Raw genomic sequence first — 144,179 nt, forward strand, 5'->3', positions numbered from 1 at the left:
GGTGTTTAAGGAGATTAGGGCTAGTTTAGAGGATTCTTCTTAGACCTCATAGAGTCTTTATAGCCCTTCTACCTATCCAGCTTTTCTGGAAACTAGCTAAGAGAAAGGGTGGCTGTGTGTCTGTGATACAGTTAACTTTATATCACCTTATTGACACTTTATCACTCCGGTCTCCATACTCTCTGCCTATACCCATCTATTTAGAGGGAATTTCCTTGCCCCTGCCAATATTATATACAGTATTTATCAGCGTATAACACGCACTTTTTCTCCCTGAAAATAGGGGGGAAATGATGGGTGCGTGTTATACGCCAATATCCCATATTTACTTACCTGTCTTGAAGCGTGGGCCGGTGTTCAGCGTGCACCGCGGTACTGGAACTTCAATTTCAGGTTCTGGTTTCCGGCGGGACTGAAAGGAAGTGTGCACACTTCCTTTCAGTCCCGCCGGAAACCGGGACCTGAAATTGAAGTTCCTGTACCGTGGTGCGCGCTGTGAAGCCGGCCCACGCTTCAAGACAGGTAAGTAATTATGGGACAAGGGAAAGTGCACTATGGGACAAGGGGAGGGGGGCACTATGGGAGGGGGTGGAGAATACTATGGGAGGGAGGGGGAGAATGCTATTGAAGGGGGGGGAGAATACTATGGGGGGAGAATACTATGGGAGGGAGGGAACACTATGGGATGAGGGGGGGAACACTATGGGTTGAGGGGGGGAACACTATGGGATGAGGGGGGGAACACTATGGGATGAGGGGGGGAACACTATGGGATGAGGGGGGGAACACTATGGGATGAGGGGGGAACACTATGGGATGAGGGGGGAACACTATGGGATGAGGGGGGGAACACTATGGGATGAGGGGGGACACTATGGGATGAGGGGGGGACACTATGGGATGAGGGGGGGAACACTATGGGATGAGGGGGGGACACTATGGGATGAGGGGGGGAACAATATGGGATGGGGGAACACTATGGGATGAGGGGGGGAACACTATGGGATGAGGGGGGGGAACACTATGGGATGAGGGGGGAACACTATGGGATGAGGGGGGAACACTATGGGATGAGGGGGGGAACACTATGTGATGAGGGGGGAACACTATGGGAGGGGGGTGAGAATGCTATGGGAGGGGGGTGAGAATACTATGGGAGGGGGGTGAGAATACTATGGAAAGGGGGGGAGAATACTATGGAAATGGGGGGACACTATGGGATGGGGGAACACTATGGGATGAGGGGGAGACACTATGGGAGGGGGGGAGAATACTATGGAAAGGGGGGGAGAATACTATGGAAAGGGGGGGCACTATGGGATGAGGGGGGGAAATTTCCTGATATTTCCATCTTAAAATGAGGTGCGTGTTATACGCCGGTGCGTGTTATACGCCGATAAATACGGTAATAGGTAATAGTATTACCATTATTACACAATTAGGTCTCTGAGGACAGGTGTCAATCCATATCTGCCAAGTGACCCTATGTAGGGGGAACATTCTCTATTCTGCTCTGTGTCAGTGTGTATCAGGGGCTCTGAGGACAGGTGTCAATCCATATCTGCCAAGTGACCCTATGTAGGGGGAACAGTCTCTATTCTGCTCTGTGTCAGTGTCTATCATGGTCTCTGAGGACAGGTGTCAATCCATACCTGCCAAGTGACCCTATGTAGGGGGAACAGTCTCTATTCTGCTCCGTGTCAGTGTGTATCACGATCTCTGAGGACAGGTGTCAATCCATATCTGCCAAGTGACCCTATGTAGGGGGAACAGTCCCTATTATGCTCTGTGTCAGTGTGTATCAGGGATCCTTAGGACAGGTGTCAATCCATATCTGCCAAGTGACCCTATGTAGGGGGAACAGTCTCTATTCTGCTCTGTGTCAGTGTGTATCATGGTCTCTGAGGACAGGTGTTAATCCATATCTGCCAAGTGACCCTATGTAGGGGGAACAGTCTCTATTCTGCTCTGTGTCAGTGTGTATCAGGGGCTCTGAGGACAGGTGTCAATCCATATCTGCCAAGTGACCCTATGTAGCGGGAACAGTCTCTATTCTGCTCTGTGTCAGTGTGTATCATGGTCTCTGAGGACAGGTGTCAATCCATATCTGCCAAGTGACCCTATGTAGGGGGAACAGTCTCTATTCTGCTCTGTGTCAGTGTGTATCAGGGGCTCTGAGGACAGGTGTCAATCCATATCTTCCAAGTGACCCTATGTAGGGGGAACAGTCTCTATTCTGCTCTGTGTCAGTGTGTATCATGTTCTCTGAGGACAGGTGTCAATCCATATCTTCCAAGTGACCCTATGTAGGGGGAACAGTCTCTATTCTGCTGTGTCAGTGTGTATCAGGGGCTCTGAGGACAGGTGTCAATCCATATCTGCCAAGTGACCCTATGTAGGGGGAACAGTCTCTATTCTGCTCTGTGTCAGTGTGTATCATGTTCTCTGAGGACAGGTGTCAATCCATATCTGCCAAGTGACCCTATGTAGGGGGAACAGTCTCTATTCTGCTCTGTGTCAGTGTGTATTAGGGGCTCTGAGGACAGGTGTCAATCCATATCTGCCAAGTGACCCTATGTAGGGGGAACAGTCTCTATTCTGCTCTGTGTCAGTGTGCATCATGGTCTCTGAGGACAGGTGTCAATCCATACCTGCCAAGTGACCCTATGTAGGGTGAACAGTCCCTATTCTGCTCTGTGTCAGTGTGTATCAGGGTCTCTGAGGACAGGTGTCAATCCATAATGTCAAGGTGTCAATATGTCATATGTCAGGTGTCAATCCATATCCCGTTAGCCGTCCGCGAACCGAAAATTTCGTATTCGCGACATCACTACTGCAAAGGACATGACAAGGATCCGGATTTCTAATGGGGTTCAGAAATCTGGTGTGTGTGTGTACCAGTGTCTGGACAGAAAGAGTGCACATTCCTCTCAGGCTGACAAAAATATGATAAAAGTAGTTACCTGATCCACTTTTCTAGCATTAAAATGCCTATAAAGACTAAGGAAGAGGAAATCTGCAGAACAAATTCAACATTGTTATTTCAGGCATTATGTATTTAAATAATCTTCTCCCTCTGCTGGTTACAAGGTTCTCAATGATCATTCTACTAGACCTGGCTTCTACAGAGGTGGGATTTGCTGCAATCAGGTACAGAGAAACATGCTAGGCAGGCAGACTGAAATGTTAACGTGTAACTGTCATTGTACACACAAGTTAGGTTAATTTTAAAGAACATTAAATTCCACCTATACGTTATTATTCTAGCAATGATGGCAAATATATACATTTTAATTTAAAGTTATGTAAAGTTTTGACTCCTTTCCTACCTTTCAATGAATCTGAGACATTAGACCTGCAGGCAGAACAGAGCATTTAAATTAGAGTCTTGAGTGATAGGTTGAGCAGAACAGCCCTCCCACAAGGTTGTCTGCTCCCTGTCACAGCAGGTGTTTCTATCCTGGGGGAGTATGGGATGCACTGATGCATGTGTTGACAGTGAAGCCAGCTCCAGTGAAGTTGGCTTCATCAGTAAGTATTGTCCTACTTGTTGATGTGTACCCAGGGAGGTTCAATTACATCAGATAAGGTGCAGCAATGGAGGAAGAATGTTACAGCACTTTAGCGCCCACAGATGCTACAGGATGGCGGCCCTTGAGAGAGGATCTGCAAGCAAGATTTTAACAGCTCCCAAAGTAATTATGTATATCACTTGTAGCAGTCCATCCCTTCCCTTCCCAGCATGACTTCCTAGCACTTCCTTCCCAGCACATTATCCCTCCAATATAGTCTCTCATCTCTTCCAGCACACAATCCATTTGTCATAAATCCATGACAGATCTCTAGGGCACTCAACTTACCACTTTTGTCCTACTTAAAAGTGTTCTGTTAGCACCTGTCTTTAAGCTAGTTGTCAGTAAAAAAAAAAAAAAAAAAAAAAAGAATAAGAAAGCATATTCACCTAAAACCATTGCTGTGTATGGTAACATGTAGCTTAATGTGGCTAAAATAAATAAATAAAATATTGAAACAAAATTTAATATAAATTATATATGCGTTTGTAATTTCATTCTAACTGTATTTTGTTATTAATATATATATATCGGTAACAAAATACACTTAGAATGACATTCTATATATATCTATCTATATATATAAATACAAAAAAACGCAAATATATATATATAGATAAATACATATAATTACATAAAAGATTACATTAGTATACGCGTAGAATTTAAATACCTATAAATGCATATATATTAAAATTCTACGTGTATATTTAAATAATCTTTTAACGTAATTATGTGATTTGATTAATTAAAATTTGATTGACATGCCTGACAACACAGGGAGAAAGTGCAGAGAATTTAATTCGCAAGCACTATATTTGACCCTGTAACTCTCCAAGACACCATAAAACCTGTACATAGGGGGTACTGTTTTACTCGGGAGACTTCGCTGAACTCAAATATTAGTGTTTCAAACTGGTAAATTGTATTACATCGATGATATTTTAAGTAAAAGTTACGTTTTTTGCATTTTTTACAAGCGAACGGCACTTTTATGGTCTATATTATTGTTGTAATATGTTTTACTGTTTTAAAACACTAATATTTGTGTTTAGTGAAGTCTCCTGAGAATAACAGTACCCACCATGTACAGGTTTTATGGTGTTTTGGAAAGATAGAGAGTCACATATAAGGCTTGCATTTCATTTTTTTCACATTGAAATTTGACAGATTGGTTAGGTTGCCTTTGAGAGCGTATGGTAGCCCAGGAATGAGAATTACCCCCATGATGGCATACCATTTGCAAAAGTAGACAACCCGAGGTATTGCAAGTGGGGTATGTCCAGTCTTTCTTAGTAGCCACTTAGTCACAAACACTGGCCAAATATTTGTTTTTTGCTTTTTTCACACAAAAACAAATATGGACGCTAACTTTGGCCAGTGTTTGTGACTAAGTGGCTACTAAAAAAGACTAAACATACCCCACTTTCAATACCTTGGCTTGTCTACTTTTTCAAATGCTATGCCATTATGGGGGTAATGCTCATTCCTGGCTACCACACCGTCTCAAAGGTAACATTACTAATCTGGAAAATTTCAATTTGAAAATGGAATGTTCTATATTTGACCCTGTAACTTTCCAAAACACCATAAAACCTGTTAATGGGGGGTACTGTTGTACTCGTGAGACATTGCTGATTACAAATCTGTGCATTTTTTTGCAGTAAAACCTAACAGTGTTATGACATTCACAGTTAAAATGTCAGACGGAAATGCACATTTTAAAAAAAATCTAATTTTCTCACATTTTTTTTAATTTTATTCATAATAAATTATGTTCCATATATGAATAGTTAATGATAGATTAAAGCCCTGTTTCTCCTGAACAAAATGATATATAATAAGTGTGGGTGCATATAATTTGAAAGAGGGGAACTACGGGTGAACAGACATATAGCGCAAATTCCAGTTTTTGTTTACGTTTTGTTTTGATCAGAACGTGCACTATTGACTCCGTCCTGAAGGGGTTAAGGGTTAATAAGCATAAAGGGATGTATATAAAAAAATACCCCTTTCTGTTTCATTAGGAAGCAAGGCGAATGGTTAGAGTTAGGACCCACCTAAGAGGTCTGCCTTGACTTGGCAGGTGGGCATACCCTCTCATGGCCATTGGAGGTAACTAAAAACCTCAATTTGTTTAAAAATACATAGGGATGTGGAACGAGTGCAGGTAACTTTTTTTTTTCTTAGATTCCTTGTCATTAATGGGCTGTAGATAATCAATGGTGGTTGTTGTATGTGGTTTGAAGGGAATCTGTGCCATCAGTAGTATATACTTCATTTTGCAATACAGATTTTATTTATATTGTTTATAAATCTGTGTGATGTTTGCAATTGTTTGATATCCATGAGAGCAGAGTATTTTATTTTTATTTTTTTTTCAACAAAATATCAAAAGGCTGAACAATGAAGGACATTTTTTTGCATATGTCGTTGCTCATATTTGCCAGGGGTGGCAAAGTTCGTGGCACTGTTCATATCCTGCCCATGTGATCTGGCATCCTGTTCAACTGCTTTCCCCTTGACTTCTTTTACTGAACCAGTGAACATACTACAGCCCCTGTTATTAAAACTATTCATTCAATCAAATAGTGACAGAACTCTATACATAGTTTGAAATAGCTATTAGTCCTCTTTTATTTTCCATTTTATTTTTGAATGGATGATTCTCCATTATTTTTTTTCCCAAAAAATTGCACAAAGATTAAATAGATATTGCTATTGAATGATTGAAGATATCTTCCTTATTAAAACTTAGTTCAATATGATATAAATACTGTTTTATAAAACATGTAATATTGGTTTAACTAAAATAAATTATAATTGTCTGATATAATTATAGTAACAGCCAGCATGCAGAAACAATGTCAAAACAAATATGCCTGCTCCTACTCGTATAGTCAATGTTATCCTTCTTTATTGTATGGAAATATCAAGTCTCTTCTTAATGCTGTGAATAGGTTGGTGAAGGAATCCAGCCAGACTTTCTGCTGGTCTGTATTTCTACATTTGGTGATTTTTATTGCTGTGTAGGCCATGGTCAGCAGAGTCCTCTCAAAGTCCACTGTCTTCATGGGTCCTTGAAGATGAATCAGTTTAGCTCCCAGCCTACGGATATCCGTAATAGTCTTGGGGATTACATCATTGCAAACAACGTCAAATGTGGTAGCTTTTCTTAGGGTGGCGAGTTCAGGGTCAAGGAGGCTCAACCGATTCTCATTATCAATGTTCACTCCAGTTAACAAAAACTAAAAAGAAAAAAAAAACTGGATTAGAAAAGGTTGCTTCTGGCAGTTAACTGTCTTTACTGGAAGTCAATATGGCTATCTGAACATTTTAGGAGTGGTATTCCAGAACAGCATTAGTGTTTCCCAAACTCTCTGAAATGATACAGTAAATTTTCCATTTACCTCATACAGCAGCTCCACCTCTGAAACTGATGTCTGCAGAACGGGGTTTAGTAATTCAGCGGACGAGCGTCGGATTCTCTGAGCCTCTGGAAAAAACACCACTGCGGAAACAAGTGGACATGAAATTGAGCTAATGTGCTGAAATTAAGTTTAAAAAAACTTCCTATTTAATTAGGAGCAATTCTAAAAGATGCATTGTGCTTAGCAGTGGGGATATTAATAGCAACTAATGACATATATGCCGTCATAACACTTTACTTTACGGATCTAGTTTCAAAACTAAATGATTCACTCGATTACTTACTGAATGGCTGTATAGAGCTGCCAAGGCTAAATACGTGGAACATTCTATTTTGGAATAGGGCATACATTGACAGAATTGGGATGATGGTATAGTGTACAAATTTGGCCTTAAGGAGTTTTTCCAACTCTGCCCTGTGTGCAGTATGCAGGGAGACTTACTGATTATACGTTAACACTTTAAACATTAAACATCTAGTTTACCTATTATTAGGGCCACTTTTGAATAATAAAATATAATAAATAATAATATATATACATATATTATTTTAGACTAAATGTATATATTCTATATATTTCTTATATACCTTTATCATTAAATATTGACTTTTATAGTATGAGCACCATTTATATCAGCCTTCTAAACCCACAGATGCTGTGTTTTGCCCCCATTCCTAGTTCAAGTCCACCGGTTTCCTTTGCATTTATGGCAAAGCATGCATATCTTCACTTCCTGTTATACAAATCCAGGCCACACAAATTTTCCCTTTTCTACATTCAGATGCTATCATTTTCGTCACTCCACCCACACATTTTTGCAAAAAAAAGTTCAAGAGCTTTCCAGTTTTGCAAAACCTAGAAAGAAATTCCTTCTTGATCCCAGAATTACAGTCAGATCTCTCCTTGGGTCAAAGAAGCAATTACCCCACAAATTAAAAATGTTATCCTTGAATATTATGTTTTTGCAAGTATTTATCCAGGTGCTGTTTACATATCTGTATAGACTCTGATAAAACCACTTCTTCAGGCAGAGAATTACACATCCTTATTGTTCTGACTGTGAAAACTGCTTTCACATGCCTTAGACTAAATCTCCTTTCTTCTAGTCTAAATGAATGACATGTCTGCATCATGGAGGAGGTTTGTCCTGCTTGGAGAAATTTTCCCAAGCAGGGCAAACCAATGAAGAGCAGAGAAGAAGCACGGGTGGACTGGAGATGGGTGTTACTTAAAGGAGATCATGGCATGGGAGCAGAGGGCTATGTAAGTGGTGACAGTTTCCCTTTAAAGTCAGTCATGTTCATCTGAACCAAACTACTAATGCTATGCTCAGCTGTCTCCTACTCAGTTCATTAAACAATGGCATTCACCAAAACAAGCAACTGGGCACACAGTAAAATGTGAGTCTTTGATGCAGTAAAAATAGTCTCAATTTGAAAAGGCCTTGGGGACATTGGAGGCCAGATTTGGGTGTATACCGAGTAAATGAGTCCTGTATTGGATTTGTCTCTTTTTGTTTGTTAGTGACTTTAGAAAATAACACATGGAATTTATTCAGACCACTTAAATGACATCACCTTAGTGTCCCTTTTTGCGTGACTTTAGTGTCCCTTTCATCTATGTAACGCAAACTGGTTATAATCCGTAGAGTTTAAACTTAATCTCAATCTACACTAATAGCCAGACCTGAAAGTTAATTACCACTGGAAGCCTAGGGAGTCCACGGCACACTACCCAGGGGTAAATTTCTAATTGCTAGGGCGGAATTTTCACAAACTAATTTCCCCCTTAGGGAGTTTGCTACACCATGTAGATTTCTATAGCAAAACAATACACCATCATTGGAGAAGATATTAGTAGAATGAGATAAAGGGTTATTTTAAATATAAATATTGTATATGCCATGGCATCAGGTTTCAAATAAAAAAAGTCTTATCACAGCATGTTTTAAATATTTTTTTAATCCTGTTAAACATTGCAGCAAAATGTTTAGCCAGAAATTTGAGAAATAGAAAAAAAAAAAAAAAGCATATGTAAAGACCAAAATAAGCATGTTCCAAAAAGTTTGCCTTAAACTGCTGGCATGCGTCACGGAATGTGTGTCTCATTGAAAATCAGTTTTCCTGTATCAGCTTAGTATAGACATTCAGCATGTGTGTGTATGTTTTGGCATTCTGTGATATATGTGTGACTCTTGTCTGCTTTTGTATATAAAGCTGTATTTGCAGAATTCTCAAGAACGTGCAGGGCGTTTCTCTGTAGATGTACAGAAGGCCAATGAACTTTTGGAGAGGAGCAGCCCTGGACAGAAGTTGTATTTTATTGGCATGGACACCTTGCTAAGAAATATTTGCCAGAGCAATAAGACAGCAAAGAATGGACGTTCCATAAAATATGTACTGCTTTTTAGTGTGATGAACATGCCAGTCTGTATTAACTACTTCAGCCATAGCTACTGTTAAAGAGGCACTGTCACTGTCTGGGGACTTTGCAAAATTTTCAGACATTGAATCTGGGGGTCCGGTGGTCAGGGGGCAGGGTAAGGTGAGTTCTACTTACCTGTACCTGTTCCTCGCAGGTGCTGCAATCTTCTTCCGGTGGGTCCAGTTCAGCTCTTGGTGCTTCAGCCAACATCACTGCTCTTCCCTCACGCACGTCATTCAGGTCTATGGAGAATCCTGTGCGATCTTTCATACACAGAGCCAATTCCCCTGGGGGGATTGACACTTCTAGACAGTGGTAGCTCTGCCTAATGTCTAAGAAACTCATGTGTAGGAAATATATATATATATATATATATATATATATATATATATATATACGTATATATATATATATATATATATATATATAGTCCCTACTTTGTCTTATTTTGTTACTTAGAAATACATGAAAAATGGAAAAAAGAAAGTAGGAAAGAGGAAGAGAAGAGGAAGCAAGTGGGCTATGGTAAGTATGGCATGACAGTGCAACTTTAAGGATAATTATTTGATAATCCCAGTTATTGCAGATTTTGGCTGAAAAGGTTGCAAAGTACTCAAACTCTGAGGTTGCAAAGTACTCAAACTCTTATGACTGGCTGTAGAACTGCAGCTGTTATATAATATATTCCAGTGGTTCCCAAACTTTTTAGGTTCATGGTGACCTTAATATTTAAATATTTTCCCAAGGCGCCCCACATCAAAACAGTTTTCTAGGTTGTATATATGTACAGTGCAGTGGGCCCCTGTTCGGCAGAAATGCTTTCTGTTCAAGCGCAGATCCAGAAGCTAATCTTGGGAGGGGCACTGGTAGATACACACATACACACTCAAATACACACACTGACACATACACACCCTGACACACAGATACACACAATGGCACATAAACACACTCGGAAACACACACTGCTACAAACACACACTTTGACACACAGATACACATACACACAGATACAGACACTGTCACATATACACATACTGATACATACACACAACTTGACACACACACACACACAACACAGATACACACTGACATATACTCACACACACTGATGTCATAATTTTTATATTTGAAGCCACCCTCCAGTTAGCATACCTTTTGTCTGTAAGAGGGTGGCTGTTGGGGTTTTTGACAGGTGGTGCCCAGTAGGCAGTAGTAAGCCAAATGCGAAGTACCAAATAGGACTGAGACAATTTTATAATCAGGGAAAGCTGAATTCAGGAGCAGGTAGTTTAAGGTAGGTTAAGAAACGGTATAACAGGCAGGCAGGGATTAGATGATAACAGGATTCACAGGAGTGTACACACCAAACAGCACAGTATAACTAAGCACTGAGATAAGAATGAAATTATATAGGGCAGAGTATCCAACTCTCACATACTATTGGCTAAAAGTGATTAGTTCATTTAAATGATTCTAGGTGTTCTGCCCCTTTAAAAGGCACATGTGCACCGTGGGTCTTGTGGAGTTCACATGTAGGGAGAGTCATGGCACCGCATCCATGTCCACAGGGAAGTTCACTGCTTGTTCCCGCGACTGAGGACGCCGGAGTCCTCGGCGTGTGCTGAGGGGGAACTGCGACAGCGGACCTCCAGGTAAGTGTAATCGTGACAGTGGCCTGTAGCAGCTCATTTCTTTCCACCCTGTTGCCTGTGCCTCCTTCTTCCCGTGCAGAGCTATCTATACTCATAGGCGTGCGCAGCCTGTTGCATTAGGGTGTGCACCCTAAAGCACAACCACGCCGCATGCGTATATATGTAATACATATATATATATATATATATATATATATACACACACATATACACTGCTGTGTGTGTGGGCTGCTAGTGTGCTGTGTGAGTGTGGGGTGAGGGTGCTGTTAGTGTGATGTGTGTGTGAGGGTGCTGGTAGTGTGCTATGTGGGTGAAGGTGTTTGTGTGGGTGCTGTTTGTGTGTGAGGGTGCAAGTAGTGTGCTGTGTGAGGGTGTTTGTGTGTTTGTTAGGGTCCTGTTACTGTGCTGTGTGAGGGTGCTGTGTGTGTGAGGGTGCTGTTTGTGTGATGTGTGCGTTTGTGTGATGGTGCCATTTGTGTGTAATGTTTGTCGGTGTCGTGTATTTGTGAGGGTGCTGTTTGTGTGTGTGTGTGTTTGTGAGGGTGCTGTTAGTGTGCTGTGTGTGAGGGTGTTGTGTGTTTGTAAAGGTGCTGTGTGTGTTTGTGAGGGTGCGGTTAGTGTACTGTGTGTGTGAGCGTGCTGTATGTGTCTAGGTGCTGTGTGTGTGTGTGTGGGCTGTATGTTGGTAGGGATTGTGGAGGTGGGGGCTGATTAGTAAATATCCCCCCTCCCTACTTTATGTAGGGAGGGGGGATCCTTGCTGCCATGTGCCATCCCTTGTGGTCCAGTGGAGAGTGAACTCTAGCCTGCGGAGCTAGAGTTAACTCTCGCGAAATCTGAGTGTTGCCGTGGCAATGCTCAGATCTCGTGAGAGGAACCTGGCAGAGCTGCTGTCTAGAGCTCCCCGGGTCCTCTCCTACCTGCCTCCGTGTTGCTGTGGGTTGGTGAGGTAGATCTTTGATCTCCCCGCCAGCCCATGGAGGCTAAGAGCAGAGCCGGCACTCAGATAGCGCCGACTCTGCGTGAGGCGTCAGGGGAGATCCGGACATCTCCAGAGAAGTCCTGGGGAATAAAGTGTGGGAACTCTTTTCCCACCCCCCAAAAAAATAATATACACGTGTGTGTGTGTATATATATACTGACACACATACACAGACACACACATATATATATATATATATACACGTGCACACACATACTCAGACACACACATACATTCACAGACACACACACAATTACAGACACACACACCCATACACTCACAGACACACACACATACACTCACAGACACACATACACTCACAGACACACACTTACACACACACATTCACAGACACACTCACAGACACACAAACACACACACATACATTCACAAACACACTTACAGACACACATTCACAGACACACACACTCAGACAGACACACACACACTCAGACAGACACACACACACATACAAATATTTTTTTTTATTAAAAAATGTCCACCCAGCCTCCCTACCTGGAGTGCTGGCGTGGACTTGTCCCTGGGGTCCAGTGGGTCGGGTGCCTGTGTCCATCTCAGACGCAGTGAGGGAGCTGTGTGCTCTCTGCTTCCTCTCGCCGCGCGGGCTGTCTGCTGTAGCTAGGAGCCGGAATATGATGTCATATTCCGGCTCCCAGCTACAGCAAACAGCACGCAGCGTCTGAGATGGACACCACCATGACAGGGGGGAACATGGGGGCCGGAAGGGGGCACTGAGTGCCCGCAGGAACAGCGTTCCTGCTCAAATAAAAGTGCAGGAACGCTGTTCCTGCAGGACTCAATACATAGGCGTGCCACGGGGATTAGGGTGTGCCCAGGCGCACGCCTATGTCTATACTTGGGAGGAAACAGCCAGCTGTAAGGTATTGCTGATACTACCTGGGCTCAATGACACACACATGCTCCCTACAGAAAAGCTCACTGACACACACACATGCTCACTACAGACCAGCTCACTGACACACACACACAAGGCCGCTAACTAGCAGGCACACACACACACACACACACACACACACACAAGCTCATACACACACACGCAATCAGGCACACACACACAATCGCTGTCATCGCTGAAGCTTACCTGGCACGTAAAGAATGCCCAAGCAACTTATACCCTTAATGTAAGCAAATTAGAGATAACACACGAGAAAGATTTTGGAATTGTCATACACAACAAACCATGCAACAATGTGCAATGTCAATCAGCAGTGGCTAAGGTCAGTAAGGTTTTGTCATGAATGAAAAAGGGCAATAATTCTCTGGATGAGAATATAATTTTGCCTCTTTATAAATTACTGGTAAGACCACATCCTGAATATGCTGTGCAAATTTGGCCACCTGTTCTAAAGAAGGATATTATGGCACTAGAAAAAGTGCAGAGACGGGCTACAAAATGAATACAAGGAATTGAATATTTTAGCTATGAAGAAAGGTTAACAAACTTAAACCTTTTTAGTTTATGATAGCATTATACAAATATATCCGGGGCCAATACAAATCACTGTGTGGAAATCTATTCACAAACAGGATTTTACATAGGACACGAGGTCATGCGTTTAGACTGGAAGAAAGAAGATTTATTCGAAGACAAAGGAAAGGGTTTTTTGTTTTTTTTACCATAAGAACAATAAGCATGTAGAATTCTGTGCCTGAAGAAGTGGTTTTATCAGAGTCTGAGCAGATGTTTAAACACCAACTAATTGCATACTTGCAAAAACATAATATTCAATTATATAATTTTTCAACTGTAGTGTAATAGCTTCTTGATTCAAGGATAAATCTGACTACCATTCTGGGGTCAATAAGGAATTATTTTCCTAGTTTGTCGCTTCAAACTGTTTTTTTTTGCCTTCTTTTGGATCAACAGCAAAAACAATTGTGAAGAAGGTTAAATGTGATGGACACGCGTCTCTTTTCAGCCTGTGTAACTATGTAACTATGTATTATTGTTTATCCACACTACTGGTTATTGTATCTGATATGTCTCTTTTGTTTTATACCTGCATAAACTCTTGCACTTGTGAGTTGGGCATAAATAAAGAATTAAAAACATTAAGTTTCATTGAATGCAAAAAATTTAAAAAAGTGAAAATGTAATAACAGTTGTCCTTTAAGTGCAAAAAGGCACATTATAAGTAATGAAACAAGTGCCCACTACAGGATATGTGCCAGTAGGCAGGTGCCTACTTCACATAATTGAAAACTAGGCTCTGTCTTCAATATTCCAAAGACTTTAAGAGAACTGAAGGACTTGATCCTGGTGAGTGCACATTTCACCCGATTTGAACTTTAGAATAAAGTTTCTCAATGCATACTTATTATTGTCATTATTGTTCCAAGTCTTCTTAATGTACCTCATTGGAAATAAACTGGGTAATGCTGAACCCTGGGACATTGATGACCCCTGCTGACTTGAGAATACTTTTCTATGACTCTAAGACTATTCAGTGCTAAGCATGTTATTATTATGCTGTCTACTCAGCTAGGTCTCGATTTTCGATTCTGCTGAGCTCCTTTTCCCACTGAAATTCCATAATCCCAAGTGGGACTTTTGACCCAATTGTACACTAGTTACCACAAAAAGAGTAATTATAAAAAAAAAAAAAATTCAGATTAAAAACAAACACTCTTTTAAGACACTTTCACTATAGCATTCATAGACATATTTAAACAGCTTGACCGAAAAAGGCTCTAGAATTACACTTTGAATATAAGTTTTGTGTTCTGAGGTGGAGGTATTAAAAATAAAAAATTAGGTGAATCAGTCGTTCCCATGGCAGATTTCCATACAATGTTTGCAAAGTACTGATTGGTGCCAGTTTGCTAAAAATAATTCTGCTTTATTTTTTCATGAAGCTGGCAAATGTTTTGGAGACTTGAGCATGGCTAGCCTACACATGCAAAGTTTTGTGTCAAGCGGTCAGTATGCTACTGGGTGGAGTGGAAATTGACTGGAAATATTGGGTCACAACTATAAAAGCGGTCAGGGATAACCTACCTTAAAATATGACAGCATAATTAAAGTAATGGACATCCAGCTGGAACAGAACTATGACACTCAAACATTTAACAGCGAAATACTAGCAAATATTCATGGGAGTTCATAATTTTATTGCTAACATTTGGGGGGACAGTATATTGAGAGCCCTGACATATGAAGTTAGTAAAGATTTTAAAAAATTGCGTAACCCTTTGCTATCAAAACAGTTTGATGTATCAGGCTCCTATTCTGTCTGACATCGAGATCATTAAACATGGCTAAAAAAGACAAGGCAGTTTCAGACGATAATAAGGGCCTGTCCCACATTCCAAAATCTGATGGTTCATTTCAGGTTAAGGAACTAAGTACTGGCAAACTCTCAACATTGCTCTTCTATCCAAATTTGTCATCGTTTTTACAAGCCTTATATTAAAGGAAGCTATGACAGTTCCAGGCTGGGCAATCTCATTAGTACAGGCACTTGGGATGTGCAGAGACAACCATACCGCTCCCCAAGGCAAATGAGCACACAGGAATGAATATATTTACATCTTTAACCCCTTAAGAACAGAGGGCGTACTATGCCGTCCTTGAAAGGGTGACCCTAAACGCCGGAGGGCGGCATAGTTCGCCTCGCAGTCCTGCCGCGCTGTACTCACCTGGGCCGGCGATCCGTGGCAATCCTGGTCAGGGGAGACTGCCCGAAAGCCCAGCAGTCCCCCTGCACCAGCTCTGGCTCTCCAGGGCCATGTGATCACTATGATCACATGGCCGCAATAGGAGTCTATGGAGCTGCCTGCAGGGGGGAGTGTCTGAGCTGTCAGGCAGTCTCCTAAAATGTAAAAAAAATAAAATAAAATAAAAAAATCAATAAAATATATATATATATTATACATATATTATATATGTATAATATATTATAAAATAATTAAAGCATTTTATAATGTATTATACATATATAATGCATATATATGATTTCATTATAAGTGTAGTTTGTGATCTATATATATCACAAAATACATTTATAATGAAATCATATACATGTATTATATATGTATAATATATTAGAAAAAAATAATATATATATATATATATATAAACTAAACATACCCCATTGTGAACAACCTGGGTTGTCTATATTTGAAAATGGTATGCCATGATGGTGTTAATTCCCATTCCTGGGCTATCATATGGTCTCAAAAGGCAACATAGACCTAATCCAGATATTGACCCTGTAACTTTCCAAAACCCCATAAAACCTGTACATGGGGGTATTGTTATTCTCGGGAGTCTTTGCTGAACATAAATATGAGTGTTTTAAAACAGTAAAATGTATCACGACGATTATATGACCAGTAAAAGTGCAGTTTATGTGTAAAACAATGCAAAAAACTAATATTAACGTGAACTTTGGCTAGCGTTTGTGACTAAGTGGCTTCTACAAAAGACTGGACATACCCCATTTTGAAAACTTTGGGTTGTCTACTTTTTCAAATGGTATGTCATGGTGCGGTTAATTTTCATTTCTGGGCGGCCATACCGTCTCAAAGGCAACATAGCCAATCTGGCAAATAGCAATTTGCAAAAACAGAAATTGGCAAATCTCCGACCCTGTAACTTTCTAAATCACCATACAACCTGTACTTAAGGGGTACTGTTGTACTCATGAGACATTACTGTACACAAATATGAGTGTTGTAGAGCAGTAAAATGTATTATACTGATAATATCTGTGACAGGGCAGTTTGTTTGTGAAAAATGCAAAAAAACTAATATAAAGGCTAATTTTGGCCAGAGTTTGTGACTAAGTGGCTACTATAAAATACTTGACATACCCCATTTTGAATACCATGGGTTGTCTACTTTTACAAATGGTATGCCATAATGGGGTTGATTTTCATTCCTGGGCTACCATACAGTCTCAAAGGCAAACCAAGCTGGCAAATTTCAAAGTGCAAACATGGAAAATACATTTGCCCCATGTAAGTTATCTGTTGTACTCGTGAGACATTTCTGAATACAAATACGTGTATTTTATTTCAGTAAAAGCCAACAGTATAAAATGTCATGCAGACCTTAAAAAAATAACATTTCTTAATTTCTCATACTTTTTTAGAATTTATTCCTATTCAGTTATGTTTCATATATAACTATTTGATATGAAATGAAAGCCCTGTTTCTTCTGAACAAACTGATACATAATAAGTGTGGGTGCACTTAATATAAAAAAAAGACATAGGCGTGCGCAGCAAATTGCATCAGGGTGTGCACCCTAAAGCACAAACATACGCCGCATGTATATGTATTTTTATATATACATACACAGATATATATATAAATATATATATATATATGCATACACATATATACAAATATACATGGGTTGCAGTGTGTGTGATTGTGAGGGGTGCAGCGTGTAAGGGGTGCAGTGTGTGTGATTGCAAGGGATACAGTGTGTGGGGGGTACAGTGTGTGTGTGATTGTGAGGGGTGCAGTGTGTATGATTGTGAGGGGTGGGTTGTAGTGTGAGACCACCCCTCCTCCCTCCTTGTTTCTTACCTTCATCCAGGGAGGAGGGGTGGTCAGCATATTCCCTTGTGGTCCGGTGGCACTGCAGGGGCTCTGCAGCTCCGCCGGGTTAAGGCTCTCTCATGGAATTGAGCGTTGCCATGTGGGGCCTGAAAGTGTTTGGGAATGGTGATAGTGTATGTGTATGGGGTGACCGTGTGTGGTGGGGATGACAGAGTGTGTGAAGAGGGGCTGTGACAGGGTGTGTGTGCATGGGGGTGACAGGGTGTGTGGAGGGGGGATGACAGGGTGTGGGTGACAGGGTGGGGGGTGGCTGTGACTGGGGGTAGAGTGGCTGTGACTGGTGATGCGGGGGTGAAGGAGAAGTGACAGGGGTGGGGGAAGGAGCAGTGACAGGGGGTAGAGTGGGTGGAGGGGCAGGGATAGGTGGTAGAGGGGCAGTAACAGGGGTTAGGGGGTGAAGGGGCAGTGACAGGGAGTAGAGGAGCAATAACAGGGGGTAGTTGGGCAGTGACAGGGGGAAGGGGGTGGAGTGGCAGTGATATGGGGTAAGGGGGGTGGAGGGGCAATGAAAGTGTTTGGGAATGGTGATAGTGTATGTGTATGGGGTGACCATGTGTGTGCGTGGGGATGACAGAGTGTGTGAAGAGGGGCTGTGACAGGGTGTGTGTGCATGGGGGTGACAGGGTGTGTGGAGGGGGGATGACAGGGTGTGGGTGACAGGGTGGGGGGTGGCTGTGACTGGGGGTAGAGTGGCTGTGACTGGTGATGCGGGGGTGAAGGAGCAGTGACAGGGGTGGGGGAAGGAGCAGTGACAGGGGGTAGAGTGGGTGGAGGGGCAGGGACAGGTGGTAGAGGGGCAGTGACAGGGGTTAGGGGGTGAAGGGGCAGTGACAGGGAGTAGAGGAGTAATAACAGGGGGTAGTTGGGCAGTGACAGGGGGAAGGGGGTGGAGTGGCAGTGATATGGGGTAAGGGGGGTGGAGGGGCAATGAAAGTGTTTGGGAATGGTGATAGTGTATGTGTATGGGGTGACCATGTGTGTGCGTGGGGATGACAGAGTGTGTGAAGAGGGGCTGTGACAGGGTGTATGTGCATGGGGGTGACAGAATGTGTGTGCATGGGGTTGACAGGGTGTGTGGAGGGGGATGTGACAGGGTGTGTCCGTGGGGATGACAGGGTGTGGGTGGGGGTGACAGGGTGTGGGTGACAGGGTGGGGGGTGGCTGTGACTGGGGGTAGAGTGGCTGTGACTGGTGATGCACGGGTGGAGGGGCAGTGACAGGGGGAAGGGGGTGCAGTGGCAGTGACATGGGGTAAGGGGGTGGAGGGGAAATGACAGGGGTAGAGGGGCAGTGACAGGGGGTAGTGGCGGTGGAGGGGCAGTGACAGGGAGTAGAGAAGCAGTGACAAGGGGTAGATGGGCAGTGACAGGAAGTAGATGGGCAGTGACATGGGTGGAGGGGCAGTGACAGGGGGTAGAGGAGCAGTGACAGGGGGTAGAGGGGTGGAGGAGCAGTGACAGGGTTGGGGGTGGGGGTGGAGGGGCAGTGACAGAGGTGGAGGGAGGAGCAGTGACTGAGGAGAGGAGCAGTTACAGGGGATAGAGGGGGTGGAGGGGCAGTGACAGGTGGTAGAGGGGCAGTGACAGGGAGTAGAGGGGGTGGAGAGGCAGTGACAGGGGGTAGAGGGGTAGTGACAGGGGATAGAGGGGGTAGAGGGGCAGTGACAGGGGTTAAGTGGCATGGAGTGACAGGGGTTAGGGGGCATGGAGGAGCAGTGACACAGGTTAGGGGGCATGGAGGGGCAGTGACAGGGGTTAGGGGGCATGGAGGGGCAGTGACAGGGGTAGAGGGGTAGTGACAGGGGATAGCGGGGTAGAAGGGCCGTGACAGGGGTAAGGGGGGTTGAGGGGCAGTGGCAGAGGTTAGGGAGGGCAGAGGGGCAGTGGCGGGGGGTAGAGGAGCAGTGACAGGGGGTAGGGTGGGGGTGGAGGGGCAGTAAGTGACAGGGGATAGAAAGGGGATGGAGGAACAGTGAGTGACAGGGGGTAGGGTGGGGGTGGAGGGGCAGTGAGTGACAGGGGATAGAAAGGGGATGGAGGGGCAGTGAGTGACAAGGGGTAGGGTGGGGGTGGAGGGGCAGTGAGTGACAGGGGCTAGAAAGGGGGTGGAGGGGCATTGAGTGACAGGGGGTAGAAGGGGGTGGAGGGCCAGTGAGTGACAGGGGCTAGAAGGGGGGTGCAGGGGCAATGACTGATGGGGTTGAAGGGGGGTGGAGGGGCAGTGAGTGACAGGGGGTAGAAGGGGGTGCAGGGGCAGTGAGTGACAGGGGCTAGAAGGGGGGTGCAAGGGCAGTGAGTGACAGGGGGTAGAAGGGGGGTGCAGGGGCAGTGAGTGACAGGGGATAGAAGGGGGTGGAGGGGCAGTGAGTGACAGGGGGTAGAAGGGCAGTGAGTGACAGGGGGTAGAAGGGCAGTGAGTGACAGGGGGTAGAAGGTGGGTGGAGGGGCAGTGAGTGACAGGGGGAAGAAGGGGGGTGGAGGGGCAGTGAGTGACAGGGGGAAGAAGGGGGTGGAGGGGTAGTGAGTGACAGGGGGAAGAAGGGAGGTGGAGGGGCAGTGAGTGACACGGGGTAGAGGGGGTTTATAAATACCTGCCCTGGTGGTCCAGTGGGAACCCTCTCTCTTCAGTCTGCAGCTCCGCCGGGAGTGAGCTGCAGACCACATGTTGAGTCTTGCGATCTCCAGTCAGAGCATTACTGCGGCAACGCTCTTACAGGCTGGAGATCGCGAGACACATTAGTCTGCAGCTCACTCCCGGCAGAGCTGCAGACTGAGGCTGGATCTCCGTCAGGGCAGACTGACAGGAGGACCTGACAAGTCAGTCTGCCCAGAGGCAGTGCAGCACAGAGGTGTGATTAGGGTGTGCCCAGGCACACCCGGCACACCCCGTGCGCACACCTATGATGAAAGAGGTGAATTATGGTTGAACAACATGCAACACAGCAATTTTCCAGGTTTTGTTTACATTTTGTTTTGATCACAACTTGTACAATTGGCTCCGTCCTTAAGGGTTAATACCCAGCCACATTTTTTATATTAGAATAATACTTCATAATAGTTTGTGGTATTTTGAAATAGAGTATATGTCCGTACTGAAAAAAAAGCTTTAGAAATCTAATATTTTTTTTTCTACTTGTTACAGAACCTACTACAGACGATTTCCTAATTGCCTTTTCCTATGGTTTTTCCCTTTGTCACAACCCAATACCTTGTTTCAAGCATATGATTTTGTGCCCAAAACTCCCGAATTGATTACCTGTGGATCATTCGTTTAATTGCTATATTCATCCCTCTCACTGATCGGCAGATTCAGCATGAATGGAAACGCACAAATCCTTTGTTCGTATACCGGGGTGGCCGCCATTTCGGGACATTTCCACGTGGCCGCGGCCATTTTAACTCCCGAACAGCGGTGTTTTGCCGTCGAGTGTCTGGAACTAAAATCGGACACTCGAGTAGGCGAACACCGCTGAGACCTCCATAACCCCGAGGATTCGTGCCAAAACTACTGAACAATCGGCCGTTCGGTAGAAAGACTATGCAACAAACAGGGATTATAACGAATATACAGATAACCGTGGATGGCAAGCTTTTCGTATAAATTTTACGCACGAAAAAGGACCGACCGCAAGGCCAAAACTCATGGAACTATTTTCGGCTAGTTTGCCTGTGTAAACCATAAAAAGTAGGTGCGCAAAATAAATATATCACTAATATATCACGAAAGTAGTAGTTTTCTTACTCTGTCTCCCACGCTCCCAGCCAGCGAAGTTACTTCCGACTTCCGGTTTCCGGTATCACGCAACGCGTTTCGCCCCGCCTCTTGGGGCTTTCTCAAGCGTAAAATGTGGGTGGCTCCCAATGTCCTTTAAATAGTATCTACCCAATTAGCCCAATTGGCATCTTTGCAAGCCTCATTACTTGAGCCTGTTATATCATACATATAGAGTGCAAATGTATTTCAAAAAACCCACTACCAATGTATCTTTTAGTTTGCTTACAATTAGTTGTAGATACATACATATGCTAAAATAATATCTAAAAAATGTGGGAAGAAAATATATTAATACTTTAAAATTTATTTTTTTTATACTCCAAACATATATATACAAAAATAGAAACAACGATAATACTTGAAACAAAATCAGAATGGCTTAGCATAATGTCTAAGTACATTTTAAATGAATACCTCTTATAGAAAAAATGGAATTTATACATAAGCATAGGTAGAATAAAGACAGCCTGAAATATATTAAGCTATCACAAATTTTCCAAAGCCTAAGAAAGGGGGGATATCTACTGAACACATACCCATCTAAACACATTATTATCTCTCTATTCAGAACTAAATAAATGCTAAATATTAGCCATACTGATCTTATGACCGGAATAACTGTCAGAGAGGGTTAAACACTAGAGGAAGTTAGAGGGTAAAACACTAGAGAAAGTTAGAGGCAATTATACTGATCATCTGTCTCAAATATACTGATCATATGTCCAAAATAACTGTCAGAGAAGGTTAAACACTAGAGGAGGTTAGAAGGTTAAACACTAGAGGAAGTTAGAGGAAATTATACTGATCATATGTCCCAAATAACTGTCAGAGAAGGTTAAACACTAGAGGAAATTAGAGGGTGAAACACTAGAGGAGGTTAGAGGAAATTAAAAAGGTCAAAATCGATATTCAGTCCCATAGGGGATAATGTGTCCATATAGTAGGCCCATTTCATCTCCTCCTGCCCGATTTTCTTAATGAAATCACCCCCTCTCCAATCTTTGTACACTCTTTTAATCCCTATAAACGAAAGGCTTACAGGGTCTTGGTTGTGCATCTCCTTAAAGTGATTGGAGACACTGTGGCTTGTGACCCCCTTCCGAATATTGTATACATGTTCACGTATTCTCACATAGAGAGGCCGTGTGGTTCTCCCAATATACTGGAGACCACAGGGACATTCTAAAAGATATATTACATTAGCACTTCGGCATGTAATATGCTCCCTTATATCATATTCCTTTTTATTTTTAGTTGACTGAAATTTGTATACTACTTTATCAGTCCGGCGTGTGTCTCTGCACCCCAGACATGTTCTACATTTGTAAAAACCTTTTAGGTCTCCAAATGCATTATTGGTTATTGGTGGAATTTTTTCTTTTAAAGGGACACTGTAGGCACCCAGACCACTTCTGCTCATTGGAGTGGTCTGGGTGCCAACTCCCACTACCCTTAACCCTGCAAGTGTAATTATTGCAGTTTTTCATAAACTGCAATATTTACATTGCAGGGTTAACTCCACCTCTAGTGGCTGTCTATTAGACAGCCACTAGAGGTCACTTCCTGGGTTCTAGCACAGGTTTCCTGTGCTAGAGCGTCGCTGGACGTCCTCACGCTGTGTGAGGACCTCCAGCGTCGCTCAAAACCCCATAGGAAAGCATTGAAATGATTTTTCAATGCTTTCCTATGGGGAGACGTAATGCGCATGCGCGGAATTTCCGCGCATGCGCATTAGGTCTCCTCGGCCGGTGAGCGAGATCAGTCTCGCCCACCGGCCGACGTAATCACTAGGAGGAGCGTCGCGGAGGCGGAGACAGCGGCGAGGGACATCGCCGCTGTCCCAGGTAAGTCACTGAAGGGGTTTTCACCCCTTCAGTAACCGGGGATTGGTGGGTGGGAGGGAGAGGGACCCTCCAGTGCCAGAAAAACGGATCGTTTTTCTGGCACTGGAGTTTCCCTTTAAGAAACTTCTCACCAATGAAGTCTTGAAACTCGGTGCGCCCCTAAAGGTGATATTTGGTTTGTCAGGTAATGTATCTCCAAGATCTTTATCCATTTTTAGGATATGCCAGGATTTGTTAATCACTCGTTTTATTGCTTTATGTTCTGAATTAAAATTAAACACCATTAGATCTTTTGGGGGGTCCTTTCTACTATTTACAGGTTTTTCCAGAACATCCCTCTGTGTTAGCTTTTCCACCTCATGCCATGTCTTGTTTAGAATATCATCAGGATATTCCTTCTCCTTAAACTTATTCAATAACTCTTTAGCTTGTGTCTGAAAGATGTTGTCCTCTGTGCAATTCCGCCTCAGTCTCAACAGTTGCCCTTTCGGGATACCATTGAGCCAGGGTGAATAATGGCCACTGTTGTATGCCACATAACCATTGGCATCCACCTTCTTGAAGAAGGTTTTTGTCTTCAATGTATCTCCCGCTACGTAGATATTCAGGTCTAAAAAATCAATGGCTGAGGGACTGATATTGTGGGTAAGTTCAATTCCCCAGTCATTATGGTTAAGGAACCTCAAGTAGTCTAGAAAAGTGTCTTCAGTGCCATTCCATATAAGGAACATATCGTCTATGTAACGGCGATAGGCAAGCACGTGTGCACCCCAGCCATGGTCACCATAGATGAAACTTTCCTCCCAATGGGCCATGAATAGGTTGGCATAGCTAGGTGCATACGTGCTGCCCATCGCCGTTCCACGCAACTGCAGAAAAAATGAAGAGTCAAACCAAAAATAATTGTTCTGGAGGGACCACCGAATGCACTCCAAAAGAAACTTCACCTGTGAGGGGGGTAAATTATGATTTTTCAACAAAAAGTGTTCTGCCGCTGCGCATCCCCTATCATGTGGGATGCAGGTGTACAGTGAAGACACATCACACGTAATCAGAAGGTATTCTCCCTTCCATACAAAATCCTTCACCATATCGAGTACGTCCATAGTGTCCTTCAAATATGATTTAGTGAGAGGAACAATAGATTGTAAGAATGAATCTATGTACTTGGAGATGTTATAGGAGATGGACATAATGCCCGACACTATGGGCCTACCCGGGGTTTTTCCAGATTTTTATGGATTTTCGGGAGTATATAAAAGACTGGGGTTCTTGGGGATTTGATATTTAAAAATTCGTATTCCTTTTTGGAGAGAATCCCTTCCAATTTACCCTTGTCTAGAATTTTCACAAGAGACTTTCTTATATCCCCTAATGGGTCTTTCTTCAGTCTCTCATATACTACCCGGTCCTCTAGTTGCCTATTGCACTCTGCCACGTATTTAGTTGTATCCATCACCACCAAGCTTCCGCCTTTATCTGCGGGTTTGATGATGATGTGTTCATTTTCTCTAAGACCTTTCAATGCCTGTCTCTCATCATGTGTGAGGTTCGGCTCTTGTTGTCTCTTTTGCAACTTCTTTAGATCATGTGAGACCACCCTCTCAAAGGTTTCTATTGCACCCTGTTTTAAATAACTCGGGTAGAAGGTGGACCTATTTTGTAAATTGGAGTGTTTGAACAGGTCTTCCCTCTCAGTATTATTATATTCTTTATTGGAGTTGAGAAAGAATTTTTTGATAGATAGTTTTCTACCATATTTCAGCACATCAATGTGTGCTGTAAATGGGTCAAACTTTCTAGATGGAGCAAACTTCAGTCCCTTATTAAGCACTTTGGTCTCATTATCGCTCAACGTGTGGGTGGAGATATTGGTAATGCCAACCGGAGCTATCGGTTGTGTCTCTTTTCTTTTTTGTTGTTTCCCTCCTCTGCATCCTCTAGGCTTGCCGTCCTGGTTCTTTTTGTTGGAAACTCTCTCCTCATCGGTGTTCTGTCTAAAAAATCAGATGCTTCCTCTCTATCTAAGACTGAATATCGATTTTGATAAGTATTCCTGTTGGAAGACGCATAGTTTTGAAAGGTATTTCTACTGGGGGGTATATATTCCCTCCTTTCTTTTTGAGGTCTAACATTATCTCTATTGGTCTGATAATTACGTTCAATATAGCTATTTTTCCTTCCCTGTTTGACAACTTGTACCCAATCCTCTTTCTTTTCTTTTTCATTGGGCTTAGACTCCCTTTCCCTCTATGGGGTTATCTTTGGTTGGGTAGACTTTTCTGTAACAAATTTTACTCGGTCCTGGCGTCTATAATAATTCCTCTGTGGGGTTATGTCAGAGCTAGTCCTCTCTCTTAGGAAATTTCTGACCCTCCCTTCTTCATAATCCTTCTTATCTCTCTTATATTTCCTATATTTGGTGTCTTTGATTTCCCTTTCTATTTTGTCCAGACTCATTTTAGTTCTGTCTGACAACTCATTAAAATCCTCTGTTCCCACACAAGGTTGCAATTGCTCCTGTATGGAATCAACACAGTTTGCCTGTGTGGTCGGTCAAAACTTCAAAGCTCCATATCTCCCGAACCCAGCAACCGTTTCGGATGATTTTTTCAGGGATTGCTCCGCTACATCAGGGACGCATGTTAAGGGGCCCATCGGGTGGCCCATGCTGTCAGGGCCACCCAATGGACATGGATTGTCAAGGGGCCCGGTCAGCGCTGGGTGCTTTAACAGCGCGACCGGGCCCTCTGTGATTACATAGTTACATAGTTACATAGCTGAAAAGAGACTTGCGTCCATCAAGTTCAGCCTTCCTCACATTTGTTTTTTGCTGTTGATCCAAAAGAAGGCAAAAAAACGCAGTTTGAGTCAATGCTGGGAGGAAGTGACTCCCCGGTCACGCATCCCAGCTATTAGAGCCCGCGCTGGAGGAAGCAGGAAGGAGGAGGGAGTAAGAGTGGGAACTCTGACGCCCATCAGGCTGAGCCCCCACTGGACCCCAGGGAAAGTCACAAAAGGTAGGAAACATTTTGTGTATGTGTGTGTGTGTGTGTCTCTGTATGTGTGTATGTATGTGTGTATATATGTGTGTGTTTGTGTCTCTGTGTGTGTTTGTCTATGTGTGTATCTGTATGTGTGTGTCTGTGTCTCTGCATGTGTGTGTGTGTATGTGTGTCTGTATGTTTGTGTGTGTGTGTCTCTGTATGTGTGTATGTGTGTATCTGTGTCTCTGTATGTATGTGCCTCTGTATGTCTGTTTGTGTGTGTGTGTGTCTGTGTCTCTATATGTGTGTGTGTGTGCCTCTGTATGTGTGTTTGTGTGTGTGTGTGTGTGTGTGTCCGTGTCTATGTATGTGTATGTCTGTATATCTGTATGTGTGTGTGTGTCTGTTTTGTGTGTTTCTCTGTATGTGTGTATGTGTGTGTGTGTGTCTGTATTGTGTGTTTCTCTGTATGTGTGTGTGTCTGGGTCTCTGTATGTATGTGTCTGCATGTGTGTATGTGTGTCTGTCGGGGGGTGTGTATTTGTGTCTGTATGTATGTGTCGGGGGGGGGGGCACAGTCAGGGGGGAGCGGGTCAGGGTAGAAGGGGAGGGGAAGGAAGGGGAGGGGGGCCCACGGATCAGTTTCGCACCAGGGCCCCATGGATTGTGTGTACGCCACTATGCCAGGTACTGAAAATAGAAGCTTCAGAAAGCAATATATTTTTCCTATTTTCTATCATTTGTACAGTGCGTGGTAAATTAAACTAATGTGAAAATTACCCAATTTTTGTCTAACTAAACTTTCCAAACAAGTGAATAAAGTCAATTTTCAATACTCTAAATACTCACTATAAATAAACAACATAATTTGCATTTTAATACTCTTAGTGCTCTCAATGCTCTAGCATTCAATAGCAAAAACCTTCTGCATTACAACAAAAAATTTAATTTACAAATAGACTCTTCTATACACAATAAATACAAAAATTAGATATGCCACCTTGCCCACAAACCAAACAAGCGTGATGTTCCTAAGGCCTGTTCTAAACTTGGGAGATCTGGGAGCAGGTTCCTGATTTCTGTGATGAAATTGGGAAATGACAAGTGATCATATAGAGAAAGGGATTGTATGATTAGTTCTCTACCTCTCCAGTTGCACACGTTAAATTGTGAGTAATGTAAAACAAACATGGGCTTAGAGGTTGCCAAGCTCCATAGCCCACATATGAAACGGTGAAGTTCTTGTTTGCAAGTTCTGGGTGTTTTACAGCCTCTTCATATATTTATGCAATCCCAGAAATCTCTAGCTGTCTAATCACATACCTCCCATCAGTTCCAGATATGGCAGGTCAGATTTGATTTGGGATACAATGTAGTATAGAAAATGCACACCAATAATACATCTTCAACTACCACCTGTACGCTGATGACACCCAGATATATCTCTCCTCCCCTGACCTCTCCCCTGCCGTTCTGCAATGTGTTACTACTTGCCTTTCTAACATCTCTGACTTAATGTCCTTTTAATTTCTGAAACTTAATCTCTCTACAACTGAGCTCCTCCTCCTAATACTGATCCTCCTCTTTCGCTCTCCCTTCAATTTAGTGGTAAGCCCATCCTTGCAAGTGTGCTGTCTTGACGTCATACTTGATTCTGGCATCACCTTTGAGTCTCACATCCAGTATGTTGCCAAATCCTGTAGATTCCATCTTAAAAACTTAGCTCGCATCCGCCTCTTTCTCACTCAAGATATTACCAAGGAGCTTGTCCATGCTCTAGGAATTTCCTGCATGGATTATTGTAACCCTCTCGTAATTGGTCTTCCCAAAAGCCGTATTGACCCGCAACAGTCTGTAATGAATTCTGCCGCCAGACTGATTTTCCTCTCTAGTTGGTCCTTTCACACCTCGCCCATCTGTGAGTCCTTACAGAAGTCAATTCAAAGTGCTAACCCATACCTATAAAGCCCCCACTTAAAGGGACACTCCAGGCACCCAGACCACTTTTTGTTCTAAAAGTGCAAGTTTCTGCTCCTAGGACCTCAGTTTACTGGTGGTAAATAACTCTTTCATGTTTTTTTTCCCTTCCGTTTAAAGTTTTATGGGTTTTACAAAAGTACAGAGCATCTGCAATAGTTTTAACAATATGCATATGGATAATAAAATAACAGGTGAAGTAACTAAACCATATAGCAAAGGGCAAAATGTCAATACTGTAACAAATGTAGAGGAATTAAAGGGATACTGTAGTGCCAGAAATACAAAGTTGTATTTCGGGCACTACCGATTCCTCTGCCTTCCCCTTCCCTCCCACCCATCCTACCCAGTAAAAAAGGGTTAAAAACCTTTTATTTACTAACACTCATATTTATTATGATCCACCAACATCTCTAAAATTCACCAGCTCTGACTGCTACCCACTGCTCTACAGTTATATGAATAAATTGCAAAAGATTTCTACCTTTGTCATAGATGCCTACATTTATGGAGCCTCCCCAGGTATACATTTGAATACAAATCTCGCTAGAAATATTGCCTACAGCATAGAACATGTATTCCACAAATAGTAAGTAACTAAGAATTTTTGGGAAACAGAATAAACTAGTTCAGAAGAATACATCAAAAACAAGATATAGCATATGATATTTTGGCTGATTATTTCAATTTGAGTTTGGCATGCTTATATAACTATGACTACTGCCAACAAACACTTCCTTTCTGGTGTTTTTAATTAGTGAGTTGCACCTCAGGGTTTATGATGTCACAGTGATCTTTATAAATTCAGGGCCTTCTACAAACAATCTTAGAGATACTTGCTCAATAGTGTCTATCATAACAGAGTGAATTATATGCAGTTCTGGATCTTAGATGTCACTAGTGCTCTGGATGTCAACGTTATCCTTCGGTGAACTTAGACAAGGTAAACCATGTGGATAGAAATCAGATTGATGCACACTGAGTCCTATGCATAATTGCTAAGGACAGTGATACCAAACCCCAATAGCAACCCAACCCCAATAATACTTAAAATGGCCATAAAATGGCCCTGTATAATTACCAAGAGCTCATGACTCCTTACTCCTTCGGGTCAGACGCATCTTCCCAATGCCTACAATTATAGTAGCTTGTCCTTTATCTTGCACTGTCAAGGCACCTTCCGCAGTTGTGACATCAACAAAAGATAAACACAAGCAGACAACCAGCAAAATAAACAAAAAGTACCAAATTAGGAGCAACTGCTGTGCGGATCAAATAAGGTATGCCCCACCCCATTACCTTAAATTAAAGCCTACATTGTAACACTTTACTTCATAGCTGTCAAATCATTATAACGCATGTACTCAACTAGGGACCTAATAGAAACCCACCAACCTTGCTTTAACCATCACCAGTCTAGTAGTCTTGAACCCCTTCCCCAATTGGTCCAGGGGATATACTTAACTGACTGTGATAAATTCTGTCATATTAGTAGTTCTCACCAGAGCCAATTGTCTGGCGTTGCTGTATCTCTCATTCATAGAGGACTTGTTGGCATTTCAGTTCGGATGGGATCATCATTCTCATTTACAAATTGATTTGATTCTCTTTGCAATTGCACAAGTGGGCAAAAATATTTTTGAGACCTGAGTGGGATCTAATCAAAGGGCAAGCTACTTAGTGTTTCTAAGCTTTTGCCAGTTCTCCTTGTCTCTGTGTTTGCCTCACCAGAGACTAACTTAGACCTACTGCAAAACTGTATTTTGCCATCCTGTTTTTCATCCGATCTGTCTGAACGCTTATTTAATGCCTTCTTCACTGCTCATTTAGTGTCTCCTTCGCTGGTTCCATCTCCACCTCAAAGCTCTGTTCTTGGATCTCTTTCATTCTACATTTACACTCTCTTTCTCTGTAACCTAATTAACTCCTTAGTCATTACTCAGATATCACATATGTCACAAACTACCTCTCTTTCATCTCTAATTGGATGTATTTCTGTTTTCTAAAACTAAATCATTCTAAAATGGAGCTTCTCATATACCCGACCGGGCCTTTAATAGTGATCTTACTGCAGCACTAGGACATACATGTCCAGCTCTGTCCACAGTTGATGGGAGTTCTACTATTAAGCAGCATCTACAATTTTAAGCTGTTGTTCTTTATTCACCCTTCTTGATTTATCAGTATTTCAAAAGAGGAGCTGGAGAAAGCGATTTGCTCTTTCTCTGTCTCCCCAGCCCCTCTTTAACATATAAGTAATAAGAGAGAAACTGAAATAATGTCAGGAGCTGAAAATGTTATGTTGTGCTTTATATTTTCATACTGTGTGGAGTGATGTCACTCAATGTGCAGTATGATATGCAATAATTAACACAGACAGACAAATATATAAAAAATATCATGCCCATTGTATTGTATAGAAATGGAAGACAATAAAATGTATGGGTATTATTAGGGAACCGTCTGCAAAATTACTTCCAGATGTTTCCTCAGAGTGCAGGACATTCAAATGCTTTTGAAATTTGAAAAGGATTATTATATTTTAGCTCATTTAAAGCAGTCTGCTGCAAGTTACATTATTGCAACTAATTAGTTGTCAGTTTTGACAGGTAATTAGTATGATTTGTCCAAATTAACACCTGGGTTGTGTCATGGTACAACTAAAGCAATCCTGGATCAAAATGCTAAATTAGGTGTAATCTCCATGGACATGAATAGAATATATATTTATTTTATTTTTTTACTAATTCCTTTAAATCAATGAAAATATGTACCAACTATCTTCAATGTAAAAAAGTTGTAAAAAATTTGTGTATCTGAAAAAGTTGCCATAATCACGATTGTTAAGTGCTATGTTTGTCAAGTGTGTCACAATGGGTGATCACATAATACCAGTGGCACAAAAAAGTGATCAAAAATATGATGGATTTTGATAACTTGCAGAAATTATCATGTAAGTGAAACAATTATTAGAAATTAGTAGCATCTGATCAGTGAATGTACACCGTTAATTATAAACATAATGATATTAACCACTTCATCTCATTAACCCCTTAAGGACACATGACATGTATGACATGTCATGGTTCCCTTTTATTCCAGAAGTTTGGTCCTTAAGGGGTTAAAAAAGTTACAGTTCCTGATGTCACCAAGCACCTGTCCCTCTGATCAGTGCTGAACAGTGTTGGAATGGTTTAATGCTAAATGAAGGTCCCCTTCAGCTGGAAGCCCACGATCCCTCTGTTGGTCGGCTAATAAGGAAACATCAGCCCAAGCAACAATGGGCAACAGTAATTGACTGAAAATGTTATCTGACCACTCATAGTCTATCACAGCTACTAATTGATGGTATGACTATGAAAGATTGTAATATCTTCCTTAGCCATACCTCCATGGGCAGCTGGTAACCTTTATTGTGTTTAAACTATTCCAAAATGGTTTAACAATGAATGGAAAGACCAGTGCCAATGGACTTCAGACATTATAATCAATTCAATGAGATTAAATGGTTATACTGAATAGAGTGTCCCCCTTAAAGGTAAAAGTGCTAGATATAGTTCTTAAATGGATATTTTTTTTTGAAAAATGGTCACCACAGTCTAGTCAAGACCATTAGAATAATTTAATAAATATGAAAAGATTAGACCAAAACTGGAAGACAGTTTTCACACCACTTTGATAAATCTCCCGAATAGTATTGAATTATTTACTTTGGCAGTCATTGTGTTAAAATTATTAATTATTACAATATTCTTCTCATTCAGTTAGTTTTGTTTGCAATGATCTTTTAAATTTCCATTTGTTAATACATGTTCTGCCTATTCAATAATAAGCTTTATGTCATTTGTTGAATGCTGAAATTGGCCAACACATGAGTCCAAGACACCTTATGAAAGGTCTAAGGTCACTGCAGTAAATATTTCTATAAATCTTTCTCTTTGAATCAGAGCCTTTGATCACAACTTCATAAACCTAATGGGAATACGATCCACATGGACACCTGTATCAGTTTAATCCCTTGCACATTTGTTACTGATGTTGCGTAAAAAAAAAAAAAGTACTGAAAAGACATCTTGAAATAAAGGGGACCTTTCGTTTTAACACATGGATGTTATTAAACCTACGACTCTTGCATTTTGCAGACAAACCCTTCAAAATATATTAATTTCACAATTTCCAAGCTATTGTTGTGTTCTTTTTAAACACAATTCATATATATGTCTGTTCATAAACAAAATGAAAATACAAAACAGAGTAATAAAAATATAACTCTAAAAAATATTATTTAACAATTTGCACCAAAGGATTTCAGAATCCTGCTTGATGTGTCTTCATGGATCAACATTCTTCAATAAAAATGTAATGAAAGCAACCCTGTACATCTGTATCCTCTTTTATTATGTCTTCACTGAATCCAACAACACAACTTGGAAGTGAATGACATGTTACAACTGCACTTTACCACAAGTTAATATACAATATGATTGATAGACTGCTTGGTTAAAAGATAATGTTACTTTATTAACATTTAAATACATAAAGGGAATCAACAAAGTAAAGGAGGAGACAATATTTAAAGGAACACTATAGTCACCTAAATTACTTTAGCTAAATAAAGCAGTTTTAGTGTATAGATCATTCCCCTGCAATTTCACTGCTCAATTCACTGTCATTTAGGAGTTAAATCACTTTGTTTCTGTTTATGCAGCCCTAGCCACACCTGGCTATGATTGACAGAGCCTGCATGAAACAAAAACTGGTTTCACTTTCAAACAGATGTAATTTACCTTAAATAATTGTATCTCAATCTCTAAATTGAACTTTAATCACATACAGGAGGCTCTTGCAGGGTCTAGCAAGCTATTATCATAGCAGGGGATAAGAATATCTTAATTAAACAGAACTTGCAATAAAGAAAGCCTAAATAGGGCTCTCTTTACAGGAAGTGTTTATGGAAGGCTGTGCAAGTCACATGCAGGGAGGTGTGACTAGGGTTCATAAACAAAGAGATTTAACTCCTAAATGGCAGAGGATTGAGCAGTGAGGCTACAGGGGCATGTTCTATACACCAAAACTGCTTCATTAAGCTAAAGTTGTTCAGGTTACTATAGTGTCCCTTTAAAAGAAGAGAAACCACCACAACAAGAGGACAGTCTTAAATTAGAAGGGCAAAGGTTTAAAAATTATATCGGGAAGTATTACTTTACTTAGAGGGTAGTGGATGCATGGAATAGCCTTCCATCTGAAGTGGTAGAGGTTAACACAGTAAAGGATGTTAAGCATGCTTGGGATAGGCATAAGGCTATCCTAGCTATAAGATAAGGCTAGGGACTAATGAAAGTATTTAAAACAAATTGGGCAGACTAGATGGGCAGAATGGTTCTTATCTGCCATCACATTCTATGTTTCTATGTTAGTATTAGATCTTCATTTAAACCTTATCACCATCAGCTTGGGCTCAGTTTTGTTTTCTAATCCAAAGCAAACTTTGTTTAAAATAACTGATGTCAGGGGAAGGGCAGAACAAGCGCATGTGCAGAACAGATGCAAGGTACTTGAGCCCTCTGCTTAGTTTATTACATGCAGCATTTAGGAATGCTTTATTCATTTTTATTAAATTATTGTATGTTTTTGATGTTCTCAACATGTACCAAAAAGCATCAGTGTTAATAATAACCTCCTCCAATACTCTGTGTAACAAAGTAGTAGGAGTCATTAGCTACAGTTTGCTCCTGCTGATATCATTCCTGTGTAGCAATTCTACATAACATTTGCTTATCATGCCAATATGATGTAGGTGTTTAAGAGGTGCTTATTTATCAGAGAGTAAGGGGAATTATGGGAGTAAAACAAGGTGACTATTGGGTGATAAACAGGTACTGTGACTTTAGTGTCACTATAATTTTGGTGCTTTAAGAAGACGTTGGGAGGAGAAATATGAAGGAAGAGAGAACGATGATGTGAAGAGAAAGTATGGGAAATTAAAATTGCATGGAATTCAGAAAAGACATGGGAAATGAGGACTGTGCATGAAGATGCACAGTGAAAAGAGTACTGAATATGAAAATATACAGTGCAAGTGGTACATGTACAATTACTAACAAATTATATATCTATACACACGGAAGCTCTTCTTTCCTGGCCTAATGTTATACATTGGAGAGACGTCTGCATTGTGGGAACTAATCCAAGAGTTCTTAGGTAGAGATGTCCCGAATAGTTCGCTGGCGAATAGTTCCTGGCGAACATAGCTTGTTCGCGTTCGCCACAGTGGGCGAACATATGCGATGTTCGGTCCGCCCCTATTCGTCATCATTGAGTAAACTTTGACCCTGTACCTCACAGTCAGCAGACACATTCCAGCCAATCAGCAGCAGACCCTCCCTCCCAGACCCTCACACCTCCTGGACAGCATCCATTTTAGATTCATTCGGAAGCTGCATTCTTAGTGAGAGGAGGGACAGTGTAGCTGTGTCAGGATCGGGACAGGGATCCAACACGCAGAGTACAAAGTGTAGTAGGTACGTATACCGGACCTTAGAATGGCCGGACTTAACGTAAGGGGTAAGTAGAGAATGGTCAGAGGCAAGCCGAGGTCGAGGGAACGAGAAGACAGGTAAGCGAGAGACAAGCCGGGTCAAAGGATAACAGAGATAAGCAGAGTGATACAAACAAGCCGGGTCAGAACCAAAGAGACAATAGACATACAAGAGCACTGAGTGACTAGACTAGCTAGAACCACGACAGGGCAATGAGCAAATGCGGCAAGCTCTATTAAATACCCCGGTTCTAGGAGGTAATCACACCCCCGACGAGTCCTGGTTCGTGTTCAGGGTTTGAGTGACAGGTCGAGCCGGCTTGGCGTCATGACGTCGGCTACTGAGCGTCACGTCATAAAAGGGCGTGGATCCCTCGCGGCCGGCGTGTAACCGACCGGAGGGACCGCGAGGAACGGAGGAAACAACCCTTCTGAACGGGAAAACGTCTAAGTCTCTCCTCTTATCAGAGGTAGAGACTACAGGTACCCTGACAGTACCCCCCCCCCCCCCCCCTCAGAAACGCCCACCGGGCGAAAGCATCCGGGACGAGATGGAAAGCGGGAGTGAAAAGCCCTGCGGAGGCGAGGAGCATGAACATCCTCCTGAGGTACCCAAGTCCTCTCCTCAGGACCATATCCCTTCCAGTCGACAAGATACTGTAACCTCCCTCGAGAAATTCGAGAATCGATGATGGAGTTGATCTCGTACTCCTCCTGGCCCTCAACCTGAACAGGACGGGGAGAGGAAACAGTGGAGGAAAATCTGTTGCAAATTAACGGTTTCAGCAAGGAAACATGAAAAGAGTTAGGGATGCGTAAGGCAGATGGAAGTACCAGACGATACGCAACCGGGTTAATACGAGCCAGGACCCTGTAAGGACCAATGTAACGAGGCGCGAACTTCATAGAAGGAACCTTTAAACGAATGTTTTTTGTACTCAACCATACCCTATCACCAGGAACAAAAACAGGAGCCGCCCTTCTGCGTTTATCAGCGTGTTTCTTGAACAGCATGGAATTATGTAGGAGAATTTGTCGAGTCTGATCCCACAACTTCCTCAGATTGGCAACATGAACATCAACCGACGGTACCCCTTGGGAAGGAGAGACCGAGGGAAGAATGGAAGGATGAAAGCCATAATTCATGAAAAAGGGGCTAGAACGAGTGGAATCACAAACAAGAATATTGTGTGCGAACTCTGCCCAAGGAATCAAACCGACCCAATCGTCCTGATGTTCGGAGACAAAACAACGCAAATATTGTTACATTTTTTGATTGGTACGTTCAGCAGCTCCGTTAGACTGAGGGTGATAAGCAGAAGAAAAATTCAATTTGATACCCAATTGAGAACAGAAAGATCTCCAGAAACGTGAAACAAATTGGGAACCTCTATCAGAAATAATTTCGGAAGGTATCCCATGTAAACGAAAAATTTCTTTAGCGAATATTTCCGCCAATTCAGGAGAAGTCGGAAGTTTAGGTAAAGGCACAAAATGAGCCATCTTAGTAAACCTATCGACTACAGTGAGAATAACAGTCTGTTTTTTAGAAATAGGCAAATCAACAATAAAGTCCATGGCCAAACAGGACCATGGTCTTTCTGGAATGCCCAAGGGCTGTAATAGACCACATGGAAGAGTATGAGGTTGCTTAGTCTTAGTACAGATCTCACACACTGCAATGAAATCCTTAATATCCTTTCGTAAAGAAGGCCACCAGAAATCTTTAGAGATTAAGGAATATGTCTTGCGAATACCAGGATGCCCCGCCACCTTACTCTCGTGGAAACACTGTAAGAGCTCCCTTTGGAGTTCAGGGGGAACGAAGTGTCTTGCCACAGGAGTCTGCCTAGGTGCCAGATGTTGCAACTTCATGATACGGTCAAGCAGAGGAGAATGAATTTTAAGACTTGTGTTGGCGATAATATTGCACTTGGGGACTATAGAGGACAACACTGGCTCAGACACAGTAGAAGGTTCATATTGGCGAGACAAAGCATCGGCTTTAGAATTCTTAGAACCAGGTCTGTAAGTGAGTACGTAATTGAAATGGGTGAGAAATAAAGACCAACGAGCTTGCCTGAAGGACAATCGCTTGGCCTCCCCAATATAGGACAAGTTCTTGTGGTCCGTCAAAATAGTAACAGGATGTAAGGTCCCTTCCAATAAATGTCTCCATTCCTTTAAAGCCATGATAACTGCTAGTAGTTCCCTGTCACCAATGTCATATCTGCTCTCCGGGCCAGATAGCTTTTTGGAAAAAAAAACACATGGATGTAATGGTTTATCCACACCTAACCTTTGGGACAGGATAGCGCCTACACCTGTCTCTGAGGCGTCTACTTCGAGTAGGAAAGGCAGAGTAGTATCAGGGTGAACTAAAATTGGTGCGGAAGCAAAAAGTTCTTTGAGGGTTTTGAAAGCAAGAAGTGCTTCAGTAGACCAATTCTTAGTGTCAGCCCCCTGTCTGGTCATATTGGTGATAGGAGCAATAATTGACGAGTAACCCTTAATGAAGCGCCTATAATAATTGGAGAATCCAATAAACCTCTGAATGGCCTTGAGACCCTTAGGTAAGGGCCAGTCTAAAATGGACTGGAGTTTATCCGGATCCATCTTAAACCCTTCCCCAGAAATCACATAACCAAGAAAGTTAGTCTGGGACTGATCAAAACTACATTTCTCCAGTTTGCAGTACAAGCCATGTTGAAGAAGTTTGCGCAAAACCCTTCTGACTTGTCTGTGGTGAGTCTCAATGTCCCTAGAATGTATAAGAATATCATCCAGGTATACAATAACGCAGTCCTGTTGAAACTCCCTAAGAACTTCATTGATCAAGTCCTGAAATACTGCCGGCGCATTGCAGAGACCAAAAGGCATTACGGTATACTCGTAGTGCCCATATCGAGTGTTGAACGCCGTCATCCACTCGTGACCCTGCTGAATCCTCACCAAGTTATATGCCCCTCTGAGATCTAACTTGGTGAAAATCTTGGAACCCTTTAAACGATCAAAGAGCTCGGTAATCAAAGGAATCGTGTAGGCATTTCTAACGGTTATCTTGTTCAAACCTCGGTAGTCAATGCAAGGTCTCAGTGTACCATCCTTCTTTTTGTCAAATACCGCCTTTAAGTCCAGATACAGTGGAGGTATTTGTACTTCTGTAGGGTCGGTAGACTGAGTGGATGCATTAACTATGCAAAGCGGTGAGACTTTCTGTAAACACTTCTCCTGACAATTCTGACCCCATGAGATTATCTCCCCTAATTCCCAATCAATAATAGGGTTATGTCTCTTTAACCAAAAATACCCCAGGACTATGGGAACAGAAGGAGATGAAATGAGTAACAGAGATATGTCTTCCTCGTGTAAAATACCAACAGTTAAGTTAACGGGTATGGTTTCACGAAAAATCACAGGCTCAACTAAAGGTCTACCATCTATGGCCTCAACGGCCAAGGGGGTCTCCCTTAACTGAGATGGAATAGTGTGTTTAGTGACAAAAACTTGGTCGATAAAGCGCTCAGCAGCTCCGGAATCTATCAATGCCACAGTCTCTACTACTCCCCTCTCCCAAGTTAAGGAAACGGGTAGCACAAGCCTATGATCTTTATAATTATGAGTAGAGGACAAAATAGAAACACCCAAGGCCTGTCCTTAGGTGCGAGCGTTTCCCGATCGATTAGGACAATTTAGGCGTAAGTGACCTCTGACTCCACAGTACATACACAGCCCCTCCCTTCTCCTGTACTGTCTCTCCTCTTCTGAGAGATGAGTATTGCCTATCTGCATAGGTTCTGGAAAAGGTAAGGTTTTGATCTCAGGAGTTAGAAATGAGGGAGCTAGTTTGAAGGAAGGTCTACAGGTTCTATCTCGAGTGTTCTGTCTCTCTCTTAAGCGTTCATCAATGCGAGAGATAAAAGTAATTAAATCCTCCAAATTCTCAGGAAGCTCTCTAGTAGCAACCTCATCAAGTATTACATCTGATAATCCGTTTAAAAATACGTCTATATAAGCCTGTTCATTCCACTTAAGTTCTGCCGCCAAGGACCTGAACTCTAGTGCATACTCCACAAGAGTTTGGTTATCTTGTCTAAGGCGCAACAGTAATCTGGCTGCATTGACCTTTCTACCAGGAGGGTCAAAAGTTCTTCTAAAAGCAGCTACAAAGGCATTATAATTATATACTAACGGATTATCGTTTTCCCACAACGGATTGGCCCATCTCAGAGCTTTCTCAACGAGTAAGGTGATAATAAATCCGACCTTCGCCCTATCTGTAGGATAGGAACGGGGTTGTAATTCGAAGTGGATACTGATTTGGTTTAAAAAACCTCTACACTTCTCAGGAGAACCACCATAACGTACAGGTGGGGTAATACGAGAGGAGGCACCTACAGTGGCTACCTCTAAACCTGAACTTACAGGGGAGATAGAATTATTACGCATCTCTTCTGGTGGGTTATTAGGACGCGATAATAACGCCTGTAGTGCTAAGGCCATCTGATCCAGTCTATGTTCCATGGCGTCAAACCTAGGATCGGAAGGGCCAAGCTGACTACTTGTACCTGCAGGATCCATTGGCCCTGTCGTAATGTCAGGATCGGGACAGGGATCCAACACGCAGAGTACAAAGTGTAGTAGGTACGTATACCGGACCTTAGAATGGCCGGACTTAACGTAAGGGGTAAGTAGAGAATGGTCAGAGGCAAGCCGAGGTTGAGGGAACGTGAAGACAGGTAAGCGAGAGACAAGCCGGGTCAAAGGATAACAGAGATAAGCAGAGTGATACAAACAAGCCGGGTCAGAACCAAAGAGACAATAGACATACAAGAGCACTGAGTGACTAGACTAGCTAGAACCACGACAGGGCAATGAGCAAATGCGGCAAGCTCTATTAAATACCCCGGTTCTAGGAGGTAATCACACCCCCGACGAGTCCTGGTTCGTGTTCAGGGTTTGAGTGACAGGTCGAGCCGGCTTGGCGTCATGACGTCGGCTACTGAGCATCACGTCATAAAAGGGCGTGGATCCCTCGTGGCCGGCATGTAACCGACCGGAGGGACCGCGAGGAACGGAGGAAACAACCCTTCTGAACGGGAAAACGTCTAAGTCTCTCCTCTTATCAGAGGTAGAGACTACAGGTACCCTGACAAGCTGCTGCTGATTTAATAGGGAAATCGATAGCTAGGCTAGTGTATTCAGTGTCCACAACAGCCCTGAAGGACTCATCTGATCTCTGCTGTAAGGACAGCACCCCAAAAACCCCTTTTTAGGGCTAGAACATCAGTCTGTTTTTTGCAGTTGCCTGCCTGCCAGCGTGTGTGTCAGGCTCACAGTGTATACTGTGCACACTTGCCCAGTGCCACCACTTATATCTGGTGTCATGCCACCACTTATATCTGGTGTGCAGGCTTGACCTGTGGCTTGAGCTATCCCAATTTGCGATAGAACTTCTGGCCTGCCCCGCTTCAAGTGTCCTGTCAGAAAGGACCTTCAGTGCAGCAGCAGGTATTGTCACTGAGAAGAGAAGTCGCCTAGGTCAAAAAAGTCTACATTACCTCACCTTTATTAAGATGAATGAGGGATGGATCCCGAAGGGACTGACAGTGGGCGATACATTCGACAAAAAAAAGGCCTGATGAGGGGGACGTAACAGGGATTAAACTGATAGGAGTGGTGTGTTAAGTAGTACTATTCTTATCTGGTGGCACATTAGATTGCACGCGCCGTGCCCCAAATTTAAAGTAGGAGGACTGACCAAGCATCTTTTTCCATTTCCCAGTTCCTAAAATCGATGCCATATACACGTCCCCTGATAGGGGACGTAACAGAGATTAAACTGATAGGAATAGTACTACTTAACACACCTTATAATAACGCAGAGAGAGGCAACGCAGAGAGAGGAGTCTGAAGAAGAGGAGTCAGAGGAGGAAGGTGGCTTTGAGGAGGTGGAAGACCAAACACAGCAGGCATCCCAGGGGGCTTGTTGTCACCTTTCGGGGACCCTGGGTGTTGTACGTGGCTGGGTGGAGGAAGAGACCTTCAATGACATCAGTGAGGACAAGGAACGGGACATGGCTAGCTTGGTATCCAACCTTGTGCAAATGGGGAGTTTGCGGTTTTGCAAATGGACTGTTTGCGTTTTTTTGCGGTGCGTTAAACGGGGAGTTTGGTGTGTCACTGTGAAGCGGGCGTAACCCTTACACTACCTGATCGATACAACATCATACCTGATGTTTTAAAGCACGTTATTCCAAACAATTTAGGAATGTTAGGTGATTTATGCCCTTTATGGATTAAAACCAGACTCTGCATCAACTATGTAATTTTCCATGGGAGTTTTGCCATGGATCCCCCTCCGGCATGCCACAGTCCAGGTGTTAGTCCCCTTTAAACAACTTTTCCATCACTATTGTGGCCAGAAAGAGTTCCTGTGGGTTTTAAAATTTGCCTGCCTATTGAAGTCTATGGCGGTTCGCCCGGTTCGCGAACATTTGTGGAAATTCACATTCGCCATTTGCGAACGGAAAATGTTATGTTCGCGACATCTCTATTCTTAGGAACTTGCAAATTCAAGTGTTTATTTTCTTTAATCACGTCTTAGATAAGTGTCAAAGTACCTAAGACATCTCGGTGTTGCTCCTCTTTGTTGACAACATGCATCTTTCCAGCTCCCATAATGATGCTTGACAAAGACCGTGTAGGTCGAAACCTTGCGATGGAGTGGGTTCAATAAAATTGCCTGATTTGTACCTTGGAGTGCCTCGGCTTTTCTTCTATTTTGTTATTCGACATGTGGACAGCAGCACATTGGTTGTGTCTCATACTACCCAGAGGTCCTACCCACGCATCATTTTTCAGATCCTGGGGCAAAGAATTTTCATAAACTGACTTGTGACAAACGTGGCATCCTGTTCCTTTAGGGGAACTGGAACAATGATTGCGTCCAACATCAGAGTCTGACCTTGAGATAACAGGGGACTGTGGATTTGTAAGGACTATAATGAATAAAATAATAAGGAACCCAGAGTGCAATACAAACGTGTAGCAGCAGACACAATTTAATCAACATGCAAACAAAAAGAAAAAATCATCTTTGCTTGATAGGTCCCATAGTATAAAATTAGCTTTTATAGGTAGTTGGTTTATATAAAAAAAAAAAGGATAGTGTATCAATATTGTGATAAAAGTAAAAAGTATAAACTAGCAAAAAAACAAAACAAAACAAAAAAAACACTTTACAAAAATTGGTCATACTGCTGCATAATGATCTACCTTGTGCAATTTGCTACACTTCCTCCTCAGGACAAATATATACAAGTTAGCATTGTTTTAAAAGGGTTGAATTAGAAGAAGTTACAGAATTTCAAGGATAATATGTTAAATCCTTGTGTGACAAACTACCAAAAAAGCCAGCACTATTTCTCTATCCATGTGCTTTTGGCCATATAGTGTATGTCTGTAACCCATGGATTTACAATGTCATAGAGTCAAAGTCCATATCAAGTGCACATATCACGTTGATGGTTCAATTTTTGGTGGAATAAAATCTCCTATCTACGGTGTTGCGACTCTCTTCTTTATATTTCCTGTATGCTGAGGAACCAAAGAAAGGAGGACTCAGGAGCATGCACCCAGCCATATTTAGTGTGCCTACCCCCTCCACCTGTTTTTTTCCAATGGTATTACAAGGTCATAGAGTAAGAAAGTTGCCATTCAAGTGCACTTATTACAATGTGCAGTGTATTTATTATATTCTCTCAGAGTTGAATTTGATTATTTTGTCCTCTAACAATTCTGAATCCTATCTATTTAACAATTCCTGACATTAAAATGGTTCAGAAAGTTCAGCATGGCTTTATGTGTGATTAAATAAGCTTAAAATAAGCCAGGGGTGTAACTCAAAAAACAGAAAGCTACTGGCACTGGATGGAAGAAAATCTAATTACTTTGGATACTTTAAACATTCCTATAAAATCCTGCTGTCATAATGGGCGAAAAGGTCTAATTATACACATGCTCTGGCTTAAAATCTTGTGGTTTCAAAAACTGTCATACAAAATAAATGTTCCCATCTCCATCATCTTCAATCTTTCACATGTATCTTGCATGTTTATTTCACATAATCTGAAACTTAAAGGAGCAACACAGCTTTATTAATAGCCCACTATGGACTAATATCTTTCTTTTTTTCTTCACCATGCTGGTGAGGCAAAAAACAAACAAAATTATGGCAACCAAGATATAGGAATCCCAGAAATGAAATAGAGACTTTCCGAAAAGTGCACTGTAGACTAATTTCCAATTGTGTTGCTACTTCTTATGATCAGCCACCACTTGCTAACATGTCTTTTTGCTACTGTTAGTGAGTAGAAATGGTTTATTCACTGCAAAATTTCACCAGTCGTGACAGGGAATTAAAGGACCACAAATGCCATACAGAAAACTTCATCTCAGTTAAGTGGTCTGGATGCAGTGGTCGTGTCATTTCTAACCCTGCAATCAGTGGCGTACACATGATCCATGGGGCCCCGGTGCGAAAATTGATCTGTGGGCCCCCCCGCGCTTACTTGGCGTGGGTCGGGGCCGCAACACATGGCGGCGGGCACTTGGTCGCAGGGGTTGCAGGGCTGTGACCCCTGCGACCGCGGTATGCACACACACTTAAAGGACCACTACAGACACCCAGATCACATCAGCTCAATGAAGTGGTCTGGGTGCCAGGTCCCTCTAGTTTTAATCCTGCAGCTGAGGGTTAATCCAGCCTCTAGTGGCTGTCTCATTGACAGCTGCTAGAGGAGCTTCCCCGATTCTCACTGTGAAAATCACAGTGAGAAGAAACTGAACGTCCATAGGAAAGCATTGAGTAATGCTTTCCTATGGGCGGTTTGAATGCGCGCGCGCCTCTTGCCGTGAATGTGCATTCGGAGCTGAGAGGCGGAGGGATCCCCAGCGCCAAGGGAGTCCAGTGCTGGAGAAAGGTAAATGCTGAAGACACACACACGCATACACACTAGCTAACTGACAGACACATTTACTGACAGAGACACACTCAGCGACAGACATACATACACACTCACTTACAAAACATACACTCTTACTGACAAACACACACTCACTAACAGACATCAAACACATTCAGTAACAGACACAAACAGTAACACACTCACTGACACTCACTAGCAGACACACACTCAATAACAGACACACTCACTGACACTCACTAGCAGACACACACTCAATAACAGACACACTCACTGACACTCACTAGCAGACACACACACTAACACTAACACACACTAACACACACACACTAACACACACTAACACCAACACATACACACTAACACACACTAACACTAACACACTAACACACACACTAACACTCACTAACACACACACAAACACTCACACACTCTAACACACACACTAACACTAAACCTCACACATGTTTTTTTTTTTTTATTAATCCCCCCAGCCTCCTTACCTTTTGGAGAGCTGAGGGGATTCCCTGGGGTCCAGTGGTGCTGCTGGGCTCCTGGGCGGCCGGTCCTGCAGGCAAATGGGCGGGCGTACGAGGGAGCACTCTCCCCTGAGTGCTTTCTCTTCAGCTCCCTCGCGCGCCACGCAGGGATGCCGGCGCCGGAAGATGACGTCACCATCCGGTTCCGGTATCAGTGCGGTGCGCGAGGGAGCTGAAGAGGAAGCACTCAGGGGAGAGTGCTCCCTCGCGTGCCCGCCTGCCTGCTGGGTGGCCGGCTCCTGGGGCCCCCCCAGGAGAAGAGGCTGGCCACAGTGGGTACATACCGGTTCGCAGGGGTAGCCAGGGCCCCCTTGTGGACCGGGCTCGGTTGCAGCCGCGACCCCTGCGACCCCGGTATGTACGCCACTGCCTGCAATGTAAAAAAATTATGTTTTGTAGAAACTGGTCCTGTTTCAACTAAATACTTAATTTACACTGTGGATCCCTGATGGCTCTGCTCCATCAATAGCCCACTATATATTTGAGGTGTGGATTGAACCACCCAAACTGGTTCCTTGGAGCATATGGATGTTCTGGAAAATGTAAGTATATTTCCTTCATTTTTATTATACACACCACTATAAACAGAGTGCACTGTATTTTCTCCATCTTTTTATTTGCAGTATATAATTATCAAAAAGAAAACCTTTCGCCATATTTCTGAGTGGGGAATATGCCGCTTCAAGCTATCAACTAAGAGCTGATTTGGAAACTATTTGTTTGTGAGTGTGATTTACTTATTTATTCATTTTAACTGCACGTTCATCTGTACAGGAATCCTGATTGATCACCTTCCATATATTCCTGACAAGGATTGTATTGTCCCACGCTGAATCATGTGAGCTAGTTGATAGCTCCACACTCAAAGTATTTTAAATTATCTATAACAAGGGGCGTGGCCGGAGTGCCAGGCTGGACGGTCGCAAGAGAGATCAGCTCCTGCAATTTACCACTCTTTAAGCCCCTAAACTATGATCTTTGACCTATATGCGGACCGGCAACAGTGGTCCTCAGTGCGCAGGAGGTACTGTATCCGAGGTGAGGCTGGCTCCTTGAGTTTTAATCCTTTGGAGGAGAAATCTTCGCTGTCCTAGGTGAGGCAGAGCAGGCCGCTGTTCCACTATCCTGCCTAACAGTGCCCAGGCAGATGCCCGAATCCGTGTGGAACTGGACCTGTCCCCCCCACTCTCCACCGGACCGGTGGGGGTGATCCCGGTTCTCCCCCTGTGACCCACGAAAACGCAAACAAGATCTAGCGATACTACCATCCCTACCTGCAGCCCAGGCACTTCACCTAAAATGGCGGAGACCATGTGCGCAAGTGCCGAGATCAGAGACTAACAGCATTTTCCCCGCACTCACAGTATTCAGCACGGATCATTGGCACAAGCCGGCCCCAAATCTGCAGCAGCCAGCTACAAACACACACCATAGTGCCCTAGTACAACACTTACCTCTGGAGACTTAACGCAGGGCATCAGCTCCGGCAGGCCCGTAGCAGGCGGAAGAGATGGAGGCACAGCAAGCCAGCGCACACAAAACAGCAGTGGCCATCGGAAATTAGCACGCGAAAATGGACTCTCCAGTTGAGCCGGAGAGCTGGTTTCCTACACAAGACACTGCATCCTACTCCTGGATTGCCGTATTGCACCTCCAGGTCAACTATGACAGAACCACGATGCATACAGACAACTGGCTTGCAGCAGGACCACACTAAGCCCACAGAGGGCATTGTCTAAGCTGAGGCTCAAGAGGACACTTTGCATATGTGCCCCACTGATCCAAATCTACCTAGTATGAGTATTGCAAAATCGCAATCTAAGCTTTTATGATGAGCCAACCTCATTGATCATACCCATGCTTAACTACAAAGGCCCATGGGGTGAATTTATCTCCCACAGTTAAAGCAGCTACCCAGCTTATTACAAGCAGCATGCATTGCCCACTTATATTTCTCTAAACTGGAACATTTAAACTATCCTATCTTAGTCTGTTACTCGTTATACTATCAAATCCCAGTACCTATTAAGCAAGAGTTACTCGATAATGCCTTAAGTTAGCCTGTTAAAAACATAAAAATGTGCATGTATTAAGATTACCCCAAACGAGAAGCTTGCTAATATGGCTGAGGATTGCCTTTGGGGTACCTCAAGCTTGTATGTATATTACTTTGCACTGCAAAAATAAAAATAAATAAAAATTATCTATAACAACACCTTTTGTTATACAATATTACACTATTATGTTTTTCTGTGTTTTTTTTTCATTTAATCCAGCTTTGGATTTGGCAAGAAAACCAGGCTGCCATCCAAAAAATCTTTCCTACCAAGCACTATGTACCATCAGGATTTTTGTTAAGGACTATCTATCTATCTATCTATCTATCTATCTGATTCTTTACATTTTTAATTTACATATATTTGTATTGCATTTCCATTGTCATCCACTAGGCGCAACCATTTCTTGTTTCGTGTGCAATGTCAGTGCTAATATATAATTTTCAAGGAGGGTGCCGGTAACTCTGTCTCTTCTCCCTCTGTCAGGATGTTGCAAGATGAAGAGATCTTCCAACTGCACATCTGTAAATCTGTCGGGCATGCCCAATGCACCTTTTCAGCATTCCTAGGGATAGGACAAAGATTGGTAAAATCAGTGTCCCTCTCTGGAGTAGGTGTAGAAAGCATAAGAAAGAAAAAGCAGGAACACACTGCAGAGTGATGCAACTGTCTCATTCAATGCTAAAACTTTTGAATGAGACAGTTGTCTGAAAGTAATGCATGTCCCTTTAAATGTGCATATGGATTTGGGATAGAGCACATGTAGCTCATTTTGGTTACTATTCTATGTATTTGGCTGATAACTACTGTAGCCATTGCTGCTGCCCAGGAGGTTTTTTGTGTGTCCTTAAATATTATAACCTGCAACCAAAGGCAAGTACTGTAAATAAAAACAAAATGCAGCTAGGATTGAGAAAGCAAACACATTCTCTTGGAAACATAAATTCTTGGGAACAAAATTTTTGCTCCATTTGTAATATTTTCTAAAAGAGAACTATATGTTTAACATTCTATCACTGATAGAGCAGTCTATAAATATAATGGAGAGTCAAATGAGAAAACTTAAACAAATCCACTATGTACAGGGCAATAAGGCTGGCAAACTATTAGCGAGCAAATCAAAGTCGCAATATTTACAGACTAAAATACAATTTCTGCTAGATGCAAATGGTACAAAACTGTATAATCCACAAGAGGTAGCAGATGAGTTGGCTTCATATTACTATAAACTATACAATTTAAAATTGGACTTAAAACTGCATCAGCCCTTAAAAGAGGAAATATCTACCTTTCTTAATGAGGTTAATATGCCTAGACTGACTGATCAACAAAGTATGGCTCTGTGTGAACAAATATCTGAAGATGAAGTAAGAAAGGGGATATACACATTACCTAAAAATAAAGCCCCGGGCCCAGATGGGTTTTCAAACAATTTTTATTTAACCTTTGAACCTAAACTTACACCTCACCTCACAAACTTATTTAATCAATTTAAGATCTTTGGGTCTTTACCAGAAGAAATGCTTCTGGCGCACATAATCACTTTGCCCAAACCAGGTAAAGTCCCTAACGAGAGTGCTAATTTAAGACCTATATCCTTACTAAACACGGACATTAAAATATATGCAAAGATTTTAGCCATGCGAATTAAACCTATGTTATTTGATTTGATCTCACCAGAACAATCGGGGTTTGTCCCATCAAGACAACCAGGAGATAATACTCGCCATTTTCTAAACTTAATCACCTGGGGACAAACTAACAACCAAAGGGGCATATTATTAGCTCTTGATGCTGAGAAAGCATTTGATCGACTAAATTGGACTTATATGCAAGAGGTACTGATAAGCATGGGGTTTCCTATAGCCTTTTTGAGTAATTTAATGGCCCTTTACTCTAATCCTTCGGCCAAAATATATAACTCTGGCTTTCTGTCCAGATCAATCCAAATAACAAATGGTTCCAGGCAAGGCTGTCCACTTTCACCATTGATTTTTATTCTTTGTATGGAGCCCTTAATAAGATATATTAAATCTCAGGAAGCTATTAAAGGTGTAATTACGCCAATAGGGGAACAAAAAATTGCTTTATTTGCGGATGATGTCCTTTTATTCTTATCAGATCCAGAATCATCAATCCCACAGCTACTCACCACGCTGGAAAGATTTGGACAAATATCATATTACAAAAACAATTCTAAAAAATCACAGGCATTGGTTTTAGGACTCCCAATAGATGTCACAAAACGATTAAAAGCGACATATATGTTTGATTGGCGGAAATCATCTATTTCCTATTTAGGCATTAAACTCCCTACAACACACAAGTTGATAATAAAAGAAAACCACCTTCCACTTATACATAAACTGGACTATCAACTTAAAACATGGGAGAATAAAGAAATATCTTGGCTGGGCCGTATACAAACAATAAAGATGATGATTTTGCCACATATTCTTTATCTTTTCCGCACACTGCCAATTACTATCCCAAATACTATACTCCGGAAGTTTCAGTTATTGATCAATGCACACATATGGAAAAGGAAACCACCAAGAATTGCACAAGAGCAACTTTGGCTTCCATTTGCTAAAGGGGGTTTAGGGGTCCCAAATATTAGAATGTATTATAAGGCTAACATACTTGCCCAAGGCCTCTCATCTCTAGATAGGGCCTCTTTGCCGTTATGGCTACCATTAGAAAGCTCTCAGTTTACACAAGGCCCACTAACTTCCATTTTATGGTCAGGGATTAAAATACATAACAAGGCAGTAGACATGCTCCCACCCACAAAAATTCTTTTGCGCATATGGAGAGAGGCTATTTCTAAACTTTCTATAGGACAAGATTTATTATTTGCAGCACCCTTGCAGACTCTCTCTGTTTTTACCTCAGACTTGCAGCTAGATGATTGGACAAAGTTAGGGGTATGTCAAATACGGTTACTATATAACGATTCAGGTATTAAATCATTTCCTGACTTGGTTAAAGAATATTCTCTACCATCCAGGGAATTATTTACATACTTACGTATTAGGAATATTTTGCAAGTAAATAATATGCAAAAAATTCAGCAACTAACACCATTCGCTTTAAAGTGTACAGGGAGACTGCCTAATATTAAAGCCTTGTCCTTTTGTTACAATACTCTTCTGACACAAGGGGAACCTAAGAAACAGGAATATGCTCTAAAATGGGAAAGAGATTTGAAGGAATCATTTTCGTTATCAAGTTGGTTTCAGGCATTAAAGATAACCAAAGGGGTTTCCAGTAGTCTTAATCATTGGGAAGCCTATTGTAAGATTATTATGCGATGGTACTGGGTGCCATCTAAATTAGCAAATATCTTTAAGGGGACGAGCAATTTATGTTGGAGATGTTTAAAACATGAGGGGTCGTTATTACATATTTTCTGGCTGTGCCCTAGTATTAGTAAATTATGGGAGGAGATAGATACATTTTTTAGGGTAGCATTGAAGGTTAATATCCCATACAGGCCAGAGTGTTTTCTACTTCATATATTTCCCACACAGCTTCGTGAAGAAAAATTTATGATTATCCATTGTTTAACAGCAACAAAAATTTCAATAGCTTACAAATGGAAAAATAGACAAGCACCAACAATAGCAGAGGCTTTGTGTAGATTTGATTCCTTTAGCATATATGAGAAAATGGCAAGCCGAATAAAGGGAAGAGAAGACTTATATAAGCGTAGATGGCATCAGTGGCTGGTAATAAGAGATCAATATGCACTATTGCTAAATAATGTCAAATAGACCTTACTTTATCTTTTGCTGTATTTTATTTTTATTTTATATAAATTTTTTTATATATTTTTTTTTTTTTTTTTATTTTTTTTATTTTTTTATTGTTATCTTTTTTTGTTGGGGGGGGGGAGTGCATTGCATTTAGAAGTATGGATTAAGGAGAAAGGATAATGGTATAAAAATATAGTAAAAAGTTGATATTACTATTGTATAGGGGCGGTATTAAATGTTAAGCATGTTCCCCATTTTCCCCTGTTTTCTTCTTTCTGTATCCCAGTTTGATGCTTCAGGGTCATATGATATGACCGTTGTTATCAACATAAAATCAAAAAAAATAAATAAAAATGAGACATTAAAAAAAAAACATTCTATCACTGAGTACTTTGCTAAGGGTCATGCTGAAACCTGGTGTGTCTGTAGCATTTACAGACTGGAGTCTCACACTGCCTGCATTCCTAAGTGTTATTTAATTGTTGGCTGCCAGAGAATTCTGGGAATCAAAGTCCAACAACAACTGGAGGGTCAAAGCTGAATGTTCCTGCTTTGTAAAATAATGGGTTGGATGCAGTCTGATTTCATCTCCATTAACTCTATACATGAGAACTTATTTTGTTTTGTACTCTCACCCTATTTCTTACTGTTTTGAGGCAGTGGCTAAATATTTTATCGCCTTCCCCCTAAATCAATGTACAATATTAGAGTCCTACCTACTTTTGCCCTGTTTCCTCCACTTTTTAGACCACAGAACATCAACATTATGTATAGTACCATTGTTAATCTCAGTTACGTCAGTACTGCTGACTCACATATTACATTTTACCAGAAATAGGTGAAAGGAGGAGCAAGTAAGCACTAAAAAGTGAATCATGTCTTGAGAAAGGGGCACTCATAGCAGTCCAGACCTCTGGCGGTAGACACAAAGACCAACACATGCAAAGGCACCGTCAGCAAAAGTATGGTGGAAAGACATGGACTCGAGAAGTCAAACTATAATCAGAGGCACAGCCACCTGGAAACTGGCATAACAGTATTTATTTATGATAGTAGGGTTGCCAATGCCATGACATCAAGGCAATCTACATTTTTATGAAAGAGATTCAGTTTAATTTAATAGAGGGCTCCACCACCTATATGTTTACAGAGCAAGGAGAAATATTGAATAAAAACCCATTAAACTATTTTGTAAACTTTTCTGCAAAATCTATACTCACAATGATAGCTACAAGGGAGCAGTTTCTAGTCTCTCCTCTGCTATGTTTTGCTTACTTCCAACTTTGCTCCAACTTATCTTCAATAATAGTAACCTTTACAGATTCAGATTGTGACAATTCTCTTGAATTTATAATTAATTCCACCACACTTCCATCTCTCATTTATGGTCCTGAATTAGATATATCCATGACCTGGACACTCCCAATGTAAAACCCACTTTCCTGCCCTGACCATTGACGAGTTGTTTTGCTTACATAATTTAATAATAAAACATTGTCCTATTGTGTCCTACCAAGACATGACCTTAAACATTTTACAGTACATATTACTACATACCATCGATCTAGATTGCAATTGGCAGAAGAGAGTCGATAACATGTTTCAGATGTACTTCTGATAATGCTCATATGCTCCACAGTTTTTTGGGATTGCCCTAAATAAAATTATTTTGAAGAGAAGCCCAAAATCCTATTACAAAACCATGCCATGCCTATAGTACCTAGCCACCCCAGAATTCTGCTTATTAGGGCCATTTTCATTCCAGCACATTACCTATAGGGCATTTCCAATAATTATAGCCACAGTGAGACATAAGACTTATTTACCTTAGTGTGGAGTCTGCCTGCTTTACATTAACTTTCATTCCTATTAAAACTCCAATACCTTTTCAATAGGGACTGGCTCCACACACTTCATAACAAAGTGCCAATGGCCAAACTACTCCTAACTACTACACTCCAGGATATAATTAAATTGTATAGGCTATATCAAACAGTAACCCATTGCCAATTTCCCCTTGTCCCATGTAAATCATAGCTCCATCCTAAAAGCTCCGATACTCTTACTAGTCCACATACCCAACAACCGAGGGTTTTGACTCATTTGATTATTTAGTTTTCATTGTCATTCTTCAGTTTAATTGTCAAGGAATTACACTTTGCTGCAGCTGATGTCTCTCCATATATTCTTAGCTGATGCAACCCTTTTACAAATGCTAAGCACATTGCATCAGTAGTCTGACCATCACTTATTGACATTTTCATCATCTTTCTGACAAAGTCTTAGTGCCATAACTGAAATTTTCAATATGCTTATTGTTAGCTCTTGTCTTTCGTCATTTGATATTGTTTACTTTCCATAGTCATGTCAGCTGCCCAGTTTGCTCCGCGTTAAAGATAGCCGTGCCTGTATACGTGATTATCACCTGCAGGCTGCACAGCTTGATTGCCCAAGTATCTATGTAAGATTCTTAATAAAAATAGATTTTTCAAATGGTAAAAATCCCAATAAAATTGGCTAACAGGAACTTTTAAATGGAATATATGGTTCCAAACTATTTTGATTTTCTCAAGAGTTGTTATATGACCAATACACATGCAATTCTCAGATTTTTCCACCAAATTACTATATATAGATGCACCCTTGTGTTAGATATTATATGCTTGATTTTTCTTCTATTTGGTCTGGGAGAGAACTTTTGGAAAAAGTTAGTACACAAATTTCCTTAAAAAAATGGGATCTGAAGAGCACTGTTACATTTACTCTCAACACCAATGAGCAGGGTTGCACAGTTTCCTGGACACAAGCCAATTTTATATATTAAAGGGTAGTACATGAAAAGTGCTGTCACATAATATGTAATATTCAAATGCTGCGTGAAAGTAATCAGTACATCAATGTCGAAGGGGATACCTTTTTCAAGTTATTTATTTTAATTGATTTACCTCCAACAGCATACAAATAATACATGATACAGATACAGGATACAGTGCAAGACTTTAGGTAATAATAAAATATTTTTCGAAATATATGCAGATCTATACATATTACATGGACTTATTAATTACATTTCAAACAAATGCATCTTTTGTTAAAAAAAAAAATCAGTTATTATAAAGCTTCGCAAATTGCTTTAAAACCTGTTAGAAAATAGAACCTTTGCGTTTTAGAAAAGTGTTCAAAGTATTTTAGAGCAAGTAGTTTGCAGATCTCTCTCTCTCTCTATATATATATATATATATATATATAATATATATATATATATATATTGATCTGCAATATCAATATTGATCTGCAAACTACTTGCTCTAAAATACATTGATCACTTTTCTAAAACGCAAAGGTTCTATTTTCTAACAGGTTTTAAAGCAATTTGCGAAGCTTTATAAAAACTGATATATAGATACATACATATATCTACTAACCTCTCTGCCACTTGCTGGTAAAATTGGCCTCCACGTAGTTATACAGTAGCAGTAAAAGGCATGATAGTGCATACATCCTCCCTTGTGGTTCTCTTTCGCCGCACGCAGGGAGGTTTTATCCTTTTCTTATTAAGAGTAACCTGTTCTTCTGGGAAGCGGTGCTCCAGTAGCAAGTTCTCTGATCTAAGCTGCTCTTAGTTTGACTTATGATTTTAACAGACTTTTTTTTTCCTGCTCATAGACATCTGGAATGAGTCAGGAGTATAACACGTGAGGGCTCTAGATGAAGAATGAATAACAAAAAAAAGAAGCAAAAAGACTAAGCAGTATCCCACACTCCACATCTCTCGTGAGGATATCCACTGGGAATCTACTATTGTAATATTTTATTATGGGTTATTTGAAGAAGTAAATGTGTGGAATAACCACAAACTTCTGTAGTAATGCAATCACACCATCAGTTATCCTTAACCCATTTACATTCACAACCAAATTATTTTTTATTTAAGTAAAAGCAAATTCTAAAGGCATAAAAGAATTAGCTTGTATTGATTGCTGTTGAAATGCATTTTATGGTATATTAAAGGAACATTACAAGTATCATAACCACTATAGCATGCTGTAGTGGTTATGGTGTCAGGAGTGCCCTGGTGCCCTTCAATTTGGCTTCCCTGGATGCCGCTCCCAGCCTCTCTGCAGCAGCAAGCTTTCTGCATTAGCTAATGTTTTACTATTTACATTGAGAAGATGTCATGGCACTAATGATACCATAACCATTACAGTACACTTTAGTGGCTATGGTGCTTAGAGAGTTCATTTAAGATGATCAATTGTAAGAAGTCAGAACTAGCAAACACTTTGGTATTTGGCCGAAAATATAACATTTTAGTGTGAAGTGCCTTAGGTTATTTACGTATTCAAAATGTATAGATAGTAGGCAAAACACATCAAAACCGGTGAGCTCTTATGGTTTGTAAATTGATGCTGCAAATACAGGTAGTTGGAATTAATGTTTGTCAAAAACATATATACACTAGATAAACATCCTCCAGCAATTCTAATGAATAACATGCATTATGCCTCTGCTTGCACATATAGGAGAAAGGAATTTTGTGAGCAGAATATCAAAACAACTAGATAACATGATCTAAACCACGTGTGACTCTGCATCAGTGGCCTTGCAAGGAATACGTATACGTGACTGCTGCTGGCATAAAAGAGAAAATATTAAAACATATATCAGTGCTGAGATTTCTTTGTTTGCTTTGCTTTTTGGACAACTTGGCTTCTGTAGGTCCAACCTCTCCATTTACCATGGTCAACTGCTTCAAGGTGCTTCTAAGGTGTGGTAGAGCTCCAATACTCGATCAGAGTATCTCTACCAAAGGTTCTTTCCTTTTCATGCACCATGATGCATCACCCAAACATTAGTTGAAACTTGATGAAGGGTAAAAGTAAGACTACCTTTATTGGTCACATACATTTATACACAGACCCCTGGTAGGGGGTCGTTAACTAAAACAATACAGGTCCCACTTAGGTGTCTCAGTGTCTGTGAGATAACTAGATTAAGAAACACTAATATATTTAACCTCCAGACATCAGGGTTCAAATAGTGCCCTTATTCTCTGCGCTATGTAGGATCTACATCCGTTTAACCCCTTAAGGACCAAACTTCTGGAATAAAAGGGAATCATGACATGTCACACATGTCATGTGTCCTTAAGGGGTTAAAGGTTTGACTGATCATGGCTGAGCTCTAAGCTGATGACGTCGCAGGCTGCTCCGGAGGACCTAGTCTACATAGATAAGTTACCGGGTGGTCAGATTTCAGGGTGCTTAATATGGTAGTTTCTAGGGGAAGGCAAGAGTCACAGCAAAGTGACTATAAGTATGTTCTGAATAGTCATGATAGTCTTGTAACATATGGCAATTACCTTCTTTATCTCTACACTCTCAAGTACCCTAAATAAGCTATATCAATAACTGTCCTGTCCATTAAACTAAAGACCAACCCTGGCATACATAAAGCCACCAAATAACTCCAAATGCTCGAGGGTGGCGGAATGTTAATGGAGGAAGTTTAGTAGTTTTGCTTACTTCATGCACTACAAATTTGTGTTTTGTTCCTCCATCTGTGCCCTCTCCCCAAACATACTTCACCTCTACACTACAGTCTTCCACTCTCAACATTCCACAGAGGCTGTCCTGACAAAGGTGACTAATGACCAAAATCCAAAGGACATTATTCACTACTTATTCTTCTTGATCTGTCTGTAGCTTTCGACACTGTGAACCACCGTCTTCTCTGCATCCCCTTTAGCAAGCTTGGCCTCGGTGTCTATGCAGGTTCCATTCATACCTTTCTAACTGCTCCTTCGGGGTCTCCTTCTTTGGTTCCTCCTACTTATTTATACCTCTTTCAATTGAAGATTCTCAAGGGTTTGTACTGAGACATCATCTCTCAATTTACACTGCAACTCTCGATGACCTAATATGACCAGGGCTACTTTTCCTTGCCTGATATTTCTCCCGGTCTGCTCGATAGTGTCACTGACTTCCTCTATTTATTTGTTTATAAAATATTTTACCAGGATGGATACATTGAGATTTCTCTCGTTTTCATGTATGTCCTGGGTCCACAAAACATTGCATTGTTACACTAGGATACAATATTACAACAAATACAATATACAAACTATATATATATATATATGTATATATATATATATATATATATATATATACATACATACACACATATACATACATACACATATACATATTTATATATATATATATATACACACACACATACATACATACACACATATATACATTTAATACATAACAGGTAATACATATATTCAACCATGACAGGTGCAATATGTGCTGAGGTATATTGCCATTGATCTCTTAAAAGATTTTAGATTAAATGAAGAATTGACAGTGTCCCTGAGCTTATTCCATAATTGTGGTGCTTTGTAGGAAAAGGAGGATCGAGCCACTTTTTTTTTGTATTGCGGTATGCTAAATATCGTGCTAGTATTGGATCGGAGGTTACAGGAGGTGGGAACAGCTGGGGAGAGCTTTCTACTCAGATAGGGTGGGAGCTTCTCAGAAATGCTCTTATGCACAAGGCTGGAAAGATGAAGAATGCATCGGGATTCCAGTGACAGCCAATTTAGCTCTTTTAGCATGTCACAGTGGTTGGGTGAAGTAATTACATTCTAGTACAAAGCGGTAGAACGAATTATATAACGTATTACGTTTATTAAGGTGGGTTTGCAGGTGCATACACTACATCCCCATAATCAATGACCGGCATTTCCTTACTGTAGGTTTCCTTACTGTAGGGCTTAGGCAGGATTTTTTTTCTGTTCAGTGCACCTAGTTTTGGGTAAAGTTTTGAAGAGATTTTTTTTCAATGTGAAGGCCAAAGCATAGATTGGGGTCTAGCAACATACCTAGATATTTAAAAGAGCAGACTGCTGTCAGTGTGCTATTTGCATTTGTTCTGATACACAGTTGTTGATTTTGTAGTCCATGTAATTAAGGTACAGTTCCAAAGATCATTGTAACAGTTTTGTCAGTGTTTAGGAAGAGTTTGTTATCCACTATCCACTTTTATACCTCTGTGAATTGGTTTTGGAGCACAGCCTCAAGCTGCAGTATATTACAGTGTCGTCTGCATACATGTGTACAATTGAGGATTTGTAGACGTTAGGCAGATCATTTATAAGTAATGTGAATAGCAGGGGGCCGAGTATGGAGCCTTTGGGAACACCACATGTGACTGGAAGAGGGAAGGAATACAATACATACTTAATGAGCCAGTTGAACAGAGGATATAAAACTGAATTTACTACAGGAATGAGGTGTAGACCATTAGAATGCAATACTGCTGAATTGGTTTGAGGCAGTGATGGCCGTACGCTAAACATAGGAGGAGACAGAATTTACAAGACATACATTTATAAAACGTCTAGCTTGGGAAATGGTGAACGTAATATTTTTTTATTTTTTTATATATAATACATACATTTAGAAGACATACTTGTGATACATCTATATCTCTATCTTTTTTATTCATTACCTAAGTTCCATGGTTTATATAATAACTATATTCACATATACAATTCACTTCATATCTTTCAAATATAGGTAGCCTTTAAAATAAATATATATTTTTATATAAGATTTTAATAAATAATTAACAATTTTTGCAATAGACTTCTTTTTACTTTTAGTATGCTCATTTTTGTTAATAACATAAGAAGTAAATAAACCATCAAACATACATGGAGCGAGTATCTTTAGACAACTTAACCAGGCTCCCATAATTAGAAAGATAAGAATCAACACCTTTGCACCAATTAGGCAATTTCGAATGCACATAAAAGAAGCCTCATTCATGAGGTGTTCAACAGTGTCTCCCTGAGTAAGTGAGCACAGAGCTCACAAAACATGTAGGAGTGAGAACACAGCGAACAACGATACCATCATGTTCTAGGATAATCTGAGTGCCCGGATCACGATCCTCCGGCTTCAATCTACGCGCGCAAACCGGAGAGACGTTTAAAGCAGGGAGACGAGCACAATACACAGGATCTATTTTCAGCACAAGTACAGGCCCCAGGGAGACTGCGCAGCTTAGCGAACAGGGGCACATGTATGAGTGTGGGATGGATGATGCATGATTGGCTATATTCTACATGTATGAGTGTGGGATGGATGGTGCATGATTGGCTATGTGCTACGTGTGGGAGTGTGAGATGTGAGGAAGTGGGTGGTGACAAAGCAGACTGACCTCAGTGCCACTTGGGAGCAGGGCCAGCAACAAGTTTCCAGCAAAGACATTGTCCTTTCTTGAGGGGGCCGGTGGGGGGGCGGTTCTGCCCCATCGGCCTCACACAGGCGGCCGGGCTGTTGTTGGAAGTTCAACGACAGCCAATGCAAGTGGGGAGCAACATGTCGTTTTAAACACGAATGCTCCCATTGCGGTGGTGCCCACTCAGCATCCCACTGATTTAAGCGGGGTAAGTCTGGGGACAAAGGTGACATGGGATCTAAGGGCGAAGACGCCAGTGGCCGTGGACGTGATGCGCCCCTGGCTCGGCCGTTAAAGGAACTGCTGGGCTGTGGGGTTGCTGCTGGAGGGGTTTACCCAGGGGTTTTGGATTCCCTTCTCGGAGCGCCCCTCCTCCGGGGCAGTCAGGAACTTGAAGTTGGTGTTTGATTTTCCTGATGTGGTCCTCGAAAAGCTCCGGAAGGAGGTTTCACTAGGGCGGGTGGCGGGGCCGTTCAAGGCCCCTCCATTGTCCAACTTGCGGGTGTCTCCCTTGGGGGTGGTGCCCAAGAAGGAGGCGGGGAAATTTTTCCTGCTTCACCATTTGTCGTACCCTCGCGGGGGCTCGGTAAATGATGACATCTCTGCCGAGCTGTGTCGGGTGTCTTATGCTTCCTTTGACGTGGCAGTACGCATGGTCAGGGCGGCGGGTCCCGGGGCATTGCTGGCAAAGGCGGACGTGGAATCAGCGTTTTGCTTGTTGCCGGTGCACCCCGATTGCCATCACCTTCTTGGTTGTTGATTCCAGGGCCAGTACTATGTGGATATGTGCCTCCCGATGGGGTGCTCCATATCCTGCTTTTACTTCAAGTGCTTCAGCACTTTCCTGGAATGGGTGGTGCAGCAGGAGTCAATGATCGACTCGCTGCTGCAGTACCTTGACGACTTCCTGTGTGTGGGACCTGCGCATTTTCCGGCGCATGGGAGCCTGCTCACCACGGTGGAAAGTGTGTTTGGGTGCTTCGGGGTTCCGCTTGCGCACGATACGACTGTGGGGCCGGTAACGTGCCTTAGCTTCCTGGGCATCGAGATAGATTCGGTGGCCATGGAGTGCCGGCTGCCCCTAGACAAGGTGGAATGGTTGCGCCGGGACGTGGCGGTAGCACGGGGCTTGCAGAAGATATAGCTATGCCAGCTGCAATCGCTGTTGGGGAAGTTGAACTTCACTTGCAGGATCATGCCCATGGGGTGGATTTTTAGCAGGCGCCCAGCGGCCGCGACTGCTGGGGTGGCGAGGCCTCGGCACTACATTAGACTCACAAGGTAGTTACGGGACGATTTGGATGTCTGTGGTATGTTCTTGGCGGAATATAATGGGAGGTCGTATTGGCAAGCGCAAGAGGTGTCCGGTGCGGATCTCCACCTCTGTACGGACGCGGCGGGTTATGTCGGTTTTGGGGCGATACTGGGGTCGCGCTGGTGCGCTGACACTTGGCCTGGGGACTGGTACGCCTCTGGCCTGACTAAGAATCTGGCTTTCCTTGAACTTTTCCCCATTGTGGTGGCGTTGGAGCTCTGGGGTATGGTCTTGCGGGATCGGCGGGTTGTCTTTCACTGTGACAACCTGGGGGTCGTGCAGGCGATTAACCAGCTCTCTGCCTCCTCCCCGCCGGTGGTTCATTTGCTCCAGTGCCTGGTGCTACGGTGCCTGTGCCTTAACGTGCCTTGTAGGGCGCTGCATGTTCCGCGGGTTCACAATGTAATTGCAGATGCTCTCTCTCGTTCGCAGTGGTCGGAGTTCCGGGCAGCTGCGCCCCACGCAGACGAGGATGGGTGACGGTGTCCGGTTGAACTATGGTCCCTGGGCTCGACAGGCTGATGGACCTGGTTCGAGGGTCTGTATCGAGTTCCACTTGGGCCAGATACTCGAAGGTATGGGCGGAATGGCTCGAGTGGGAGACAGGTCTGGGGGTTTTCCAGGATACGCCCGCTCGATTGCGGGGTTTGTTGCGGCTATTGAACACTTGGGTGTCGGCGGGCATGTCACCTTCAGCGGTGTCCTCGCACCTGGCTGGGCTGAGTTTTTTCTTTAACCCCTCAAGGACCAAACTTCTGGAATAAAAGGGAGTCACGACATGTCACACATGTCAGGTGCCCTTAAGGGGTTAAGCTGCAAGGGTGGGGGGATGTGACCAAGGAGTTTGTGGTGAGGAAGGCGGTTAAGGGGCTGCGTAGGGGTCGGGTTACGGTGGATACCCGGAGGTCGGTGTCGGGGGTGCTCCTGGCGCAATTGTGCCACGTGCTCCCGCAGGTGTGCTTTTCAGACTTTGAGGTGCGTCTTTTTAGCTTGGCCTTTTCGTTTGCTTTCTTTGGGGCCATGAGGATTGGGGAGTTGGTGTGTCCGAGCAGGACAACCATTGGGGGAATCCTCTTCTCGGATGTCAGGGACGGGCAGGGCTGGGTCTCCTTTAAGATTCGCCGCTCCAAGACGGACGTGTTTGGTAAAGGTAAGTGGGTTCAGCTGGCAGCTGCCCCAGGGTTGGCCACCTGCCCAGTTCTGTCCTTCTGGTGTTTTTGCGAAGTTTGCCCTGCACTGGTTGGCCCCCTGCTAGTGCACGAGGATGGGAGCTTCCTCTCCCATTTTCAGTTTGTCAGGGTGTTTCGGCTGGGGTTGGCTGCGTTGGGCGTGGAGGGTGCGGAGTTTGGAGGGCACTCCTTCTGAATTGGCACAGTGGAGGCTTCTCGACTGGGTATGCCGGGTCAGGAGGTACAGCAAATTGGGAGGTGGGAATCCAGGAGGTTTGTCTCTTATGTGCGTCCTGCCGGCCTCCTGAGCTAGACTGTTTTGTTTTCCTCCCTAGGTTTGGTTGATTGGCCCATCCTATATCCACTGGGCGCAGCAGAGAGCAGCAGTCCGGCCAGGGGGGGAGCCAGTAACTGCGGAGGTACGGTGGTTCGGGGTCAGAGGCATGAGGTGGGTCCGGCTCCTCCCTGACTTGGTCAGGATTTCCCGCTTGTTTGGGGCTCCATCGGTTTTGATTATCCATCTGGGGGGTAACGATCTGGTGACCGTGCCCGTGGGGGGCCTGGTGGATATGGTCCGGAGGGACTTGTCCCAGATCTTAATCTTGTTCCCCGACGTATCCTTGATTTGGTCGGAGGTTGTGGCGAGGAATTTTTGGCGGCAGGCCCACAGGCAGAGTGCGCTGGAGCGCAGCCGCAAGAAGTTTAATCGGCGGATTGCGAAGTTTGTAACAGGGGTTGGGGGAATCTCGATACGGCACCAGGTTTTTGAAAAAGATGCGGCACATTTTTTTCGACCATATGGGGTGCATCTATCGGAGGTCGGGCTCGACCTGTTTAACTTGGCGCTTCAAGATGCTTTGGAACAGGCCATGGCAGGTTTCGGTGGGGGCCCCTGCTGATTTTAGGCTTAAAACAGGGGGGTTTGTGGCGGGGCATGTCTTTGCCAAATAAGGGATGGTAGATTAGATGAAAAGGGGGATAATGGCCAGGTCTCATCCTCCCCCTGTCTCTTATGGTGAACCTGGAGGAGGTACCAGGTTGGACGTGTCCCCACTGGGTTGTAAGTTGACCGGTGGGGAGCATTATGGTTGGGCCCCACCGAGCGGAAAACCGGCTGGTGGGGAGCCCTGAAAAGGAAGATGTTTTTATTATGCCAATGGGGGGAGGATGGAGCCTTGGGGAAGTTAGATTGGCAAGGACGGTTTCTTGATTACTGTATGACTGTATAAAAAGTGTTTATGTTAATTTATTATGTTATATGTTTAAGGAGTTATACAGTATTTGGTGATGTTAGTAAATGCTGTGGCCTGTTTTTCCCAAGAAGTTGTCTGTCGTTATTTGAAGGGGTAAGTTATGTTTTTTATGGGGGGATAAGGGGAATGCTATCCAATGCCCACTACGTACATACAAGTAAGCAGCCATGCTACACAGGAGGATTTCTGAATGTGTCAGCTTACTTTGTAGCATCTAAAGGGATCCCTTAGATAAAATATACTACAAAACACACGGGTTGGATTACATCTCTTTGTCTTTGTTTTTGTTTTTCTCTTTTTTATTTAAGCTTTTAGAAGCATTAAATATGTATTTTTTCTTAAGGAATTTTAACTTGCTTGTTTTTTTTAATTCAGAATAAAGGATTTTTTTTAACTTAAAGCGATATGCCTCTCTGCGCTCTTTTCTGTTTCTGGGTAGTAATATTGTAAATATAATCCCAATTTTAAAAAATGGGGGGGGGGGGGAAATGCATGTTTTCATTTGGGATATATCTACGAAGCAGTTTTTAATTTATTTATTTTTTATTTATTTATTTTGGGGCAGTGGAGTGTCCCTTTTAAGCATGTTTACTGATGACACCCAAGTGGCAGACCTGGTTCATGGCATGTCTTGATTGAAGTGCGACTATAACATTTAGATGAGGGCCATGTATATGGCCGTATAACCATCGTCAAATTCCAGGTGCTAGGTTGCTGCGGCAACTAGACATTTCGCCCTGGCACCATTTGTCAGCCCTTTGCTTAGCCGCACAGGAAACATTAAAGCCGGCCGCTGCGGTGAGCATAGAGGCAGCGTGCGAGGTAGCAGTAACCTTCCTGCAGTTCCTATCGGCTCCCTTGCGCACTGTTTAGTGACATGACGTCACTCCGGCCCGGTATCACTACAGAGAGCGAGCAGCAGAGCAAAGTCAAACTACAGGAAGGTAGAGAGGAGACACACTGGACGCCATAGTAAGATCCACTCAGCTCTCCCAAAGGTAGGGAGGCTGGGTGGATTTAAATAAAAATAAAAATAGCAATTTGTGAGTCTGTGAGAAAATGTGTTTGTGTGTGTGTGTCTCAGTCAGTGTGTGTGTCAATCAGAGAGTGTGTACCTGTCACTGCATGTCTGTCAGAATGTGTCTCAGTCAGAGATTGGGGGCAGAGCTTGTGAACGGGGAAGATGCTGCACAGTGGCGGAACTAACGTAGAGTGGGCCCTGATGCAAAAACTTTTTTTGCGCCCCTGAAGACACATACCCATCGGATGAACATAATTACACAGGCCACTCGATGGGCCCTGGTATAACCGCAACACCAGCACTCCCTTTAGTTCCACCGCTGTGCCTTCCTTATTACAAGCAAGATACCTTTTCACAGAAACTGGAAAACCTTTTCAGGAGATGCAAGATCATTTCCCATGGTGTTTAGAAGGGGATGTGGTGGTGTGTGTGTATAGAGGAATCTGTTTATGGTGTACTATGTGTAACTAGGGGCTGTAGTGTGCACGTGATTATGTATAGGAGCTTTTGCGATCGTGTGTGTGCTGAAAGGGCCTGTAAAGTGTGTGCGTGTGCATCTAGAGCAGGGGTAGGCAACCTTTTAGCAGCACTGTGCCGATATAGGATTGTGATGTCCCGTAGCGTGCCGGTCCTATTTTTTTTTTATAAATCGAGGTGTGTGTGCTGCCATATTCTGCTTGTGTTATTTGTACCGTAATTGCTTTGTATCGTTGTATTTGTGCGTATATATGCAGGGCTGTCTTTAATAATGACTGGACCCTGGGCAAAGCATTTGCTTAGGGCCCCCTGGACCCTGTCCCCCCCCTCCCAGGCATGCAATCACATCCTCCACCTCAACACAGTGGCGGACCTAAAGTAGAGAGGTGCAAGAATTCTTGGCGGTCTCCCTGTTGCACGGGTGATTAAAAGGTAGATCCCCATCTGTCGTGCAACTCCAGAAATGGATTGACAGCTGGAGCTCTACCATTTACTCATGTTTGCAGGTCTGTATTTAGCACTAAGCGGTTTTTGTGTGTTTTTGTGGAATATGTTTGTATGTGGTGTTGGCGTGATTGCAAGCACACACACACACACACACACACACAGATATACTGACATACACAGAGACATACTGACATACACACAGACATGCTGTCATACAAACATACTGACACACACACACAGATATACTGACACAGATATACTGACACACAAATAGACATGCTGACATACAAACATACTGACACACACACAGATATACTGACACAGATATACTGACACACACACAGATATACTGACACACACACAGACATACTGACACACACACAGACATACTGACACACAAACGTACTGACACACACAGATATGACACACACACAAACATACTGACACACACACACTGACAGACATACTGACACAGACATACACTTTAAAACTCACCCTCCAGTTTCCTACCTTTCCTGCTGGTGGCTGAAGGCGTTGGGAGTTGGGGTCTAGAGCTCTTGGCCAGCCCCCCTCCAATCTGCCTACTCTTCTTTCCTGCGCGCTCCTCTCTTTGTGGGAGGAAGTGATGCGTGGCCGTCACTTCCTCCCAGCCTGCTGCCGAAAAGCAAGGGGCCCGCTCGCGCTGTTAAAGCACCTCAGCGTGTGCCGGGTCCCTGCTGACAGAAGACCAGCGGGTGGTCCTTTGTGCATGGGCCACCCGGTGGGCCTCCTTAGTGTGCAGATTACCGGCCAGAGGGTTAGAAATAGTTGAGGCCAGCAGGGCTCACGGTGCAGCTGCCCAGTTTGCCCCACGTTAAAGAAGGCCCTGCGTATATGAGCTATTATATTGTTTATGTTCATGAGTAGTTTATGGTATTGTGTATGATACATATGAATGTAAGCTGTGTATGGGTGCTGCTTGTGGAATTGTGTGTGTGTGGATGGATATGTCAAAGTGTGTGTTTGTTAGTGTGTGGGGGCTGTTTGGGGTATTGCATGTGGGGTTGTGTGCATGTATGTGTGTGGGCTGTCCGTATTATTTGTATGAGGGGAGGGTTATTCTGCATTTCTGTGTATATCTAGCAGTGTGGGTGGCTTCCCTGGGTTCCAGTGGGGACTAGTCCGGCCAGGTACATGTCAAGGACAGGAGCTGCAACAGCAACTGCGAGCTGCTCTACTGCAGTGTGGCTTCCTATTCACAAGTGCTGGGAGGAAGTGATCTGAGATCACTACCTCTACGTGCTGCAATGCATAAATTAAGGATTGTCCTTCACCACCTTTTCGGATTAGCAGATATCTGAAGTTTTACTGGGACTCCTGATAGGCCAGAGCCTGTTTGACTCTAGCAGCCTTGAGTGCTGTGCAAAGACACCTCGAGTGCCGTGCATGGCACTAGTGCCGTAGGTTGCCTACCCCTGATCTAGAGGCTGCATTGTGAGTGTATGTGCATCGGGGTTGCATTGTAAGCTTATCAAGGAGCTGTAGTTATTTATATATATATATATATATATATATATATTTATATATGAGATTCATTTTCGGTGTGAAGCATGTGTGTATGTGTGTGTGTGTGGGGGGGTGAAGGTATGTGGGGAAGAAATGTGTATGTGGGTGAAGAGATGATGTGTGTGAGGGGTGCACTGTGTGTTTATGCAAAGGTGTACTCTGTGTTGGTGGGAGTGTACTGTCTGTGAGGGGTATTCTGTCTGTGAGGGTGTACTGTGTTCAGGGGTGTGTAGAGAGCGGGATAGAGAAGTGCTTTACAATTTTTACTTTCCTTTTCTTGAAGCTCACACTGCCGCTGGGGAGAGAGGTCAGCTGCCTCCTCTCCCTGCAATTTACACTGCTGCTGGGGAGAGAGACCAGTTGTCTCCTCTCCCTGAAACTCACACTGCCGCTGGGGAGAGAGGCCGGCTGCCTCCTCTCCCTGCAATTTACACTGCCGCTGGGGAGAGAGACTGGTTGTCTCCTCTCCCTGAAACTTACACTGCCGCTGGGGAGAGAGACCAGTTGTCTCCTCTCCCTGAAACTTACTCTGCCGCTGGGGAGAGAGGCCGGTTGCCTCCTCTACCTGCAATTTACACTGCCGCTGGGGAGAGAGACCAGTTGTCATGTCTCCCTGAAACCCCAAAAAGTACCCCAAAATACAACATATCCCCACATCCACTGATAGCCATGATCTGGGTGAACAACATATCCAAAAATCACCCAGATCAGTTCAGGAATTTCCTGGAAGTCTTATTTTTGCCCCACCGTGCACATGGTCCCATGCCCACAGTTCCATACACTCGACAACAAAACACTGCTAGACAATTTAAGATGGCCACCGCCATATGTTTGAATCTGTTCCAGTAAAAAGTCCAAGGGGCAGAAATAGTACTTTTGAACATGGCTTATCTCAGGGCCCATGGTCCCAGGGTAGGAGGCTGGTAAACAGGCCCCTCCAAAAACCAGTGGCGAAGTTGCTTTCGTCACACTATGCATATCATTTTTGTTGCATGATGCATATTATATGCTTTATTTCATTTTAGTGTTACCTTGGATACATTGCATAGATTTGGTTAATCATAGCATAACCCATTTTGTGAATTTCTTTATAGAGTATCCAAACTGGATATAGAAGGCAGTAGCTTGGGCTGATAAGAGACCACCTTCAAGGAAACCAGATCTTGTGCCTGTAAAGGTAACAAATATATAAACATTTACTGTTTAACCCTACTGTGGTGGACCGCCTGGCCCTCAGACCAGTTGCCTCCGCCAATCGCTACTTCCTAGTAATTCTTGAGTACCATCAGCACTGCACCGGACACCATAACCACCGTAAACCCCACAGCCAGCGTTACAGCTTGGTTGGGGTCTCGCTGTCCTCCACCCACCCTGGACCCAAGACCATGATCCAGCTTCCAGTGGGTAGACCTCTCCTAGCCCAGAGAGTAAAGCAGGCTTCTCTTACAAGAGCAAGTGTTGTAATCCAAGGGAGTATAGTGATTATAGCAATCCCCAGAGTGAATATAGCTGTCCCCTCCACACATGAGACGAGGCTCTATGTTGAGCGTGAAGAGGAACTGTTTAATGGCAGCCACAACTGACCTTATATGCAGGTCTCCATGCAAGGGGTTTCCTAATACATATTCCAGGGGCATTCCCCACTGGACCTGAGAGGGGACTATGACAAAGTACACACTGTAATGACATTGGTTGTCAGGTCCAGGACACACCTACACAAAATAGGATAAACCCTCCCTGTGCCTGAGAGATAATTTATTCAGGAACTGTACAAAACTCAATAATCTCTAGGCACAGAAAACATCAATTTTACAATATCTCGAAAGTACCCCCAAAACATACAGAAACCCCACAAAGTAACATCCCCTGAAAGCCCTGATCTGGGGGGCCAACATATCCAAAAATCACCCAGATCGGTTAAGGGGTTTGGGATTTCCATGGAAGTCATAGTTTTGTCTGACCATGCACATGGTCCTATGCCCAAAACAGTTCCAGGGAACTAGGGCTAACGGTCGGTCTCTCTTTCTGGAGTACAAAAGTAAATAAATCACATACATTTTTAAAGGGCCCATAGTCTATTGACAAGAGGCTGGCCAGCAGGGGCCAGGGCCAGCAAGAGCACGTGCCGAGGTTACTTTCGCCACACTCAGCGTCTGCCTGACATAAATAAAACAAATGAACTACCTGTTATAATGCAATGCTGTGTCTTCCTCAAAATGTTCTGACTTTCTTGAAATTGGCTTTTGGATGACCCCCTATTTTTACAAGAGTGGGATGAGATTCTTACAAACTGCTCATTTCAACTTATTCAATTAATCATTAAGCATTCTAAAGAATCCCAACAAAAACTGGAGAGTGAACTAAATCTCCTTGAAATTAATCCCTCTATAGATCCCGAAAGTAGAGAATATAAAGAAAGGGAGGAATCCCTACAAAATAATGTAAAAAGGTTGGATGAACGTATAACCGATACCAAGAATAGAAAATATATCAGAGATAAAGAGGATAAAAAATCCAACATTTTTTCCACTTTAAACAGATTGTCACGGAAAAAAACACGTTTCACCTTAAATGGAAGTATTAGATCCAGAGTCCCCTACAATAGGGGTAGGTCTAGAACACCAATAGGAGCACGTACTGGCTCTAAAGACCCTTTTCCGCCTCATCAGGGAACCACTAAGGGAAGGTTTAGAACACCTCCTAAGGAGAAACCCTCACGACAACCCTCTGGGAGAATATCTCCAGAAAGAAATGAAGTTGTAAAATCTCGCACACAGAACACTAGAAATTATATGAATCATTGGGGCAATCATTCACAGTCCAATGAAAGGGAACACAATTTTCAGGGACGCTTAAAAGGTCCCAAAGAAAAAAACATTATGAACTACTTTCAACCCAGGGCGGATACTTGGGAACACCCCAACAGGTTCTCTGCTCTACAACAAGACATCCCTTCAAAAAGGGTGAGAACAGAGGATTAAGTGGGATTCCCTATAAATCTTGTAACCGTAAACAAAAAGAAAGAGAGAAGGGCATTTTTAATTTGACAGATGTCCCATTATCTGAGGAGGAAATTAACTTACTCTCAAAGGGAATGAAATTTGCTCCCAACCAGATTGCTAATGATTTCAATTTATACATTGACCTCAAAAAATATGTACGTTCTTTGACGGTCAAGAGACATTTTTTGTTAGGTCCTTCCTATTTAGGCACTGATGCTGGCACAAACGATAAAAGCACCATTCACTATAAATTTAAACCCAGGTCTCATTTCTTTCCTGCTCCAAGCATAGGACCCTATTTGGAGACATTTGAACGCATGGTCGAAAAGGAGTTTCGCACTCTTACAACAAAACATAAAACACGCGATTATAATCTTACACAGAGGGAAAATAGTGTTTTAAAAAAATTAAAGGAAAGAAAGGATATTGTCATCAAAGAGGCGGACAAGGGGGGGGGGGATTGTCCTTATGACTACTGCCTACTATTTGGAGGAATCCTCCAATATTTTGGGAGACAAAGAAACATACATTATTCTCAATAGCGATCCCACTTTACAATTTAATCAGAAGCTTAAAAATCTCCTAGATGAGGCTAAGAATAATGACGTTATATCACAAAAGAATTTAGACTTTTTGTTCCAAAAAAATCCTGTTATTCCAATTTTTGATTTTTTGCCTAAAACACATAAAAGATTACCCAACCCCCCTGGACACACATAAAAGATTACCCAACCCCCCTGGACGCCCAATTATTAGTGGTGTAAATTCACTCACTGCAAATCTGTCAGCATTTGCGGATTCTTTCTTGCAAAAATATGCTCAAGGAGCTCTGTCCTACATTAAGGACACTAAATCTTTTTTGCAAGAGTTGGAATCCATTGAGTGGCGTACCGAGTATAGTTGGGCTACGTTAGACGTCACCTCTCTATACACGGTCATTAACCATGAACTGGGGGTGGAGGCATTAAACCATTTCATGACACAGGACACAAATCTAGCAGTTAATCTTCAACAATTCCTTTTGAGTGCAGTTCATTTTATTTTAAAACACAATTATTTTTATTTCAATGGTGAATTTTATTTACAAACCACAGGGACCACCATGGGCACCAGGTTCGCCCCCAGTTATGCCAACACCTACATGAGACGGTGGGAGGACCTACACGTGTGGTCTGGTCATGACTGGAGGGAGAACCTGGTGCTCTGGCGGCGGTATTTAGATGACATTATTATTATTTGGCGAGGGTCTTCTTCTTTATTTCAAGAATTTGTCAATTATCTCAATTCCAATTCTTATAACTTGGTACTCTCCCCCGTCTGGAATAAGGATGAAATCAATTTTTTGGATCTCACTTTGTTCCTTGACAGAGGAGAGATTAGAACCAAGTTTTTTTTCAAACCCACCGATGGGAATGGGTTTGTTCACCAGCGTAGCTGCCATCACAAACCCTGGCTTAGGGGCATTGCAAAAAGCCAATTTACACGCTTAAGGCGCAATTGCTCCGACAGCCAGGATTTTAACATTCAATCTACACACATTAAGAATAAACTAATAGAGAAAGGTTACAACAAGAACACTTTAGAAAGAGAGATCCGGTTAGCCAAACAGGTCAGTAGGAATCAGTTATTGAGGGATAACCTCAGAGTGATACGCCTAAGGAAACTAACTTTTCAACAGCTTTCCTAACACAATTTAACACTGATCACAATAGAATAAAAAAATGTTTACAACAATATTGGCCAATTCTGCTACAGGACCCAGTTTTGGGGACTTCTTTACCACAACAACCTAAAGTCATTTACAAAAAGAACAAAAACCTTAAAAACATGCTAGCTCCCAGCTATGTCCTTAAGTCCACTAATCAAAATGCTTTAAACACACTAGGATCCTTTAGAGGATGCAACACATGTAAAGCTTGTACCACTAGTCTTGTATTTAGAACAAATTCTTTCTTTAGTCACAGCACAGGAGAAAAGTTTAAAATCAAGATGGACATAGGTTGCCACACATACTTTGTCGTTTATCTACTGCAATGTCCGTGTGGCAAGCAGTATGTGGGTCGCACTAAAAGGGCTCTCAAGATAAGGTTCATGGAACATCTTAATAATATTAAAAAAAAACTAGAGACCCATTCTGTGCCCACCCACTGTAATACTTGTCCCCTGTTCTCTTTTTCCAACTTCAAGTGTGTGGGAATAGAAAGAGTATTACCTTACTGGAGGGGAGGAGATAGACTCAAAAAATTATCACAACGCGAAACATTCTGGATACATAAACTCCAGACCCTTCACCCAAAAGGACTTAATCATGATATAGATCTCATATGTTTTCTGGATTAGCTTTACCTTTTTTTTGTCCCACAGCAGTGCCTTTGTAGGAGGGATTTTCTTCTTTTTCTTTTTCTCTCCTTTTTTATAAAGGATGGAAAATCTGTATTTTGTCAGATGTATTTACATTACCAAATAATTACAGGAACAGGTTTATTGAGGATATTCAAATGATGGACACCACTAGATCACTAAGATATACTACATGTAGCAATTTGTATTACGACATGATTAACTTAATTTTAATACTTGAAACACATGAATATTAGAAAATAAATTCATATAAATTAATTCACATTAAAAATCAATGTAACAACACCATGTGTATTAAGGTGTAAATATGGATAATTTTTGTAACAAATTTCTGAACGGATAAACACTGGTTATGAACAGCACCCTATATGATTGATGGCCGTTCATTAATACAACACCACTGATTATTATTATTATTTTGGAGCATTTAATTATTATGTTTGTTTAAGTTGTATGACAATCCATATATTGGATTCATTTACTCTTATTAAATATCACATTAAAGAGATCACTATATTAATAATATATTTAGAATATGCTTAATTTTATATTAAAATATTATATTGATAAAGGGTTAATTGAGATTCCCATATATTTAATTGTGGCAATAAGACATAAGAGTAGTATTAATTCAATCTGTGCACTCTATGCTCTATAAAATTGATTATTCCTATTCTCCTTTGTTAGGAGATAGCTGGTTATAACATGCTCCAGCCTCATTTCTTTTTTCATTAACATTAGGACTGCCATATCTCTGGCGACCTGTGGGTGGCAGTATGTTTAATAATTTTTTATTTTTGAGCTGGAACGCATAGGGCAATGGAACGCGGAAGTGTAAACGGACTGTCACTTCCGGTTTCCGGTTTCACCGATTCGCGTCATGAATGATCGTCGGAACACCTTCTTTACACCTGAACAGGATTTCTGGACACTCCACAGCTGAACAAGATCATGAATTAAGGGTAACTCCCACCGGATCCACCAATGAACTAAGGGCTTTTGCCCTATTTATAGAGACTTATTGGGGGGATAATGTTGTATGCATTTTTTGTATTGATTGATTTTATTTATTTGTATTCTGGTCCCTGAGGAAGTTCCTTTGCATAGGAACGAAACGCGTAGGACCTTTCTTGCGTTTTTATTTCATTTTATTTAATGGGGCTAATATTTATAGCCTTTATTCCACAATAAATTTGCATATATTTTTCTACCTACCTATTTCGAAGTCTCATTCCATTTTTTTGGTCCGCTTGGAGTTCCAGTGGAGAGTGGAGGCATTCAGCCGCCCAAAGTTTACCGGGGCAGGCACCTTTCTGGCGCATTATTCACTTTGATCTTGTGAGTGCATTATTGTATCAGCGCATTATTATTTACTGTTGCAGTATTACACTATGTATTTTTTTCAGTTCCTGTTCTAGATTATGCACAGCCGTATCTCATTTTCCTCTGTGTCTATGTATATGTTGTAAAAGGTCAAGAACTGGGTCACGACCTTGAGAGGCTGTTTTTGATTTGATCAGATAAGTATATCTAGATACCATTGTTATTTACTTAAGAGGTATCATATTTATACATACTGTTTTGTCTTTCTTGAAATTGGTTTGATTATTCATTGTGCTGTCTAAATTTTGCTAACTATGCTGGAAGTAAGATAAATATGTGGGGAACTGAAAGTTGTATTTTAATTATAGTCCACTTCCTTCCAACTGTAAGCTTGCTTGTGCATTGCCCTTGTCACTAATTAACCAATTAACCATTAAATTGAAATGAAAAGGAGACACAGGTAGAGAGACAGTGTCAGGTTGCTAGAAAAAAATGGGGGATAACCCCTATGAATTGTAACATTAGAAAAGTAGAACAATATACTAGTTCACCAAATGTGAGGAGGAGAAGTACCAAATGAAATAGAAACACTCTCTCCTCTCTATATGGAGCTAGTTACAGTATATAGAAAGCAACCCATATTAACAATATAGATGTAATTTCTTAAAATATAACCTTTAATGAAATCATTAAAACAGAGTATCAAAAATGTAGGTTTTAGATAAAAATAATAGAATAAAGGCTGTAATCAACAGACCAGTAATTAATTGCTGAGAATGCTAAATTGCCTCTGTCTGATCGCAGCAGCGGTGGTTGTAGGTTGAGGGAAAAATAATTATTATTATAAGTTGATAAAGTATATAGAAAAAATAAAAAAAAATAAAAAAAACAGCAAATCAATCCTCACAACCAAAGTATACCACCCTGGAGGTAGAAAAATGCAAGTTAAACCTCCTAGTGTGTGCTGCAAAAACGTCACAGCAGCTAGGACACCTAAAGCAGCTGTCTGTAAGATACGTTAACACATAGGGCTGGATAGTTACAAGGAGAAATCCTGATCAAAACTTCAAAGTCCCTAGTTTCAAACTCCATTTCGACTCCCCTGGACGAGCCAAGTATTGGCGAAACGCGCGTCGGGACGCCTGCTTATTTATTTATTTATCGTAGCTAGAAATGGAGTTTGAAACTAGGGACCGACAGGAATTTTCTTCGATATAATTCTCCAGTGTACTCTCTAGCTAAAGACTGATTGAACTATATTGCAGTCTCTTTTATCACCAGCGGCAGGGACACTTAGCCAATAAGACTAATCGTTAAACTATGAAGGGACTTTGAAGTTTTGATCAGGATTTCTCCTTGTAACTATCCAGCCCTATGTGTTAACGTATCTTACAGACAGCTGCTTTAGGTGTCCTAGCTGCTGTGACGTTTTTGCAGCACACACTAGGAGGTTTAACTTTTTTTTTATTTTTTCTATATACTTTATCAACTTATAATAATAATTTTTTTTCCCTCAACCTACAACCACCGCTGCTGCGATCAGACCGAGGCAATTTAGCCTTCTCAGCAATTAATTAATGGTCTGTTGATTACAGCCTTTATTCTATTATTTTTATCTAAAACCTACATTTTTGATACTCTGTTTTAATGATTTCATTAGTTATATTTTAATAAATTACATCTATATTGTTAATATGGGTTGCTTTCTATATACTAGCTCCATATAGAGAGGAGAGAGTACTTCTATTTCATTTGGTACTTCTCACATTTGGTGAACTAGTATATTGTTCTACTTTTCTAAAATTAACCATTAAAGCATTTTTTTTAGAAGAGGATATTGGAGTGATAAAATATCCTTCTTGCGCATTCCTTATTAAAGTATTGATGGTTCCAAATCCTAGTAATTTATGGCCAATAGTCCTTAAAGGGACTCTGTGGGCACTTTAACGGAGTTCTCATTATAGTGGTTATAGTGCCTGGAGTACCCCGGCACCATCCTTATATTCAGTGTTAAACAGTTTTTCCTTATGCAAATGTGGACATTATAGTCAGTCTCTTTGGGACCATTTGTGACCATTAAAATTAATTCTCGGAAGAGTCTGTCTGTTTAAGAGAGACTTAAGACCAATTTCTCTTGGCAAATGTCAATAATTATAATAAAGGATTTAGGGATGCGTTATTTCTACTGTAGAATTCAAAAGAATAAAAAAAAAGAATAAAAAAAAGAATAAAAAAAAAGAATGAAATGAAAAACAGCTTAGAAAACTCAGGAAATTCTTCCCATATCTTTGGCCTGCGTTATCTCTGTTTTCCCAGAGTGTTTAGCTAGTTCATTAATTTTTTTTTTTTAAATGTTCCTTGCAAGGAATTTTATGCATAGTTTATGTTTGTGTCTTCTTTCAGCAAGTGCTTCCTATCATCATCCATGACCTCTGTGTTATCCAACTGTTATTTTATTACTGAGTCTCAGACTTAAATGATCAAAGTCCATAGGAAGTATGGTTGTTTTAAATTCCAGTCTCAATATATTTCTTGTTTCTTTTTCTTTGCTAATTCATAGGATTTGAAAACCCCTGAAAACATTAGTCAGAAGTTTCACGTCTTGTCCACTCAAAGACAGAAGTAGTTTAACATAGTCACTGCTTTACAAGCATAAATGTAGCCTGTGCAATAATATCCCTCAGCAGCTTTCACATGGCCAGACAATGCACGACCACATAGAATTCACTAGTGGAATATTGATATTTCATTGGTTTTGTTGTTCTGTCCATGGAGGGTCTGGGGGACGTGAAGAACTGCTGGAAATTCATAATCTTCCTGCAAAACCATGACCTACATTTTAAAGGCATGTGAGGCTTGAGATGTAATCTTGGTTCAAACTGATTTGGAAATTGTAGGCACGGATCAAGATTTCCACTCACCACTAGTCTGTATGTAACTAATAAAAATTACCTAAGGAAACTAGACAACACACACAAGGTTATTCATTAAAGTGAGGTGGGAATTTTAGATTTAAGGGAAAAATAGCCAAACTGGAAGCATATATGACTTGTACAATTTTTCCAGTTTGGCTATTTTGCCCTTAAATATGAAATTCACTTGCATTTACTGACAATACTTAGTTTAGTGAATAACCTGGACAGGCTTATTAACTAAAGTGGGAATTCAAAGTGAATTCAAAGTAAATTTTTTAAAGGTATGGCTAGACTAGCTGAACTGAAAGCATAGTTGAAATTAACTTTGAATTCTCACATTAGTGGAAAAACCATGACAGTGTATGTTGGTTTGACTCTAAAGACTGGTTCAAAGGCACAGTATATATAGATATATAGGAGTAATAAAGTATTGAGGATGTAGCGGAGCTGCAATCCTGAGACCGAATATCTATATATAGCTGGAAGAAAGCACTGGTCAGTGATTATAGCCCTTTCCCCCAGTAACTGGACGACACACAGTTCTGGGAGTCAACTGATTTTTATTCGGCCACACATGGCTTTTTACAGGTTTTTCTTTCCCAGGAGTCCCTGGGTCTGAGAGATAATGGAGCTCCAAACCAGGGCCGGCCTTAGGGGTGTGCGAGCTGTGCGGTCGCACAGGGCGCCATGGAGCAGGGGGCGCCGTGCGGCCGCACAGCCGGCCGGGATTTAAAAAATAAAATAAAAAATAATAATATTTTTTTTTTTTTAAATTTGCAGCGGGGGCGGAGCTTACCGTGCGGCGGGGGCGGAGCTAAAAGCGCCGGAAAACTGATGCAGGGGAAGCAGGAAGGAGTCCCTGCTTCCCCACCAAACAGTCACCAGGAGCTGCACTGCCTCCACAATGAACTCCACAGGTAACTGTGATTGTCAGGTGAGTGTGACTCTCTGTCTGTGTGTATTACTGTCTGTGTGTGTGTGTGTGTATGACTGTCTGCCTCTGTGTGTGTATTACTGTCTGTGTGTGTGTGTATGACTGTCTGCCTCTGTGTGTCTGTGTGTATGACTGACTGCCTGTGTGTGTCTGTGTGTATGACTGTCTGCCTGTGTGTGTCTGTGTGTATGACTGTCTGCCTCTGTGTGTGTATTACTGTCTGTGTGTGTGTGTATGACTGTCTGCCTCTGTGTGTGTATTACTGTCTGTGTGTGTGTGTATGACTGTCTGCCTCTGTGTGTCTGTGTGTATGACTGTCTGCCTGTGTGTGTCTGTGTGTATGACTGCGTGTGTGTGTGTGTATGACTGTCTGCCTCTGTGTGTGTCTGTGTGTATTACTGTCTGTATGACTGACTGCCTCTGTGTGTGTCTGTGTGCATTACTGTCTGTGTCTGTGTGTATGACTGACTGTCTGCCTGTGTGTGTCTGTGTGTGTGTGTGTGTGTGTGAGACTGTCTGCCTTTGTGTGTCTGTGTGTGTGTGTGTGTATGTCTCCCTGTGTGTGTGTATGGCCGTCTGACTCTGTGTGTGTGTGTCACATACAACCAATACACGCATATCACACACTGTTAATACACCCATTACAAATATCACACATAGCATACATATCACACACAGTCATCACACCTACTATCACATACACAGACAACACAAACATTACAGCATACATGGATGACGGGGGGGGGGGGGGCGCTGTGAAGATTTTTCGCACAGGGCGTCTAAATGCCTAAGGCCGGCCCTGCTCCAAACAAGATAACTCAATTATCTCTCAGTTACAGGAAACACTACAAAAAAAAAATACAAAATACCCCAAAAATATATCTAAATATTGTAGGAGACCCCCGAAAGAGACATCCCCAAATAGCTTGCGTCTGAGCGCCCACTTTGTCAAAATAGCGCTCATATCCCTTTGGTAGATTGTAATCTCCATTCGAATTAAGTTTTGACCGGTCGGCGATGAGGTGATATCCCAAAACAGTTCCACAGGAAACAAGGCAACAACCGGTCTTCTTTCGGGGGTTCCTATACGAACACTGACAAATGTTTCCCCTGGCTGTTAGGAAGCGAATGCTCAACCTGTTCGGAAGTTGCTTTCTCCATTATCCTAACTTGTCGGTAAGTTGAACGGGCAGCGGTTACAAGTTCCTCGGGTGTTCGGCCAGGGGTGGTCGGTGATTATGAGCTTGTTAACAAGTGGACCACACTCTGGTCACTTTATGCGTTACAGCACATTGCCTTCCTCAGAAGTGGGTTACTTCTGAGGAAGGCAACCTGCTGAAATGCGTAAAGTGGCCAGTGGACTTGTATATTTTATGTGAGGTTGTGTTTTATTTATTTTTGTCCAATAATGTGTATTTTTCTTCACCTATTTTCCTGCATCCTGGATTTTCATATGGTATAAGACTAAAAAAAGTATTACTTAGACCCACTACCAACATCCACTGGATCTTCCATTGCAGGCTTCTAGTCTGAGCCAGCTTTGTTAAGTGGCTTAGAACCATGTGAGTTGGACCAGTAGAGTACATGTATATATAACTGTGCTTACTATATTACCCTATGGTCTTCTCTTTTATTTTGTATTTATAGATTCCACATTATTCAAGCATTTGTGGAATTTATTTACATTTTCGTGCTCTCACCCTTTTATTCTATAAGATCTTCCTGTGTAGTTCTGGGCTGATTCCTCACCGTTCTTATGATCATTGAAACTCCACGAGGTGAGATCTTGCATGGAGCACCAAACCGAGGGAGACTGACAGTTATTTTTTGTTTCTTCCATTTGCGAATAATCACACCAACTGTTGTCACCTTCTCACCAAGCTGCTTAGCGATGGTCTTGTAGCCCATTCCAGCCTTGTGTAGGTCTACAATCTTGTCCTTGACATCCTTGGACAGCTCTTTGGTCTTGGCCATGGTGGAGAGTTTGGAATCGGATTGATTGCTTCTGAGAACAGGTGTCTTTTATACAGGTAACGGGCTGAGATTAGGAGCACTCCCTTTAAGAGAGTGCTTCTAATCTCAGCTCGTTACCTGTATAAAAGACACCTGGGAGACAGAAATCTTGCTGATTGATAGGGGATCAAATACTTACTTCACTCATTGACATGCAAATAAACTTATACCTTTTTTGACATGCGTTTTTCTGGATTTTTTTTGTTTTGTTATTCTGTCTCTCACTGTTAAAATATACCTACCATTAAAATTATAGACTGATCGTTTCTTTGTCAGATGGCAAATGTTCAAAATCAGCAGGGGCTCAAATACTTTTTTTCCGTGTGTATGTGTGTGTGTGTGTGTATGTATGTATGTATGTGTGTATATGTATATATATATATGTATATGTATTTATTTGATGGTATAATTCTATTGTACTATTTGTTGATAAAATATGCTTTAAAGCAGCTGTGTTTTTGCATCAGGGTTAGGAATTCATAGTCTGTATATAAAATGTAATAGAAAGGACAAGTGATTAATTATAACACAGCACTTCCTGTCTGACTATATGATTATAAACATGCTTCCCTAATGCTTGACCCACAAATAAACATGGGAAACATTTAAAGGACTCTGGACAAAACAAATTATGACTCCTTTTTATCTGTAAAAATATATAAAAAGAGAAAGTAGTGCAACTATTGTAGGGTAAAGACAACAAAGGGCAATATAACTATGATAACTTCAGTATCTTCCACAGCAGGTTTATTCATATCTTTACATGGATGAAATTACTGCAAAGTTCTAAAGGACACATACTATAAAACTCTGCTGAGTATTGGTCTATGGCAGTGGTCAGCAACATATGGCATGCAATTTACACATTGCAGCATTAGAGGAAGTAATTTCAGATCACTTCCTTCCATCACTTGGAATTGGAATCCGTAATAGAGTAGGGCAGCTATCACAGCTCCTGCCTTTGACCTGAATCTGGTCAGAGCAGACCCTAGTTGACCCCAGGAAAGCTACCCACACTGCTAGATACACAGCATAAGTCTTCTCATTATACAAATAATATAAAAAGCCCACACAGAACACACACAGTCCCTACAAACACAACACCACTGGCAATCCAGATAAACACTCACAACCCCACAAGCAGTCACATGCAATACCACAAGCAGACACACACACACCACCAAACACACAATCTGACATATCATCCACACACACACAATTCCACAGTCAGCCCCAAAACACAGACCATATTCATAGGTATCATACACTACAAACTACTCATGAACATATACAATATGACAGCCCACATGTGCACCAATACAATGCTACAAAGCAGCTGCAGCACCAATAAATAACATAATCAGAATACAGCAAAAAACACCTGAGTTTGAAAAAATAGGACCGGCACAGTACTTAGAAAAGGTTTCCTACTCCTGGTCTATGAGGTATGTTTATAGCTGTTGCAACACAGAAGCGAACTTAGAGATTTTATACATACATAAAAGATAGGTGGAGTGTGGATGGTTCTTGATTGAAGTAATCAATAATAACTGTAACAGATTGAAATGGCAAAACCTAGTGCAATACAGTCTGATACACGTGTATACACATATACAGTAATAGTTTGGTATTGTACTAACAAGAGTAGAGCCACAATGTTAGGTTTAATGTGTTCGCTGATGGGAGTATTTGAAGGGATCCCACTTCCCTATAAAGGTAATGAATGCTGAGATGTCCGTGGATGTTGTCTACTGAGCGTGGGATGGCAGTGTACAAAAGTATTTATTTTCAAACAAAATTACATAAAATAAAAACAAGCAAAATAGAAAAAGTCTATGGATAAAATGTACTTGCAAGACGTGTTTCGCCCATATATCAGGCTTCCTCAATTGCGTGTACTGCTCTCCGGTATTCCATCTTCTTATATGACTCTTTTCCAACCATTCATTCAAATCACCTGTGTTTGTTACAAGGAACTTCCGTCTCTCCCGTGTGACGCTGTCTGCGGTTTCACTTTGATCCGGTTGAGTTCATGATTGAAACGCATATGCGTTCCACTCTTGAAAAACAAAAATGTTATTGTCCGTCCGTTCCACATCGTTCCCCTAAACTCATCTCATATGAATACATGATGAGATGAAAGAGATAAAAATGGGTAATGATTAGAATGTTCTTAAATAACAAATATGAAAACTACTAAATATATACAGTGTATATCAAGAAATAAATATAGGGCGGGGCCTGGGCATCAAGGCGGCTGGCTGCAAACCGAGTGAGCTCCTGCTCTGTTCCACCTAATTAACCTGAAAAACTGTCAGCCAGCTCCACCAACAACCCGACCCAGCTACGCCCTGTTACCTGAAGCCCAGGGGGAAGCTCACGCTACCGGAGTGACTTACCTGCTGAGATCCTCCATGGAGATCCTGCTGCGGAAGGGCGAACCGGCCGATAGCCCGGACCACGCAGCACAGCTGCACGTAGGATCTGCCACATACCCCGATCTCCCCCGCCCAGGACCAGTGGGGGTTATCCCGGTCCCCACTGGGGCAAGCACAAGCCTGAAAAACGACCTGCCCGCAGACACGAAGACCACGAGGTGAATCCAAAATGGCCACTGACCGGGAAACAATGCACAAGCTACACAGCACGGAGGCACAGGAGTGGCTTATATCCTTCAAGAACAGGTTTGAGGCAATATGTCAGCGATTCTGGCACCAACTAGCCAACAAATCACGAGTGGTGTCACCCCCTGCCGCCTCACTGCCCCATAAGGCCATCATCGTAGCCAGTCACCCACCCACACCAGCAAAATCCCCAGAGCAGAACACACGTCCACCTGCACCTCAAATACCACAACTAGGTGTCAATGCAGGTAACCTTGCCCACTTTTCTTCCAAGCTGGGGGCCCAAAAGGGAGACAACTCCCCACCGCCGTCCATACACCCAGGGGCCTATTCACAAATCGGATGACCCTAGGGCCCATGATCCTGAAGATGGAATCAATGGACTTCAGGATAGGGCTCCCACAAAGGCCTTGGGCCGAAGACGCAAGGTACAGAGACCTCGCAACCCCACCACCCAGCAGCAAACAACAGAACACAGGTCGCACAGAACTGGAAGCTGGAAAGGAAAAGCGAGAGGACAAGAATCTTCTCACTCATGGCACGGACTGCCTAACCACCTGAAGGGGAAACTTCACAAGGGTATTGGCTGAATGCCTGGCAGGCACTCGCTAGACCTCAGCGGCACCCGCACTCACAAATCACCAAATAAGCATGCATTAATGGCCTGTTGCCTTCTTCCTTAGTTAACATAAGCTACAACACCCCTGAGACAATAAGTCACCCCCCTCCTAGCGAAGCTAAGTACCGAAGCCACAGACCTGTACTTAATAACCCAAGCTGGTCTAGTAATCTCGCAGACCTCAGTGGTATAACACAAAACTGCCTGCTCTATGACAAGCTCACACCCCTGCTAGCTCCATAGCCTAATCATGCATAGAGTATGTTTAGCGAGGTATGTGAACCAAGTGCCTCATAATAGATTCAGAAATGGGTAACAAGGTGCTTTTGATTTTGTTTTTCTTGGATTTATTAGTTGAATCGACAAATGCATATCGTATCTTAGTGTAAACGCCTGTAAAAATAACCCATCTTGTATATCCTATGATATTCTTCCATAGCAATTCTAACCTAATACTCCATGAAGCAAACCTCTTGTATTGCATACATTGAGCCTATCTCGCCTGATGAACCATGTCTCTAGCGTCTAATCTTTACACCAGATGTATCCTGCATATCTAACATGTTCTCCCTTCATATAAAAATGGCTGTATGCTCAATCCTCATGTTCATGGATAAGGCTTTATGCCTCTCTCGCAATGTTAGGTCATGATATATAATGAAACTGTCACATAAGTGCCATTGCATATTATTCAAGCCTGTTTATAATATGTTTTCGTTAATCAACATAAAAACAAAAATGAGGTATTAATATCACGGAAATGTAAACCATCAATCTTATCGCTGTATTAACCCTATATTGTGTACCACTTGTACATTTCCCTTTCTTTATTCTGTAACCCATCTTGCATGCCTTAATAAAAGAAAGATTGACAAAAAAAAAGAAAGAAATATAGAGACAGATATATAGTTGCTAATTAGGAATAGTTCCTAAATAAAAAAAAGTGGGTATCCAAAATATGGACATTGTTTAAAAATATATAAAATATACAATATAAAGAGGGAACTATCTTTCCTGGCTAATCATGGCAGCATATACACATGGGTTAGCTCCTCCCCTACAGCCGATAGGACAGGAAAACCACCAAGGTTTTAAAAGGAGGCTCCATCCCTAAGGTCCTCAGTCTTTTTCCTGTCCTACAGCCCTTAGGACGTGAGCAATTTGCTCCCTTTACTTACGGACATGTATGTTTTAGCTTCATTACTTTATTTGCATTTAAGCTTTGATATATTTAACCCCTTAAGGAAGGACACATGACATGTCTGACATGTCATGATTCCCTTTTATTCCATAAGTTTGGTCCTTAATGGGTTAAACTAGTGCATTATACAGCTGTACCTTGCTTTTAAGATTGTGGTACATTATACGGTTGTGCTTTACTAGGAAGCATTTAAGCTGTGTTGCATTTAAGCTGTGTGGCATTTAAAACTGTTTCATTTAAATTTTCATTTAATACTGTTCATTTAATACCGCAAGTCATTGAAAACTTCAGTGCATTTGAAGACTGATATATTTTAAAAACTGTGATACATTTTGGAAACTGTGTTACCTTTTATACCTTGAGGCCTTTAGACTGTGGTGGCTTTAAACTTAGATTTTTTGCACCTGGTTGCCTTTTAAACTTCCTTGCAGGCACTTTTGTTATCTATTTTGCTGCCCCTCGGTCCCAGTGATTTATTCCCGGTTCCCTGAGTGTTTAGGGGCCATGTAGGCTTCAGACAGAGTCCTCTCCCTGGTCTCTAAACAGCAAACACACTCGGAATAGGCCCACATGTGTGCAGTTTGTGCCTTATTGGGCCTAATACAGATGACTTGCATTGTGGGAATACAAGTTGTGGCAGCCATCTTGGATAAGGGCAATTGCCAGAAAGTGCCTAAAATAAAGGGAAAATTACAGTAAACATACCACACTTATTTGGTAAGTATTTGCAGGGTCTCCAGACATGGATAAGTGCTGTCTTCAGCCTGTTTTAAAGCCGTTTCGCTGGCTTCTTATAGAATTTTACAGTGCATTTTTTTTTTGTTTCTTAATACTTTACCACAGGTAATATTTAGTTATTATTTGTCAAATACAAGAAAAAGTGTAGAGTAGGTTAGCGCTAATAATATACAAAGGAGGCAGCAACCTTACAGAGGGTCACCCTCTAACCCTCTGGGATAAGGATGTACAGGAAAAAAGGGGAGAAAAGGCTGCGCCAAGAGATACAATAAAATAAGTCCCAATAAAAATATAAAAAGGATATATATAAATATATATAAAAGTCAATATAAAAAGGAGGATAAATGTCTATGTTGCGCTGGTGTTCTCTCTTCTTATGATGCTTTGGATCCTCCCGTGATATGTAAAATATAAAAGGGAAAAGGACCAATGGTGCAGATTGTGGGGTACGTGGAAAATTAAGAATAAAGATGTAATAAACTCACATTTGTATGAGCTATAACCAGCTCAGGTGGAATGGGCGTTCTGCAGTATAATCCCTGCTAGTAGGATATCAGGAAATTCTGATCCACTGGTGCTGTCCAATTCTCAGGAGAAGGGAGAAAAATATATAACAGATAGTGCTCTCTGAAGATAAGATGTGGTATATACAAAACAAAATAAATATACTCACAGTATACAGTGCAGATGACACTGCACTTGAGATATGGCGTGGGTGGTATAATCCCCACCTTAGGATATATAAAATGCCAGGAAAGGATAATATAAAATTGGAGTGATAAAAATCTATATAATAAAAATATGAATGGCACAGAGATAAAGCCAAACGTAATTTATTAAAAGTATACAATAAAATTTTATTGTATACTTTTAATAATAAATTACGTTTGGCTTTATCTCTGTGCCATTCATATTTTTATTATATATATTTTTATCACTCCAATTTTATATTATCCTTTCCTGGCATTTTATATATCCTAAGGTGGGGATTATACCACCCACGCCATATCTCAAGTGCAGTGTCATCTGCACTGTATACTGTGAGTATATTTATTTTGTTTTGTATATACCACATCTTATCTTCAGAGAGCACTATCTGTTATATATTTTTCTCCCTTCTCCTGAGAATTGGACAGCACCAGTGGATCAGAATCTCCTGATATCCTACTAGCAGGGATTATACTGCAGAACGCCCATTCCACCTGAGCTGGTTATAGCTCATACAAATGTGAGTTTATTACATCTTTATTCTTAATTTTCCACGTACCCCACAATCTGCACCATTGGTCCTTTTCCCTTTTATATTTTACATATCACGGGAGGATCCAAAGCATCATAAGAAGAGAGAACACCAGCGCAACATAGACATTTATCCTCCTTTTTATATTGACTTTTATATATATTTATATATACCCTTTTTATATTTTTATTGGGACTTATTTTATTGTATCTCTTGGCGCAGCCTTTTCTCCCCTTTTTTCCTGTACATTATTTGTCAAATGTCTGATTCTTCACCAGGATCTGGTTATGAGGAGAAAACAGAGGAAGGAATCGGTTATGCACTGACTTCCTCCAGAAGGTTGTTGCTTCAGCATGACCTATTACTGTGCAGTCTCATGACATGCGGGCAGGGCTTACAAAGTAAGTTCCAGAGGCCTTAGGGGTATGAAAAGAGACCAGGCTTTACCCTGTGGAGGAAGTTATTTCCAACCCCAGAACTACACTACCTAAGTTACACACTTATGGATCATAGGTGGACGCAGACCTGTCCAAAGTTTTACGCCTACCGTTGCGGGAGGCCAGCCAGCTGTGACTTCCGCTGCTGTTTCTACAAACATGAAATATGTGATTAAAGATCTAAAGGCTACTATGGAGAGAGATATCAAAAGCCAAGATTGAAGAGGCAGTCTGAAGTCTTCAGGTTACAACTGACTTCTTCACAGAAACTTCCCTAGATGTAACTAGGATATTCTCTGGATCAAATGGCTTTGTCTATAGCAGCTAAAAAAGCATTATAGTTCTGTTTCTGGGATGATGACTCATCCTCCAAGTCTGCCCTCTACACCATTCTATTTGAAAGGGGGTGGTGCTGTTTGGGGAAACTTTGGATAATTCCATTGAAAAGGCGAATGAGGGCTGCAAGATATTGGTACCTCAGGACGGAAGTTCCAAGGAACCCAGCTCCTCATAGTCTGACCGGAGAACCTCCTGTGACCAGTATTTCTGAGATACATGGAGCTACTGGCCCTGCAGAGAATACTCCAGAGGTAACCCATGGCAGTTGGTAAACCTGCCTTTCAAGGTTCTAATGGAGCTATAAAGCAGTCGTTTTGCTCTTCAGCAATGAACATATCTCCTCCAGTAGTAGGAGCCTCATTTTCTGATCACACATACCTGGGCTCGTCATACTCTGGAGGCTTGAGTGGTATTCATGGTCCAGATAGATATAGACTGGAGTTTTTTTCTTCAGGCACAGGAGTCCCCATACCAAAAGGAGTATTTAGACCACCGAATCAAAAGGTAAAGCACTGAAGGAAGAAGCCTTCTGGACGAAGAGGTGATTTGTTTGTTTTTTTTTAGGTCCCAGAACGAGAGCAGTTCCAGGGACAAGTTTTGCCTCTCTTCTGGTGCTAAGAGGAAAAGCACATGAAAGCCTACACTGGACCTAAGAGGGGCCAACAAGAGGCTGAATGTCAGAATCTTCGGGATGGAGTCAATCAGATCCATATCTCAAGCAATCTGGAAGGATAATTTCCTTACCTATATATATCTCAAGGATGCTTACTTTCAGTCCAATCTGCAGAGATCTTCGGCATTAGCTCAGAAGAGAACTTCCATGTTAGTGCACTACCATTTGGCCTCAATGCGGCCCCAAGAATCTTTATATGTGCTTAATGTTATTGAGAGTCTAGAACTCCACCTGGTTCCATTATCTGGAGGATCTACTTCTGATAGCCTTAGACCCTCAGAAGGCAGGCACACAGAGGTATATAGTTCTTTCATACCTCCTAAAGTTTGGCTGCTTGATGAATATCAAGAAAAGCAGTTTCAGACCAGCTCAGTGGTTGACATTCCCGAGTGGAAAATTCTATGCTCTGCTTTTCCCTATCTCGGGAACAGTTCCACAGATTGTAAAGGTTTTCTCTCCCAGTTTCTTCATTTCTGCTTGATAACAGCAAGAAAATAGATGCAACTACTAGGAATCCTGGCTTCCACCAGCAGACTTGTCAGATGGGCCCAATGGCATCTCTGGATTCCTTACAGATCCTTCCTATCTTGGTCCAACAAGAGAGAGATTATTGGAGCCAGCCACCTACTATGTCCCCATCAGTGGAGTTACACCTTACCCTGGTAGCTGAAGAGGGATTAGATCTCTGAGTTTCCAGTGAACAGAACCTCATTGGTCAATTATTAGCTCGAATTCCAGTTTTTATAAGATTGGTTGCAGTGTTTGGACCATGTTGCACAATATTTCCATTCATTTGTATGGAATTAAGTCATTTTCAAGGATCTTCTTCACTTCAGAGACTTGCTGAAGAACGAGTGGGTCCAAATTTGCTCAAATATCAATGCAACTGTATCCTATATCTATCAAGATGGGTCTCACAGATACGTATTGTTGGAATTCCAGCCCATAATGATCAGGGCACAGAAGACCAACCAGTGGCTCAGAATACAATTGCTGTTTGCTTGACCCGAATTACTGTGGACAAGGTGGATTGGCAACCATGTCCTGACGTATCCTCGGGGTTGACGCAGATTGTCTGATACCCTACATAGATCTGATGGCCATTTCTTGGAACTACCAGGTCCAGAGGTATTTTTTTACATGCTAGGACCAGAATGCTCTGGTTCAGGATACACTGACTGAAATTTAGAATTTTAGTCTGATGTACATATTTTCCTGTTTTTGACTTTCCCAAAAAGGGCAATGCCAAAGGTGACCGTGGAAGACCGTGTCGACTCTAATTCCTATGATGAATAAGATGATTCTGGAACCTCCAAGCGAAATTCCAGTAAGTCCAGACCTATTACAAGGCCACATGACACACCAGGATCCTCAAGTTCTGGTCATGATGCGGGAGTCCATATTCGTATAGGCATCCCTGAGACGGTCATTGAGATCCTCTTACAATCCTATACAGGCTTTACTTAGCTTGACATGCTTTTGTCTGTTGGAATTACTCCTCGTTCAGGCCTTGAAAGGTTCTGTGTTATAACACTCTAGAGGAGAACTTAGCTGCACTTTGCTTCATATAGGCATTGATTGAAATCATGCCTCCACTGAGTGTGGTGAAGCCAATATGTGACGTACCACTGGTCTCACAGGCCCTGATTGAACCATTATTCAAACCTCTAGAAGGAGCTTCCATGGTGGTACCCCAGCAAGGAAAATGGGTGTACTCCAGGCTTGATCCTGTGAACCCCCTTTTCACTACTTTTCAACAGATATGGTCGTCTTGCATTTGGCACCTGAAGATCCTGCCTACGGTGAATGATTATCTATGTCATTCTCTACCTGTACTGAAGGGTACCGATTGAGCGTTGATGCCCCTGGTGCTTTGCTTCATGAAAGCAACAATTGAACTCAAGCCTCCGCTGAGGGTGTTGAAACCAATATGTGACGTACCACTGGTCTCACAGACTCTGACTGAACTTCTAGCAGGAGCTTCCATGATATCAGCCCAGACGTTGCTGGTGACTGGTGACTGGTACCACAGCAAGGTGAATGTGTGCACTTAGCTGCACTTTGCTTCATATAGGCATTGATTGAAATCATGCCTCCACTGAGTGTGGTGAAGCCAATATGTGACGTACCACTGGTCTCACAGGCCCTGACTGAACCATTATTCAAACCTCTAGAAGGAGCTTCCATGGTGGTAGCACAGAAAGTGCTGGTGGCTGGTACCCCAGCAAGGAAAATGGGTGAACTCCAGGCTTGATCCTGTGTACCCCCATTCACTGAATTTCAACAGGATATGGTTGCGTTGCTGGTAGCACCAAAGATCCTGCCTAAAGTGAGAGCCTTTCAATGCCATTCTCTACCTGTACCAAAGGATTTGGGGCATTCTCCACTAGTACTGTTACAGCATCTCGTGGGCTTCCATGGCAATGGTCTCTGCTGAAACTTTGTAAAGTTGGCATTTGGACCTCTTTGAACTAGTTTGTCCTGCATTACATGTTGGACATTGAAGCGATTAATGAGGCACATTTTGGACGTCACGTCCGTTCTCTACCTGTGCTGGAGGGTATCAGGGCACTCTCCTCTCATGCTGTTGCAGCATCATGGGTTGCCATGGCAATGGTCTCTGCTGACACTTTTTGTAAGCTAGCATTTGAACCTCTTTAGACACATTTGTCTGGCATTTCATACTGTTTGTTAAAACAGTCTATGATGCACAATTTGGTACTCGAGTACTTTACTCAGTTCATTCTTCTATCTATGAGAGCTTGGTTGCTTCATCTAAGTGTTGCTTCTAAGTGTGTGTGTGGTTGGAGATATTCTGGAGAGTTTTACAGAAGCTTCAACTGTCTAAGAGCTGTGCTAAGAGTTCTTTTTTACTGTTACAGGTAAGATTCATCTGTAGGAAAAGGTTACTGACTGCACAAGGTTTGATTTCCTGTTGGTAATTATAAGGCATTTGATTGGATTAGGTAGCTACTTGCTATTGATTGCTATTTAAATTAGCTATTGTTTGCTAATAAGCAGAGGCCTACCCAGGTGTTAAACATTCCTAGTGGGAGGTGATTTTAGGAGTATATAAGGGTAGTTGTCATTAGCTTGGCTAATAGAGCTTGGTTGCTTCATCTAAGTGTTGCTTCTAAGTGTGTGTGTGGTTGGAGATATTCTGGAGAGTTTTACAGAAGCTTCAACTGTCTAAGAGCTGTGCTAAGAGTTCTTTTTTACTGTTACAGGTAAGATTCATCTGTAGGAAAAGGTTACTGACTGCACAAGGTTTGATTTCCTGTTGGTAATTATAAGGCATTTGATTGGATTAGGTAGCTACTTGCTATTGATTGCTATTTAAATTAGCTATTGTTTGCTAATAAGCAGAGGCCTACCCAGGTGTTAAACATTCCTAGTGGGAGGTGATTTTAGGAGTATATAAGGGTAGTTGTCATTAGCTTGGCTAATAGAGCTTGGTTGCTTCATCTAAGTGTTGCTTCTAAGTGTGTGTGTGGTTGGAGATATTCTGGAGAGTTTTACAGAAGCTTCAACTGTCTAAGAGCTGTGCTAAGAGTTCTTTTTTACTGTTACAGGTAAGATTCATCTGTAGGAAAAGGTTACTGACTGCACAAGGTTTGATTTCCTGTTGGTAATTATAAGGCATTTGATTGGATTAGGTAGCTACTTGCTATTGATTGCTATTTAAATTAGCTATTGTTTGCTAATAAGCAGAGGCCTACCCAGGTGTTAAACATTCCTAGTGGGAGGTGATTTTAGGAGTATATAAGGGTAGTTGTCATTAGCTTGGCTAATAGAGCTTGGTTGCTTCATCTAAGTGTTGCTTCTAAGTGTGTGTGTGGTTGGAGATATTCTGGAGAGTGTTGCTTCTAAGTGTGTGTGTGGTTGGAGATATTCTGGAGAGTGTTGCTTCTAAGTGTGTGTGTGGTTGGAGATATTCTGGAGAGTGTTGCTTCTAAGTGTGTGTGTGGTTGGAGATATTCTGGAGATAACCTGGAGGTAATCCGAGGTATTCAGGAGGATAAATAAAAAGTTAAGGTTTGTTTGATTTAAATTATTCACCTCATTGGAATGGCAGACTTAGTTCAGTGTAATAGTTGCTTTGCATTTGTTTCACGTTCCACTTTTTGGAGGTTTGGTTGTTGTCTAATCTGTAGACAGTTCTCTATTTTGCGGCAGGAGATTGTATTTTTGAAGTCTGAGATTTGCAAATTATCTGGTAAACAAACTGCTGGAACTGCTGAAAAGCCACTGCCGCAGAGACATACTAGGAATGGCAGATGGATTACTGTAGGATCTGGTAGACTTGGAGTTGTGGATAAAAGGCATATTGCACAGTCTGTTGCTCTACATAATTCATTTTCTGCACTTTCAGAGTGTAGTGGTGTCGTGGAGAGAGGCACTGAGGCTAGTGGTGTTGTGCAGAGAGGCACTGAGGCTAGTGGTGTTGTGCAGAGAGGCACTGAGGCTAGTGGTGTTGTGCAGAGAGGCACTGAGGCTAGTGGTGTTGTGCAGAGAGGCACTGAGGCTAGTGGTGTTGTGCAGAGAGGCACTGAGGCTAGTGGTGTTGTGCAGAGAGGCACTGAGGCTAGTGGTGTTGTGCAGAGAGGCACTGAGGCTAGTGGTGTTGTGAAGAGAGGCACTGAGGCTAGTGGTGTTGTGAAGAGAGGCACTGAGGCTAGTGGTGTTGTGAAGAGAGGCATTGAGGCTAGTGGTGTTGTGCAGAGAGGCACTGAGGCTAGTGGTGTTGTGCAGAGAGGCACTGAGGCTAGTGGTGTTGTGCAGAGAGGCTTGGTGAGGCCTAATAGAAAGCAGTTGTTGGTGGGGGATTCCATCATAAGAGGTGTGGAGATGGACAATGGTGGTCTTGTGAGGTGTCTTCCCGGAGCTACTGCTCACAGAGACAGGAGACGTATCGATAATATTGTTAAGCAAGCAAAGCAGGAAGGGGAATTGGATGTACTTGTCCATTTAGGGACAAATGACTTGGCTTGCAATGAGGTTTCAGAGGTTAAGGAAGTTTTTAGTGTTTTTGCCAATGATATACGGCAGGTTGCTTCCACATTGTCATTCTCTGAAGTTCTGCCTGTGCATAACACTCAGAATGACAGGCGGATGCGTATTAGGGACTTTAACTTGTGGCTTGGTGAATGGTGTCGGGAGCAAGGATTTGGCTTTATTGCTCATGGTAGCTCTGTTTGGAATGGAAATAAACTGTACAGAAAAGATGGTTTGCATCTTTCTCAAAAGGGAACAAATGTTCTCAGTGAGCAGTTCAGAGGTTTTGCTAGGATGTATTTAAACTAGGAGGGGGGGGCAAAAGGGTGATAAAACATCAATCCAATTGTCCCCCAAAACAAGGACAGAAGGTGCCTGTAGCAAGTGTGTTAAAAAATGATAAGCTTAGAGTCATGTCTACAAATGCTCGCAGTTTAGGGAATAAGATCCATGAACTTGTGGCAATAATGGCAACTGATAGTGTAGATTTAGTCGCTGTTACTGAGACATGGTATAATGAGAAAAATGACTGGGACATAGCAATACCAGGGTACTCTTTATATAGAAAAGACAGGGAAGGCAAGAAAGGGGGAGGGGTGGCCCTGTATGTAAAGAATAGCATAAAATCTAGCCTAATAAAGGTTAGTGAGGCGAACATAGAGTCAGTTTGGGTTACGCTAGAATTTGGTAATCACACAGTAACTCGTGTAGGTGTGATTTATAGGCCCCCAGGACAAATTGAAGAGTTAGATAATCTACTAGTTGAAGAAATAGCTAAAATGACAATGAAGGGGGAAGTTATCATCATGGGTGACTTTAATCTTCCTGATATAAATTGGAAAACAAAAATAGCTACTTGTGCCAGGAGCACACATATTCTAAACTCCCTACTGGGATTGTCTCTAAAACAAGTCGTTGAGGAGCCAACTCGTAAAGAGGCCATACTAGATTTAGTGTTAACAAATGGAGATTTGGTATCAGATATTACTGTAGGTGAAAGTTTAGGATCCAGTGATCATCAGTCAGTGTGGTTTAATATAAGAACAGTGACTGAGTCACACCACACAAAAACAAAAGTTTTAGACTTTAGAAAAACAGACTTTTCCAAAATTAGAATATGTGTAAAGGAGTCATTATCAGACTGGAGCAATTTAAATGGAGTCCAAAAGAAATGGGATTATTTAAAAGTTGCACTACTGAAGGCAACAGAAAATTGCATTAGGCTTGTCAGTAAAAGCAAAAAATTCAAGAAACCACTGTGGTACTCCACAGATGTAGCCAAAATAGTAAAAAACAAAAAGTTAGCATTTAGTAATTATAAAAAAACCCAGAGTGAGGAAGACAGAATGACCTATAAGATTAGGCAGAAAGAGGCTAAGCAAGTTATAAGAGCTTCCAAATCACACACAGAAGAGAAAATAGCACAGTCAGTAAAAAAGGGGGACAAAACCTTTTTTAGATACATAAATGAGAAAAGAAAAGTAAAACAAGGATTAGTTAGATTAAAAACAAAAGAAGGAAGGTATGTAGAAGAGGATAAAGGTCTAGCTGACTGCCTCAATGAATATTTTTGTTCTGTATTTACAGATGAAAATGAAGGAAAGGGACCTCAGTTAAGAAAAAGGATAAATGAGTCATTTATTACACGTGAGTTTACAGAGGAAGAGGTTCTATTTCAACTGTCAAAAGTAAAGACAAATAAGTCAATGGGACCTGATGGAATACACCCAAAGCTATTAAAAGAGCTTAGTGGTGTACTAGCAAAACCATTAACAGATTTATTTAACCAATCATTGATAACAGGAGTAGTCCCAGAAGATTGGAAGTTAGCGAATGTTGTGCCCATTCACAAGAAAGGTAATAGGGAGGAGTCGGGCAACTATAGGCCAGTAAGCCTAACTTCAGTAGTGGGGAAAGTGATGGAAACCATGTTAAAGGATAGGATTGTTGAACATCTAAAAACACATGGATTTCAAGATCAGAGACAACATGGGTTTACTTCAGGGAGATCATGCCAAACTAATCTTATTGATTTTTTTGATTGGGTAACTAAAATTATAGATCAGGGTGGTGCAGTAGACATTGCTTACCTCGATTTCAGTAAGGCTTTTGACACTGTTGCACATAGAAGGCTTATCAATAAACTGCAATCTTTGAGTTTGGATTCCAATATTGTTGAATGGGTAAGGCAGTGGCTGAGTGACAGGCAACAGAGGGTTGTAGTCAATGGAGTATATTCGAAGCTTGGGCTTGTCACCAGTGGGGTACCTCAGGGATCTGTACTTGGACCCATTCTCTTTAATATTTTTATTAGTGATATTGCAGAAGGTCTTGATGGTAAGGTGTGTCTTTTTGCGGATGATACTAAGATATGTAACAGGGTTGATGTTCCTGGAGGGATAAGCCAAATGGAAAATGATTTAGGTAGACTAGAAAAATGGTCAGAGTTGTGGCAACTGACATTTAATGTGGATAAGTGCAAGATAATGCATCTTGGACGTAAAAACCCAAGGGCAGAGTACAGAATATTTGATAGAGTCCTAACCTCAACATCTGAGGAAAGGGATTTAGGGGTGATTATTTCTGATGACTTAAAGGTAGGCAGACAATGTAATAGAGCAGCAGGAAATGCTAGCAGAATGCTTGGTTGTATAGGGAGAGGTATTAGCAGTAGAAAGAGGGAAGGGCTCATGCCATTGTACAGAACACTGGTGAGACCTCACTTGGAGTACTGTACACAGTACTGGAGACCCTATCTTCAGAAGGATATTGATACCTTAGAGAGAGTTCAAAGAAGGGCTACTAAACTGGTTCATGGATTGCAGGATAAAACTTACCAGGAAAGGTTAAAGGATCTTAACATGTATAGCATGGAGGAAAGACGAGACAGGGGGGATATGATAGAAACATTTAAATACATAAAGGGAATCAACACAGTAAAGGAGGAGACGATATTTAAAAGAAGAAAAACTACCACAACAAGAGGACATAGTCTTAAATTAGAGGGACAAAGGTTTAAAAATAATATCAGGAAGTATTACTTTACTGAGAGGGTAGTGGATGCATGGAATAGCCTTCCAGCTGAAGTGGTAGAGGTTAACACAGTAAAGGAGTTTAAGCATGCGTGGGATAGGCATAAGGCTATCCTAACTATAAGATAAGGCCAGGGACTAATGAAAGTATTTAGAAAACTGGGCAGACTAGATGGGCCGAATGGTTCTTATCTGCCGTCACATTCTATGTTTCTATGTTTCTATGTTCAATTATTCTGATTATTTGATTGGCTATTCTGTCCCTCCCTTTGTAAGCTTGGGTATTCCCCATGTGTATATGCTGCCATGATTAGCCAGGAAAGTGGAAAATTTATTCATACTTACTGTAATTTTCTTTTCCTGGCTATTATTCATGGCAGCATATACTTCCCACCCATTAATGTCTCTATTTATGTACTGTAGAGCTTGTAAACTGACTGAGGACCTTAGGGATGGAGCCTCCTTTTAAAACCTTGGTGGTTTTCCTGTCCTATCGGCTGTAGGGGAGGAGCTAACCCATGTGTATATGCTGCCATGAATAACAGCCAGGAAAAGAAAATTACGGTAAGTATGAATAAATTTTCCACTATCATAAGAATTACTTTCTAAAACATGTCAGTAATTGTAAAAAAGAGAGAGGGAGAAAATAGGCATGTTTAGGAATCGTTTATTCTTCTTATATGTTCACAAGAATCGGCACAACTTAAAATCTGAGTTGAGCCCATGTGGGATAAGGGTGTGAAAGTTGAAAATATACTTAATTTCTTCCTTTCTTAATCTGTTAATAACATTACCACCTCTCCAATCCTTCTTAACTACTTTTTTTTTTTTTTAATTCTTTATTTTTGGTCGTGACACTTAACAATGTGCAATTGATACGACATTTGGGTGGCTTGCACAGAAGCCCATATTGGCATAATAAGACAATTCAACAGTTAACACAACAGTGCGGCTTACGCAGAAGCCCAGATAAGCTTGGTGGAGTGGACTTGGGCAATCAATATTGCATTCAACTAGGCATCTATAGGTGCCCTGGTGAAGAAAGATATCCTTTAATTGTAGCTTTTTAGGGGCTTTCGCAGAAGCCAGAATGTGCAGTATACAATACGTAATTTCACGGTTTACAGTAAGGTCGTTGTGAACAGCGTGTTACTGCGTTAACTCATGTGGTCTCTGCACTGTGATGAGCTGTCACTTTAAACTTTTATACCTTCTTAACATTCATAACAAACTGAGCTTCAAGTAAAGAAAGAAGGAGAAGAGAAGACCGGTGGTATGATAAGAGGAAGCTAGAGTATATGGCAGTATTGTTTTCCCCCCGGTCAGTATGAGAGGTTGTGAGAGAGAGAAGAAAGAGAAAAGGGGGGGGGGGAAGTGAAGGGATGAGTAATGGTGGGTTGGACCCGATGTCAGGAGAAGGCAGGCGTCGCCCTCGAAGCGTAGTCTCTATTTCCCTGCGGGAATGCGGAGCGCTTGCTCAGGGGTCGATGTATTCCTCTCAGGGTTCCCAGACCCTACGGAAGTGTGTGTATGTGTCTCGCACCTGGGCCGTGAGTTTATCCATAAGGCAGGCCTCTTTGATATTGCCTATGGTCCTATCCATGTGTGGAGTGTCGACTTGGAGCCACGTCTGCGCCAGGGCGCGTCTGGCAGCTAAATTGATTTTATTCACCAGTTTCTGCTCTCTGTTCAAGAGGTTATCAATCGGTTTGGCCAGTAGGCACGTCCAGGGGTCGGGCTGGATTGGTCTTTTGAGTACGTCTGTCGAGAGTTTTGCTACCTGTTCCCAGTATTGGGAGACTTTCGGGCAGGTCCACCACAAATGGAGGTAGGTACCTTTTTCCCCACAGCCTCGCCAACAGACATCTGAGGGCGTTTTGCCCATTCTGTGTAGTTTTACTGGGGTGGTGTACCACCTCATCAACGTTTTGTAACAATGCTCTTGGTGAATGACACAGATTGAGGACTTGGCAGCTGCCTCCCATATGTCTTGCCAATCCCCGCTATCTAGGGTTTGACGTAGTTCAGCTTCCCACTGCAGTATGTACGAGGGCGTTTGGGAATCTTTTGTGGGTGCGCTCAGCTGCTCATACAGGCGAGTGATAAGGCCGGTACGCGGTCCGTCAGACAGACACAATGCTTCAAAGAAGGTGGGCTTTGCCCTGGCCGCTGCTGCTATGTTGGGTTTCTTGGCAAAGTCCCTAAGTTGAAGATACCGGAAATAGTCTTTATTGGTTAGGGGGGCCCTAGTTTTCAGGTTGTCAAAAGTGTGGAATGTGCCATTCTGAAACAGGTGGCAGTAACGTTGCACTCCCGTGTCCTCAAGACCTCGGAAGTCCCTTGGGGTCATGCCAGGAGGGAAGGCTTTATTGCGAAGGTAGGGCGTCAGAGGCGAGACAGGGTATTTGAGGGCATATTTATGAGCTGTAGTATTCCATATTCGAATTGAGTTTAGAATGGCCGGGCAGGAAGTACGGAGCTCAGGGCGGTCAGGTTTCGGGACCCAGATCCAATACTGGGGGAAATCGGTGGACATAAGGTGTGTTTCCAGGTCAACCCACCTGTGTGTGTCAGGCGGCGAGTGCCACTCTATAATTTGTGCTAGGTGGGCTGCCAAGTAGTAAAGATAGAGGTTCGGGAGTCCCAGTCCCCTCTGCTTTTAGGGGTATACAGTGTGTGTCTTGCTACTCTGTGCCTCTTTCCAGCCCATATGAAATTGTCTATTGCGGTTTGTAGGGGTTTAAGATCATTTTTAGTTACTGCCACGGGCAGCGCCTGGAAGATGAAGAGGAGGCGCGGAAGGAGGTTCATTTTGATGGCGTGTAGCCGTCCCATCCACGAGATGGGCTTGTCCTGCCATCGGTCTAGGTCCCTGCGCAGTGTATCGATTAGCCTTTGGTGGTTTACCTTGTATAGTTCCGTGTAGTCTCGTGTAAGCTTAACCCCTAAATATTTAATGGGCTGTGTGCTGATTTTAAGGGCCGTAGTGCATTGCAGCCAGTGGATGTCCGAGTCTGAGAGCCCTATCGGCATGCCGACCGATTTTTCTATGTTGATTTTGTATCCAGATACCTGGTGATACATGTCAAGAAGTTTAAGGACATGAGGGATTGTTTCTTTAGGGTCTGTTATGGTAAGTAAGACATCATCGGCATAGGCCGAGATTTTAAATTCATCGGACGCAACCTGTACGCCCTTGATCGCAGTGTCTGTTCGGATGAGGTGCAATAGGGGTTCCAGCGCTAACACAAAAAGGAGGGGAGAGAGGGGGCAGCCCTCGTTTTTCAGGTTGAAGGGGACTGGCTGTGACCCTGGGATTAGCATTTGCGCTCTTGGGGCGGCGTACAGAGCCTTGGTCGCCCTGATAAACGTTGTGGGAAGGTGCATTTCCTCTAGGAGGGCAAACAGATATGGCCATTGTATTCTATCGAAGGCCTTCTCCGCATCCAGGGAGAGGACCAGAGAAGGCGTTCGCTTCATGTTTGCCCACCACACTATGTCCACTGCTCGTCTCGTGTTACCGTATAGTTGTCTGTCGGGGACAAAACCCACTTGGTCAGGATGTATTAGTTCAGGGAGAATGAGGTTGAGTCTGGTGGCCAAGATCTTTGCATATACTTTAAGATCAAAGTTGATGAGGGAAATAGGGCGATAGTTAGCCACCTCAGTGGGATCTCGGTCAGGTTTGGGAATCAGGACTATGTCTGCTGTGGAGAGGTCCACGTTGGGTGAGTAGTTGTCTGTCCAAGTCATTGTGTACATTGCGGCTAGGTGGGGGAATCAGCTGTTCCCTGAAAGTTTTGTAGTAGGCACCGTCGAACCCATCTGGGCCCGGGGCCTTCCCCCCCTTGAGGGCTGTGATTGCCCTGTCTATTTCATCGTGTTCTATGGGAGCTCCCAAGGGCGCAGTTTTGTGCGCTGGGAGTAGCGGGAGATGGGCCTGCCGCAAGAAGTCCGTAATATGGTCCATGTGCGTTTTATTCGTAGTCGTAAGTGTCGGGGAGTGGTTATAGACTTGGGCGTAGAATTTAGTAAATTCTTTGTTGATATCCCTTGGGTTGTTAAGTACTCGCCCCTGTGTGTCTTTGATAGCTATGATGTTGGACGTTGTGCGTTTGGGCCTCAGGGCTCGAGCTAGTAACGTATCCAATTTGTTGGATTTTTCGTAGAAAAAACGTTTGGATGTCTCTGCTGACTTCGTCCAGCATGAGCTCTCGGAGTTGTTGCCTAATGTCTGCTAGGTCTCTAGTGGTATGTGGTGTGGCTCCCTGTTGGTTTTGTGTTTCCGCCCTGCGCAAGAGCCTCTGTAGCTCTGCCAGCTTCTCGAGTTTTTTCTTTAAGTGTGTGGCCGTCTTAATAAGCAGTCCTCTAATCACAGGTTTATGAGCCGCCCACAGTGTAGTGGGGGATACGTCTGGGGTGTCGTTGTCCTGAAAATAGCGCGTGATGTCTGCTAAGATTGCTTACTTTGTCTGGGGGTGCCTGAGTATGGAGGCGTTGAGCCTCCACCTCCAAGAGGTATGGGGGCCCGGTACTTTAAGGGTTATGGCGATGTCGGCATGATTGGACCAACTGATGAGGTTTATGTCAGAGGTTTTCAACCGTGACATGGCAAGCGAATTAACAAGGAACATGTCTAATCGGGAATAAGTGGTGTGGACAGCTGAGTAAAAAGTGTAGTCACGTACACTCGGGTGCTGTATCCTCCAAGGGTCTAGAAGGCCTGTGTGGTCAAGGAAGGTGTTTAAGAGTATGTCTTGTCCTCCCTTATTCTGGGACCTAGGTAGTCTAGGACCTCCACCCCTGTCTAACGCTGGGCATGGTGTGGCGTTGAGATCACCACCTAATAGCAAGATTCCTCTGGGAAATCCTAGGATCAGTGTCTCCAGGTCGGTCCAGAATTCCCTGTCGGGGACATTGGGCGCATAGACATTGAGCAGGTGGTAGGTGTTAGAATGAAGCGTGCCCGACAGGACCACGTACTGACCCTCTCTATCCTCATATGTGTGAGTTACAGCGAGTGGGCAATCCTTATGGATCAGTATTTCAACCCCATTCCTCTTACACAGTGCCCTGGAGGCGTATGCTCTGGTGTACACATGGTTCGTGAGCTGTGGCCTTGAGATGCGTGAGAGGTGGGTTTCCTGAATATATGCTATGTCGGCCTTCTGCCGTCTGAGTTCTCGGAAGAGAAGCCGACGTTTGTTTGGGCTGTTGAGCCCGTTAACGCTCAGTGACGTTAGTTTGAGTTCCATTTTGTGTAGTTGCTGTGTAATGTGATATACCTGGTTATGTGTGAGCGGGTGTCCGTTCGCTCTGCTAGTTCAAGTCAGGCGACCGAGTCGTCTCCCCCAGCAGGTCCGGGTGGGGTGTGTTGGGTTGGGAAGGTCGGGGGTAGGAGAGGTAATGGGATAGAGGGTGAGGGAAAAGGGGTTATAGAGGAAGAGAAAGAGTAAAAAAAGAGGGAGAGAAAGAAAGAGAGAGAAATTTACGTTAGTGTTTCCAACGTTAGAACAAAACACTTATATACACTGTACTGTACAATTCCGGGACTTATACTGTGCCAGGAGCTCTGGGGGTGGGTCACCTCCGCGTCAGGGGAATCACCTCAAAACGGGGGGGAAACACAGCCGAAGAGCACCCCGGCAATGCTCAATTAGAGCAAAACGTTGAAGAACGTTGTATACCAGCCCCCGATCCACGAGCCCTTTTAGCAATGAGGGAGGAGGGGGGGAAGCCCCAGGGAGCCGCGCCAGGCTAACCCAGCGGCGCCATGAAGCACGCACGGCCCCATGAGTCATCCCACCCCCCCCGCGCGTGCACCAGCAAGAACGCTCGCCCAAGAGGCTGCGCGCATGCCGGCGCCGCATGTGCAGAGGAGCCGCCCAGTTGGCGCGTCCAAGTCAGGGCCCCACCCCCTCCCAATTTCTCTGTCTTGGGGCGGGCTCACACCCACAGGCCCTCCAGCCAGTGTGACCTGTGTCCCGCTCTTTTTTTTGGGGGGGGGGGGGGTACCTGCACCCTGCTTCCCGCCAGCCATAGCAGGCCCTGACGCCATATTGCTCACTATGTGGGCAGCAGTCGTTTGTCTATCATTTTCTGTTTTTTTGTAGTTTTTTTCTTTCCTGTTTATTTTTATATACTTTTTCCCCTTATATTAATGTTTGTTTTGGGGTGCCCTTGTTTCCGTTTTTGTTCCATTTTGTCTTTTTATATATTTTTTTCCTCTTTTTTTTTTTTTTTTTGTTGTTTCTTTGTTGTTTTTTGGTAGTGAAAATAAACTGTTAATAACCTGCCACCTCAAAGCGTCTCCTCAGCTGCCGAGTCCCCCCCCCCCCGAACCGAAGTCACCTCCCGACCACCTCCCCCCACCGCCGCCGGAGGTGAGCGTACCGGCAGTGGTCTGTGATGGAGTGCCAAAGCGCACCATACCATGCTGTCCTCCCAGCCCCTTAAACAGTGTGTGTCAGCATGTTCCCTACATCTACCTCGCTAGCATCAGGTTGAAATGGGACCAAAATAATGGGATAAAATTCCTGGTGCCAGGGCCATTCAGGGCGCACTATCTCTGTCCACATATTACCAGCATATAAGGTGTACATTATTACATTGCATGAAACATGTTATGTCTGTGGAATAGCGGCTGCTGTCCCAGTCCCCTAGAATATCATGCTGCGTCATCTGGCTATGTGAGCGCCAAAGCTAAGCCTCTCGGTACTCAAGCCTAGTGTGCCCCCCAGGTTATCAGAGGGCTTCAACTGTAGTTGCATATATCTTATTACATGACCCCACACTGTTACATCCCCATATTATCTGTGCTTATGAAAAGAGAGGAACACAAACTAACATAAACTAACAACAAAGAAAAAACAAGGCATTACTGTACTCCTATGTAAGTGGTGTCAAAGCGTCCAAAGGCCGTCGCAGATCCCCCTGCTATCTGCACTTGAGCCCCTCTGGGCGCTCCATCCCGGCGTCATTCCCGCTGGAGGTCTTGAATTTTGGCGGCAATGTCTAGCCTGGCGAGAGTCCCTGTGTGAGACTGTGAGGGCTGGAAGTCCTCCGGCAAGTCCAAACCCAAATCAGCCAGAAACGTGGGTATGTCCGTTGTAGGGAGCAGCACTGATGGTTTGGGGCCCTTGAAGACCAGGATCTTGAACGGGTATCCCCAGGCAAAGCGTAGGCCGTTATTTCGCAGCAGATCAGTGACCGGTTTCCACTCCTTTCGTCGAAGTAGAGTGGCCGGCGCCACATCTTGATAAATTTGGAAGCCGGTCCCCTTGTGGGCATAGGCCGTCGTCCTGCTGTGTCGCATGATGGCCTCCTTGGTCGTGTAGTAGTGCCATTTTATGATAACATCACGGGGCGGGCTATTCTTCGGCCCTCTGGCCCGCAGGGCTCTATGTACCCTGTCTACCATCCACAGGTGTGCCGGAATGTCGGGGAGGCTCTGTTTGAAGCAGGCAACCAGCGTCTCCTCAAGGGTCGCATCCGCCACCGATTCCGGCAGCCCGCGTATTCGCAGGTTGTTTCTCCTGGAGCGGTTTGAGACGTCCTCAAGCTCCAGCTCCAGGTTCGTCACTCTGGTAAGGAGGGAGTTTGTAACGGTAACCGATTGGTTATGCGCTTGTACCGCCTTGCCTAGTTGTAGCTCAATGCAGGCCATGTGGCCTCCAATGGCGGCTATCTCTGCTTTAACCTCCATGGCCGTGCGCTGTATTTCCTCTGCCAGATATCCTTTAACGTCCGCTAGGGACTGCAGGATGGCGCTAGAAGCTGCCTCCGGTGGGGTATCTTGAGCCCAGAGGGGGTCAACGAGGTGAGTAGCGCCAGGACTTGTGGTCGAGGGCACGCCACGTGCAGCAGGCCTCTGGGCGGAAAACATGTTCGCCACGGATAATGCTTCTGTGGTGCCTTTTTTCTTAGAAGGTCTGCGGTTGGACATTCGGCTGCAGTAAAGGGGGTGATCAGGGCACGGTTCACTGCTCCGAGATCGGGGCTGTAACAGATTACAAGCCATCTTCATCAGCGTCCAAACCACGCCCCCCTTAACTACTTTTAAAGCACAAAAATATAAATCTTTTGGATCTTGATTGTGTGCCATTTTAAAATGTTTGGATACGCTATGGGTTTCAAGACCCTTCTTTATGTTGCGTATGTGTTCACCTATTCGGACATTCAAGGGTCGGATTGTTCTGCCAATATACAATAGCTCACATGGGCATTTTAGGATGTAAATTACACCTTTAGAATAGCATGTTATATGGTCCTTAATAGTACATTGTTTGGCTATCATGTTACTTATGTCAGTAAAATGCCTTTTCCTGCATGGAAGGCAGTTTCCACATCCATAAAAGCCTGTAAGGTCTTTTAAAAAATCATTAGGTTTATCAGTTTTTAAACCGCTTTTTACTAGAATATTTTTCAGATTTTTAGTGCCCCTGTAAATCATTTTTGTTTTTTGAGGTACAATTTTGTTAAGCACGGGATCATCTTTCAAGATGTGCCAGTGTTTTTTTATAGCCTGTTGCACTTTTCTGGAGTTCCCATTATATCCACAGATAAAGGGAATGTCGTTACTCCTTTGTCTTTGGTTTTTTGGTTAGAGATTTTAGCCTGGTATAAACAGATTCACTTCAGAAGTTACTAACATGAATTACAAGCTTTTATTTTTTTATATTTTTGTTGATCACCATGTCATTAAATCCATTATGCACATTACTGTTTACATCTCAACAGAAAAACACACAGAAAAAAAACACAAATTCAAACCTTGGACAACTTGAACTTAGAAACTAAGCCCCGATGGTTTTGCTGAAACTGAAGACGGAGAGCATCCAAAAGGTTCCCATAACCAGAGGAGCTGCATCAACCTGGTGAGACGATCCTCGCAGTAAGAAAACCACCCTGGGCCTGTTAGAAAGCCAACAATTCCCCCCAAGCCTTACCATGCCGGACCAAGTAGCCTCCAAAAATTATGCCCGAATACAAGCCGCTACACGTTCTGCCCACGCCGGGCAGGGGGGCCCGTCTGCATCCGCCTTCGGGAGCGGATGCGAGAAACTCCCGCCACCTCAAATGAGAGAGGGCATCCACTGTAACATTTTTGACCCAAGGAATATGAATCGCCCTGTAAGCAACATTCAATGACATTCAATGACAAAAAATGCAACACAAGTCGATGCAGCAGCCAAACCACTGGGGAGGGGGGGGGGGGGAGAAGCCAACATGCTTTTAATGACTAGCACCAGACCCCAGATTATCGTAATGGAAAGCAACCCTGAGGTCCCGCAGTAACGACCCTCACAGCTTCAACGAACGCCAAGTTCTTTATTAGACCCGACACATGCCAGGAATCCGGCCATGTATCAGCACACCAGCCCAAGATAGCCCCAAAACCCACCGATCCTGCCACGCCAGTGAACAAGTGCAGCTTGGCATTGGATACTTCCATTACCTGCCAATAGGGCTGGCCGTTAAAAGCCACCAGGAAGGCATCCCAGACGCCAGATCCTCTCTCAAGGGGTGCATTAAGCGCACAAAATGGTGAGGCCTGGAAATGCTGGACGTAGCGGCAGCCAGGCGCCGATTAAACACCCTACCCATGGTCAGAATGTGACAGGCAATGTTAAACTTACCCAACAGTTCCTGCAGATGAATCTTCTGCATGCCCAATGCCGCAACCACCCGTGCACACAAATCCTCCACCTTCTCTGCCAGAAGATGACATTCCTGCGCCACTGAGTCAATCTCGATGCCAAGAATGCTAAAGCAAGTCGTTGGGCCCACTGTTTTGTCCGGGGCCAACAACTGTCAGGATCGGGACAGGGATCCAACACGCAGAGTACAAACAGGTACAGGGTACGTATACCGGACCTTAGAATGGCCGGACTAACGTAAGTAGTAGTAAAGAATGGTCTAGAGACAAGCCGAGGTCGAGGGAACGAGAGAGCAGGTAAACGAGAGACAAGCCGAGTCAAAGGGTAATAGAGGTAAACGAGGTAGAACAGACAAGCCGGGTCAAAACCAAAGAAACTAACAGAATACAAGAGCACTGAGTGACTAGACAAGCTAGAACCACGACAGGGCAATGAACAAACGTAGAAAGCCCTCTTTTATACCCTGATTCTAAACAGGTAATCACGCCCCCGACGAATCCTCATTCGTGCTTGGGGCTTGATTGACAGATCGGGTTGGGTTGTCGTCATGACGTCGGCTACAGAACGCCGCGTCATAAAAGGAAGTGGATCCCTCGCGGCCGGCGTGTAAACGACCGAGGGAACCGCGAGGAACGAGTGATTCAACCCTTTTGCGAGGAAGAACGTCCAAGTCTCTCACCTCCACAGAGGTAGAGACAGCAGGTACCCTGACAGTACCCCCACCCCTCAGAAACGCCCACCGGGCGGAAGGAACCTGGACGAGATGGAAAACGGGAGTGAAAAGCCCTGCGGAGGCGAGGCACATGCACATCCTCCTGAGGTGTCCAAGACCTCTCCTCAGGACCATATCCCTTCCAATCAACCAGATATTGTAACTTCCCCCGGGAGATACGAGAATCGATGATGGAATTGATTTCATACTCCTCTTGTCCCTCAACCTGAACAGAGCGAGGAGAGGATGCCGTGGAGGAAAACTTGTTACATATTAGAGGTTTTAACAAGGAAACATGAAAGGAGTTAGGAATGCGTAAGGCAGATGGAAGAGCCAAACGATACGCAACTGGGTTAATTCGAGTCAGCACCCTGTAAGGTCCAATGTAACGAGGAGCGAATTTCATAGAAGGAACCTTCAAGCGAATGTTTTTGGTACTCAACCATACCCTGTCCCCTGGAACAAAGACTGGAGCCGCCCTTCTATGTTTATCAGCGTGTTTCTTGAACAACATGGAATTATGCAGAAGAATTTGTCGAGTCTGATCCCACAACTTCCTCAGATTGGCAACATGAACATCAACCGACGGTACTCCTTGGGAAGGAGAAACCGAGGGAAGAATGGAGGGATGAAAGCCATAATTCATGAAAAAGGGGCTAGAACGAGTAGAATCACAAACGAGATTGTTGTGTGCGAACTCTGCCCAAGGAATCAGACCAACCCAATCGTCCTGGTGTTCGGAAACGAAACAACGCAAATATTGTTCGATCTTTTGATTAGTGCGTTCAGCAGCTCCGTTAGACTGGGGATGATAGGCAGAAGAGAAATTCAATTTGATACCCATTTGAGAGCAGAATGACTTCCAAAAACGGGAAACAAATTGGGAACCTCTATCAGAAACAATTTCGGAAGGTATCCCATGTAAACGAAATATCTCTTTAGCGAATATCTCAGCCAATTCAGGGGAAGATGGAAGTTTAGGTAAGGGCACGAAATGAGCCATCTTAGTAAACCTGTCAACCACCGTGAGAATCACAGTCTGTTTTTTAGAAACAGGTAAATCGACAATGAAGTCCATAGCCAAACAGGTCCATGGTTTCTCGGGAATTTCCAAGGGATGCAAAAGACCACAAGGAAGCGTCTGAGGTCGTTTAGTCTTCATACAGACCTCACATGCTTCAACGAAATCCCTAATATCTTTACGTAAGGTGGGCCACCAGAAATCTTTGGCTATTAAGGAGCATGTCTTACGAATGCCAGGATGCCCAGCCACCTTACTATTGTGAAAGCATTGTAGCAGTTCTAGTTGGAGTTCAGCAGGAACAAAATGCCGTGACTCAGGACTCTGTCTAGGAGCCAGATGTTGTAGCTTCATAATCTCGGCAAGCAACGGAGAATGAATCCTGAGGCTAGTGTTGGCGATAATATTGCACTTGGGAACTATAGAAGAGAAAACCGTCTCAGATATAGTAGAAGGTTCATGTTGGCGAGACAAAGCATCGGCCTTAGAGTTCTTAGAACCAGGTCTATAAGTGAGCACGTAATTGAAATGGGTGAGGAACAAGGACCAACGAGCTTGTCTGGCGGATAAGCGCTTGGCCTCCCCAATATAAGACAAGTTCTTGTGATCCGTCAGAATAGTAACAGGATGCAAGGTCCCCTCCAATAAATGTCTCCACTCCTTTAAGGCCATGATAACAGCTAGTAGTTCCCTGTCACCAATATCATATCTGCTTTCAGTCCCAGATAGTTTCTTGGAAAAAAAACCACATGGATGTAATGGTTTATCCACGCCTAACCTTTGAGACAAGATGGCACCTATACCTGTCTCTGAGGCGTCTACCTCGAGTAGGAAAGGTAAAGTTGTATCGGGGTGAACTAAAATTGGTGCAGAAGCAAAAAGTTCCTTAAGTGTCTTGAAGGCAAGGAGAGCTTCAGTAGACCAAGTCTTAGTGTCAGCCCCCTGTCTGGTCATATTGGTAATGGGAGCAATAATGGAAGAGTATCCTTTAATGAAGCGCCTATAATAATTGGAGAATCCAATAAACCTCTGAATGGCCTTGAGACCCCTAGGTAATGGCCAATCTAAAATAGACTGGAGTTTATCCGGATCCATTTTAAAGCCTTCCCCAACAATCACGTAACCAAGAAAGTTTATCTGAGATTGATCAAAACTACATTTCTCCAATTTGCAGTACAATCCATGTTGTAGGAGTTTGCGCAATACCCTTCTGACTTGTCTGTGGTGTGTCTCAATTTCTCTAGAGTGTATTAGTATATCATCTAAATATACAATAACACAAACCTGTTGAAATTCCCTAAGAACTTCATTGATCAGATCCTGAAATACTGCCGGTGCATTACAGAGCCCAAAAGGCATTACCGTGTACTCATAGTGCCCATATCGAGTATTGAACGCTGTTTTCCACTCGTCTCCCTGCTGAATTCTCACCAAGTTATACGCCCCTCTGAGATCTAACTTGGTGAAAATCTTGGAACCCTTTAAACGATCAAAGAGCTCAGTAATCAAGGTAATTGGGTATGCATTTCTGATAGTTATTTTATTCAAACCTCGGTAATCAATGCAAGGCCTTAACGTGCCATCCTTTTTATTCACAAAAAAGAAACCGGCCCCGGCAGGCGAGGATGATCTCCTAATGAATCCCTTGTCTAGATTTTCACGGATATATTCCTCTAAGACTAAGTTCTCCTTAGTGGATAAAGGATATACATTGCCCCTCTGAGGCATAGTACCAGGTAGGAGATTAATCTTGCAATCAAAGGACCTGTGTGGAGGTAAAATATCAGCATTCTTCTTGTCAAAGACTGCCTTTAAATCTATGTATCGAGACGGTATTTGTAAGTCTGTAGACTGGGTGGAGTTAACCGGTGTATTACCTACGCAAAGTGGTGAGACTTTCTGTAAACACCTGTCCTGGCAACCCTGACCCCATGAAGTTATCTCCCCTAGCTCCCAATCAATAATAGGGTTATGTTTCTTCAACCATGGATACCCCAGAACTATAGGAACAGAAGGGGAAGAGATAAGCATAAGGGATATATCCTCCTCGTGTAAGATACCAACAGTCAAAATAACAGGTATAGTCTCATGAGAAATCACAGGTTCAGATAATGGTCTACCATCTATGGCCTCAACGGCCAAGGGAGTATCTCTTAGCTGAGATGGGATAGAGTGTTTAGAAACAAAAACTTGGTCGATAAAGCTCTCAGCAGCTCCGGAGTCTATCAATGCCATAGTCTTTATTACTCCCTTCTCCCATGCTAAAGAAACCGGTAGTAGAAGCCTGTGATCTTTATAATTGTGTATAGAGGACAAAATAGAAACACCCAAGGCCTGCCCTCTAGAGAAACTTAGGTGCGAGCGTTTCCCGGACGATTAGGACAATTTAGGCGAAGGTGCCCTCTTACTCCACAATACATACACAATCCCTCCTTTCTTCTGTACTGTCTCTCCTCTTCTGAGAGGCGAGTATTGCCTATTTGCATAGGTTCAGAAAAAACTGGAATAGTGGTTTGAGGACTTTGAAATAAAGGCGCTAGTTTAAAGGAAGGTCTACGAATATTATCACGAGTGTTCTGTCTCTCTCTTAAACGTTCGTCAATACGAGAAAAAAAAGAGATTAAATCCTCCAAATTTTCAGGGAGCTCTCTAGTAGCCACCTCGTCTAGGATTACATCAGATAATCCGTTTACAAATACGTCTATATAGGCCTGTTCATTCCACTTAACTTCTGCCGCCAAAGACCTGAACTCTAGTGCATAATCCACAAGGGTTTGGTTAGCTTGTCTAAGGCGCAATAGTAATCTAGCTGCATTGACCTTTCTACCTGGAGGGTCAAAAGTTCTTCTAAAAGCAGCGACAAAGGCATTATAATTATAGACTAACGGATTCTCATTCTCCCACAGAGGATTGGCCCATCTCAGAGCCTTATCAATGAGGAGTGTGATAATGAATCCAACCTTTGCCCTATCTGTAGGGTAAGAGCGAGGTTGTAATTCAAAATGAATGCCAATTTGGTTTAAGAAACCACGGCACTTCTCCGGAGAACCACCATAACGTACAGGAGGTGTAATACGGGAAGAAGCACCTACAGTGGCTACTTCTAGACCTGAACTTACAGGAGAGATGGACGTAGCTCGCATCTCCTCCGGTGGATTACTAGATCGAGATAATAAAGCTTGCAGCGCTAGAGCCATCTGGTCCATTCTGTGATCCATGGCATCAAATCTAGAATCGGAAGGACCAACCTGAGTGTTTGTACCTGCAGGATCCATGGCCCTGTCGTAATGTCAGGATCGGGACAGGGATCCAACACGCAGAGTACAAACAGGTACAGGGTACGTATACCGGACCTTAGAATGGCCGGACTAACGTAAGTAGTAGTAGAGAATGGTCTAGAGACAAGCCGAGGTCGAGGGAACGAGAGAGCAGGTAAACGAGAGACAAGCCGAGTCAAAGGGTAATAGAGGTAAACGAGGTAGAACAGACAAGCCGGGTCAAAACCAAAGAAACTAACAGAATACAAGAGCACTGAGTGACTAGACAAGCTAGAACCACGACAGGGCAATGAACAAACGTAGAAAGCCCTCTTTTATACCCTGATTCTAAACAGGTAATCACGCCCCCGACGAATCCTCATTCGTGCTTGGGGCTTGATTGACAGATCGGGTTAGGTTGTCGTCAAGACGTCAGCTACAGAACGCCGCGTCATAAAAGGAAGTGGATCCCTCGCGGCCAGCGTGTAAACGACCGAGGGAACCGCGAGGAACGAGTGATTCAACCCTTTTGCGAGGAAGAACGTCCAAGTGTCTCACCTCCACAGAGGTAGAGACAGCAGGTACCCTGACAACAGCGCCCTGAAAGACTTTGCCACTGCCTGCACTGAGAAAAGAAGCCATGCACACCTCTCCGAATTCCCTGGACCAAATTATGCAGAACGGAGTCGCAGCTTGACTCTGTATGCACTACCCATTCAAAGAAGGAGCTAAAACACTCAAAATAGAAGCAAGAGATCGAGCATCCCATAGGAAGACACAGATCCACAAAGTATTGACCATCAAAACAACACCCCAAGAGACATACAGGAAGCAACCGAAAGGTGGCTTCAAGGTCCATATTGGTCATAAGGGGCCCCAGGACCCATATCCCAGACCTCCTCATAAAAAGACAAGTAGGACACCCTAAAAGCTCCTCCGAGATGTCGTCATTCACGCATCCCCCACAGGGGTACAAAAGGTGGTGAATCAGTCGAAACGTACCCACCTCCTTCTTGGGGACCACCACAAGGGGTGGTACCTGGAGGTGCGGAAGCGGAGGTCTCCGAAAGGGGCCCGCCATATGCCCGAACGCCATTTCCTTCTTGAGTTTTTTCTCGGACCACTTCATGAAAGTCCCTGACCGAGTAAACGTTCTGTTACTCTGCAGAGGCCCCACGGCCCCAGTGGGGAATCCAAAACCAATCACGAAATCCCCCCAGTAACAGCAGAAGTAGAAGTCAACAGAGGAACCATAGGATGAACATGCTGATTAGCATCTGGAGCCACAAGAGCCGTAGGAGGGACCAGAGCAGACACACCTATGGGCAGAATAGGAGACGCCTGCAGGGAGAGACTAGAGGTAGACCCACACCCAGAAGGAATCCTCTGCCCAGTGGAAAGAATAGGCACAGGGAGGGAAGAGGGAGGAAGGAGGGGGGCTACTAGACCCACTGCCTGCTGGGGAGACGGTGTCCTGTGGAACTCTACCGAGCACCTGCCCCCCAGATTCTCTCGACAGGCCCAAGGCCCACCACGGACGTACCCATGGCCTATTCACCCTCCTGGAGCCAGCGGACGAGTGTAAGGAGCGCTGAGACTCTGGGGGAGTTGTCAGGACCACCGCGGAAAGCCTCGTTGCCTGAGATGCAGCAGCCAGTGTAAATGGGTCATCAACCAAACCCGTGGCTGCGCAATGCAAGGCCCGCAGGTCAGGACTCATAATCCCCATCAAAATGTGGCCTATGGGCGCCACCCTGCAATCCACGGCTGTGGAAGGCCCGGCCATGAATCGGAGCTCTGGTCACCCGGGTCAATGGGGGTAGAATGAACAGCCACGCGACCCACGGCCTGAGTAGCCAGAGGGGCTATACCGGGCCAGAGGCCTCGCCCTGCTCCTCACTGTGCCCAAGCCATGCCCACACCCCCCACACTCACACATGCTCCTTGATCCAGATAGCGTTGACTGCCTCCTCAGTTTCTCATAGAGCATCTTACAGTACAAAAAAAAATCAGAAGAGTAAAAGCCAAAACTATAACAACATTAACTAACACCTTAAGTATTCTGTGAAATTCACTACAAAATTATACATGCAATCACACGGATTTGCTTAGGGACAAAAGTTGAGAAATCCATAATTGTGTCAGAGTACTGTAAAAAATTCTAATTACTAGCTGTTATAACCTTTCTGTGAAACCAACTAGTAAAATATACTAAAATCACTCCATATGAAACCAGCCACTATATTATTATATTTATTATATTTACTAAATGATAATGTCCTAGGTGAAAACACTCCCAGTGTTTGTCAAATAGGCAAGACCTGGTAAGAGCAAGTGTAAGGTCCCCTCAGACAAGCAAAGCACAATGAATTGCTCTCTGGCACTGACAAAAAAGTAAAATATTAAAAGTAAAACATGCTGTTAAAAAAAATACATGCATGAAATTATAAAGATGAATGGTTTCCTTGCCCTCTTTAACATAAATAAAAAACAACAATAAAATAACCCCTTAAGGACACAGCTTCAAAAGCTTGTCTCCCACTTAAGGACCCAAGAAATGTTCACATTTTTTGCTGTTATAATGTGTCTAGGATTTTCAGTTTTTTTTGGTAGCTACAGGTTGTCACGACAGTGATTTGCCCTCGTGCAGTACCCACATTCACCACTATTTTTGTTTGGCACTGTTCCTGATTTCTTTTCATTAGGCACTTCACCTGGTCCTTGTTTAGCACCTATTTAGTTTGGGTTCTCCCCTCACTCGTTGCCAGAGCATTGCCTTTTGTTTCCTGTTTCCCTGGCTTCCTGTGTTCCTGGCTCCTGCATACTGTGACTTGGTCCTGTGTCTCCTGGTCTTCATCCTGTGTCCTCCTGATCCTGCGTTATTGTGTCCTCCTGGTCCTCCGATCGTGTGTTCTGGTTCTGTGGTCCCGGCTTTACTACCAGTGATCCTGTCCCTGCAGACTTGTTCATTTATTCTCCTTTTGATCTTGATGTCACTATATTAGTCTGGTGACTCTGGATCTGTGCCCTACCTGATACTCGTGGAAGCTGCACAATGCTGCCCTAATCCCAAAGGACTGTTACAGTGCTGTTCCAGGGCAGCACCCCTTCATGTCATTACACAGGTCACAAAATACAAGGAGTAAAATAAACTTTTAATGTGGAGCGATTTTATAATTTGGTATGTTTGTCTTGTAAGCTTAATAGCCATCAGAGAAAACAAAATTGCCACACAAAAGTATATATATATATATATATATATATATATATATATATATATATATTATAAAGCAGACATCACAGGCTATTTAACTAACGTTATTTTGACACTTTTTACGTAGCCATTTCACCGCCAATCTCTGCTAAATATTGGACAAACTTTTTTTTGTTTTGTTTTTTTACACACAAACTTCTAACAAAGACCTTCACATGTGTATTTCGTTGGTGTGTGCTATTCCTGTAATTTTCTATTAATAATTCCTAATTTTGTGTTCAGCTACATCTGTCAAGGGCTGACGAAGGTGCAACTACACGCACCGAAAGGCGCGTCGGGTTTTTTGCTTTTTTTTTATTCACAATGGGTGCACTAGGTGTTTAACACCCATATTCACTTCCATTTTGCAGCTCAGAGTTTTCTTTTTGGCTCTAAGGGGTAACCTGTGAGGTCTCAGCTTTATTACCTAGGGATAGCATAGAACACCCTCGAAGCGAAGGTGTTTGTTTTTAGGTACTACAGGGTCAGCATTCCTTTTTTGCCAATTGACCTCAAGGCTACTTGCTATATCTAACATGATCTGTTAACTGCTGAGGTCTTTGAATAATTGTAACCAAAGGCTCTTTATTATTATTTAATATTTTTTTGTGTGCAATATTAGCCAATTTAAGGTGAAAGACCCAGACCCCTGGTATATATTGGTTACTGTCCCTGCTTTTGCTGATAGTTTACTTTTTGAGCATGGTTCTTAGACCTCCTAATCGGACTGCTGATTAGCTGATTCTGATATGAGCCCAGGAAGATTTATTTATGTATTTACTTATTGGTTTATTCTAATTTTTTTTTCTAGAAGTGAGCTTACAGAGGACCTCCAGACAATTTATATACCCCTTGCCACTTAGCAATTGTCCCATACATATAGTGCTTTTTATTTATATGTACTAATAAAGCATTCATTATTATATCATTTTCTTTTTTGGCACACTTTGGGACTACATGTAATTGACGACTGTGGCAAATTCCACTATTTAAATTTATACCTGTACAACGTCGCTTACTTTCCCTGACTTTGTATAAAAACCAGGTCTCGAGTCCCATATTTATTTGATACTCTATTATCTATCTATTGCTTTCTTTGATATAATTTCAGGTTTATACCCTATGGTAGAGCTGGTACCACCATCTCTGATCTCTGTGTGTCTTTTTCCACATTAGTGAAAATCGTCTACACACAGCTTTTTTTCTTGTTTATAGGCCTGATATATTGCCTCCTCTCTTCCAACACCCCATTTAGGGGGAAAGCCATGCTAGATTGCAGCCTGATGAGCGGACCTTCCTCCACACTCAGGCCATGAATGCACAATGAAGGCTAGAAGATGGCCAACCTCATGGCCCATAACGTATTAAAAGGGCTGGGTAATACTTTATTCACTGGCCATCATAAAATTACTTGGGCCAGGTGATATCCAATTGACTCCCCATTTTTGAAAAAGGAATTCATTTTATTAATGATGTTAAAAAGATCTGATCAGTTTTCTTGGGTAGTTGGCTTTGGGTGTAGTCTGCATTTAGGATGTCCTCAGGTGTGACATCTGGAAAGTGTGTCTTCCTTTTTCCTAGACCGGTTAGTAGATTGTTCTAGTCAGGAATGTACCGTAAGAGAGCATATAGTGTTGGTATGGAGTAAAAGACTGGATTTAAACTACATAAAAGATAATCATGGGGTTAATACAATCATTTGTGAGGTGCTGAGTTATGGAGCGAAATTGGGATGTCCACCACAGGATTTGAAAAAAAATGTAGTAGAGCTGGCAAGATGTCGGGCAGTGCCAGAATGGATTCCAAGGTCAGATCTGGGTATCTTGGCTGTGATTGGATTTAGTCAAGAGTGTTCAATAACGGAGATGCTATACTGTATTCTCTGGCATTGGTGAGAATCAGTTGAGCACTTGGCACCTGTCAAAGAAAATGTCTCAATTTTATTCAAAATATATTTGTTGTTTTTGGAGAGTGGAATGGGGAAGATCTGTATGGGATACAGCAATTTTGGGAAGCTGACCAATTTGTAAAGGTTAGCTCGTCCTATAAATGAGAGTGGTAATTTATCGTGCTCTATTTTGGAACTCTGGCATGAAAATAACATCTCAAAAAAATATAGAGAATCATAACCAGATAACTGCAAGAAACCAGAAGCAGTAATACTATAAAAGTAAATCTAGATTACATAAAAACAAATTCCTTTGTGATATGAATACGCTGTAACCACTTCAGATGAAGGATTGTACAAGTAATTTGAAAGTCTTTTGGCATATTTTCATCAAGACTATAAAAACTATAAATGGATACATATAAGTACATTGTCAAAATATCTCCACATTGCAAAAAGCTGACATTTATTCTGGTTTCTTGTATTTAATATATCACCAGACATTCGGAGTGGCTAAAGAATGCAAAGCTATTCAATATGTAATTTCCAGGCAAATTAAAAGAAAATGTATGTTTATACCATAATGACAAACAATTAAAAAGAATGTATAATCATATGTAAATAGGCCTTGAGCTGTGTGTTAATAGAAAAAGATGCTGCTTAACATATGAGATAGCAAGGGCAACAAACAAATAATGCCCTGCCCCAAGAGCTTACAATTCAGTATCTGATACAGATGAAAATAACCTGTTGCTTTACAAAGTCTGCAATAAAAGAAAAATTGCCTTTTTTTCAGCATGTTCTGGGAACGTAACCAGTTATCAGCAGGAAAACAGCATGAACCCAGACAGAATTCCAGAAGCTAGAAGAACAAACCATCAGAGATATTTGGGCTTGATCTGCTCTTTCAAGGTTAACTGCACAGGCTCTGTGCCACGCTTCTTCACAATATCTGAGCACAATACCATATTCCTGCTGACATAAAATCATTGCAACTGCCCCCTCCTGTGGTGCAAAATAGCAATGCAGTTTATGACTGTATAACAAGTAAAAAGGTTTAACCTTTACTCCACAGGCATTCTCTGTGGTTTTATCTGTAAACACTACGATAATTCCACTACTGGGTACCATAGCTCAAAAATGAAGTCACACTTTCCCAGCAGGGCTGAGACAGCATTAAGAGTTACTATGTGTTACTATGTGTGTGTATGCAATTGTCTATGCACATTAAAATATTATAGATTCTCGTCTTGTTTGCTATGTTTTTAGCTTTCTCTTGCTTTCAAGCGGACTGTATCAGGTATTTTCAATACATAGTTTTACAGATGTACAATTGTATACTAAATAAAAGTAACACAATACAAATACATTTGAACATTCATTATACTGGATAGGTGATTTAGAACTTTTTCATTGACATAAGCTGTCATATCATTTAAATCAGTTTCAGCAGCGGCTGGAGTGAAAGAATCTTAGAAAAATGTATACAACGACGCACTCCAACAAAATTAACCAAGTCCTAATAACATTTAGTTTAAATTCCTCTCTGTTGTTAAATTATGGGTTGTACATCTTACATAGTTACATAGTTACATAGCTGAAAAGAGACTTGAGTCCATCAAGTTCAGCCTTTCTCACATATGATTTTGCTGCTGATCATGAAGAAGGCAAAAAACCCAGTCTGAAGAGCTCCTAATTTTGCAACAAACCAGGAAAAAATTCCTTCTTGGCCCCAAAATGGCAGTCAGATATCTCCTTGGAAGAAGCTATTACCCCACTAATTAGAAATTATATACCTCCCAACAACACCTTGTGGATCAGATAGTCTGGTCTCTTACCAAGAAAGGCTTGGTCTTTAAAGGGACATTATAGTGTTAAGATTACAAACATGTATTCCTAATGCTCTAGTGTCCTAGTGAATATGTAGATTCAGCCCCCATTCCATTTCATCTTTAAAAAAAAAAAAAAAGGTTTTACTTTTTTCAGCATTGAGACTCACCTGGTGCTGCCACCTGTTCCTCCTTCTATGACATTATTCTTCCTGGAGGCATCACTTCCTCGGAGAGGAGCATTGGGGATGAGATGCAACTTTTGTCGCTTGTGATGGTAGTCACCATCACCTGCACCTTCAGACAGACTATTTATGTAGGTTGCTGGACGTTTCTAATGTTTTAGTCACCCTGTACCCATTATAGGTGCAGGGTGTGTGTTATGTAATTGTTTAGTGTTAAATGTTAGTGTGCTCTCCTGTATTGCTATTGCTTGCAATTAACTAGGTGGATTGGGCTGTGGAGCCTGTACAGCACCACCTGTTGGTTGCAAGGATCTAGCAACTGCATGCACTATCTGAATAGCAAGGATTGCACATTTGCATATCCAGGTAGATTTCCATATTGCTATTTCTACAAGCAGGAGAAATGTTTTGTGTTTATTGTTGTCTTTCCTACTCCTTTATAAATATGTAATTATGTTATTATAAGTTCTTGTATGTTGTTTAATGTGATTTGAGTGTTTTGTATTTTTATTGCGTTGTCACAGTAAGCTTAATGTTATGAGCATATGGGCTAGTCTGGACTAAAAATAAAGAATAGTTCCTATTGGAACTTCTGACCTGAATGGATTTTTAGGGATCCCAGTTACAGAGTCTTCTGATCTGTTTGTTGGTTGCAGGATCCCTCTAGCCTGTGGATAACACAAGAGAGCTAGATCTGATCCCAGTTACAGAGTCTTTGGATGTGTTTGTTGGTTGCAGGATCCCTCTATCCTGCGGATAACACAAGAGAGCTAGGTCTGAGAGCCGCAAGTGTCTTTTTAAAGACAAGAGCTATAACATGCAGGCGGATGTGGATACCTGCCTAGAAAAAGGGCTGCAGCAGAAGAGGCAGAGGGGACTATACCTGCCTGGAAGCAGGGTTGCAGTGTATGAGGCAGAGGGGAAGCGGACTGGGTGGAGGTACTCGGTCGGAGTACAGGAGCTCTGTCACATGCTGTCAGACCCTTGTCCAGTCTGGCACTTATACACTCGACGCACCGATGGACGTTGCTCCGTTCACTGAGGTTGCAAAGTAGAGGAGGTAATTACACAAAGCCGGGGCCGTGTCTATTAATTCAACCTGGCCATAAGCCACTGCACAAGAGTCATCCTAGGCACGCACACACCAAACCTGATGCATCTTAAATTGTAATGAGGCGTTCCTTAAAAGGGAAGTACCAATGAGACAGGTATGACAACATGGGGGTGTGCTCTTTCTCTCCTATTTAAACATGCTTATACCTGCTTCCTGTACTCCTGTAGTATTCTGTGCTCCTTGCTTATATCTGTAACTTCCTTGCTCCTGTTCTGAATATCCAGTAACAGACCTTTGGCTTGTCTCCCATTTATGAGCCTGTGCTGTCTGACCTTACCTATTGCCTGCCTGACCTGATTTCTGCCTCATTCTTACCTGTACTTTGCTTCAGACATTCTCATTTTGTTACTGCATCCTAGACTCTATCTACTAAACCATGACAACTGCGCACTTCCAATCAAATGCTTCTCGTAGAGTTTCATTTAATGATGTTCAACATCCTCACAAAAGTTGATTGTCACATCACTACAATGTGTATTTGTATAGCCCAGTTACAAAGTGCAATTCATCTGAATTTAGGTAGATTGTGCTAATTCCTGAACTCCGAGCCAAAATGTAGATGTACCTAGAACACAACGAACTGCACAATGGTCAGACATAGACAAGCATGTTTATTACTGCTGCTGTAAGGGGCCACTTGGACTGCAAAATTGGACATTGTTCATGGAATTCAACAATGTCTGGTGTTTGTAATTAAGTCCCAAATGGGCCTTCATTTGATCCAGATTTCAGTCATGCCATGTTTGTGGAGGCCCTACCTAATAATGATATGTAATGTTCTCTTTTGCTGGCAAATTCTTTTTAGATCTGGTTAAATTATTGACAATTGTATTGTATTGGCATGTCTGCAGTTGTATCAAGTCAATACTTTTTTTTGTTGCAGAGTAAAGTGAGAATCCAGCTTCACATAAGTACGTGCTGGCGAATGGCAAAAGAACATTGATTGCAAGCTGGGACATTTTCTGGGTATTCTTCGCGTAAATCTACCCAAAAAGCAATGTGGTCTGCATGTGTTACTTTGTGCTCTCACCACTGATTCCATGCAGTGCTGAAGGTTGGAGGTGCGGGCTCCTAAGGCTTGAATTTCATCCTTTACCTCCCTGGAGCTGCGGGCTATTTCCCCTGCTAGATATTGTTTCACCTCTGTGAGTTTGTGGAGGATCTGCGAGGTCTCGCCTGTGGGGCTTTCTTGGGCTTCACTGTCTGCCGCAGATGCTGGGGATTGTGAGCCATGCGGGGTGGAGCTTGAGCGGTGGCCATCTGCCGCGCGCGGTAGGCCGCGAACAGTTCCCTCACGGCATTGCTGGATCCAGACCTTTCCCTCTTCTTCTTGCACGGCAGTTTCACTAAGAAACCTATGCCAGACATGGTAAGGTGGCTTAGTGCATGTTTCTGGTCATGGTGTTGCTGATACATGCTGTTTATAGTGCAGGTGGATGGGAGCACACAGTTTATGCGGCCATTAAGGTAGACGGCTAAACCTTGCCCCCGTAAATTTTCTCTTCTAAACACCGTTCCAGCATTTTTTTCTTCTGTTGTCTTGTACATTTTTCCCTTCTCTCTTCTCATGTAATTACTCATTATTTTACCCTTTCATACTCTCAGTTTCACTTAATACTCATTTACTTAACTTGCAATCTTGTATGACCTTTTCCTCAACATCTTCACTTTCATAAATTTTCCTCCTTTTTCCTATTCCACACATCCTCTATTTATTCATTATCTCATGTCAGCCCCTCAGTTCCTTATTACTTATCAGTAGAGTCTTGTCTATAGGTGCACTTTGGGCAGCACCCCTCCAGTTTTTATGTTGGGGAAAAAAAATATTTGAAGTAGTTTAGAACCACTAAGATTATTTCTCTGGCAGAAGGGGGTAAGCTAGATAATATGGGTAAATTTAGATTAAAATATTCCAACAGAGGGGGGCAGAGCCTAGCAAGAGAACGAGATGGGCGCAAATAGATTGGCTCTCGGTACATACTGCTTATAAACCCGTTTTTCAACTAAACAAAGTGCTGCAAGGGTACCCCACTGACCCATAGGGGATATGGGGAGAAAAAAACAAAAAACAAAGATCGGATAAATCCAAAAACCGATATCGGCAATTTATTCCGGCAGGCGCAAGGGGCGCCTGCCTCGCTGAATACACAGACTCCTCGGACGACCTGAGCCTGGATGACTGCACTGGTGGTATGTTTGCTCCGTTAACACAACAGACCCCGAAAAAGGGGCCACCCGACCCAGTCACCACAGAGACACTGCGACCATTTACAGCGCTTTTGAGGAAGAGCGGCATAGAATACAGATGGCGCACACCAAGGGCTCTGCAAGTCCAGCAGAATAGTTTGACGTACACAGTAACAGACCTGCAGGGAGCGCAGGTGCTACTACCAACACTCAGCCTACCACAGGACTCCCTAACTCCTTCAAGGTATCCAGAAAACTCCACCACGGCCCACCGCTGGGACCCAGCGAGGATTACACCGTTCGTGCCACAAAGAAGAAAACTAGAGGTTTACATGGCAACCACGTCCTGAAATTTGGGACTTACAGCCCCACTATTTCCCTAACCTCCCTAAGGACATACACCAACTCCGGTTCGAAGTTCCGTAGGTTTACTTTGGACTCAACCTTTATACTTTTATTTTCAGGAGAATTCCAGTAATACCCGAGCACCCACTGCCTCGCAATCCGAGACTCTTGGGCTCACTAAAAAAGCCCTGATTTTTTGAGCAAACAAATGCGGTTCAAAGTTGTTTCTATTTTTATGTTTTCACTTTCTTTTGATTTGCAGTTCATGTTAACAAGCCGTTAGGCCCCACGAGCTGCAATGCTACGGACACGACTCCACCCACACCCACACCCACACAACTCAACCCCCCCACCTCCCAGCCTAGCCCAACTCACCCCCTGACAGAACAAGACACTGGAGGTGTAAACCCATATAACGACTGACATAGAGCCTTGCTCAGCAGGGCTACCTACGCAGCCTCCACACCGGGCATAGAGCTCTGCTGCCGCCCAGCTGAATTCATGTGACACGTGAAAATGCCTTCTGTCTTTTATTCTTGTGTGATGTTTTGTTGTCTGAACCTTTAATTGATTTCAATTCTTAGGCAACACCCTCCAGCCCATATATACAATCACTTCAGCAATTGCAGCCCTATATAGCAAGATCTCTGCAAGAGACAGCGGATATAAAATCCCACACCGCTTGTAGTACAATAGATGCTGTGGTATTGCTCCATTATTATGGTATAACTTTTATGCCTACATCACCGTATATTAACCCAGTGGTAACTATCTATTTGTTACTAACTATATGATCTTGATGTTATCTTTATTATACTGTATTTATGTTTTGACCGTGCACCACTCTTGATTTTCAAAAAATATTTTTTTTAATGTGCGCAGTTCTGCCTATATGCCTACACTGTTAAGCTAAATGTTAACACTTGTCTTGCTTTTGCTGTTGTGGCATAGCGAGAAGGCCTGTTACTCTCATGCACTTCAAAAATAAAGAATAAAAAAGAAAAAAAAAACATATTCCGACAATTATATGTGTATATCAAAAAAATTAAACAAGAATACAGTGTCTCTTTAATTCTGCAATATGTTTCAATATGGTAGGACCTCTCCCCCTGATTGATGGTTAGCTGTCTGGTTGGCTGTGTGGAGGAATGTCTGCTGAACAACGAGCAGCCAATGAATGCTCACTGTAATATAAAAAAAAAAGCTAGTGCTGCGCAGTCAGTAGTAACATACACCTCACCAGCATGTCTCCAATGTACAAAACAAGGGAGGGGTTGACAGATCCCTGTCCAAGTCCTCTGTGCCCCCACAGTAGAGTTAAAGGAACACAAAGGCACTTTAAAAACTTCATTGGGGTCTCTTAGGACCTGTTACACCGTACGAGGCTGCAACTCTGTTCTTTTCAGGAAGGTATCATTACCTTTGCCTCATATTCCTCTCCCAGGCAGGTACAAATACCTATCATGGCTAGCTCTTTCTTAACTCATCCCAGGAATCAGGGACCGCTGCAACCAGCCAACAAGTCCAAAAGTTATGTTACTTGGATCCCTGAATAACCCAAACCAATTGATTGGCTGTTTGGTGGCTGTGACAAGGTGAGCAAGTTCCAGTGAAACTAACAACCAGTAAATTATTTTGGACAAGGACTTTGGAAACTTGTCCTTTAACATGTGGTGAAATCCATATAAATGCAAACAAACATACATTACCTGAAGAACAAGCAACATATTAATGGCTCGAATATATATCACAATTATGCCTTTCCAAACTAGGAAAAGCAGAGATACACTGATGCAATTGGTCAGATGTTTGGAATGTCCTAATTTGCATATTGTGATTATACAAATCAATGCATTTTAAAGTATCACTGGCAAAGGAGAATCATCAAAAGTCTGAAAAAAATCCCCTTTTAAAACAAGGCTACCATAACTCTTCAACATGTCATGTCCAGCCCTCCTTTAAATGTTTATTTCTAACCCTCATCCATCACCCATGGGTGGGGGCTGGCAGGGGACACTAGGTCCCTGCATTCTATTAAATCAAGATGCCACCCACCACCTGTGGTTGGGGATTTGGGGGGTATTAAAATTAGAGCACCTGTCTATATCTATGGATGGGGTCTGGGAGGGGACACTAGGTCTGCCACCGTTTAAAAGTAACTAGTTATCTAGACGCTGTTTAGCAGGCTGGCTAGCAAGCGCGGTACAGCCACTACATGGTAAACCTTTGCGCCATGGCCAGAAGGCCAGAGATTAATGGTTGACCGAAATGTGATGAATCAACTAAAATTTTTACATAATTTTGGTCAAACCAAATCTCTATATGTCAGTATTTTAAACTGAAAATAGATTTCTAGCAAAAAGTAAAGAAAAGATCAAAAAATATTTCTGTGTACATTTCTAATAGGTATATATGTATTCCAGTCCTGTGCAATCCATCACAGTGACCCAGGCAGTGTGGGAGGGATAGTTATGGGCATCCCCTTATTGTGCCCAACTATGTGTGTTATTCCTCTTTGTTTTACTTAGCTCTATCTGTTATATAGGTATTACTGTAGTCTACCCAGCTCTGTGCATTTTATTGATATCCTTGTGTTGTGACCATCTCTCCATGTATTGTGTTGCTTTCTTCTAATTGTATTGGGTTCTTTGTATTGTATGGTTATCTCTGTATTGAACCTGGCTTGTGCATTGTAAGGGTTTCTCTGCATTGTACTCAGCTCTATGCATTGTATGAGGGCTATTATTAGAGGTTGCATACGTGACGTTAAGTGGACAGATGTCACCAGTCAAAAGAGTTAAGAGGCTAAATCCAAATTTCATGGGAGGGGTGTGGTTCCTCACCTCTGATGCTCGCCTTCAAGACTTCTCGAGGGCTGCACCGTTCCTGTGGAACTCGCTTCCCTCCTCCGTTAGATGCTCACCCAGTCTCCACTCCTTCAAAAAATCATTAGAAACCCACTTCTTCATAAAAGCGTATCGATTAAACTCTTAATAGCTCCCAACTGATTCCTCTTCTGCAACTGTCACTAGTCTAATACTATCCTTACCTTTTGTGTCATTTTACCCCACTCCCTCTAGCATGTAAGCTCATTGAGCAGGGCCCTCAACCCCTCTGTTCCTGTGTGTCCAACTTGTCTGGTTACAACTACATGTTTGTTTGTCCACCCATTGTAAAGCGCTGCAGAATTTGACGGTGCTCTATAAATAATATAATAATAATAATAATAATAATAATCTTACAACTTTAACAGCGACACTGCTATGCATGTATCCCTTATATTCCAATTGTTTCATCTTCATTTCACCACCCTCTCCTAGTCCTCACCCCCAACCTCCTAGATCAATGCTACTCTGCCTTCATCTCCCTCATATCTCCCACCTTCATTACATCTCAACATATCCCCTTCCCAATCCTTACTATTGGTGGCGTTAGGAGCAGTTTCTTCTCCTGTCACAGATCCTTGCTGTGTGTGTGACAACTCTGGGATGCCTGTTTATGAACTGACAGCCGTATGATATTATATCCTCTCCAGGTGGTTCTTGTCCCCTCCATTTACACTCATAGAAAGTGCAAGTTTTTGAGAGAAGTCTTCAGAGCTGCCACTGCATTCACTTCCTGCAATAGTAGAATAGATGACTAGAAGATATATTTTGGGCATATTGTAGTTACTCTATCACTCTAAGTGGCACCAGTAGAACTAAAATGAATAAACAGAGTGGCTGGCAAGACACATGTGACTTTTGGGTCACAAACTGGTCTCTAAATTTGACCATTAATTGTATTTAGTGAATAACTTACTTGCTTTATCATGAGCAATATGACAAAGTCATGTATTAATATAATAATCATTTAATCTATTATATCAGCAAATATATAGATTGTATTCACACGTTACCACTTTTGAGATTTCATATGTGCCTCTAAGTAACTCAGAATCCTTTGCAATCTGTGCATTGTTAAAGTATCCTCTGCTTGAAATGTGATTCAGATTGTTTCCCATCAGGTGTCACTCTTATGTCGTATAATATAGTATATCTATAGCATCACCATATAATGAAAAAAAGTTTCCCTCTTATTTTGGTCCTTACAGTTTAACAGTTATAAATAGTAACCTATGCTTCATACCATATGATTATAATTAATGATGCAGGTTGTCCATTAAAAAAAACTTAATAATAATAATTTAAAGGGGAAATGTCACATCTAAGGATTTAGAATTATGTCTACTTTATATATAGCAGGTATGTATTTTTGAGATGTAAAACATAAAACTAAATATACAGATCCACACCTCTTTAACTTGCAATTGGGTGCATATATATTAGCTCACTGTTAGTGATGTCGCTAACATGAAATTTTCCATTCGCAAACGGCTAATGCGAACTTCCGCAAATGTTCGCGAACGGGCGAACCCGGCAAACCGCCATAGACTTCAATAGGCAGGCGAGTTTTAAAACCCACAAGGACTCTTTCTGGCCACAATAGTGAAGGAAAAGTTGTTTCAAGGGGACTAACACCTGGACTGTGGCATGCCGGAGCGGGATCCATGGCAAAACTCCCATGGAAAATTACATAGTTGATGCCGAGTCTGGTTTTCATCAATTTAACATTCCTAAATTGTTTGGAATAACGTGCTTTAAAACATCAGGTATGATGTTGTATCGATCAGGTAGTGTAAGGGTTACGCCCGCTTCACAGTGACAGACCAAACTCCCCGTTTAACGCACCGCAAACAACCGCAAACAGTCCATTTGCACAACCGCACACTCCCCATTTGCACAAGGTTGGATACCGAGCTAGCCATGTCCCATTCCTTGTACTCACTGATGTCATTGAAGGTCTCTTCCTCCACCCAGCCACGTACAACACCAAGGATCCCCGAAAGGTGACAACAAGCCCCCTGTATTTTTTTTATAAATGTACACGACTGTTACACCAGATAATGTATAATAAACACAGGTTACTGGCTATGGGGGGGATAATGTATAATAAACACAGGTTACTGGCTATGGGAGGGATAATGTACAATAAACACAGGTTACTGGCTATGGGAGGATAATGTATAGTAAGCACAGGTTACTGGCTATGGGGGGATAATGCATAATAAACACAGGTTACTGGCTATGGGAGGATAATGTATAATAAACACAGGTTACTGGCTATGGGGGGTAATGTATAATAAACACAGGTTACTGTCTATGGGAGGGATAATGTATAATAAACACAGGTTACTGGCTATGGGGGGATAATGTATAATAAACACAGGTTACTGGCTATGGGGGGGGTAATGTATAATAAACACAGGTTACTGGCTATGGGAGGATAATGTATAATAAACACAGGTTACTGGCTATGGGGGGGATAATGTACAATAAACACAGGTTACTGGCTATGGGAGGGATAATGTATAATAAACACAGGTTACTGGCTATGGGAGGATAATGTATAATAAACACAGGTTACTGGCTATGGAGAGATACTGTATAATAAACACAGGTTACTGTCTATGGGAGGATAATGTATAATAAACACAGGTTACTGGCTATGGGGGGATAATGTATAATAAAAACAGGTTACTGGCTATGGGGAGGATAATTTATAATAAACACAGGTTACTGGCTATGCGGGGATAATGTATAATAAACACAGGTTACTGGTTGTGGGGGGATAATGTATAATAAACACAGGTTACTGGTTGTGGGGGGGGATAATGTATAATAAACACAGGTTACTGGCTATGGGAGGATAAAGTATAATAAACACAAGTTACTGGCTATGGGAGGATAATGTATAATAAACACAGGTTACTGGCTATGGGAGGATAACGTATAATAAACACAGGTTACTGGCTATGGGGAGGATAATGTATAATACACACAGGTTACTGGCTATGGAGGGATAATGTATAATAAACACAGGTTACTGGCTATGGGGGGGTAATGTATAATAAACACAGGTTACTGGCTATGGGGGGATAATGTATAATAAACACAGGTTACTGGCTATGGGGGGATAATGTATAATAAACACAGGTTACTGGCTATGGGAGGGATAATGTATAATAAACACAGGTTACTGGCTATGGGAGGATAATGTATAATAAACACAGGTTACTGGCTATGGGGGGGATAATGTATAATAAACACAGGTTACTGGCTATGGGGGGATAATGTATAATAAACACAGGTTACTGGTTATGGGGGGATAATGTATAATAAACACAGGTTACTGGCTATGGGAGGATAATGTATAATAAACACAGGTTACTGGCTATGGGGGGATAATGTATAATAAACACAGGTTACTGGCTATGGGGGGATAATGTATAATAAACACAGGTTACTGGTTATGGGGGGATAATGTATAATAAACACAGGTTACTGGCTTTGGGATGATAATGTATAATAAACACAGGTTACTGGCTATGGGGGGATAATGTATAATAAACACAAGTTACTGGCTATGGGAGGATAATGTATAATAAATACAGGTTACTGGCTATGGGGGGGATAATGTATAATAAACACAGGTTACTGGCTATGGGGGGATAATGGATAATAAACACAGGTTACTGGCTATGGGGAGATAATGTATAATAAACACAGGTTACTGGCTATGGGGGGATAATGTATAATAAACACAGGTTACTGGCTATGGGGGATAATGTATAATAAACACAGGTTACTGGCTATGGGGGGGATAATGTATAATAAACACAGGTTACTGGCTATGGGGGGATAATGTATAATAAACACAGGTTACTGGTTATGGGGGGATAATGTATAATAAACACAGGTTACTGGCTTTGGGGTGATAATGTATAATAAACACAGGTTACTGGCTATGGGGGGATAATGTATAATAAACACAAGTTACTGGCTATGGGAGGATAATGTATAATAAATACAGGTTACTGGCTATGGGGGGGGGGGTAATGTATAATAAACACAGGTTACTGGCTATGGGGGATAATGGATAATAAACACAGGTTACTGGCTATGGGGAGATAATGTATAATAAACAGAGGTTACTGGCTATGGGGGGATAATGTATAATAAACACAGGTTACTGGCTATGGGGGATAATGTATAATAAACACAGGTTACTGGCTATGGGGGGATAATGTATAATAAACACAGGTTACTGGCTATGGGGGGATAATGTATAATAAACACAGGTTACTGGCTATGGGGGGATAATGTATAATAAACACAGGTTACTGGCTATGGGAGGATAATGTATAATAAGCACAGGTTACTGGCTATGGGGGGGTAATGTATAATAAACACAGGTTACTGGCTATGGGGGATAATGTATAATAAAGACAGGTTACTGGCTATGGTGGGATAATGTATAATAAACACAGCTTACTGGTTGTGGGGGATAATGTATTAAACACAGGCTACTGGCTATGGGGGAGATAATGTATAATAAGCACAGGTTACTGGCTATGGGAGGATAATGTATAATAAACACAGGTTACTGGCTATGGGAGGGATAATGTATAATAAACACAGGTTACTGGCTATGGAGGGATAATGTATAATAAACACAGGTTACTGGCTATGGGGGATAATGTATAATAAACACAGGTTACTGGCTATGGGGGAGATAATGTATAATAAGCACAGGTTACTGGCTATGGGGGGATAATGTATAATAAACACAGGTTACTGGCTATGGGAGGATAATGTATAATAAACACAGGTTACTGGCTATGGGGGGATAATGTATAATAAAAACAGGTTACTGGCTATGGGGAGGATAATGTATAATAAACACAGGTTACTGGCTATGCGGGGATAATGTATAATAAACACAGGTTACTGGTTGTGGGGGGATAATGTATAATAAACACAGGTTACTGGTTGTGGGGGGGGGATAATGTATAATAAACACAGGTTACTGGCTATGGGAGGATAAAGTATAATAAACACAGGTTACTGGCTATGGGAGGATAATGTATAATAAACACAGGTTACTGGCTATGGGAGGATAACGTATAATAAACACAGGTTACTGGCTATGGGGAGGATAATGTATAATACACACAGGTTACTGGCTATGGAGGGATAATGTATAATAAACACAGGTTACTGGCTATGGGGGGGTAATGTATAATAAACACAGGTTACTGGCTATGGGGGGGATAATGTATAATAAACACAGGTTACTGGCTATGGGGGGATAATATATAATAAACACAGGTTACTGGCTATGGGAGGGATAATGTATAATAAACACAGGTTACTGGCTATGGGAGGATAATGTATAATAAGCACAGGTTACTGGCTATGGGGGGATAATGTATAATAAACACAGGTTACTGGCTATGGGAGGATAATGTATAATAAACACAGGTTACTGGCTATGGGGGGATAATGTATAATAAAAACAGGTTACTGGCTATGGGGAGGATAATGTATAATAAACACAGGTTACTGGCTATGCGGGGATAATGTATAATAAACACAGGTTACTGGCTATGGGGGGATAATGTATAATAAACACAGGTTACTGGCTATGGGGGGATAATGTATAATAAACACAGGTTACTGGCTATGGGGGGATAATGTATAATAAACACAGGTTACTGGCTATGGGGGGATAATGTATAATAAACACAGGTTACTGGCTATGGGAGGATAATGTATAATAAGCACAGGTTACTGGCTATGGGGGGGTAATGTATAATAAACACAGGTTACTGGCTATGGGGGATAATGTATAATAAACACAGGTTACTGGCTATGGGGGATAATGTATAATAAACACAGGTTACTGGCTATGGGGGGATAATGTATAATAAACACAGGTTACTGGCTATGGGAGGATAATGTATAATAAACACAGGTTACTGGCTATGGGGGGTAATGTATAATAAACACAGGTTACTGGCTATGGGGGATAATGTATAATAAACACAGGTTACTGGCTATGGAGGGATAATGTATAATAAACACAGGTTACTGGCTATGGGGGATAATGTATAATAAACACAGGTTACTGGCTATGGGGGGATAATGTATAATAAACACAGGTTACTGGCTATGGGAGGGATAATGTATAATAAACACAGGTTACTGGCTTTGGGGTGGATAATGTATATTAAACACAGGTTACTGGCTATGGGGGGATAATGTATAATAAACACAGGTTACTGGCTATGGAGGGATAATGTATAATAAACACAGGTTACTGGCTATGGGAGGATAATGTATAATAAACACAGGTTACTGGCTATGGGGGATAATGTATAATAAACACTGGTTACTGGCTATGGGGAAGATAATGTATAATAAAGACAGGTTACTGGCTATGGGGGGATAATGTATAATAAACACAGCTTACTGGTTGTGGGGGATACTGTATAATAAACACAGGTTACTGGCTATGGGGGAGATAATGTATAATAAGCACAGGTTACTGGCTATGGGAGGATAATGTATAATAAACACAGGTTACTGGCTATGGGAGGGATAATGTATAATAAACACAGGTTACTGGCTATGGAGGGATAATGTATAATAAACACAGGTTACTGGCTATGGGGGATAATGTATAATAAACACAGGTTACTGGCTATGGGGGGATAATGTATAATAAACACAGGTTACTGGCTATTGGAGGGGTAATGTATAATAAACACAGGTTACTGGCTTTGGGATGGATAATGTATATTAAACACAGGTTACTGGCTATGGGGGGGGATAATGTATAATAAACACAGGTTACTGGCTATGGAGGGATAATGTATAATAAACACAGGTTACTGGCTATGGGAGGATAATGTATAATAAACACAGGTTACTGGCTATGGGGGGATAATGTATAATAAACACAGGTTACTGGCTATGGGAGGGATAATGTATAATAAACACAGGTTACTGGCTTTGGGATGGATAATGTATATTAAACACAGGTTACTGGCTATGGGGGGGGATAATGTATAATAAACACAGGTTACTGGCTATGGAGGGATAATGTATAATAAACACAGGTTACTGGCTATGGGAGGATAATGTATAATAAACACAGGTTACTGGCTATGGGGAGGATAATGTATAATAAAGACAGGTTACTGGCTATGGGGGGATAATGTATAATAAACACAGCTTACTGGTTGTGGGGGATAATGTATAATAAACACAGGTTACTGGCTATGGGGGAGATAATGTATAATAAGCACAGGTTACTGGCTATGGGGGGATAATGTAGAATAAACACAGGTTACTGGCTATGGGAGGATAATGTATAATAAACACAGGTTACTGGCTATGGGGGATAATGTATAATAAAAACAGGTTACTGGCTATGGGGAGGATAATGTATAATAAACACAGGTTACTGGCTATGCGGGGATAATGTATAATAAACACAGGTTACTGGTTGTGGAGGGATAATGTATAATGAACACAGGTTACTGGTTGTGGGGGGGGGGATAATGTATAATAAACACAGGTTACTGGCTATGGGAGGATAAAGTATAATAAACACAGGTTACTGGCTATGGGAGGATAATGTATAATAAACACAGGTTACTGGCTATGGGAGGATAACGTATAATAAACACAGGTTACTGGCTATGGGGGGGATAATGGATAATAAACACAGGTTACTGGCTATGGGGGGATAATATATAATAAACACAGGTTACTGGCTATGGGAGGGATAATGTATAATAAACACAGGTTACTGGCTATGCGGGGATAATGTATAATAAACACAGGTTACTGGTTGTGGAGGGATAATGTATAATGAACACAGGTTACTGGTTGTGGGGGGGGGATAATGTATAATAAACACAGGTTACTGGCTATGGGAGGATAAAGTATAATAAACACAGGTTACTGGCTATGGGAGGATAAAGTATAATAAACACAGGTTACTGGCTATGGGGGGGTAATGTATAATAAACACAGGTTACTGGCTATGGGGGGGGATAATGTATAATAAACACAGGTTACTGGCTATGGGGGGATAATATATAATAAACACAGGTTACTGGCTATGGGAGGGATAATGTATAATAAACACAGGTTACTGGCTATGGGAGGATAATGTATAATAAACACAGGTTACTGGCTATGGGGGGATAATGTATAATAAACACAGGTTACTGGCTATGGGGGGATAATGTATAATAAACACAGGTTACTGGTTATGGTGGGATAATGTATAATAAACACAGGTTACTGGCTTTGGGGTGATAATGTATAATAAACACAGGTTACTGGCTATGGGGGGATAATGTATAATAAACACAAGTTACTGGCTATGGGGGGATAATGTATAATAAACACAAGTTACTGTCTATGGGAGGATAATGTATAATAAATACAGGTTACTGGCTATGGGGGGGATAATGTATAATAAACACAGGTTACTGGCTATGGGGGGATAATGGATAATAAACACAGGTTACTGGTTATGGGGAGATAATGTATAATAAACACAGGTTACTGGCTATGGGGGGATAATGTATAATAAACACAGGTTACTGGCTATGGGGGGATAATGTATAATAAACACAGGTTACTGGCTATGGGGGGATAATGTATAATAAACACAGGTTACTGGCTATGGGGGGATAATGTATAATAAACACAGGTTACTGGTTTTGGGAGGATAATGTATAATAAACACAGGTTACTGGCTATGGGGGGATAATGTATAATAAACACAGGTTACTGACTATGGGGGATAATGTATAATAAACACAGGTTACTGGCTATGGGAGGGATAATGTATAATAAACACAGGTTACTGGCTATGGGATGGATAATGTATATTAAACACAGGTTACTGGCTATGGGGGGGGGATAATGTATAATAAACACAGGTTACTGGCTATGGAGGGATAATGTATAATAAACACAGGTTACTGGCTATGGGAGGATAATGTATAATAAACACAGGTTACTGGCTATGGGGGATAATGTATAATAAACACAGGTTACTGGCTATGGGAGGATAATGTATAATAAACACAGGTTACTGGCTATGGGGGGATAATGTATAATAAACACAGGTTACTGGCTATGGGGGGATAATGTATAATAAACATAGGTTACTGGTTATGGGGGGATAATGTATAATAAACACAGGTTACTGGCTTTGGGGTGATAATGTATAATAAACACAGGTTACTGGCTATGGGGGGATAATGTATAATAAACACAAGTTACTGGCTATGGGAGGATAATGTATAATAAATACAGGTTACTGGCTATGGGGGGATAATGTATAATAAACACAGGTTACTGGCTATGGGGGGATAATGGATAATAAACACAGGTTACTGGCTATGGGGGATAATGTATAATAAACACAAGTTACTGGCTATGGGAGGATAATGTATAATAAATACAGGTTACTGGCTATGGGTGGATAATGTATAATAAACACAGGTTACTGGCTATGGGGGATAATGTATAATAAACACAGGTTACTGGCTATGGGGGGATAATGTATAATAAACACAGGTTACTGGCTATGGGGGGATAATGTATAATAAACACAGGTTACTGGCTATGGGGGGATAATGTATAATAAACACAGGTTACTGGTTTTGGGAGGATAATGTATAATAAACACAGGTTACTGGCTATGGGGGGATAATGTATATTAAACACAGGTTACTGGCTATGGGGGGGTAATGTATAATAAACACAGGTTACTGGCTATGGGGGATAATGTATAATAAACACAGGTTACTGGCTATGGAGGGATAATGTATAATAAACACAGGTTACTGGCTATGGGGGGATAATGTATAATAAACACAGGTTACTGGCTATGGGAGGGATAATGTATAATAAACACAGGTTACTGGCTATGGGATGGATAATGTATATTAAACACAGGTTACTGGCTATGGGGGGGATAATGTATAATAAACACAGGTTACTGGCTATGGAGGGATAATGTATAATAAACACAGGTTACTTTCTATGGGAGGATAATGTATAATAAACACAGGTTACTGGCTATGGGGGATAATGTATAATAAACACAGGTTACTGGCTATGGGGAGGATAATGTATAATAATGACAGGTTACTGGCTATGGGGGGATAATGTATAATAAACACAGCTTACTGGTTGTGGGGGATAATGTATAATAAACACAGGTTACTGGCTATGGGAGGGATAATATATAATAAACACAGGTTACTGGCTATGGGAGGATAATGTATAATAAACACAGGTTACTGGCTATGGGGGGGATAATGTATAATAAACACAGGTTACTGGCTATGGGGGGATAATGTATAATAAACACAGGTTACTGGTTATGGGGGGATAATGTATAATAAACACAGGTTACTGGCTTTGGGGGGATAATGTATAATAAACACAGGTTACTGGCTATGGGGGGATAATGTATAATAAACACAAGTTACTGGCTATGGGAGGATAATGTATAATAAATACAGGTTACTGGCAGTGGGGGGATAATGTATAATAAACACAGGTTACTGGCTATGGGGGATAATGGATAATAAACACAGGTTACTGGCTATGGGGAGATAATGTATAATAAACACAGGTTACTGGCTATGGGGGGATAATGTATAGTAAACACAGGTTACTGGCTATGGGGGGATAATGTATAATAAACACAGGTTACTGACTATGGGGGATAATGTATAATAAATACAGGTTACTGGCTATGGGGGATAATGTATAATAAACACAGTTTACTGGCTATGGAGGATAATGTATAATAAACATTAGAAAAAAAAGAATGCAGCTTCAGAAATAATCTAAATTGTATGCTGTCTAGGAGGTGGGAGGGTCTGGAAGGGAGGGTCTGCTGCTGATTGGCTGGAATGTGTCTGCTGACTGTGAGGTACAGGGTCAAAGTTTACTCAATGATGATGAATAGGGGGCGGACCGAACATCGCATATGTTCAACGTCCGTGGCGAACGCGAACATGCGATGTTCGCCAGGAACTATTCGCCAGCGAACCGTTCGGGACATCACTACTCCCTGTCAATCGTTGCTAACTTTTCATTGCTAAAAATTGTAGATCATACTATATTTAGTGTACCTATAATCCTAATTTTAATAATGACAGGAGGAAAATATTTTTCCCCAAACATAGAGAACAATTCCTAAGAAACTGTCAGGATTACTAGTTACAGAATTACAGAATACTTGCCGAGGTCAGGGACACAGAAAGAGACACAACGATGAGGGAAAGCCAGAAGTCAAGGATACCAGAATACAGGGAAGTCAAACAAAGCCAAAGTCAATAACCAGAAATAAATCAGGAACGCACTCTTGGACAACCACTAAGGGAAACCACGACAGGGCAATGAGCTGAAGAAAAAGATGAGCTTTAATACCCCTCTTGTGGATCTTATTGGCTGTAACCGGCCTTTGACCCTAGAACGTCTGTGTGTGTCTTTTGCGTGACGTCACACACACGTCGACGTCATCCATAGCGTGGGCGGACATGGGGCTACTAATTTATCCACAGTGGCCGGTGTCCATTTACATGCTGCAGGGGTCAGACATATTAAAGCATGGCCGCTGAACTGCGGGTAGTATACCTATTGCAAATAAGCGGTTTGAGCAAGGACACATGAAAGGTGTTGGGAATACATAAAGAGAGAGGAAGCGCTAGAGAATAGGAGACAGGATTAATCTTCATAATGATACGGAAGGGACTAAGGAATCTGGGAGCAAATTTCATACTAGGAACTTTTAATTTAACGTTACGCAAAGATAACCCTCTCACCCACTTGGTGAAAAGGGTTGGCACACCACCATTTATCAGCATAAAATTTCAACCGATCAGCCGCAGTTTTGAGAACAGAGTATCACGAATAGAATAGCAGGAATAGCCGTGTCAGAGAATATAGCCGGCAGAACAGTAGGATGACGACCATTATTCACAAAGAAATGACTATGTCCAGAAGAGTCAAGATTAGCATTGTTTCTAGCAAACTCGGCCCAGGGTAGTAATTCAGACCAATTATCCTGCGTGCTATTAACAAAACAACGCAAATACACTTGTAATGACTGATTATCCCTCTCAGCTGTGCCATTGGTTTGGGGATTGTAAGATGAAGAAAATGACAATTCAATGCCCAACTGTTTATTGAAAGCCCTCCAAAAGCGAGACACAAACTGAGAACCTCTGTCGGAAACAATATTGTGAGGAATGCCATGCAGTCGGACAATTTCTCGCCTAAAAATAAGAACTAGGTCTTGAGAGGAAGGCAGTTTCTTGAATGGAACAAAATGAGCCATTTTAGAAAAACAGTCAACCACCATCTGAATGGTGGTATAGCCCTTAGAACTGGGAAGTTTCACAATGAAATCCATGGACAAATGGGACCATGGAACACTAGGTACAGGAAGTGGCTGCCACAACTCACAAGGAAGCTTATGAGGGACCTTGGAAACTGCACAAACTGAACAGGCCTGCACATATTCCTTAACAACACTCCTGAGAGAATCCCACCAAAATGATCTCATGATTGCGGATACAGATTTATTGATGCCGGGTGTCCACTGTTGTGGAATACCCTCATGACATTCTCTCTTTCACCCAATGGAACAAACAATTTAGCTGGTGGTTTATTGCATGGTGCCTGAGACTGATCCTCCATTATAGCATCAAGCAAAGGAGAAGACAGTGAAAGAACAGTGGAAGCGATGATACACTCAGGTGGCCCAATAGGGGATGTCTTGTATTCCTGTATAGAGTCAGTATAAAACTGTCTAGATAAGGCATCTGCTTTCACGTTCTTGGGACCAGGTCTGTATGTTATAAGAAAGTTAAAGCGAGACAGAAATAAAGACCATCTAGCATGTCTAGAAGACAGTTGTTTAGCATCCCCTATATAAGCCAAATTGTTATGGTCAGCAATGATCAAAAGGGGATCCTTGGAACCTTCCAAAAGATATCGCCACTCCTTAAGCGCTAGGATAATGGCCAACAATTCTCTGTTGCCAATATCATCATTGTGTTCAGTGGGAGACAGCTTTCTAGAAAAGTACCCACGTGGATGCAAAGGGTTATCCTGACTCTCCCTTTGACAAAGAACAGCCCCTACCCCAGTTTCAGAGGCAACAACCTCCAGTATGAAGGGTTTACTGGTGTCAAGATGAATTAATATATCGGCAGAAGCAAACCTTTGTTTAACTCTCGGTCAGGCGCAATGTGAGTAAGAACAGGATCGGGCGCATTGTGCCACTTTTACAAAAACAAACTTTTTACTCAAATAAAAACATGTTTATTATTCCATTTGCTCTACAACATTGGTGAAAGTAATTTCTGAGCATTTATTACAATAAAAAGTAGCATGTTCCATACATAATGCACGTTTACACTTGCTTCACTCATATCTTGATAATCGACGTCGTCCGCTATCCGTAGTGCATGTAATGCACCTTCTCCTCTTGCTAAGCGTTTCCAAAGTTTCCTCTTTATCTTCTTCTACATTTTCACAATTACAAAATCGTTTCAGTTTTGATTGAATATGCAGCGGAATGCTGATTGTTTTTTCACTTCATCTTTGAAGTTCATCTAACGTACGTTCGTGAGAAAGCTGCTTCAGAAATAGACGCCTTTTTATTGGTTTCAAATCATTTCCCAGATAAATTATCTGCAAATTTATGCCAGCAACATTAAACATGGTGAAGAATATATTCATAGGCCAACGTTTTATATTCCTTGCAACGCTGAATGTAACACATTTTGTCAACATTCTCTACTCCTCCCTTTGTGGAAATGTAAAATGTAATTATCGATGGTTTCTTTTTCTCACCTGTTTCTGAATCAAGAGATTTATCGTGATGAAAGCTGGACAAGGATAACCGTTTTGTTCTTCTTCGGTACGTATGATACTAATGTAGTACCGCGATTGAATCCAAAGCTACTTGAGTACACTTCCCTAGATTTCGTTGTGACAAATTAAGCTGGCAGCTCTCTTTTGTTTTTCTTTACTGTGCCAACGTAGGAAAGTTTCAACTCTTTCAGTTCTTCCACTAAATCCAGGGCTCTATAAGCTCCAGCCAAATATAATATACCTATGAACGCTTTTATTTCAATGTCATCAGTAAGTTTGGGTCTCGTTTGCGTCCATATTTATTTTTGATAATATTTATATATTGGTTAGTATATTTTACAATGATATCCAGAATATCTCTAGTATTTCCAACAGTGAACTGGAGCTTTCGATAACTTTGCGGGGCCTATAACACCTGGTAACTGCTTCAACAAATTATGAGGCGCGGCGCAATTTTTCTTGTTGGGAATATCTCGATACCATTTACTGGACTTGTCTTTTCCGAGAAAATATGAAGCGTTATCTGTGCTGTCATCATCGCTGAATTCTTAATCGTTTTGTTCTGATTCAGAACTCTCCATGCGTGCTTCCATGTTATCTTCAGTCAGGCTATTGTCACTTTCATCTGAATCTTCAAAAATATTTTCATCATCTGATTCATCCTCTAGCATTTTCATTCAGATTATTGAAATGGAAAATTCTCTTGAGTTGTCCATTTTTATAGCCGTATCTACAAAGAAATAACGAAAATAGCATCATCGGGCGCAACGTGCCTGAGAGGAACACCGTGCCTCATTATGGAGTTGAACATTATAACAAATCAAACAAAAACAATCAGGTATGGCATTAATATGCGTGAATTAATTAGAAAAATTACTTACCAATGTAATTATAGACATATAATGGTTATACTGCAATCGGGCGCAATGTGCCTAAGAGACACAAAGTGCTGTGGCTCGCACACACAACGTTCAAATGCGTACTGCGCATTATAGGTCGCTGCAGAAAGTAAAAACAACAAGCTACTGAGGCGGCCGGGCGGTAACGAGCGCTCGCTTTGGTAGGACAAAACAACAAACATTGGCTGTGCCTGTTGGATCAGTTGCGCCTGACCGAGGGTTAAGAAGTTCAAAGGCTTCTCTAGCTTCCTTAGACCATACCGTACAGCTAACCCCATTATGTGTCATATTGGTGATGTGGGCTATCACAGAAGAGAACCCCTTGATAAATCTTCTGTAATAGTTCACAAACCCAATAAACCTTTGGATGGCCTTTAGTCCGTTGGGCAATGCCCAATGTATAAGAGCCTCTAGTTTCTTAGGGTCTATCTGAAAACCAGAAGCAGAAATGTTATACCCCAAAAACTGTACTTCAGTCTGATAAAACAAGCATTTTTCCAGTTTGCAATAAAGTTTATTTTTCAGTAAAGTCTGACCTGTTTGACATTTTTGTGGTGCGTCTGAAGGTCAGGGGAATAAATAAGGACATCATCCAGGTAAACCAGGACAAATGAGTAGATAAAGTCTCTGAGTACATCATTGATAAAGTCCTGGGATACGACCAGGGCATTGCATAGCCCGAAGGGCATAACAAGGTTCTCATAGTGCCCACATCTAGTATTAAATGCCGTCTTCGACTCATGATTTTCCTTAATTCTTACCAAATTGTATACACTCCTGAGGTCAAGTTTAGTAAAGATCTTAGCACCCTGGAGTATGTCAAACAATTCGGAAATGAGGGGAATGGGATAGGCATTCTTAATGGTACAATAATCACTTTTCCCACTGAAACCGTTCCTGACTTAAGTCTTCCTGGGGCTTCTCGGCTGCTCGTCTGTATCCCCCTAAGGGGGGATCCTCTCTCTGTTCCTTTTCAAAATATTGGGGGGAGCCCCAGTAGGTAGCGGGGTTTATGGCCAGGGTCGGGGTATCAGTTCCTATCTAAGGTTCCTGAGAGTTTGTGGTCTCCATCGCTTGAGTCTGCTGGCGTGCCGTTACAGGGACAAACTGAGAGGTCAAACATCCCTAGTCATTTTCTAGGAGCACCTCCGCCGGCAAGTTTGGCATAATCCCCACTTCCAGGGATTTAGCTCCGGTGCCCCAGTCAATATGGACCCGGGCAGTGGGTAATTTGTGGATGGCCCCCCCCGGCTACTCGGACAGCCACAGTGCGTCCTGTGTGTTGGGACAGCTTGACCCGGTGTGGTTGCACCAGGGTGATTGTAGCTCCACTGCCTCTCAAGCCTCTAGCCTCTTGTCCATTTAGTCAGACGGTCTGACGATGATGGGCCCTGTTGTCGCCGGCTGCCTCTACTGGGTTTACCTCATGTAGTACAGACCATTGTTCAGTAGTGTCCTGAGTCGAATAAGATAAAAAAAACCCTTGTGGTTCTTTATTATAGTCCTCCTGGAGGCAATGTGCTGCTGCTCTGGTCGGTGGTGCAGGTTGTCGCCCCCACTTGTCCGCAGTGCGCTGTGGGAAGTTTGGTTTGATGTGCCTGATTTGGTTGCATCCTTAGCACATAGAAGCTGTCTTCCGATATCCCGGAGTGGTTGATGCAGCGTTTGATGTAGTCGGCTTAGGTGGTACAGTGGTTGTTGGGGTGTAGGTAGAAAGCCAGGGTACCAGGGGTGCCCTATTGCTCTCCGCCCATCTGCTATAGTGGAATTTGTCTGCTAATCGGGCCGCCTCTTCCACCGTCTGAGGCTTGCGGTCTCGAACCCAGTCTCTAACCTCTGGTGGAGTATAACCATAAAATTGTTCCAGAAGCAATAATTGAAGGGCATCTGCCAAAGTGGTCGCTTGGCACCCCTGAATCCAGTTGCGATCAGCGCTGTGCATGCAAAATGCCCATTCCGCATAGGAGTCTCTGAGACCCCTGAATTTCTTTCTATATGCCTCTGGTGTGACGGCATAGCGGGCCAGCAATATTTCCTTTACCTTGTCATAGTTCTTTACCTCCTCGTCTGGCAAAGCTCTGTATGCTTCGGCTGCTCGTCCTGACAGTTTGCTGCTCAGTATCGCAGCCCAGCTGTCTTTCTCTAGGTTCTCCAATGCACAATGCCGCTCAAAATCCTGCAAATAACTGTCGATGTCCATTTCACCATCTGTAAATGCTTTAAATGCAGCGTAGTTAATTTCCCGTGCCTGTCCATTAGCAGATCTCTGCAGCGCTATCACATTCCCTGGTCGAGTTCCTGTCGCCTGATCTTGGACATTCTGTGCTTGTGTCACTTGTGCCATAATCTGCATAATAATATCCTGCGATGGATTGGGCCAAAAATGAGTCTCCATCTTACATCTTTTTGGAACTCTGGTTCCTCTGTAATCTCTATTGTAGCGTTGCTGGTTCTGTCGCTCTCCATTAGTTCGGCTATTATCGTAGCTTTCGGTTTATTGCTTGCCACTATGCCTCGAGCTTCCAGTAGTTCCTTTAGTGTCGTTCGCTTAAGCAGTTCGTATCTGTGGGCCATTCACTTCTCCTTTCGTTCAGGATATCCATTCGGGAGAAAATCCCGCCGCTTGCCACCAGTGTAACGGATCCCCTATACTCCAGCTGAGTATATCCGTGCAGAATCCATTCCATTCCAGAGTCAATTAACAAGCTGCAGGGGTCAGACATATTAAAGCATGGCCACTGAACGGCACTACCGCACTTGTTGGCAAGGCAATTATTATTAATGTCGCAAGGTGAGGATGAATATGTTACAGAAACAATAGGAGAGAAGAAAAAAATGGGAGGGGAAATATTCACCTTCTATCATTATTAAAATTAAGATTATGGGCACACTAAAGATAGCATAATCTACAATTTTACAAAATGACAGGAGGCTTCATATTTTGCTATTTTACACTCTGAGAAAAGTGCAAAAAAAGCATGAGGAGAAGGACGCAAATACAATTTTCTGCATATGTCCTCCTGAGACCAGTCCATGGACCTAACATATCACAGAGGGAAGCTCCTGCTGAAAGAGCCCGAAAGGCCACCACATCCTGAACCGAGTGTGCTTTCAAAGTAGGAGCCATGGCATTAAGGACAGCAACTGATCTAATGGGTGAAGTTAGTAGTGGGAACAGAAATCTAAGACCATACCATATTAAAAGAATGTAAAGATGATATGATAACATGATACAAATATATTTGGGGCCAATAAAAACCATTGTCTAGAAATCTGTTCATAAACAGAACTATAGGACATAAGTTCATGCATTTAGACTAAAAGAAAGAAGATTTAGTCTAAGCAAAGGAAAGGTTTTTGTTTTTTTACAGTAAGAACAATAAGCATTGTCTGCCTGAAGAGGTGGTTTTATCAGACTTTATACAGAAGTTTAAATAACAATTGGGTAAATAGTTGCAAAAACATAATATACAGGGATATAATTTTCTGATTAGTGGGGCAATAGCTTCTTTATCCAAGGAGATATCTGACTGCCATTCTGGGGTCAAGAAGGGATTTTTCCCTAGCTTATTGCAAAATTGGATGCCCTTCAGACTGGGTTTTTTGCATTCTTTTGGATCAACAGCAAAAACATATGTGAGAAAGACTGAACTTGATGGGCACATGTTTCATTTCAGCTATATAACTATGTTACTACGTAACTTCCCAAACTCTAACAGATGTGACAGGAAGTTTAAGACAAAATGAAAATGGTCTGTAAAGGTATCTCTTTCCAAACACAAACTACAGCAAAAGTTCCAATTCTGAAATGTAATACCTTGTGCCCAGGAGTCCCAAAGAAGCTGCTTGCCATCAGTGATAGACGACTAACATTCCAAGCCCTCTGGAAAGAGTCCAAGCCACTAATTGCAGGTGGTCCGATAATATGAGCGGGCGAGAATTCCCCCGAGGGAGAGTGAGAAGATGTGGAAACTATGGGAGGAGAAGTGGATACTAGAATGACAAATCCAGAAGATCCGGGAACCATGCCTGACTCTGCCAGAATGAAGTTATCAATCCTAGAGAGACTCATTGGCAATGGACTTGCAGGGACACTCTGGGAATCATGGTGTTGGCTGGATCTGATAACTCATAACTATAAGAGCCTGTCACTTCTTCCCAGCTTATATAGAGAGTGCTGCACAGGAGTGAGGAGGAGGTGGCAGACACCACACAGGCAGCAGAGGATGATAAGGTGGCATAGGTGGCTGTCTTAGGTTTCACTGACTCAAGGGATGCAAAGATGTCCAAGTGACTTGCGGGAGGTGGAAGCACAGAGAATCCCTCTCCCGCCATTGACTCTCTGTAGCAATGCCCTTGATACTAATGGCTAGTTACTAATTTACTGAGCTAGCTGAGTGATGGGAAAAAAAAACATGCAGCCAAGGTGGGGGGTTCCAGCAATGGGAACAGCAAGGAGCAGCAACGGCCAATGTCTCCATGAGTTAAAAGCCACTAGGATCCATGACATCATATCCTGACAGCCGAGCACTGTGGAGAGAGAAGGAAAGCTTCTACAATGCAGCTACACGTAGTGGGATCTCTTTTTTACAATGATAATAAACAGTAAGTGTGTGTGTGTGTGTGCGCACCAGTGGCCGGAAGGAGCTGCAGACAAAGCAGCATGTGTCCCACCAGACAACCAGGGAACAGGATTCCCCCCTTCCCTTCCCAAAGGTAAGCCTCAGGGAGGGAGAAATATACTTCTAATTATTTTTCCCTTCCACATATTCCCCCATCTCAGCTCCAATCCTTCTCATCTCATCACCTACCTCCCCATCTTAGCCCTAATCCACTCATCACAACTCCTATAGAAACATAGAATGTGACAGCAGATAAGAACCATTCGGCCAATGTAGTTTTCACAATTTTTTTAATACTTTAATTTGTCCGTAGCCTTATCTTATAGCTATAATAGCTTATTGCCTATCCCATGCATGCTTAAACTACTTCAATGTGTTAACCTCTACCACTTCAGCTGGAAGGCTATTCCATGCATCCACTACCCTCCCAGTAAAGTAATACATCCTGATATTATTTTTAAACCTTTGCCCCTCTAACTTAAGACTATGTCCTCTTGTTGTGGTAGTTTTTCTTTTAAATATAATCTCCACCTTTACTGTGTTGATTCCCTTTATGCATTTAAATGTTTCTCTCATATACATGTCAAGTTCCTTTAACCTTTCCATGTACGTTTTATCTTGCAATCCATGAACCAGTTTAGTAGCGCTTCTCTGAACTCTCTCTAACGTATCAATTTCCTTCTGGAGATACGGCCTCCAGTGCAATACTCCAAGTGAGGTCTCACCAGTGTTCTGTATAGTGGCATGAGCACTTCCCTCTTTCTACTGCTAATACCTCTCCCTATACAACCAAGCATTCTGCTAGCATTTCCTGCTGCTCTATTACATTGTCTGCCTACCTTTAAATAATCTGAAATAATAACCCCTAAATCCCTTTCCTCAGATGTTGAGGTTAGGACTCTATCAAATATTCTATACTCTGCCCTTGGGTTTTTACGTCCAAGATGCATTACCCTGCACTTATCCACATTAAATGTCAGCTGCCTTCCCTCCTGGAACATCAACACTGTTACATATCTTAGTATCATCAGCAAGAAGACATACCTTACCATCAAGACCTTTTGCAATATCACTAATAAAAATATTAAACAGGGTGGAAAGAGGAGGTAAAATACATTAAAGGGGGTTTAGGACACAAAAGGGGTAAAACTCAAAAGAGGGGATATAAATCACTACAGGGAGTAATAAATTCAAAAGGAACTTCTTGAACTATATTTTTACCACTTACAAGCTACACACTATATGGGTATGGGATGATTACTTATGATAAGGTTGAAGTATATAATACTAGCAAATACCAGCTAGCGGGTGCTATCTATTTTAACACTTGAGAACTGCAAAACATTCTAATTTTGAATTAAGGGTTAAGCCCTGGTTCAATATATCTGGTAGGTCCAACTGGCGTATTTTTCTTTGTTCTTTTTCGGTTTTAATGTTCCAGTTTCTCCTCATCTGCAATATTTGCCTTGCAAATACAATTATGTTTTTATCTCCAAAGATGCAGAAATGCGATGGAGATAAATGCTGTGCTCTTTTATGCAAAAATATAGGTTAAATGAACATAACATCTTTGGACACATTCACAATTCTAGAACGCGCATTCATACTATTGACAAATTTCTATTTATTTGTTCTGGTAGCATTGGTGTCTTGAATCTTTTTTGAAACCTTTTATAGGACTAAAGAGTTAATTTGCCATTTACTATGCTTAGTAATATTTGTATAGGTATTTTTTTAGAGAGAGTGTAGTCTCTAAATAGAGTGGTATCCTAAGACCCAATTCAACTACACGATAATTTATGACAGTAGTAGAGACAACATTCTATATAAAACAAAAAAATAACTATTCAAATAAAAACATTTAAAAAATAATGTATTCCTTGTAACTAACTTTAGCATTTGCTCACATTATGATCATCATATAAAATAAAACGTGTTCATTTTGTATGCTAACACAGAACACTTTGAAGTTTTGAAAAGATTTATGTCACAAAAGATTGTAACCTTAACTGTTCAATAGTCCCAATTTATGTATTTGGATCAAGTTGCAAAACCTGGCTGTCATCTGTTGGTATATTCTGTTAAAGAGTTCGATGTTAATGTTTTCCATATGTCAGTTTCTAAAAACGATATTTTTTTACATGTAGTTTTACATGTTATTAGAAATGCTTTATAAATTGTAACACTCACAATGTAATATATATATTGACATACACTGAGTGTAATAGCCAATATGTTGGACCAACTGTGATGTATTTAATGGAACATATGAGAAAACATAACTAGGACAAAGTGAACTACAATAAGCAATACTTTGAAATAGACATAA

The 144,179-nt window shown here is 42.3% G+C and overlaps 1 protein-coding gene across 1 annotated transcript; it reads right to left on the minus strand.

Moving 5' to 3' along the window:
- Positions 1-6,181: 6,181 nt before the first annotated feature.
- Positions 6,182-53,735, minus strand: FAM180A (family with sequence similarity 180 member A). The gene is made up of 3 exons (XM_063445299.1): positions 53,565-53,735; positions 6,983-7,083; positions 6,182-6,820 (listed from the first exon to the last, which is right to left on the minus strand). The coding sequence occupies exons 1-3, from the start codon at positions 53,638-53,640 to the stop codon at positions 6,479-6,481; spliced, it is 519 nt and encodes a 172-aa protein (XP_063301369.1). The 5' UTR covers positions 53,641-53,735; the 3' UTR covers positions 6,182-6,478.
- Between the last annotated feature and the right edge of the window lie 90,444 nt (positions 53,736-144,179).

The sequence above is a fragment of the Pelobates fuscus genome, chromosome 3, assembly GCF_036172605.1.
Source record: "Pelobates fuscus isolate aPelFus1 chromosome 3, aPelFus1.pri, whole genome shotgun sequence".
NCBI classification, from domain to species: domain Eukaryota; kingdom Metazoa; phylum Chordata; class Amphibia; order Anura; family Pelobatidae; genus Pelobates; species Pelobates fuscus.

What these genes read in the sequence shown, in the direction of transcription:
- FAM180A (XM_063445299.1), bottom strand. Translation starts at nt 53,640, where the DNA reads ATGTATGCACTATCATGCCTTTTACTGCTACTGTATAACTACGTGGAG. An exon ending in TACCAGCAAGTGGCAGAGAG is followed by an intron (nt 7,084 to 53,564) that starts GTTAGTAGATAT and finishes TTGTTTCCGCAG; the next exon opens with TGGTGTTTTTTCCAGAGGCT. An exon ending in AGGTGGAGCTGCTGTATGAG is followed by an intron (nt 6,821 to 6,982) that starts GTAAATGGAAAA and finishes TTTTCTTTTTAG; the next exon opens with TTTTTGTTAACTGGAGTGAA.